The sequence below is a fragment of the Oxyura jamaicensis genome, chromosome 1 (genome assembly GCF_011077185.1).
Source record: "Oxyura jamaicensis isolate SHBP4307 breed ruddy duck chromosome 1, BPBGC_Ojam_1.0, whole genome shotgun sequence".
NCBI classification, from domain to species: Eukaryota; Metazoa; Chordata; class Aves; order Anseriformes; family Anatidae; genus Oxyura; species Oxyura jamaicensis.
The window spans coordinates 184,842,615-184,973,900 of record NC_048893.1 but is presented as its reverse complement, the minus strand read 5'-3'; the positions used below and the strand labels follow the sequence as shown (position 1 = coordinate 184,973,900).

Genomic DNA, 131,286 nt, shown 5'->3' with positions numbered 1-131,286 from the left:
GTGTTATCATAAGGCTTAGAGTTTATTTACAAGCAGTTTACCAGAGGAGGCCAACATCCTCACAGGTAGAGCCCTGTTTGTGAAAGGTGCTGAGCAGAAAATTGGTGTGAGCAAGAAAATTGGCCTTACAGTATTGCTTTTTGTCACTCAGAGACCATGGAAAACACATTTTTATGGTGATCACACCTCAGCTTTACCAAAGCTCACCACGGTCACACAAGAAATCCTCTCTGAGTTCAAGTAAACAAAAGCACATTGTAACCAGGCAGACGGGGCTGCTTGGCCACAAAAACATGCTGTGCCAGTCTCCAAAGCATTACCCCACTGGATAAGCTCCTGCAGCACAATGATCTTACCCAGCTGTCGCCTCGCTCCTAAGTTTAGCAGTTCAGAGCATCGTCTGTACCATGGCGGCATGCCGGGAATGCTGCCCTGCTCCCGAGCAGGGCACGTGTGTAGGCCTCAGCCACGCAGGTTGGCAGGGTGGCGTCAGCCCTGTTTGTCAGTGTCAGACCCTGCAAGCAGGAAAAATCCCTATTTATCCCACACCTGTGGGAATTGAGCCACAGGTGACAGAGGAGGCATCACAGTGATAGGAGGCAATGAGGGGACAAGTCATTGAAAGGAGAGCACTTAGAAAATGCTCTTTCATGATGTGCTCAAATCCCTTCTAAGCAGCAGGCATGAAGAAATTCACTTGCTTCGGTGCAAAAGTGGACTGGGAGCTGTTAGTCTCATCAGCAATCTCCTGACAGAAGATCTCCTGAGGCAGCCAGCCCTCTGCCTCCATACCACCGCTGGAGGAGCAGCTGGGCTTCCCAGCAGGAAGCAGGTGAAGGAGCGATTTCCCCTCCAGGGGTATTTAAAAACAGAGGCCAAAATAAACATTTGATTGATGAATTCACCATCTCAGCTGTGAAAATCACAGTCATGTTAGATGATTCATTGACGCTGCTGCATCTGGCACAACTTTGGTCACTGGTGGGGTACAGCCAGCTACTCACATGGATTGCCCATGGGGTGGATGGCTCCTGAAGTTCATCCCCCTGCTCTCTCATCCAGGACCGTTCTTCTCTGCCTCTTGCATTCCACCTCCCTCCTCCCCGAATGGCTTGGGGAGAGCTAGACTTCCAAACCACATGCTTATGCTTAGGCCCTGAGGCACTGTGACACTGCAAAGCCCTCCATGCTGAGCAAAGGGTTTCATCATCCTCGTGCAGCCCACAGTCCTCGCAAGCCACCTGAATGAGGAAAGCTGAATTCCTCCTCAAATTGTGACATATTTCAGTTACGTGATCAATCCAGCTCAGAAGTTACAAGGGAGTTTTAACTGCTATAACTCCATGGAAAATCTCAGAAGAGGTGACCCAGCTCCTATCACAAATATGAAGCAAAATTCAATATTTAACCACAGTTCGTTTTTTATAGAGCTGAAATTCACAAACTATTTGATTAAATTTTTCCAGGCACTGCAAGCTCTTGGAGGAAAACTGTCAGTTTCTTCTCAATCAGTCTTCTCAGCCCCATGCATTCCCAGCCTCAAATTAAAGGGGACAAAAATGAGGCTTGGCCATAAAACTTCCTGCCAAATCCATCTGCTCACGATGTGCCCAGTGCAGCAGTGAAGATTTAGGGGACTCATTGAAATGAATGAGTGTTCAACAGATAACTGATGAGTGAAATTTAAAGACAAACAGAATTGTAGACAATCTAAATTAATTTCTTAGAATATCAACAATAGTGAGAGCTTTGCTATCATACGAGGTTAAATATCTGGGACTGTCTAGGTTAGATGCTGTAGTAAGATCATACAGCAATGTTGTAATGCCTAGATCAATAAACACCAACACAGTGTGGCCTGGCTACTGCAAGGGTCTCACATGTGGTTTAAAGGGGCAGAAGAGAAGAGAAATTTTAAAAAGAGAATGATGGGAAAGAGGCAATCTGACTGAAGCGTATCTGGTACAGTGAGTGCAAATGCTCCAAAGCTTGATCCTTTCTTAAATTAAAATGGCAATTTCTGTATTTTGTAATTGATAATATCTGAGGTAGACCTCTTGGTAGCCTTGATAAAAAGACAGAAATGTTAAAAATTGACAGCTCTAGGTGGTGATCCAGATTATTAAAATACCGTCTTGTCTGGACTATTAGTGCAATAACAATTATAATGCCAAAGAGGCCAGGCTATTAACATTTGGGTGATTAAAATACCAGTGTGATCTTCTGGAGCCAGCATGATTGGTATGTGGCTAGCCCAGGCTATTATCTTTAGTACCATCAATGGTGTGGAATTGTACAGTCCTTTGAGACTTTGATTTAGGCTCAGATTAGCTTTACATGCTATGTTTTTCATTAATGATATTTTTCATCATTGAAATATATACATGTCTATTTCAAATATTCATGAAAGCATTAGAAAAACATGTTTTGGTGCATTTCTACCTCCATGGCAATGCAGAATGTAATGTATCATCTGGGTAGGAGGAGTCATAAAGAGACTGGATTATCAAGAAAGAATTCCAGGCAAGGAAATTAAAACAATGGTCATAACGTATTCACTCTCTAACTAAAATGCAAATGCCAGCTGTCAGCCGATGGCGTGCAGCCCGGCTGGAGCTGTGCAGCCTGACTGACCCCATTTACCCAGGGCACTCGGTGCGTTAACCACACAGACCTCCCTGCTTCATGGAGGCAGGTGGCAGCAGCTGATGTTGGAGAGATGGCTTTGACTCCACGTGTTGAAATTCAGGGGGCGAGCTTGTTCTGTAATTAATACTGGCGACACTGATGGGGGGACAGAACTCCACACTGAGAGCAAAAAAGCCAGTTGTGGAGAAGCAGCTATGGGATTTCCAACATGCTGCCACTCTCTGTTCAAGTGGGTATGAAAGGCGCTATTTGCATTTACAACATTCAAGGTGACTTTTGCCCAGTGTCATAATTATTTCTGTCCTCCAGTTTTATTCTTTACTGTAGATCTTTTGAAAGTGTCCTGTACAGATATTGTGTATACCAGTCTGTAGTTTCTCAGCTTCCTCTTGGGACTCTTTCTGAAAATTGGGGTCTCTTCGGTTACTTCCCAGCCCTTGGGGAACCAAAGGAATTTGAAACAAAAAATTACAAGCATAAACAGTCTTTCAGGCATTTCACTGCTGAGTTCTTAAATGAGTTTCTCTTTGATAATGTCTGGGTAAAACATCTGGCCCCAGTAAATTGTTACTCTTCATTTACTTCTCCTATAACCTTTTCTATGCATACTTCACTTTAAGTTAGCCATTCTGTATAGTTGTTTCTGTCCGGAAGGATTCCAGCATGGAGATTTCCCTTACCTCTTTTGTGGTGAACAGAAATGCAAATAACCAATTCAGCTTTTCCTGCTATGAGCTTATTTTCTTTGTTTTACCACGGCAGGACTTTATGGGAAGTGTTTGAAAAAGGACGTAGAATTAGTTTTATGCATTTTCAGGATGTTCTTCGCTAATCAGCTCACAGCTGTGTCACATCCAGTCATGGTTTATTTGTGAAGGGATATTCCCTAGGTGAGATGTTTCCTCTAAGTAGTGGGTAGCTACCTAGCTAGCTACAATCTAGCACAACACGTGGTGTTCAACAGTCAGCACAGAGTCATGTTTGACTCGTTATCTGCCATGATTTAAACACCAAGGAAATAGACTCAGGAGAGGAGGGTGAAATGATCCACATGTAACAATTTCCACACATCTCAGCAGATATAAGTAAACCTGTGGAAAACAGATAGCTCTCTCGTGTCTGCTCTCCAGAGATCACCGCAGAACAGAAGAATGTGAAATGAAGGGTGTTAAACTGGGTCTTGAAGACAGACTGGTAGCATGAGTCAGACTGCAGTGTCAATGAGCCCACGTTCTGCCTCCATCCTGCAGTCAGAAAATAATAATTATTATTATTATTAATATTATAAATAATAATAAAATAATGTGTATTATCTAAGGTGTAAATATGTAAAATATATTTTAGGTTTGTATTTATAAATACATATTCATATTTATTTCATTCAAAAAGATCAACATTATTTTGCTAATCATCATCATCGTCGTTGTTGGTAATTTTTATCTGCTGTTATGGTGAGGCCATGAAGAAGGAAAGCATGACCTACAAAAGACAGAAAATGCATAGTTTTTGGTGACTGAGAGCTATCTGTGATACACTGTGTGGTTCTGATCTCCTCTCTGGATGCAGAAAAGATGCAGAGAACAGATTCAGAGAAGCCCTAGCAACAGTTAGAAAAATAATGTTCATCTTCAAAGAAGTTAAACCCGCTTAACTTGTTCATCAAAAAGAAAGTGAAGAAAAATTGTGACTGATGATCAGAAACACCCATGAATAAACAACCAGGAAGCAAAAGAGGGTTTTAGGCTACTAGACAACACTAATTTCACATTCAGAAAAGAGCTACTCATTTTTCCTACTTAAATCAGTTTCCACAACCTTCTTGATAGCCAGCTTTACCTTTTACCTCCCATTTCATCTGTCGTGCACCAGTATATTGGTCTCACTATCAGACAACTCAGTCATGGGGAAAATATTGTTCACCTTCCCTTATTTGTTTTTTTGCCTTGCCCAAGAGCTACACCCTGTCTTTCTTTTTTCTTTTTCTTTTATTTATTTATTTTTTTTTTTCTGATGTTTGTGTGTGTGTGTTTAGGTTTGCGTACAAGTCAGTAGCCTTTTATTTCTGACCTCTGTGGTATTTTTTACTAGTCAAGTTTAAATTGAAATCTTTTTTTCCTCTCTTCGCCTTGTTCTCTGCTTCTCCTTTCCCCTCTCATCATGCTGAAATCAGTTAGAGGGTCTCAAAATAAATTACCTCTGATTCTGCCCCTACCTCTGATGCTGTCACAACCCTCAGCCTCAATGGCTCAATGGCACTATTCGCAGGTGCACTCAGCAGCTGCTTCATGCTTCCTGGCAGCCTGTGATTTGACCCAAAGCCAGCCTAGCAGACCCATCCCCACAAAACCAGCAGACCCAATAACTTCCTTGCTGTTAGCCACCTAAGATGGGTGTGCAAGCAAAACCTGAATCCACAGGGTGCCAGCTCTAGCAGCTACTCTGACAGCTTCTTTCTGTCAAGGGTACTTCTCACTCCTGAGATGCACGCAGTGATTGCCCAATGGATTTGTACCAGAACTGGTTCTAAGTTTCCTCTAGCAGCACTGCAGTGCATTTCCAGCTGCTCTATAGGAACATGAAACTTTAATGCTGGTGCTTGCTCTGTTTGTTTAGACTTCAGGCTGTCAGCAACACCGGCTACTGAGATAATGCCCACTCTTTTTTATAAACTTCAGTGGTTGCAAGATAAGGGTGAGTGGAAGTTATGCAGTTAATCTGGTTGTTCATATAAATACAGGTCATATAAAATATGTCCTCATTCTTGGTGATCAATAACTTCTCTTCAACACTGCTTCAAGTGACACCAGATTAATTAATATTCTCACTGTCAGTTTTCTTTCCAGCACTAGGTTTGGATCCACTTTATCAGAGTACTGCCTCTTTCCGACCTGCCAGCTCAGTAGCTCCACCAGCACCAGTTGAACATGCATTTTGGTGGACTTAGGCATTACACTCACATGGGACACTGGAGCAGACACTGCTCAATTTTCCCGTGCTCTGAACCAAAAGCTATTTAGCTGTGATTAGCACAATCCTGATCCCATGCTACTAAGCTCTGCTGAGAGGCAAAGTGTATTAGCTTAGGCCGGATGCCACGGAAACTCTTGGAGCAGGGAAACAGCGAGATCATGTTGGTCTGCACGGAATCATGTAGCCATATACACTGCCTACATGCATGGATCTATTTCTAATTAAATTTTGCAGATGACACCAGCCTCAGGGGGGACTAGTGACCAGTAATTTGGACCTTTCAGAGGTACCTAAAAAGGCTGGATGACTGGTCGAACCTTGTGAAATTCAAGAACAAATACGAAGTCTTGCTCCTGGAAAGAAAGAGCCCCTAGGACCAGCACAGGCTAGGTCCACCTGGCTCTGTGGAGAAGTCTGTGGGTTTTGGTGGGCAGCAGGCTGAGCAGGAGCCAGCAGTGACCCTGGCAGCAAACAGATCCGGGGCTGCGTGAGGAGACACAGGGCTGGGAGAAGAAGACAGGGTCTTCACAACAGTGCAGGACAGAAGGATGAGAGACAACAGGTATAAGTTGAAATAGGAGAGGTTAAAACTGGACAGAATTTTTTTGCCTCTGAGGACAATTCAGGCAGAGCCACAGGTTTCTCAGAGAGGTGGTGCAATCTCCATCCTCTGTGGTTTTCAAGCCCTGACTGGATGAGGCCCTGAGCAGCCTGGTCTGACCTCAGTCTGCTGTTAGCAGAAAGTTGGACCAGAGGCCTCCTCAGGTCCCCTCCTGTCTAAATTATCCTACAGTCCTGTGCTTCCATGATTCTCCATGTCCATCCTCTTGAAAACGTGTCCCTCCAGTCTGTTAAAATGCTGGGCCAACATCCCAGCAGTGGCTCCACTCCTCCCCTGCTGTGCAAGCAAAGCTCTTGCCATCCTGTGTACTTGCCTGTGGTCCAACCATGGCTGTGCTTCTGCAGGAGGGCTGCAGTGGGTTTCTTTGGAAGCAGAATAGGGAATGCTCCTTAATTCCTACTTAGGTGTAGCTCTTGCTGAAATCAAGAAAATCATTGCACCTTTATTTTAAATTCATATAAATAGGTCAAAAAATAATAGTGACTTTATCACCACTAGGGAGCCTAAATGGGAGCCTGGGCTATCTGCTTTGGAGACCCACAGGCTGTGGTAGTCTAGGAGTTTTCCATAAGATATTCTAGAAGTTTTTTATGTTAAAACTCTATGAAAAGTATGTTAAGTTACATTTTATGTAATATCATTTTCAGATTGCCTTAAGGATTATTTGGGTCATGGCTAAAGAGGTTTATTCAAAAATAAATAAATAAAATGCACTGTTCATAATTTAAAATAAAAAATAATAAAATATTAAGAAGAATTTCACTAGAATCAAGTGTTTCACATGCTGTTTATCAAACTCAGGGCTTAGGTATTTGGGGGGAAAAATCCAGAGTTTGATGAAAAAAACAAAGATACACATATGCATAAAACTACAAATATTTTTGACTCCTCAAAACTAGTTTTAAAAAAAAGAGACAATGAATTGCAGGATTACTGTCTGAGGAAGGCCAACGAGCAGGTCCCTCCAACTGCCATGGGTATAGAAAATCTCTCTTGGACTGTGTGTCAAGGAAAGGATGGAAAATGATATGTGCAAAATGAATATAGGGACCGATTACTTCAAAAAGCATGATTTTTTCATGCAATATGTTTTTAGAATACAGCCAGGGACCTAAGTTTATACCAGCACTGGCATCATATAACAGTCATTGATTGCACTACTAAATTTCTCTGGGCTCAGCTGTGCTTGTGTCTCTGCCCCACTGCCCCTTGGCTTCACCAGCAGGCAGGGCACTGCTGGGGGCAGCCAGGGCTGATAGCGCCAAGATCTTTTTTCTCAGCAAGAGCAGTCAGGCACTGGGACGGGTTGCCCAGGGAGGTGGTGGAGTCACCGTCCCTGGGGGTGTTCAAGGAGAGGTTGGACGTGGTGCTTAGGGACATGGTTTAGTGGGTGACATTGGTGGTAGGGGGGTGGTTGGACCAGATGATCCTGGAGGTCTTTTCCAACCTTACTGACTCTGTAATTCTGCGATTCCACCACGAGAGGTCCCCAAAGCCCCACGAACCGCGCCGGGGGCGCTGTCACCGGGCACGGCTCGGCGGTGCGGCCCGGCAGGCACCAGCCCCAGCAGCAGCCCCTGTGATCTCCAGCCAGCCACACACTCAAACCCGGGGGTCCAAAACTGAGCACTAAAATATGAGACTTGATTTATATTTATCCCCCCCTCCAATAAATTTATTCCCCCTGGAAATGAGAACAGGCTGAAGGGAAACACAGAGCAGGGAGCGGACTCTGCTCGTCACTCGTCCATCACCATGTGCAGTTGGGTTTGGGGTTCCTTTAGATGACAAAGTGTTTAAAGCCACATTATTTGCAACTGCCAGCCTTGTGATTGCAGTTGTACATCCCCATGTTCCAAAGACCAAAGCTATATATGAAGCTGTTCTTTTGGTTGAAAATTAAAAATGACCTCACAAAACCAGAAATAGGAAAAAATGCCCTGACCAAATATTCAGAATCATTCAGAAAAACATCCTGTCTCTGGTGAGACCTCAAATAAACTCAATTACTCTCACTTCCCTCCAAAGCTTCTTTCGAAGTTAACATGGAAGTGCAAATTTCTTGGTGCCAGTGGGGGCCTAGAGCAAACAGATGAGCACTTTTCAGGCAATGTTTGCCATATAACTTTACTGGAGCATAATCTGAGATGCTTTTTGGTAGGAATCCAGATGACTGCAGGCCTGGGTGTGCTCCAGCTGAATTGCTAACATGGCTAATGATTCATGGTAGCAAAAGTGGCAGATATCTGTGCAATATTCATCGGCATAAAAGGGCGATGCAGGTGGCAGCATATGCACATCCCTCTTAGTTTTGAGTCAATGCTGCATCCCCATGGCTGTCACAGATCTTTTTTTTATTTTAATTTTTTGAAGACTTTGAGAGCTCCTCACTGCACATTAAACACCATCGCAGAAGGGAATGGCGAGGAACAGGTTGGCCCAGTCGTACAGTTAGAAAGAACCAGGGGCTAAGTTTGGCAAGACTATACTGCAGCCTGAGTCCAGCAAAGCCTGTACTTAATTTTCAGTTCATAAGCAATTCACTGACAGCACTATGGCTGTTCTCATGTTTGAAATGAAGCACCTGTAAAAACGCCACGTGGGATCAGACCTCTCCCTTTGATACCCTCCATCTGTTCACATAACCCTGCCCTTGGTAGTGTCTGAAAATCTGGCTCCTCAGCTTCCTTTACCCATAGCGGTGCCACATAACGCAAGAAGCAGGTGGTTTCAGGCCCAGTCTTGCCACAAGCTCCACCTTGGCAGATGTCAATAGGACATCTATTTTCCTGCCAAAGTCTCCTATAGTCCTGGTGAAGTCTCCTAAAGCCTCTTTGCACCATCTGCAAAGATGGACTGGGGTTCCTGCTGTGTTTCCTCCATCCAGCTGAGTCCCAAACTGCAGCAACACAACTTCAGCCTGGTCATTCAGGATCATTGCTGTGTCAGGGGAACAGCGTTAGCTTGCATAAAACTTGCGTTGTGCCTTGTCTTAACAAAGTACCCTGTTTTCTTACTGCCTCCAGAAGCCTGTGACTTCTGATTAAAACACCGTATGAAATATATTCCAGTAGATTTAAATGTTTGTTTTCCTAAAAATCCTAAAAACCCTTCCTAATTCCTAAATAGGAAGTGCTCTGTATGTGGGCAGCACTGTTACCAAGTGGAACTGCTGAATTAGGTGAGCACGGAGGCACCTCAGCACGATGCTTCGGTGACATACCTGGGTGATGCTCTGCGATGCACACAGCAGGGTGCGTGTATTTGCATGCAGCTACTCATAAACGCTAAAGCTTTAGCACCAGATGACCTCAGGGGGAAATGAAGTAACCTTGTAAATGGCTGATTAGAAGGCAAAAACCTTATCCTGTCATTAAAGAGTGACTGAAGAGGAAAATAAATTTCCAGATCAAAGACATGCACAAAAAGCATTTGAATGGCTTTCTGATGCTGAGCGTAGCAGGCATTTGGACAGCAGCCATCAGGGCAGACCCACTGCATGGTGAGCCAGGAGCCGTGCCCGCCGTGGGGCTGTCCCTGTCCCCAGGACACCGTGGTGCAGGCTGTGGGGACTTGTGTTGCAGCACGGGCGTGCTGTAAGCTGTAGTACATGAGAATTGTCAGCTTGGTGCCTCACGCCCTTAGCCATGACACCAACTCTTTGTTTTGACATCAAAGAGGCCGGAAATACTTTTTTTTCTCTGCGTGTCTGCTCATACACACATTAAATTCCACTTAAAATGCTTTGCTTCTTAGAAAAGAGGGACTGCCCCTTCAATTGAACTATTGCAAAAATTAGATTTAAAAAAAAAAAAAAAATGGAAGCGGATGCCTTAAGTCTGCCTGCTAAAGCTGCACTAAACCACTTTATTTAAAGTTTTGAAAATTGTTAGTATTGAGTGGGTCCTACTGACATGAATGGAAAGTACAGCATAGTGCTTATATACAACCACAAACTGGGGTTTAGGAGACCAGGCTTTTCTGAAAATCTCAGCCATCACATAGAAGGTCTTGAACAAACCCATATGTTTACATCAGCTTCAGTTACATCAGCTTCAAAGACAGAAAAGCGTATGAAAATTTTATTCATAGGACACATATTTCTACAAGTTAATAAGCTATTTTTGATCACGCATATTTGGACAGATGGGCATTTTGAACTTTTTTTGGTATTTCAGTGTCTTAGCTTATGATGGTTGGTACCAGGATTAGTACAGAAATGGGAAAATTCAGTTGTTTAAAATTTTATATATTGACAAATTTCATGCATGGAAATGCATGAAACAATGGAAAAAAAATACAGATGGCATGGTGGGAGTTTTGGTAGCAGGATGTGTGTGGTACTCAAACAACACCACTGCTGCTGTATTTAGGCATTGATATGGGTTTTTTTCAGCCACCATGTCATATGCTTTTTTTCCTTTCTATTCTATAAGGTATAAACCATGGTTCTGCTCCAAACAGCCAGACCTTGCTATGGGATAAAGAAAGTGCTTTCTGTCCTCCCTCTTCTCCCTGACACTGCACACCTTTGACTTCTCATTCACAGCCTCTCCTGCTGCCCCGTTGCCTGAAGGGTAGGACTTCTTCCTCCAAAACAGACGTAGCCAGAAATCTACCATTGTTTGCAAAAAGCAAGAAGCCTCTGAATTCAGTCTTTCATTTCATTGATATTAATCCAAATCTCATCAATGCAGTGCAAATTACAGCAGAATTTGGCCTTTGCTGGCTTCGAAGCAATAAGGGAAAACATGTGTGTAATCACTAACATCTGTGAATTTACACGTTTCGAGGTGCATTTTTAAATGAAAGTAATGTGCTCACTGAAGATGTGATTAGTTGTGTAGGCATAAATCCTACAGCTGCACTGAAGTTTGTGGTGCAAGTAACAGCAAGGCTTTGGCTTCAGATGCTCACAAGACTTTTCGTAAAATAGTCTTTATTGGGCAATAGTTTTGTCATAAAAACTTTTAGGAAAAGCTACAGGCCATTATACCAAAAGTGGTACAGGTCAAAAATATATATATAAAGATGGCATTTGTGGCAAGAGTTAATAAAGACCATATTTGGGTAATACAGACCACATTACCTCTATTCCGAGGCTTATGGCCTTAAATGGTGACTGCTACTGCGGCACTGCTGGGGTGTAAGGGAAGGCACTGCTTGCAGGATGTACTCTGCTGGAAGCGTCCGTGCATTTTCTCCTTCAGTAAACTCACAGTTTTAAAACATCTAGCAGCTCATCAGTAACCCACCCATGATGCGGTATACAACTCTCTCTTGCTTTTAAAATAAATATCTCACATTCCAAAATGTCTAATAAATCTCCTTTGTGTCTCTGCACATTGAAAAGGGAGGCTGCACAGAAGTGCTGTTCCCAGGAACCAGCAAACGGCCCTGGACAATAGTGGAACTATTCCAGTGATTTCCCCATCACTCTATTTAAAATCTGTCCCTGTGCACTGAGAACCATCTGAACATTTTAATCCTGTTAAATGTTTGGGCACATAGAGGACAGATGTGCACCTAAGCGTGGCATTTGCTGTTGCAATGGTTGGATTTTTAAATTATTTTTATTTTCTTGTGGTTTTGTCTTAAACCCATTTAACTGCTAAAGTGCTCCATTGTCTGCACCCAGTTCCCTGTCTGGCCAGAGCAGGCATCTGGTGGGGATTGCTGTAGCTCCTGCCTGGCTCACATCCCACACGTCCTTTCCATGCAGACCAGAGACCTCAGGAGGGATGGCTGGCATGCGCATGGCTTCCATCCAGAATGTGATCAAGACATGGCCTCTGTGCACATCCCGACTCAGAAACTCAGATGTTTCCCTGTTATGTTGTCTAGACATAGGCTTAGTGCATCTGGGACAATCAATTACATTTTCCTGTGCTTAGTTTCTCAACATCACAGTAGAGGCATTAGTGCTGCCATTGTGCTGTCCACGTTGCTGTCAGATTGGAACAAGAACTGGCTCTTGACTTCCTTGTTGGGAGTCAAGACATGAAGATCCTGATTTCTATTTAGGCCTCTAGCCAGTATTATAATCAATACATGCATAGTAATTTGTTGCAAAGTGCTAGGGCATCTATTTGGACAATATCATACAATCATAAATCAAAAGAGTAGTTAAAATAGAATTTTGATCTCTCAGAAATATGTGACGCATACTTCTCTGCTGCACACCTGATTGTGGAGATGACTACAGTGCCACACACCACATAAATCCAAAATGCTTATAAAAAAAATGTGTGTTGCACCACCTGTTCTCATCCAGGTTCTTCTTTTTTACTTTTTTTTTCCCTTCCCTTTTTTTTCACTGAAAAAACAGAACGTGAAATGCAGGCTTTCAAGCCAAGGAAACATTCCAGCCAGAGTCCAATTTCAAAGAGTTCTTATTAAAATTGCATGAAGAGAAATCCAACAGGAATAACATAGGGTATTCAAAAGCATAAAAACTGGCAGTTTCAAATTCCATACTGGAAGATGACCTATTTTTAGGTACAAATGAAAAATTCTACTTCACTTTAAACCTGTTCTACTTCTGGACCTACAGCCAGCTGCCTTTCCAATAAAAATGAATAATACTAAAAATGAATAATAATAATAATAATAACTACAACATGTGAACATTGGCCTTCTTGAAAGGGCTTGCAACTTTTCAAAATGTTGCTAAGAGTTGCTTTCTGTTTCTGCAGCTATCACATCCACAGCAACGCTCACCTTAATTGAGGGGAAGTTAAACTTTTGGCAGAAAACGTCAAGTTATGAATTATTTTAGATAAATAAATGCAATGCGAGCTATGAGGGAAAGAATGTGTATCTAGACACCTGTTTTTCATTTATAATATTGGATTAAGTTCATCTCATCCTCAAGGCAGGAAAAGGATCATCTGAATCCATCTGTAAGAAGTTGGATAAATGATAACTTATGCAAGAATGCAGAAATTCTCTTTCAACTAGAAGTAAGCAAAATGGGTCACTGGTAATTAAATTATTGATTAACATGGCCTGCCACCCATTCCACAACGTGAACTGATGTTTATTCGTTTAGACAACACATCTCAGCGCCCTTCTTAATACAGCAAGCCTGACTGTTTGAACTGCTATTAGCCTCCCAGTTTTATATATGAGTATTGTTTCTGAAGCTTGATACTTACTGGGCCAGAAAGGAAAGGACAAAACAGCGGACTCTGTAGCCATCTAAATTATAAAGTCTTTTCTCCCTGTACATTCTCTCTTTTGGTGGCTCCTCTAAGCATATTCTCAGTATGTCATTTGTTTTCTCAGCAAGCAAATGAGAACTGAACAGGGCCAGCTGAGACCTCCCGGGTCCCTCACCGCACAGGGCATTAACTCCTTTCATGAAAATAAATGAAGATTTGGAATATATACAAAACACACACAAAAAAAAAAAAAAAAAAAAAAAAAAAAAAAAAAACAGTCTAAGACTTTGGGAAACACCTTACTTTCCATCTTAACAGAGCCTATTTAGCTCTGCAGAAGGGCTTTATTGCAACATGAGGCACACAGAAGAAAAGATGCAGAGGGAGGGTACTGTGGTACCACCCACATACATGTATGTGCAAAAGGCATGTGAAAGTTTTTCTTCTTTCACTGAATGAACAACTCATAATTACTTCCTTCAGCTAACAGACAGCATCTGTATTATGTTGATGATCTTAATATATGTCTGATTAATACACCTTCGACCAGTAAGTCTGGCAAAAATAAGTAAATACATATGTAATTGAAATGCTTATGAAACTTGTATAGGTTTTGCCCTAAAGTACAATAATTTCAATTCTTAAAACCACAGTGAGGAAATAGAATAGCATTATTGCTACAACACTGTGTAACAAGCTTTTCAAAAAAGGATTACAACTTTCAAGCAAAAAATCATTGTCAAACTTGATGTTAGACATGATTGTCTCTGAAAATAAAAATTAAGATAATAATTAAGGCAAATCTAGCTTTATGCTGTTAAATGTGTGTTTGTCTTTGGTGTTTGTGCAGAAAACATCAATTCAGTCAAGCACATAAATATCCTTGAATAAACAAAAAGGCATAGGATTCCATATGGCAAATAAAAAACTGTATGGATCAGTAAGTTGTCTCTGATTCACTGTGTTTGCAGCTCCATTAATCCTTTTTTTTTTTTTTTTTTTTTTCCTTACTGGTTTCTGTATTGTTAATTGCCAGCACAGCCACTCATTTTCATTACAGAAATCTAACCTATGAAACAGGAGGAATATAATAGTTAATCAAATACTATACAAATAGAAGCACTTGTATCATGGCCTTAAGGGCATTGGCTGATTTTAGAATGGAGGTTTATCTTGCATATCATATTGTATGTATTGTAAAATTTTAATATAGATAACGAGAGAGAAAATTAGGTAAGTAATATCAAAGCAGCTTCAGCAGTATTTCCAGTGTCATATTTTTTGCAAATAGAAGGTCACTATTCTTTTTATTATTTATACACCCTAATCTTAGCTATATAGCATACTGATTTACCCATTTCTAGTTATTTCTTCCAACTCTTTTTTTTTTTTTTTTTGGGGGGGGGGGGGGAGGAAGGGGACAGGGAAGGGGAATATATCCAAATCAGAAGCCAAATACAACTTCTGACAAGTAAAACTTGGTGAGACTGTTCAGAGAAACCTTTAGACGGGTTCGTTATTTCCTCCAAAGCAACATTTGCAGCTGCTGGGAGCTGACTGAAGGCCTTCCAAATTTTTCCTTTTTGTTGTGGATCCTCACATATCATTGTTTTTGTAGATATCTGCTCAACGTGTCTTGACAGCTACTTGATTTCATATTATCTGATAAGAAAATGTAGAATAATTTACTGTTATTAATAATAAACTCTCTTAAGTGCTACTTTGCAAACACAGGAGCAAAGTGTACTCACATGCAACGAGCAGCATGCAAGTATGTCCTGACAAGTTCACCATCTAATGCTGCGAGCCTCAGAAGAGAACAGCATGAACACTTCATATGCCCCAAACTGGAGAATACCAGCAAGAAACCAGGCAACAGCTGGGGGAAAGGAGAGTGAAGATTAAACTAATGGGAAGGGGTAAGGGCTGCTGTAACAAACGGGTTTTCAGAATAGTTGTAAGAGAAAAAGGAAGTTTATTGTTTCATTTGTATTATTTTTTTAAGTTTTGCTGTCATCCCCAGGATAAACTGGATTTCCTGTGCCTTCACTCCAGCTGCCAGGCTGCTCAAGGCTCTCTCTGCCCCTCAATACCACACCTGCCAGCACCCACAGCATTCTCCGGATGCTGGCAGCATCCTCTGCAGAGCACACTGGTCTAGGAATAGAGATATAATAGGAAAAGGGGTAAAAATAAAAACAGACATGAAAAATTCAAAAGGAAACTAAGTCCACCACCCCTCCTATGTCTGTAGAGATGCTTGTGGACATGTCTACATGCCTTGGTACAGGTTGTTGCACATCTGCCATACCCATCTCCCAGGCCTGGAAAACCATGAAGCTATATTAACAGAACACTGAGTTTAAGGAAATAATTTTTTCCAGGTTGTAGTATTATGCATCTCTTATTTCACCAGCATGCTTGCATGGATATCAGCCCTGAGCTGGCTCCTGTCTTGCAAGTTCCGGGATGCAAGGGCCCACACTTAACAGACAGACACAACATAAAGGTCTGTGTTTTTCCATTTTCCATATATATGCAGATAACATTCCTGTCTCTCAGAACTACTTTTTTCCAATGAATTTAACATAGCTTGCTTGGAGATAAAGCCTTAGCCTTTTTCTTTTTCATTAAAACAAATTCTCTGCTGATGAATATGGATATAAACCTGCAAACCATTATTTCTTCCTCCAGTCTTTATGGATGAAATTCAGTTCTGGCACAGATGGCTGTAAATATATCATCCTGTGCTAGATGAAAAGATTGCAGGAAAAGGGTCTGTGGGATCTTGTGTTCAGCAAAGCAGACAGACTGGCTGGGAAGGTCCCAGCACCAGCCCTGCTCAGCTCACCCCCAGTTATCAGGGGCTTTGAGGAAAAAAGGTTTCAGTCTCTGCATGGATTAAGTGGGCTAAATGGAAGTTAAAGGGGTGTCTGCTGCAATGCCACAAGGTTTCTGCAGTTCAGCATGAAGGGGGTTTATTAGATCCCTCTTAGACAATCCCACACACTAGTGTCAAGCAATTTTTCATTGTTAATACACTGCAGTGCTGGGTCCCAAGCTAAGACTGATAGAGAGAATGAAATAAGCTGTGACTGAGGAGCACTTTTCCAAATGAAGCCATAAGTGCCTAATTCTTTGCCTTAAGATTACATCTAAACATTTTTTTACAGATCTTAAGCCCTTTGAACTTTAAATCTTCACAATAGCATAATTGATTTTAATCTTTTCTAAGCATTTATCTGGTGTATGAAACTAGATACTGCATATTGTGAGTCAGCCCTAAGGCTTTAAAAATTGTAAAGACAGTTCCTTTAGAAAAATAAAATATAAAACCAATTATGATATCTTTAAAGACACTATGAGACTTCTCAGTTTACAGTTTTATTGCTGTGTTTAATAAACTGCCCCTCAGCTCAAGGTGAAAGAGCCCACAGTTGTGAGAACATATGTCCAACGTAACACGAAGTGATATTAATAATTAACTTAAATGAAAAATTGTATCAGCAAGGACATTAGCTCAGCTACCCTGGCTGTAACTGCTTCCATCATGACTGTGTAATTTCAATTCCCATCAATGTCAAACAGCTCAGAACAGCGCAGTGTTCGTAGCACCTCTATGAAGCAATGCCACACCTAATGCTTAGGTGCAGCAGCACACACCAAATTCATGGCCCCAGATGTCTACAGTGCTTGGTGAAGCCTTAAGCACCTACAGAAGTGATCTTTACATAGCAGCACACAAACTGCATAAACAATTAGACTAACCAGCAGGAAACAAGGAGAACAGGGCACATCCCGATTTCTTCCTTGGGGCCCTCAGAGCACAACATTTCACTGCAGGATCTGCTCAGGGCAGGCTAAGATGCGTCTTGCTCCATCTCTGACCTAGCCAGAAAAGCCTTAAACCACTCCTTGATGTGCCCTCTCAAAAACACTGAGAAGCCTCAAAATAAATAAATAAATAAGTCCCCCAAAGAAGTCTTCTACACAATGCTTGTGTTTATGCCTTATGTAAGTACTGGTGGTATGTCCATTTTTTTTTTTCTTTATCAAACAATAGAATTGCTGATGCTCTCCTTAGGAGGTGTGAGACCCAACTTCCAAATCTCCAACAGTCAGAGGGCGTCTGAACAATACTCATCTCACAGGAAAAGCCTGGTTTGTGAGGTGTTCCCATGAAGACTACAAAAAAGTATACAGATGTTCTTTCTTAAAACCATAGTCATTTGAATTTCATGAGAATGCTGGGTTAGATTATCCCATATTTTGAGCAAAACGATTCAAATCTGGACTTGGCATCCTGGGCTGGACTCTCATTCCCCATTGGTGAAGCACAATAGAAGATTTTGGGAAACTATTTACAGTGCTCAGATTCCCTGCTTAAATTTAGCCTCCTTAGGGGGACCTGGAGAAGAGCTCACCCTTGCCAAAGAACAACGTTCACTCAGGAGATCCCCTACTATTTGTGGACAAAAGCAGATCTCATTTTTTTTTCTGACTTACAACCCAAGACCATATTTGCCTCTATCTCACACCTGGTTCAGGTTGGCGTTCTGGGGAGATTCTGTGGCTCACTATTTCCATGGCTGTGTTCAAGACCCCTTCACCAGGACTTCCCTCAGCCCAGACATTTCCAATCTCTTTCTTCACTGGATGAAAAGGAGATGAGAGTCCAGTCCCGTCCTGTCCCCCCCCTCTTTTTCATGGGAACATGTACAAGCTAGGTTTTAAGAGCCATAAGACAGATAAACAATAACATGATGATCACCTACAATGAGCTGATTTTCAAATGTTACAAATTCTGGTTAATAATATTTAGTCGATCTAAACCCATTTTCCTCTTTGCTAGTAACAAAGAGTATGCCAAAAGTTGGTAGGGCTGGCTATGACAAAGGCATAAGTGGGGTGGCTGGAAAGCAAGAGGCTTAGCCCTTCCCTGCTCTTTATTTGATGGATGGATGTTGAGCAGCTTTCACCAAATACTGCTGCTCTGCTCATCCAGAGACCTGGGGCTGGGAAGGCAGCAGGAGCACTCAGGTGAATCCCTCCAGGGCTCACCTGGCCGTGCTGGCACAAGTAAGCTGCAATTTCTATCTCACGAGTCAGCAGAGGTGAAGTGGGAAAAGGATGTAAGAGATGTCCTGCTATTTGAGCAGGAAGAACCATAAATTACAAACTGAATGTAATGTCTGTAATAAGCTAGCTCAGATATCTTCACGTGATTTCCATATTGCAGAACTTCAAATTATGCCTTAAAATTACTGATTGAAAATGGAGAAAATGCTTGCCTCATAAGAATCAGCAGGAGCCAAACCTAAAAAATATGCTGAAACATCTTTTTGTTTGTTTGTTTTCTCCACGTTTTCCTTTTTCCCTTATTACTCATTTTATTGTTGCACCACCAGATGCCAGCAAAGAGTGGGGTGAAAGGATGCAAAACTCAAGTTGCAGCTTTTGCTTTTGAAGACTCAGGTACCACCACTCTAACACAAGACATTTTACTTCTGAGGTCAGAGCATCTCACTGGCTCTAGGACACAAAAAATAAACAGCACCAAGCACAAACACTAAGAAGATTAATTTTAGCTGTCAGCTCTTATTTTGCTGTTTTGAACTAGAACAGAAGCTGCAGCAAAACTTCCTGAGAGCTGAATACAATCTCCCATCTCAGATACATGGCGATTTCTCCATGCTACGTGACACCCTCAGATCTGTCATGTCTTGCTATTATTCACAGCCATTTATAACTTGTTAACGAGGTGGTGACAGGGAGCTGAATATTTGCCCAGAATGGTAGTTACATGTTTTAATACAGATGACTATCTTGATCATTTTAAAGACACTATTCATCTCACTGGGCAAAATCGCCTCCTTTGACATCTGGAAAGAAGACCATTTGCCAGAAGGTGGTGCAAAATTCATGCAAGCATAATGTTAAACAAAGTTAGGCTGACATTTGGCAACATTAAGAAATATGCCACAGATTTCTTCATAATTTCATAACTATGCTTATTATAATAGAGCGAATTGTAGGACAAACTCAATGAGTGTTGGAGACAATCTATGCCAGGGAAGAATAAGCTGCTGTGGTCTTACCCCAGATTTCTCCTGGGGTGTGCACATTGCCTGGTTTCTGAAGGGAAATCCAATTACAATTTTTATAGCCTTGACAGATTTCTTTTTGTAGAAAGTGGGTCACCAGCAGCACACCTTTGCATAAAAGCATTCAGTTTTCTCCTCTTCTTTACAAAGCCTGTTCTCCGGACTTCACAGACCATTTCCACATGCTCTCCTCTCCCCACTTGGTGCACAGGGGGCTTTCTGCAGGGAGAAGGAGAAACCAGCTCTGGTCACAGACCCAGCACATTCAGGTGGCACCTCCTTGCTCCAGAAGAGTCCTACACTTGGACCATGGTGGGACAGAAGCTTGAAGTTTGGACTTCTCAGATTCATTTACAGTTTTGGTTTCTATTTTCACAACAACATTGTTCCTTTCTGAGATCAAGCTCTCCTCCTATTTAATCTTCCTTTTGGGAAACTGATCCAAATCCTGCTATTCAGTAATGAAGTTTAAATAATGTAATTCGCTGAAGAATGTAGATTTGGTACATCTTAGTGAACTTCCTCAGTTGCAAGTGCTATCAGCAAGTAAAGAAAATCCTAACAAAAGGAAAGAGAGTTCATAAGGGGTCTGTGAAGTGTAATGAGAAAAATATAAGTTTTAATGAAAATATAAGGATGGCAGTTCAGGTATGAAAAAAAAAAAATAATCCTCCTTAAGAGCTTAGCAATGCATCTATGAAAGACTCAGTCTTGAAGCCCTGAAATTAGGACAAAACTTGGCATCCGTGTCAACATTTGCAGAATCAAAGTTCCCACTGAAATGAGGTTTCCCTCTGTCAGCTTTTCGGTTTTCCTTTTGTCTCTCAGCCCTCCCTTCCCCTGAACCCCCCATCCTACACAGTCTTGTTTTTCCCTGTTGATTGCCAGAATGCAGAAAAGGTCTTTAAGGATTTTTTTCCCAGCCCCACCTGATGGAAAATCACCAAACTCTTTCTGTATGAGTGAGATGCAAATAAAAATGTCATCTGGTTTCACGTTTCAAAGTGTCTGACTTTTTATGTTTATAATTTTTAAGAATTACTTAATTTTAAAACCTCAGACTTTAAAAGATATCTTCATTATGCCCTGAAAATTAGCACAAAGGCAAAGGATAAAGAAAACAGGTTTTTAAATGAAGATTTATTACACTATTTTCTGACAAGCCTTTACACAGTCAGCTGCAATGGTGAAATAGTTAGCAAGATGCATGATACTCACCTCTTCAGATGTCAACTTTAATCTACATTTTTAAAACCTTTTAAAACCTTTTGTATGTGTGCATTTGCCCTACCTGACCTGTGCTTTTGGGACCAGCATGTTATCCTACCCTCAGCTGGCCACCAGAGCACGTGCATTTTGCACGTGTTTTGCTGCTTGTCACTCTGCTGTCCCAAAAGGAGTTACGATCACTGAGCCATTGGCACTCCTGTGTCCAAAAACACAGTCTTTGGGGGAAAATAAATAAATAAATAAATAAATTTACAATATTACCATAGGCACAGGATCCGGTGGCTTGTGTCCACAACGTTCCCTGAAGTATAATCATGAAATGACAATTGTGTGTTTTTGTGTGTGTAAAACTAGACTGCAATGCTCATTTGGTACAGAGGAGACATGGGACTAAAAAAGCACATCAGCCACTTTTCAGTTGCCTTTATCCTAGGTTTCTTGGCAAAATTAACCCTTGGTATCAGATGTGAGCAAATCTAAGGCTGCCCCAGTACTTCGATGGCACAGCTGCCACTCCTGCTGTCCCATGTCCTCAGCAGTCCCATCCCATGGGCACACACTCCTTCATGCCACACACATCCCCAGGTAGCCCTTTCCTGAGCACCGTGTGCTACCTGCTAATGCACAAAGAGTAAAGACCAAAGGAATTAACTGTGATTTAAGCTTATCATTCATGTTCCCACCTGATGCCTTTATGAGGAAATAAACTGCAGGTGTCTGGAGGCAGTGCACAGCTGGGGTGTGCAGAGGGAAATGGCAGTGGCCACCAGCAACAGCCCTGTCCAGGTGCCACTTCCCCTGGAGCAAGTGACATGGCCTCAGACTGCTCCTAGAGCTCTTCTCCTTGCTGTACCATGGGAGTCTTCTTGACAAAAAAAAAAAAAAAAAAAAAAAAAAGCTTCCCATCCTGGGTAAAAAGCAGGCTGGTCGCCTACTGGGGCTACATTTCCTGCCGCAGCAGGGTGTGATCTGCTACTCTACCTGTCACACACAGACATAATTTGCTCTTCTTTGCAAAGCAGAAGCACCATTGATGCAGAGCCTGGATTAAAATCCAACTTTAAAGACTTGCTAAGTGGTGTTATAATTAAAGCTTTCCTTTAAATTCAGTTAAAGATTCAATGATTATCTTAAAAAGATAATTTCCAAGCTCCGTAGCCGTATTGCTAAAACCTCCTTTCACAGAAGCTTAGGCTGGAGGAGGACCCCTTTGCAAACTCCAAATATTTTATCTTTTCATCGGTATTTTACCTGGGGGTACCTCAGGTTCAGGATTGAACATGGTTTCCCCAAGTGACCCACACTGCAGGAAGTGTTGTCTGTGTCATGACAGTGTCCCAGTGTGTTGTCCCTTTGCAGGGGTGGACCTGCTAGAGAACAGCAGTGATTGAGAAGCTCTTTTAAAGCACAGTGCAATTAACCAATTGTATAGAAAACTTGGAGCTTTCTGCTACTTTGGGGTCTTTTTTGGGGGGGTAATTTTGCAATTTCTTTGGTTACAGATGCTAACAACAAATTGGACCATCCTTATCTCATCGCTGTGCCAGCACTATAAACCCTTTTTTTTGCTAACTGTGAAGTTAATGGCAATCACTGGGAAGCAACCTGCCAAATTAGAATGAGGTCATTAAAATTTACACCTAGTAAATGTGTAAGGATACAAGGAAATTTATTGAAATATATTCCAAGGAAAACATCTCATTAGAAATAAAAGGATGGCACACAAGATAATTCAAAGGTTTCACAGCTTTGCAATCTAACTAAATATATGTGCACTAAGAAGTCTTATATATACTGATCAGCTAAGGAAACATTCAGGAATTTCATCAGCTTTCTAAAACATTTAACTGCTACTTTTATGCCTCTATAAATACCATTTGGAGCAGTTCATGCACATCAGTGACTTGTGCTGAGCAGGTGATCACCACTGCTTAAATAGATATCACTTAGTCCCCATGTCATGGAAAGAAAGGAATTGCATGTTTTAATATCAGTGCAGCCAATATTCACTTTATTCAGACAGAAGGGACATGATTTTGGAGATTAGTATGCTGATATTTTCCCATTGCCACATATTATAAATAATCTCTGACTATGTTATCTTTAGGTGTGTGATATGCATAGTTCTCTTAATTCCAACGATTCACTATAGCTGTGTCAAAACCAATGTGCTTTTTTTTTCCCAGAAGCTAAGTGTTTTATTGTTTTTGTTTGTTTGTTTGTTTGTTTTTCATGCTATTAAATTAGCTATTTTATATCCCTGGTTCCTTTTACATCTTTAGCTATTTGTCCTGTTTGTCTTGCCCCTAGCCACCTGCTTCAGCCCCTTCTCCCTCTCTGAGGCTACCTTCTGTTGAAAATAGTTTATGATGTATTATTTGTTTCTGATGATAGCTAATTCTTCTCATTCTGTATGGGCAAAGGTGTTTGTGGAGTGTGGGTTTTGTTGTTTCTTTTTAGGTTAGCTTTTATTTTCTTTTCTTTTCAATTTTTTATTTTTATTTTTTAAGTTAGGTTAATATTTAACCAGGTCAGAAACTACTGAGATCATCTGACCTAACTCTCTGAATAATAATGGCCAAAGGAATGCCTTGAATTAACTCCCCTTTCAACTGGAGGAGACCTCCAGAAATACATATGAACTTGATTTAAATGATTCCAGTGATGGTAAATCTACCACAAGCCATGATAAATTGTCCCAGAGTTTAATTAACATCTCCATTAAAAATGTGCGCTTTATTTGTAGTTTACATTTATCTGCTTCATCTTGCACCAACTGGATGTTATTAAAGCCTAGTTTGTTTTAGAGTTCAAAAAGCCTGTTCATGGCGTGTTTCTGGTTTTGATATAGGTTCTCGCCCTAGGGCATGCTTTTGAGGACTCTTGTCATTCCTACAGCCCTCCTCTGGGTGCTCTTTACCTTCTTGAGGCGTAGACACAAGATGTTCAAGTCACGTCCAGAGCTTCTCCTTTTCAAGCTACTTGCCTGTAATTATGGCTTGAATACCCCTTTCAGCACAGAAAAGTTTCAGTGTGCCCAAACATCTCTTTAAAACAGGTTTCCCAAATTACTCAGAAAACCCTGCATTCACAATCTGTCCTTATCATAATTTACCTCTTCCCCATGCATCTCCATATCAGAACATATTTTCACAGAGAGCACTGAGAATCATTTTCATATTATCTTTCACAAAGACTGACTTGATTTAAAATATTCAAATATGCCTAAAACACTATAGGAAAAATACTATTGTTTCAGTATTTAAATATATTTTTTTATTTTAAATGTTCTTAGTTCCCCAAAAGAAGTTCAAATGAGCTTTACATATTTCTAAGTCTATTACAGGTGTATAATCTCTTTTTATCTTTATCCATTTAGGTGTAAAAAAAAAAATCACATTTATCTACAAAATCTTGGAGCTTCTGAAAACTTTGACATTTGATATATGTCAAAACTGTCTTGTGCATCAAAAAAGTGGATCAAAGGTTTTTGAACTGAACAATATCACTGGTTCATAACAACACACTCTGTAAAATATTCAGATTATATTTTTTAATATCTGTACAACAAAGCAATTTTAAATTTATGTACAAGAACATGTCTATCTCCAGCTGTAGCTTGCTGCTATTCCCATGTATTTTCAACAGTTGATAAGAGTAAGTTAAGACAAACTAATCAGATTCTAAAACAAAGTCTACTGAAATCAGCTAAAGGACTACCTCTGACTTCAATGTCTTTGGATCAGTGCCTTAAAACTAGGACTGAATTGCTTCATTCACAAATTCTTAGAGAATTTAACAAATTTATCTACCTAAAAAACAATATAGGTCAAGAAGAAAAGAATGAATGAAGAAAGAACATTAAAAACTCTAAGTCAACCGTGTTATAAAAATCAGGACTTTTAAAAAAAAAAAAAATAAAGCAAATAGAGTGAACCTAAGAGTTTATGGAAGGCATCATCATGTGTGAGAGAGGAGATGGACACTTCTTACAGAAGACAGATTTCCTATCCAATAGATCAGAATTGATACCACCACTAAATCCCTATTGCCCATCCAAATACACTAAGTGTTTTTAATAACTTCTCACATGTGCACATTTAAAATCAATTTACTTCACTGAAGGGGAACATAAATTATTAATATTATTAATATTTCTGGAGAATATGTGGTATCAATATAGCTTTCTGAGACTTTCTGTTGAATTGACCAGTGTTTCTCCTCATACCTAATCGATCCTGCTTGAGTATGTCGCCTTTATTAAAGTTATTCACATGTAAGTCCTTGTAAGGTATAAAGTTCTTATACAAAGCCATATCAATCTGGGTTTGAAAGGATGTATGGTTTTATCCAGCAAGAAAATTTTCTTCCTGAAGCCTTGAGGAGTGCAACTTAATGTGCTGCTTCTGTCGCAACCCTCGAGCTCTGCACAAAGCTGGGTGTCATTTTTGCAAGAGAACCCCAGATTTAACAACGCAGGAGTGTAGGTTGCCAGAAATGTACATCTTCACAGAGCCCTAAGACTCAAGTTGCTGTTTTAATCTGAATATAAAGTAAACATTCAGTAATGCTGTGTCTGTGCTACCTGATAGTGAATTTGTTTTGTTTCATCTTTTGGTCTAAATTTCACCTTTACTGTGCTGTGGACTTGCCTTGTTAAGTTTGAACAAGCCTGGTACCAGGCAGATCACATCTCCCACATTATTTCTGGCTCTCTCTGTGACCTCAGGAAGACAGATATATTTCCATACAACCATACAAATAAAACCACGTATTCTTCTCAAACATCAGGGCCAGAAATATTTTAAAACTATGGCTGGAAGCTTCTCTGGAGATTTACCAAATTGTTCTGGTGTAATTATTTCAATAAATTCCAGTAGCTTCACAAGCGTGGACACACCCTCTGAAGGGAGAAAACAATTCTGCAGCATGGGGTGAATTCCACAACAAATTCTATCAGCAAATTACCACCTCAGCAAGGATACAGCAATTCCTCTCCATTTACACATCTGGTCTTGTTTTTAGGGTCTCTGTTTAGTCCTCCCCTGTTGCTTTTATGATAATAACTCTGTTTTCTTCCTTTGTAAAGCTATTTGAGAATTCTCACCTAAAAAGGTTTACCAATTCAAACAATTTTTATCATCATTGCTGTAATATTTTATTGGGAAGTTCTATGTGCTGTGCACATGCCAGTAAGAAAAAATTGGCTCTCTTAGGTATTTTTATATCAGTAGGAATGTGTGCTCTTGTTCTGCAATAATTATTTGACTTTTCAACACTTCTATTACTTTGGAAATAGTTTAGCTGTCTTGTGTTAACTGGTTGCATCTCACACCCAGTGTGCAACCTACCATCACTTTAATTTCCGTTCTCATTCTTGATGTTTTTCTCAGCCCTTTCAGCACATTAACTGCCCCAAAAAACAGATGCTGCTTTTTCTTTCTGAAATTGGCGTCAATGTTTATACAACAGAATGATGTGACACATACATGCAGAGAAATAAATGACAGCAATATTCCAGCACATGGTATTTGTATCTGCGAGTGTGTACACGTCTGTATGTGCATGTGCATGTGTGCATTTGCCAGGGTATATGCTGGCAATTTTGACATTTTACAGTCCCAAAGTCACAAAGGCTAACTTCAAGGAAGTTGTGCAGGCATAGAATGTCTCAAGTCTATTTTCTTTTGAACAGACTTGATATTTCAGTCAGCCCCCAGACCAAATGAAAATCGTTTACACAGGGGATCCTTTACAGCAGTGAAACAATTGAAACGTGGTGTTATTAGGATGTGATCAAAATGGGAAAAGGCCGGTAATGCATTTAATTCCTTTATGTAAAAGTACTTTAAGGACTTGCTATGGGGTGGCTATGCTTTTGATGTGAGCGTTTAAAACCTCCCCGGGATTCAAGGCCACATAGCACATACTACATACCCTGAGATCTGTAGTGCAGGGGAAGCTCCAGGGGTAGTTCAGAGGATGAAGGCAATAACAGTGCAGTGGGAATTCATTTATCCTGCTGCATGTGATGCATTTGAGGGTTGGATTTGATGATCTTGAAGGTCATTTCCAACCTAAATAATCCTATGATTCTATGTTTTTGGGACAGCGCTGGGCACAGAGCTTGGTGTTAGGTCTCCTGCTGATGCTCCCACTGGCTCACCACCTCCTGCAGACAGAGACCCTGTTATCCAGGACAGAACTGCTGACAGGTAGGTGCATGAGAACTGTCTCTGAACTGCTTGCAAGTCACAGCTGAAGGGCTACAACTTCCTCACCCCAGGCCCTGAAATGCATGCAAGCGTCTAAACAAATCTGTGTTCAAAGGGCAGGTGTCATTTTTGATCCTGATCCTTTTGGCACTCATGCAACTCCAGAGAGATGAGTAGCCATAAAGTACAAGCTGTATGATGCATTAGATATATCTTATCTCATTTCACCACTTAAAGTCATAAAATTAAAAAGCAATCAAACAAAAAATAGCTCTTAATCCCTACTTGGTAGGGTGGGAAAGGGCAAGAGAAACGAAACCACTATGAATATCAAACTAGCCAAGATCTCATTAAATGAATATGATCTCCTACAATGCTGAAAACATTGGCCCACCTCAATGCCTTCAGGGAACTCCTCGCACACAGCCCTTTCCACTCCACACCCAAAGCATTCGCTGCCTACTCCGGAAAAGAAACATCTGAGGGCATTTGAGGGTTCTCAGGCACCCGGCAGAGGATGCTGCAGGTCCCAAAGGCAGGGCGGGAGGTTGACATAGCAGGACTAAGGCTTCCTCCACAGGCCAAGCAGCATCCCCCAAAATGAAAGTAGCAAAGCTGCGGGATGTTTTCCTTTGCCCAGACCCTGGATGTCCTTATGTCTCAGCAGGCAGCAGCATGACTGCACTGCGGGCTGCAGTGCAAAGCAAAGACTCACTTACAAATAACTCACATCTCGCTGGCAAATAGCTTCTTTGGCAGCATGGTGCTCAGTCCAAGCTAATGTGCCCTGCTCCCTGACTTGAGCACTGGGTTCAGACTTTTTCTACTGCCTGAGCTTACTGGCCTGTATCTATGCTTACAACTAGTCCTCAATATAAACACAAATGTTGGGGAGTGAAGTGATTCCCAATGGACCAGAGAGGGTATGTGGCATCTGCCCAGGTTGAGGGGGTCTTTCTGAGCTAGTATAAGAGCAAATTCATTATTCATCTTTACAGATATTTTTTTCAGGAGGTTTTCACACGTTTCCTAGCCAAGAATATCTCATATAGGTTTTACCACAGGAAGAAGAAACCCAAGGCATTTTGATAACCCAGAAAAACCTGCCCAAGACTTCTGATCTTAGGGCATCTGTGTGTGCATGTAGCATCTTAATAGGTAGGTGTATGCGTGGAACTGCTACATCAGATTATACACACTTCCACCTCCTACTACATTATATATGCACGCAAAAGAGGGAGGCTACATGTAAAATAGGAAGCTACAACTGTCTGCGTCAAGATAGACTTAAGTTACAGGAAATGATTTTGGCACGAGACTCAAAACAGTAAATTAAAATATAAAGATAAAACATGGAATCGTGACACGTCTCCAGCTTAGATAAGGCTGCATAGCATCAGATACTGTAGGAAACTGTATCTCCACCATGACAAGTGGCAACAATTTCCTGCCAGATAAATGACAGCTAGAAGACAGCAGCACCTAGGGAACATAAATCACACAAATCAATTATAATATTCAGAAATTCTAACTAGCAATAGCTCAAGTTACACTATAGGTGGGCAGGAGAAGATAGTCTTTGAAGTCCATCAGGAAGTACAAGACTTAAAATATGGGAACAGGACTAATTGAAGAGTCCTCTAATTCTGCTCACAGTATCTTACATCTTGCCCTCCTGCTGAGAGGAGCAGGTACTTACTGGGAGACAAGTGAAAACGTGCTCCAGTACATTGCACAGATCATAATTTGAAGTGAAAATTTACATTATGAAATCTACAATTTAAAGCATGAAAATAAAAAATTATTTCCAGTAAGATGAATAGTTTTATTTACTTCAACTAGTGTATATGGAAACAAAGAAAAAAAAAAAAAAATCCCTATAACTTCTACCTTTTTAACTTTAAGATGTTTTAATTCATTAAATTTAAATTACTTACAACATATACCTTATTTTTAACAGTTGTTATTTTTTCAGTGTTAATATATTGTCCTCCCGAGTAATAAAGATAAGTACTTTCATTTTGTTTTGTTTTCAGTCTATAATGGCCTTCACTGGCTCTTATTTATGGAAGAGAAGCATTTCATACAAGTAAGAATTTATACTTTTAATACTTTTTGTGAAGAAAAAAAAAAAAAAAAGAGGAAAAAGAAAAAAACAGGAGATTGAAATTAACTGAGAATTTTCAACATACTGTAGCTTATGTTTGAACAAGTGCATTTTTTACAAAAGAAGTCCAAAACCTCTCACAATCCCTGCATTTAATAAAAGTTACTGCAACTACTACATTAGACAGAATCTGCTGTTTTATCTATGAATTGCAAAACCATTAGGATGTCCAGCAGAAGTCAACAAGTAGCTTTCAGGAATTTTTGTGTGGACTCTTACAGCAGTTATTTTCCACAGTCAGATGTTTCAAGGTTCAATGCTCTCCTTTGAAGCATCTAACACTAGCAGATGTCAGCAGGAGTCAGTGGGCTGTGCCACCTCACCAGAACCTTGTACATGTGCTCCTGCAAGGGCCAGGGCACACAGAGACTGACTCGATGAGAAAGCAAGTCAGGCTCTAAAGAATTTGGAACTAGAGGTTAGAATCACAGAACATCCCAAGGTGGAAGGGACCCACAAGGATCATCAAGGCCAACTCCTGGCTCCACACCGGACCACCCAAAAACCACACCATGTATCTCAGAGCGTTGTCCAAATGATTCTTGAACCTCAGCAGGCTCGGGGCCATGGCCACTGCCCTGCAGAGCCTGCTCTGTTGTTCCAGTTATCACATTTCCACCCAGTGAATAGTTAGAGGTCAGAAAGAGGAACCCTATGAAGAAAATTCAGCAGTCCTATCCCTCTGAGTACTGTGGAAGAGTTCACACTACAACCTAATCAAGTCCTCCAGCAAATCAAACAAGCCCAGACTTTGTAGTACTGGTATTTATTTATGCAAATAGATGGATTTTTAAAAATATCAGAATCAGTAAAAAGGACAAAGAGTCAGCAAGGTAATAGTAAGTAACTCTAAGAAGTACCTTTGGAAATTATGAGTCCTTTAGGTAAGTCATTTTATCTCCATCTTCTGTGCTATTTGTAAAACTAAAAATATCATCATCATATGGGGAGACTCCTTTGTTCTCTTTCTCCCTTCTGTACAGAAAATCATTCCCAAATATTGAAATCAATATATTTCATATCATTATTAACATATAATGTGCATTTATCACTACACCTATTAACTAGTTTTGAGAGTTGCCCACTTCTTCCAGGTACAGAGTTTATTAAGTAGATTTGGGTGTTTTGCTGGTACAGAAAACGGACAGTCTTGTTCCCCTGACACAACACCAATCAAGCAGTGGGAAGTTTAATTGCAAATCCTGCAGCAGTTAGCCCTTAGCCCGGAAGCTTTTCACCACATCTTTGGCTGCAGTGTTGTATTGCAATGTTTGTTATTCTGTACTGGCTTTCTGCTACTTGCTACTTTTTTAGAGTTGTTTTGGTTTTTCTGTTGTACCCATCATCGAAACATATGCTCACTGAGTCATCCCCACTGTTTTTTGTACTATTTCTATACCATTCTTTCAGATGGCTGACCCAAACAATTTATTTCTTCCCTTATGGTTACATTAAAGGAAGTATCCTGTTGAATTTATGGTCTCAGAGACATGAGAAGTTGCTGTGTCTCTGCTGTGCTGTGGTAGCTGCTCATGCCTTTTGTAAATGCAAACTTCAACAAAACAAAATTCCACTGCAGCAAAGGGCAATTATAGCCTATAGAGACAAAGTCTGGATAGCTTTAATTTCTCCAATTTGAGGAGCAGCATCAATGTAAGGCTGGGCAGCACTGACTTCATCAAAACACAGAAAACCAGGTACTTATGAATTTTCAGGCAGGTTGTTGTAAAGCCAGTGCTGCTAAAGTCTCATGGCTACTGAGCTTGTTGTTAGCTAGATGAAAGTTATCTCAAGATGCCCACACATACTGCAATCACACCTCCCCAGTGGCAACATATGCATGACATCACTTGTTACATGACTAAAGCCACTTTTATTTTGGAAAGCAACAGTCCAGGGGCTGTGCACTTCTGTAGTGAGGATGGCAGAGCTATGGTGTACCTCACAGGAATCCCCAAAAGCATTCTAACTGATGCTGCTAGGGGGCAAATCCACATCAAAGGAGAGGCTCTAATCTCTTCAGTTAAGGCGTTTTTTGAGTTCCTTTGCCTTCTTCAATCCCTCAAGAGTCAATGTTCAATTCTACTTTTCTTACTCTTTGAAATCAGGCAACATAAAGAATGTAGGTAATTATAACCTCTTTTCTCCTACCCAAAAGCATTTTGTAAAGGACCAGCCACATCTCTGTCAAAAAATGTTTAAAAAGAAAGATAGAGAATATTACAAATATGGGTTTAAATGTGATCTCAGCTTTAAACTTTACTGCCTTCTAAAATAGCTAACATCTGCAGATAAAGCAATGCTGTAACAGATTTTTTACAGATTTGCAATGTCTCTTAAAGCAATATTTTCACATAATAAATAATCAAGTCTTTCAAACTCAACAAAAGAATTTGCTAGTCTTCAGTATATCCCACAACTTCAGCAAATGAAATACTTAACCCACAGAACCAGAACAGACTGATTTTCTTTCATTCCTTACAGCTGTGCAAAAAAAGTCTTGTCTCCCATTCTTGTGTTGTCTCTCACATGTAAAAACAACCCCATCACAATGGATTAACTCCTGCCTGAGATTATTACTAATGTGTACACATAAGAAGGAAGGAGATGAAATAGCAGCAAACTTCAAAATGCCAGTTAAGTTTTATCTTCTTCTGGCTAAGTAGAGAAGGAAAGCCATCCCTATGCATAGTGTTTTATAGGCTGGAATTTAAAACCTCCTGAGGGATATACAAGCTAGCTACATGGCTGAGCACTGAGGGTTTGAAACAACAGGAATGTTTGAGGTCAATTTTTAGAATCTATGGTCAGGGGATATATTGACTTTTCAATGCAGTAATAATTAGCTGTGATTGTGTAGTTGTGTGGTTGCCCTCATTCTCTTCGTTCCTTCCCCTTCTGCGAAGACATAATTAGCAAGTATACAGGGAAATTTTGTTAATTTCAGACAGAAGACAGTATTTTTAAAAATATTCAATCTTGACAAAATTCCAGTTTATTAACAATCCTGACACATACATTTGTCTGTAGTAGATAGTGATTTCACTCATGAGGATGCAAAGAAATCACTCAGCAGTGATCTTTTCCACTTCAGAGCACTAACAAAACACTTCTTGTGTGTATTACTGTGGTGACTTAACAAAATCAGGAGCTCCAACAGACTGCTCCACCTCTTTTAAAGAAGTGAATCCATCAAAACTCCTTCAAAGGGGACCTACAATGAAGGCTCAGCCACTTTCCTGCCAAGTCCAGCATCTTCACATAACCCATTTTTACACACAGTTTAACTTAAAAGGTGGATCTGGCCTGAACACCCTGATACCCCTTTTCTGCTGCCTCCACTGGGATGACACAAGCAGGTAGAGAGGGGTGGTGGCTTCTTCAAGGTGAGCCTCGAAATCTGCGTGCACTCATCTTTGTGCTTTTCAATGCTCCCTCTCTTCTCCTGCACGCAGTGGATCTAAAACTGCTACCAGCTCCCTGTGTTCAGATTACATACAGAATTTGATGGGGGATGGTGGTTGACTTTGTCTTCCATGCCAGCAGAGAGGCAAAAAGAAATTCTGCTGTCTTTGCCACCCTCCTTTCTTCATCTTCTTGGTTATGGAATATTTAAATTTCTTCCCACAAGGTATCAAACAGCATTATCATTATCTTTAATTACAAACTAACCTGATGCATTTCTATAATCAAAGGAAAGTAAATTAAATTCAGAGTTTAATTCTGAGCTTCCACAGAAAGCAGTGGTTACGTTGAATCACTTATTGGAAGTACAAAATACTAATCACAAAATATGAAGATGAAATAGACATAATGAATGGCAAATGTGAATCATATCCACAATACATGTTCTTTCAAAATAAGTATCTGCATAGTTTCAGCCAGAAAAGAAAGAGCCTAACTGAAAAGAATATTTGAGGTAATCATATCACACTATAAAAGGACAGCTTTGAACAGAATTGCATTTCAGTGAAATAGGGCTGAAAATTGCTGTTTGCAGATCCGTAATTAAAAGGTAGCTATCAAAGCCTTTTAAACTAGAGAGATTACTGGTTCCCAAAATGTTAAGCTTATCCTCTCCTTCTTCTATACAGTCTTATTCCACGATGCATTTCTATTTCCAAAGCCTGTATGTTAAGGAAGAGGCATGTCAAAGCTGTGAGTATCAAAAATAGCAAGACATATATAGTGCTACGTGACTTTCAAAGAATTAAAGTCCCAGTGTATAGCATAATTAGTTACACTGATTTACCCCAATACAAAGTGGTGTCCCCAAGCACTCTAACACTGCTCCTGGTGTGTCAGGCAGAAGGAACCAAAAAGCACATAATGTCCCATATATCACCCTTTTGCAGGGTGAAAGGCAGCCTTTTTTCCTTGAGTCAGTGGGGACTGTTGTTCTACCAGACATCCCATGCTGAAGACAGCCAGTGCCTACTGACCCAGCTATGCAGGGGCAGCACCAGTCCAGCAGGGCAGGACCTCAGGGAGCTTGCATAGGTTGTGGCTTGGGATGGAAGGAGGAAGATCTTCCTGCTGAGCATGACATGCAGGCAAGTCATCTGCTGGCAAAGGAGTCAGCATCCCCAAAACAACCTCCAGTGTGGTATTGGCCAGGCAGCAGTGAGCTTTGACTGGGGCTTAGGAAATAAGAAAGGAAAGAAGTTTGAGATGACATAAAAATGCATCAAATTGCTAGTACCTGGTCCATCTATCCTATCTCTCCTTCCATGACTAAATGGAAAGCATCTCCCACTCCCCCATGCAGTAGTGGTGTCTCAGTGTGCCTGAAGCCACTCCTGTCATCAGGACTAGCCTTAGCCACTTCTGATTGCAGCTCTTTCCCAACAGCATGAATAGCAATCATTGTTCTGGACACATCACCACTCGGACAAACTGGCAAGAAAAAGCCATCTTGTTTTCAATCAGCCATAGCTCTAACACCATCAACTAGCTACTGTATGTGTAACTAGATCTTCTGCCAGGTACAGAATGCTGCTTTGTGTGCTGAAAACAGGTTGGGCTCTCTGACTGAACAATGAACAGTTGTCCTGCATATTTATCTGGAGGTAGCAAGACCCCCTCCTCGTCCCTCAGAGTCTCAGAGGTATCAGATGTCCTATCACTGCATCCTTACTGGCGTTCATTCTCTCTTTTCTGTGGCTGATGAAGAGGCTTAAAATGAAAGAACAACTATTTTTTATTTTAGAAGTACTTACATCTGCCAAGTAGGGACTGGAAGGGAAACAAAAGGCACGTGCATTATCGATTGTTCCAGCTGTTGCATTGTCCCAGCAAGGTGCTAGTTCATTGGCAGTGCTCATGGCCAAAGAGCAGTATTGGACAGATCACAGGAATAATTGCCTCACAAATGCCCAGCAGCACAGACTTTCCTCCTCAGCCAGAATATCTGCAGGCAGTGCCTGGCAGCGCTGTCCTGTGTAGCTGAACTGAAGGTCGTCTGCAAGCGATATGACAACTCTGCGTCAGCAAACCTGCTTCCGATTGCTGGCTAACACAGCAGATAACAGCTATTAAACGCAGCACCTGGTGGCAATATAATGCCACGTACAGGCACAATCTGCATGTGTCACAGCTGCAGCGGCTGTAACTCACAGTGTGAAGGCAGGACATAGCCTTACGTGCTTTATTTGACTTAAGCTGTTGGCATGTTATGCTTTCTGGCACGTAAAAGGGAAAGACACACAAGCATCTTCCAGCAATTTGAATAGTGGTGTGGGTTTGTTTGGCACTTAGGACCTAAAGATACAGCTGTAGGAAGCTCAGGGCCTACCCAAGGCTGCAGAAGTCCTTGAAGCTGCAGTTAACCGGAACGTGACCATGGCATAGTTGTGCCGAGCAGGAGCTTGTATCTGGTTTTACTGAGTTTGTTACATTATATTGGGCTCAGACATATAAAAACTGATGAAATAACAGGCTTTCTTTACTTTAAGTAAATAAATGTAGCAAAGATCAGTTGGAAATAAGAGCAAACCATTTTCAGAGATCCCTTCATACACCACAGGTTTTTCTTGTAGGAGTGATGGGAGATCCTTTTTGAATGTTTCACTGACACTGGTACCAAGTAAATATAATGAAATCATAAAGTTTTCAGTATTATTAAATCTCAGGCACATATGGTCAGTGCAGCTCCAGAGCAGTCACTTGGACTCACAGAGGAACCGGGACCTCTCCTTCAAAACAAGATCTCCCATGGTGGATGCTGCAAAGCAGACGGATTCTCAGAGCACTGAGATCTCCTCCACATTCACCTCCTTTGGCTTTCCTACGCCACAGCAACCTCCTTCATCTCTCCTTCTAGGACACAAGTTCCCTGCTGAATACAACTCTGGCCTGCTCTGTGGAGAAGCCAGCATTTCAAAGGACAGAGAGAAGGCTTCTAGCCTCTGTCCCCTCTGCTGGAGAGGGGAGGCTGTGGAAGCAACATCTCTATGGGTTGCAGGAGAAAGGCAAAGACAGCACAGGGCCAGATGCTGCAGGGTCAAGAGGAGTCAAGCGCAAGATCTGTAGACCGCTGCATACCGTCACGCTGTCGCAGCAGCAGCACCTAGAATCCCTGGAAACTCTTGCTATTATGGTGATCTCCATATATAACCTGCTATTAACCTCTGGATCCAATCCCACTCTGCAGCTACTACTGCTCTCTCATAGATTGCATCTGCACACAGCTCCTGCTTAAAACATCTCCAGCCAACCCATTAATTGATTTTCCCCTTGCAGCAGGCTCCCAGCCTGCTATTTTTGACCTCGTGACACTTCCCACCCAGGCGCCTGATTCCTCTGAATCCAATCCCTTTGCTATAAGTTGATACCTCTGCTTTTTTTTCACCCCTACATATGAACGTTGCTTCCAGACAATTTTCTTTCAGTTCCCCATTGCTGCATGAACATAAGGCTTGGTTGAGACATTTACTGTGATCCTGTGGAACATGTCAGGGATCCAACATCACACAGATGATGGAGCCTTTCAACTGCTAGGTATTAATACTAGGTGCCTAATGCAACAGCAATTTCATAACAGTATTTTCTAGGGTGCAAAAACAGTTTATTCAAAACCTAAAATAAGATCGCACACGTTGGTATGGAGAAAGTACTCCCTGTTTATTTTATTACAAGAACTCATGGGTATCAAATGAAACAAAAAGCTACCAGGTCCAGAACAAACAAAAGGAAGAATTGCTTCATACAACATGGTGTTAAGTTGCCGAAAAATAAGGGCATTAAGTTTCTGATGATTTTGGCCTTTCCATAAAGTACAGTTCCTTTTTTGATAAAAGTATGTGTTCTACACTAAGGTACACTGAAAAGGGCAAAAACTGGAATATATCAGATAAATAATGGATCCACATTTCAAAAGCTCAACATCTTGAGAGACAGTAAGTACATCACATGAAAATAAATAAAGAAATGAAGCATTTTGCCATGCAAAATCATGTTGTACAGAATAAATAGGCTTTTAAGAACAGTTTTTTGTTTTTGTTTGTTTGTTTGTTTGTTTTTGTGGAATTTCAGTAAGGAATTCATGTGCATTAGCTCATAGTCAGCAATCTTGACTACAAATCTTTTTGTTGCCTTTCCTAAGATAAACTGTCATCATAGTATTTTCCTGATTAAAAAATAAAAAATCTGTTTTGCCCTCATACATTGCTCCTTTTCCAACCAAATTTTAAAGCTGTCCTCTCATCACTTGTATAATTTGAAGATATCATTAGAACCCATGATTGCTTTTTCTTAGTCATCTCCATATAGTCTTTATGATGTCTTGGTTTTAGGTTTTTTTAAACTTTTTTCATAGCTCTTTGCTTTTTGGAAGAACATAAAGAGCTTTAAGGTGAGGAAAAGTACAAATATATATCTAGGGAAAATATATGAAAGTTTTACAAATCATGAGCTAGGAAATGTGCGTCAAACTAGATACAGAACTCTAGACTAAAAGCAGATGAATGTCAAAAGAAGAACATCTGCTTTAAAAAAGCTGGCAGCAAGTATTGGCTGAGCCTGATCCTTTTTATAACTTACACTCTTTTGTTTATCTTTTTCCATATTATTTTGGCATTTTCATGGCTCTGGATAGTATGTAAGATTTCTTACAGACAGTAGGATGCAGCTGCTATCACACCATACAGGGAAACTATAGTTTATCATCTATAACCAGGAACAAAAAAGGAAAAATAATCAAATGTCAACTCTTTCATATGTGAAAAAAATTATGTAGTGCAATCAGGGCTGAAGAGAATTGCTTGGGGATTAGATCTAGTTACTATTTCTTCTAAGACATTGTTTCTGTTGAGATGTCTCCTTAATGATAGTGCTATTTATCAAAGCTGCCTATTTAAAAGTGGTGACAATCTGTACATCTTCTTTTCTTTAACTTCTTTGAATAAATCTAATTTTCTCTAGGAGGCAAAACTCATCCAAAAATTATACTAATGCTACTCTACAAGCCAGCTACTGTGTCATCATCTGAGGAAAGACTCTTTTTGTTATGCCTGAATCTCCAAAAATAACACATGGGCTGGGTCCCAAGTCAGAAATATGCATGCACTTAAATCCTGTTGACTGTCTTGTGCTTAAATGCACAGACATAGAAGCACTTTGTAATGGGGATAGAATTAAAGAAATCTCAACTCTCTAGCCTTTCTGCGCTTTTCAAGCCAATTATCAACTTTTCAGTCATTAAGTTCAGGCTCTTAGGATCTTAACTGCAGATGTAAGAATATACAAAGCTCCCAGTCATTGAATAAGGAACACAAATTGCTCAACACAGAAAGTTAGATTTGTACTTGCAGTATGTGTACTTGGGAGCATAGAATTTGATATAGGCAGAAAGGGAACTGAGCTCCCAGGTACCAAAGCAATGATAAATCAATAAATTTGTATCTTTAGCAGGTCTGTGCTGATATAACTGCCATGTAACTCATGCTATTAGCTGAGGTATTAGCCATAGGTATCTTGACATACATTTCTGAAAATTTATGTATCAACTAAATAGGCCACTGAATCAAAACTATGGCTAAATATAATGACTAAATATAAGCTATATACAAATATATGGCTAAGATAATATTTTAGAACATATTTTACAATGAAGCACTGATAAAAGAGTAAGTAAACTTGTTTTGAATTTGTTCTTCACTACATGCAATTAAAAAAAAAAAAGGCTAATTCTAGTTAAGATTGACAGGGAGGAAAAAAACGAAAGAGGAAGGGCAAAGTGATATAAGATCTTTGAGATAGACTGAGGGTGTTTTACTTAAGTGGGGGAAATTCTGAACTACAAAGTAAAAATAAAGGGCAACTTTACAGAAAACTGAACAAAGTTTTGAAGATAGATAGTTGAAGATAGAAATGTGGTCATGTGACTGAAGTTTCCCTATGATCAGACACAACTATTTATAAACATCACTTTGTCTAAAATAAGAACATTCTTTTTAGTTGAAACTAACTCCATGATCTTTTAGAAATGGTTTTGGTAGAGTTGCCTTGAGGGAATACTTCTAAACATGTGTTTTGATAACAACTAGGCAGCTGGCCAGCTATGATCTCTCCTCCTGATCAGTTAATTGCACATATCAGATTTGTTTCTCCATTCCCTTCCATCCCACCTAGCCTGCTTTCTTTGCCTTTTCTGTAGAAAAGTCTAGTATTTCTTTTTTATACTCTAAGCTTTCTGCAACATCTAGCAAAACATGGCATACAGAAAAGGTTAGATAATCAAATGTCCTATACCTGTCTTATTGTAGGGTTTTGTTTTGTTTGAAAGTAGACAGAAAATACAGTGCCTTCTGAAAGAGAAATTATGAAATCACAGATCTATCGAATCTGCCATTTTAGCTACATGAACAACATTGCTGATCAAGCTCCCACAGCCCTGGGGGAAGTCAGCTCTTTGACACAACTCTACTGGCACCTCTGAAAAGAATGTTACGTGATTAAAGTTTGCAGGCTGATGAAGAGCTTCAGCCACCATAACAGGTAGAAAATCACAGGGGATCATTTCAGTACAAGTGAAAAACCCTTTGTAACAGAGGGAAAGAACTTTCAATTTTCACTTAATGAAACCCTAAGGAGCAATTACAAAGACACAACTCTCATGCTCAGATGTATGTAAGGACAGCTAAAGGCTGTGAAACTTCTGTGCATGGTGAAGTGAGGGGTGCACAGGTGCCCTAGGGATGCCTATTATTCCACAAGAACACTTTAAATGCAGATACTTTTGAAGTTTATTTTGGTTTGGAAGTCATACAGAAATATTTTGCATTATCTGAAGTACAGTATTACAAATAATTATCTTTACATAATTTTTAAAGAAATGAGAAAATATATGAAGGGGACTGGGTGGGCATACAGCATAAACCGCCACTGCTCTTTTGACTTAATTTTAACTTACACAACTGAGGATCTAATCCAGTGAGAAAGAATAACTTGCCTCAAGTCATACCCATGTGATAGAACCAGAAATAAAACCACGACTTCTGGCTCCTAGTCACAGGTGAATTAACTAAAACTTCCTACAGGGTGCATCTACATTATCCTTGAGGACAACCTCAAAGCCAAATTCCCAACCTTCTGCATTACCTTGTTGCGGGAATGCCCTTGAGGCTTCCCTTACCGTGATTCACCCCGTAAGGCAAAAACCCAAAATCTCCATTTTGCTTAGATCTTAGGCTACCCATAGGGGAGCCAGTCAAAGCTGGGTCCTATGAAGAGCCATGGAGGAAGGAAAAAAAAAAAAAAAAAAAAAAGTAATTTAAATTCAGGACCAAAGAAATACAAGTCCAAGCTCCTCGTAAGTCATGTCATCAATGACCTGTCATTGCAGCATATATAAATAGCATACAGGGCTTTTTCCCTGAAAGTCAAAAACTTCTGGGGCTACATCTAAAGCTGGCAGTAACTAGAACATGTTGCTCTGCAATGACTGTGCAGAGTGTTGCAGGTTATGGTAAGTCTGACGACACACTCTGTAAAAAGTGAGACACTCAAGAAATGCCAAAAGGTCTTGATTTTTCTGCCTAAATGTGCTGTAGATTAAGTTCTTTTGAACCTTACGACTGTCAAGGAGACTGTAAGCACTGTAGCAGTGTGGGAGTAGGTATCAGCAATACCTGGACTAGCAACATCCATGTGATGTGGTAGGAACAGGGTGGTAGCTTTCATCAGGATGGCAATTTAGATCATGCAGGAGGATGAGTTTGTGCATTCTAAAGCATCTCTCCTGACCATGGGACTGACCAGTGTCATGGAACAATAACCCCCTAATGCTTTAGGAGGGTGATGATCAGCACTTCTGACTACAGGTGGGGCCCAGAATGACAGCTGCTGCTTCAGAGCTAGTGCTGACCTGGCACAAAAGGCTCTAAAAATAGTATTCCACTTCTATAAATAGAGAAACCATAGGTGATCATCAAGATACAACTGTCCCTGTAGAGGTACATGATTAAAGCTTGCAACCGCTTTCATGCTGCTGACCTGACATTTGTAATAGCACATCCAGTGCCTGTGCCACACTTAGGCTGTGGTTAGCACAAATGATGGTTGCACGGTTACTTACAGCAATGGCACTGAATGCCCTATGGGGATTCCTGATGTCTTATCTGAACTTCTATTGGAGCTCCTGTGGGCTGAAGTAGAGGAAAGGAGACAGAAAAGGAACAGTGAATTGGTGCACATAGCAAGTATATAAATAAAGCAACAAGGTAACCCATGTGATGCATGTTACACCAGTATGTTAGGCACAGCAGGAATACTGGAAGAGCCTTTATAAGCCTGGGACAGGGGGTTGCACAGACACTGGCAGTTCTCTGACAGGTTTGATTGCTTCTCCCACAAAGAAGTTTTCTTAAGATTTAGTTATATTTAAGAAACATCTCCCAAAAGGTCATTTCTGTCTGACTATCCTTTATGGCTTTGATCCAGTAAAGCACTTTGGACATGAATAGCTGCCTTAGGCTTGGCTTGTTTTTCCTAAAAACTCCTAAAATGGGATCTAACCTGCCTAATTTACATGCTTTGTCTAATTCTTGCCTGACCTTCAGGAGAAAAATGAAGCAACCTCCTTAAGAGCTTGAGGTCCTATTAGAGAAGAAAGAAAAATGTTAGAAAAAATAATAAAAGCCCACTAAATATTTCTCAAGAAAGAGTCTTTCTAAGTTCTGAAAGTTTAAGCAATGATTTAGGAAGACAGCATCTCCCTCTGCAGGACTCCAGAGACACCTCTCTAGTTTCACAGAGAAAACACAGGCACGTTTTCTAAAACAGCTTTTTAGATACCTAAAAAATTAACCACTAGTTGAATACCCAATTTCAGTAAGTTCAGGTCAGACTCTGGCCCAGTAACTTTAGTGATAAGAATCAAGCATTTACTGAGTAGTCTAATTGATTTTTATCAGACCACTTGTACCTGAATGTTTTGGTATATTTGTAACCTCAGGAGGAAGCAGGAGCTGATGATTAGATGGTCCAAGTGAGCCTTGTCTTATACAGGTTCTGCTTCTGGCTCAGGTGCTCATCTGCTGCATGCCTTATACAAATCACAGTACACATGTTATCCTCATTATACATAAGTTGAAAAGACGATTATCAACCTTTGGATAAATATTGAATTATGTAGACTACTGTTTTTTCTACTGCAGACTTCTGATCAAATTTTGGAGAAGTCATAGCATGGAAATAGCAGATTGTTCAGGCTGCCAGGCTCCACAGTGAAAAATACCATCATGAATGCAGAAAGCAATGCTCAAGCTTTAGAAGGTTATATTGGTAATAATTAACCTCACTCCTCTTTTTGATATGTACAAAAGAAAGATCAAAGACCTCTACTCGAGACCTTCAGAACTCGCTTTTACTGAAAACCCAGAGAACTAAAAGGTACTTTCTGTGAAGTGTTATTCTTAATGAAAAGCACCTTTGAAATGAACAGAAAAGGGTTATTTCGGTTCTGCACAGCTCACCTGCAAATTTTACTTCAACATAAGCACTTCCAGTTCTATCATGAAAGCAACAAATGGACTGTTATCAAGAAATCTTTCTGTGAGTAGGGGGAAGTTGTATGTCAGATGAGTGCAAATTAATGGCAAAATAGAAGTAAGCAGCTTGAATAATTCTCTTTTATTTGAAAAAGTTGGAAGTGGGAATTAGAGAAAGACCGAAATTTATGGTTTGTTTACATATTTTCCCAGCCGTGTATTCCTGAAAGTCGATTCATTACCTGCATGGCACTCCTTTGTACCTGCAACATCTTCTCCTCCATCTCAATTACCTGCGCATCCCCCAGAGGCCTACCTGGATAGCTGATCCAAAACAACACTTCAACCATGTCCAACTAGCAACAAGGCCACAACACACAGCACCGCACAGAAGGATCTCAACTTTTTGGAACTGATTGCTCTCACTGGGGCTTGCAGTGCGTCTGCCCACAGTACATCATGCAGCCAGCAGAAGGCTCCCTCATCTACCAAGTGCAGCAGCACAGCAGCACAGCAGCAGCAGCACAGCAGCCTTAAAGCGGAGAGAGGGCTGAGGGCAGCAGGATGCAGCCCCAAACTGTGCAGAGGGGGGCAGGCCTCTTTTTTCAGCCTGCAAACAGGGCGCAGGGTGAGGAATCTCCACCAGACACTTACTTCATCGCTCTTGCACTCGACTATCCAGCACCCATTATCTGCTGATGGTTTGCTTTTGCTTTTATCGCTCCAGGCAACCATGTTTCCTCTTTTCACTTTTGCCTTTTAAATGAATTCTCAGTTAGTCAGTGTGCAAATATTTGCAGGGATCTACCAATGGCTACCAGTCGACGGCCTCGTATCACTTTAATCTCCACATGTGGTATACCCAAAGTGTGGGGTATACATTTATGGGAACTGCAGTGATATCTTCAGGATGGCTGATTATCCTAAAAGCCGTCCTGCTTGATATTTGTATGCTTTATTAACAGCTGAAGCACAGAGAATTAATCTCTGTGCCAAATGCTAGCTTTGCCTCCGATTAGAGAAAATGAAATTCAGTTGCACATTTCTTCAGTGCTTGCTCCACCTTGAAAATTCTCCTGCTTTCTGCGGCTGCACAGGCTCCTCCAACAGTTCTTGAGACCACGAACTGCAGTAGCACAGCGAATGTCTGCCAGGAGCCTTTTCTTCCCCCCAAAGCCTCTTTCTGCTGACAGTGTAATGGTGACCACTTCGAATCTATCCCAGCTAAAAAAATGCCCTCACACTAAAGAGCTTCTGAGAGTTACTTACAGCAGCTTTATGGCTCGTTTACGTAGAGGAATCATGAGCCACAGATGAATCAGGCCCAAATAAAATGATTTGCAAAGGCCACACATTAAGCAGCAGGGAGGACACAAGCCAGGGAGTAAGAGCATGCTCTATTGTGCTTGCTTTTACCAATGAAAAGAAAAAAGAAAAAAAAAGAAAAAAAAAAAAAGAAAGAAAAAAAGAAAGAAAGAAAGAAAGAAAGAAAGAAAGAAAACACAACAATTGCAGTGCACAAAATGCACCGCTTCCTCCTCTCCAAACCTCAATAAAGAGACAAGCAAAAGTAGTTTTCTGTCATCTGTAACAGCTGCCTAACAAACTGACCTGCATGTCTGACTTCCAGAACTTTATGGAAAATTGTAACTTCCTGTAGCAGACAAAATTATAAAGTATCTTTTTAAGAAAACCTTATAGCTACACTATTCTCCCTTCTTGGGAGGAAACTTTAATATAATGAAAACTTTGAAGTGAGCCTTGGGTTTGTTACAATGGACTAACCTGATTAGAAATCATGCAAACTCTTGTTGCTCTTTAGCTGTATTCCCCCACAGGCTGTATTATAGCTCTCTAACCAGTCCCACAGCATTGAATGATGTCATGGGATCTGCAGCTCAGTGAGATGAAAGGGATAAAGCGGAACCCGCTGGCACTGGGGAAAGCTTCCAACACACAATCCACAACACAGCTTGGGAACTCAAAAAGCTACAGATCCAGCCACTCAACTCTAAGCATGTCAGAATCGTGTGCATTCTCCCAGCACAAGAAAGAAAAGGGGGGGAAAAAAAGCCAGTGATCGATTTTTAACAAAAGAACGAGACTACTGAAAGGCAGAATTTAAGAGTACAACTACCTGCTGGAGAAAAAAAAGAGCTCTTTTTCCTCTCCAAAGCACTGCCTTTGATGTATGGCAACTGATCACTGATCAGATTACAGGCATTTGGTCTCAGTGCTCGTCTGCCTTTGATCTGCATGGTTAATTTTATTTTCCCGGATTTGGAGTTTCGTCTGGGCTTGTGCTGACATACTTTTTTTTCTTTCTTTCTTTTTTTTTTTTTTCTTTTTTCTTTTTTTTTTTTTTTTTTAAGGAGGTAAAAGCATTTAACACAGAAGCTCTGGCAGTGTGAAATTAAGTTGCAGAAAGTCTGGGCATTGGAAAACTTCATCCTATAACAGGTACTGGATTTTGTGGTGGGTTTTTTTTTTTTGCAGTTTTGCTTTGCTTTAAGAAATTAGAGTTCGCATAAACAGCACTACTGCATGTCATTGTGTGTATATAGTTTGAAAGACTATATATAATGTATGCAGCATTTTTATTTGCAACTCATGCAGAATTATATGAAAATAGAGTACCTAGAATATAGAGACAATTGAAAACTGAAGCTAAATCTAATTTGTTTCAATATTGGGGGGGGGGGTGATGTATAATATTTTAGTGTGCACTGCTCCTTCCAACTGTCTGTAGTTCTGTAAAGTGATATTCAAATACAAGCACTACAGGACTTAGAGGAATGTTTATTTTCTGAGAAAAGACTAGCCATAATTCCTACATTTTGTATATTTATTTGCTTTCAGTGTATTTATTAAAGCCTGCCTTCTTCAAGCAACACTTTTAATCCCACTAGTTGCATACTTGAGATGAAAAGGCATGCTCTTGCACAATTTATTAGAACTACATTTATAAATATCACATCCTTATATACAGAAGAGATTTATTTTTTTTTAAACTTAAAGAGATGTTGGTTCAACTATCAAATATGAAAAGAAATCTTGATAATAATGTTAACATTTTAACCTGATGATAGAAATTTCCTGTAAGGAATTTTAATAAGGATATTAAAGAAATCTCTAGCTTATCTAGAACAAACACCTGGTTTTGCTGAATTCCATGGAAGCTTTGCTACTATTTCAGTGAAGCAATTTCAGTTCACAATATTTTATATTCTGTTCCTCAAATTCATATATTTGAATATGTAATGTTTAAGAAAATCAAAGCCATCTACTACAGAAATTCACTCTAAAGAATCATTAGAAGAGTTAGGATTATTCATTATACTTTAGCCCTTCTAAAGGGTCAGACTTCTTTACGAATTTGGGCCAAATCTGTGAGTGTTCTGTGCCTGTAGCTGGAGCCAGACTCTTAAAATAAGACTCAATCCTCTTATGTAGGTTTTTAAAGATAATTTAGATTTTCAGAAGAACTTAGAACACATAACTGGGGCAAGACCTGCCAAGAAGTTCAACATTCCAGGCACTGAGCTCTTTGAAAATTAAGTCTTAATGGTGGATAGTGAGTTCTTCTGAAATCCTGACTTTAAATGCCTATGTTTAAATCTAAATTTAGGTGTATGTAAATTTTAAGCACATCTACTTATTAATAAATTGCAGCTAAAAGACAGCAAAACTGATAGCTGCTAAGCATTGTTAGGACTCTGTTCCTTAGGATATTTACCAATCCAAGACCCTCAAGATGTTTATATTTCATGATACAATATAGTAACATGCAAAACCAAATTTTAGCAGTTTGCTTGCATCTGAATAATATCATTAGCACTTCCAGCTGAATGTAGTCAGCTTTCATTATTCAGTCTGCAAACTTTGTTTCATTCTAATTAAAAGTATATTTGTATATATAAATTTAAAATTTACTGAATATCAAGAGATAATATGCCAGACACAGATTAACTAGGCCTGACTTGGTATCATATACTTTTCTATACCACCAATTAATTCATATTCTGACTTAACAAGTCAATTATATTATAAGGAAAGTAATTAGCACTGCATGAATAATGTGTGTATAGCTGTCAAGGAAGAATACTGTTGAAGGCATAGCCAAAGCAAAATTTAGAATTTTTCTTTAGATAACAATGATGTACTAAAGGATGTTTCTGTGACTCTGAAAAGATGGGTTTATTTACTAACTGTATTAACTAAATCTATACTTCACTGATGAGCCAATCTTCCCTTGATTGTTGCTGGTTTTCTGACATGTACATTTATTTTCTGAGGAAAATTGTTTTTAAACCATACCTGTGTTTGCTGTAAAGTAGAAAGAGAAGAAAGAAAAACATAGTGTGAGGATTCTTTTAGTTTTCTTCAGAAGTCAAACTAGCTGAGCCAAATACATTTAAACTATCTCTGTAAGGATCCGACCCTACAGTCACAGAAATGAGTAAAGATGCTCACAGAAGTAACACTGCTAATCAGATAGGTTACACTGACAAGTAGGACTTAAATATATAAATATTTGGAATACTCAGGTCTTAAAACTGCAGTTAGGAATTAAAGATTTCTTCATTATGTAAAAAGTCCCTAGGATTTTAGGTAATCTTCCCATTTATTTAAACACAGATGGGCGTTAACCTGTTTAAACTGAAAAATATCTTTTTTTGTCTGTATGTGAGGCAAATAAAAGCACAGTTGGACATGGGGAGGCAGAGGATTTTCAGCATTTTTGTTGTTTCAAAAAGCAATTCTCTGACAGTTTAATTTTTCATTGATCTGACTTTTAACGATTAAGTAATAATAATTCTTGGCGCTTATGACTTTGGGTTTACAAAGTGCTGTATAAACACTAATTAATCCTCAGGCTTAAGTTTTCAGAAAGAAAAAGTTCAAAGCAAATCAGACTAGGAAACTCAAAAGTATATCATTTATTTATTAAAATAGCTTGAGCAATTTCTGATTATAAATAGAGCCATTTCCAAACAGCATGTCTTAGATAACATCATAAACATATTTTAAGATTTGTAATAGTTAAGACTATCAAAAGACATTGTACAGATATACTGACATCAGTTTCCAACAGCTGTCATAACAAGAGTAGATCTATCTCACAGTTGACTGGGGGAACTGTGTTAGCATTTGAGATAGGGAGATAACAACTTCCTATTGCTGTACAATTTCTGCTTCCACATCAGATATGTCACGCAACTTAGTCTTATCAAAGGGGTCAGCTGAAACTACTTTCCAAATAGTTCTTGTCTGCTTTCCCGGCTGTAGAGTCAATCTCTGTTCTTGCATCTACACTAGTTGCTGTAACAGTTCTCTGTCTTCCATTTCCTTTGAAGAAATATCATGACTCAAAACAAAAGAAAGCCTGCAATTTTCAACATCTCTCAATGATTAATGTAATTAACTCGTTCATTTTACATGTACATGCTCCAACAGGGACTGAAACACATTTCATTGTTACAGACTCATGTTGTTCTTAATTCACAGGAACAGTAAACCCCTGTGTGATGAGAAAGTCTTAATGTTTCTTCATATGGTAGTCCTCAGTGTTTAGTCAATACTTTAAGAACTCTGGGATGTTTTAATACACTTGTCTAAATATATTACTTTAAAATGAGTATCTGAAACACAGAGTGACTCCACTAAGACCTCATGCAATACATTTTACAGGTGTCTACACAAAACATGACATTCAAAACAGTTGTCTGTAAATAGCAAGAGGATGTAGAAAGCTCAGTACTGTGCAGCAGCTGCCATGCACAACAGATGTGCCGCCGTGGTGCTGTAGCGTGCCATTCCTCGCAGGAATTCCAGCCTCTTACAGAGCTCCTTCTGGCAACAGTCCTGAAACAAAACTCTTCTTTGGAGGGCCTTTTATAACATCATTAAATGAAAACCCCCGTAAATTTTCTGATTTTTTTTTCTTAATTGAAAGCAAGTCATTTTGTTGCAACCATTTATCTCTTCACAGATGAGTTGCTGAATGTCAATAAGCACTACTTGTTTCATAATTGTCCACATGGCTGGCAAACTCCAAAATTTTATCTCTGTGAGAAGCTCCCCAAAACTACTTATTTGAAAGTGCGTATGTGTCCATTCATTGTATTCATAACCCAACTCAATGCCCAATGCATCCATACAATTATTTACACTGCAGTTATACCATTAACCTTTTAATTCAAAGTAAAACTAGTAAGCTGAAATCCTCACAAGGGTATTTATTTTTTTTTTCACCAAGGACTCCAAGATTGGTTTCACCAGTGTTGGAGTATCACTAACGCAAACAAAGCTCCTCGTTCAGAGGAGGCTCAGGGGAGACCTTATTGCTTGCTACAGTTCCCTGAAAGAAAGTTGTAAGGAGTTGGGGGTTGGCCTCTTTTCACAGATAACTAGTGATAGGACTAGAGGGGATGGCTTCAAGTTGTGCAAGGGGAAGTTTAGGTTAGAAATGAGGAGACATTTCTTCTCAGAAGGAGCAGTCAGGCACTGGGACGGGTTGCCCAGGGAGGTGGTGGAGTCACTGTCCCTGGGGGTGTTCAAGGAAAGGCTGGACGTGGTGCTTAGGGACATGGGTTAGTGGGTGACATGGGTGGTAGGGGGGTGGTTGGAGCAGATGATCCTGGAGGTGTTTTCCAACCTTAATGATTCTGTGATAGAGTAAGTCACAGTAAGCTATACCTTTTCTAGCGGCTGTGAACGGCTTCTTTTCCACGGAGGACTGGATTTCTGAATTGGCATTTGGTATTGGCAGTATAATTTTATCTTGATAATTTGCTATCTGCAAAATGGGAAAATATTTCAGATTTTGAAATAGCAAGAAAAAAAAATAAATTAGCTAAGTATTTTGGGAAGAACTTCGCAGTGAATCACCATCGTGGTCTTTGTGTGGGACAGGCAGGAAGGACTTTGCACTCTGCAAGGTCTCCTCCTCCACCTGCCCACAGGGCAGCAAAGAGCTTCACCCAGACCACCTAACACGGACAGCCCTTATCTAAGGAGAAGTTTTTGTGTGGTGGGGTTTTTTGGGCGGGTTTTGTCCTTCCCTTGGTGCCTCCCTTCTAACTCCCCCCCGCCACCCTCACGAGGCGCTAACGGCCGCAACCGCCGCGCCGGCCGCCCCGCTCGGCGGCACGTGGGGCCGCCCATTGGCTGCCCGCGGTCACCTGAGCCGGCCGGCGGGGGGCGGGAGGGAGGGCGGTGGCGATGGCGGCGGCGCGGCGTTGCCAGGGGCGACGGGAGGACGTGAGGGGAGGAGGGCGGGGGCTGCTGGGAGCGGCTCGCCGCAGCCCCGCCGCCGCGGTCGGGACGTGGCAGGTGGGTGTCCGGGGGCCAGCTTCGGCTGTGAGGGGTCCCCTCCGTCACCTTCGTCCCCTTCTTCGTCCCCGTAGCCCTCGGGGGGCTGCTCCGCTCCCGGGGTGCGGGGAGCAGGGAGCCCCGAGGAGCGGGCGGCCGCCCCCACGAGGCGTCCGCTCCTCGACGGCTGAGGGCTGGTGTTTGCTGCCAGCTGGGGCAGCCGGAGCAGGAGCTTTGGGCCGGTAAGGGGACGATAAACAGCGATCGTGGTTCTGCCTTTGCTTGTTTGATTTCCCTGCGTGGTATCTGTCTCCGTTCGTCTGACCTTGGGATGAAAGCTTTGCCTGGTGCTCTTGAAAAATCGTGACACTCGATACCTGCTTACCGTTTCTGTGCTTGCAGCTGCTTTAGATGACTGCTTTTATCAAATTAACAGAGGGATCTGGTAGCGTTTAATACGAGCAGGAGTGGCAAATTGATTCAGGCTGTAGGGGGGTTTGTTAGCCGCTTCATAAGCCCTTTCGAGCGCACCGTCACATCTCAGTCAAGTTAGGTGTGCTGACAGGGCACTTCTCGCTGTATATGCAAATATATATGTCTGACAGATAGAAGTAAACTGGTTTTGTTCGAGTTATTAACCATAATTCAGAGAGTTGCTCTGATTTTACTTGAGTACTTCAGCAAAAAGATGTTTCAGATGTCATCGCGTTGCATTGCTTTTTCCTCAGTTTCCACAACCCGCAGTTGTAATCCTAATAAAAGAAAGTGCTGGCAATGAACGTAACTCATGTCCATGGTCTTTTAAAATGTTGTATGCCACTCAAAACTGCTAAAGGGTGGCTGGATGGGACACACTGGCGTGCTGGCTACTGTATTAACCAGGTCAATGCTTTATAACTTATGATTCTTCCAAATGACTTGGAAAAAAACTTATCAGTATACGTTGTTGTAAATAGAAATGTATTGTTGGAATTCCTGATCTATTGTATTACTTACTTGCACATTTAAGTACTAAGGTGTACAAATGAAGCTCTTCACTGAGGCTTCACATAGCAAACTGTTGTCTCCTAGCAGATGAGATGCATGAGATGTATTAAACAGAAGGAGCAACACTTTCTACTGCAGTTTTAATCTCAAAGCACAGAATTGTTCATTATTTGTCTGAGTAGTCACGTCAGCTTCAATGGGATTAGGGCTTCTTGTGTGAATCACAGGCTCTGACCCTGTATAAAGCTTTGAGAATAGGAAAGAATAGGAAAAATGTCACCACGTTACACCTATGTCAATGTATTTTACTCTAATTTCAAATTAATAATAGTCCAGATATGTTGAAGAACGTGGGTGATGAGCTGTCTTCTAAAATTTTATCGTCATAGATTGGGAGCATCGTTTGCAAGTAGTACCAACAGGGATGAGTTCTGCGGATCATCAGGTTTTGCGGACTATGCCCTTTCTGACACGCTAGGATGTAATGCTTTCTGTAAATACTGGATATGATAGCGAAGACACTGCAGAGATGTTTTTTGTGAGGCAGGGAGAAATTAAGTCATTATCATTATTACTCCTGTCAAGTACTTAAGTTAACGTGAATCAAAGCATATATTGCTCAAAGCACAAGGAGCACAAATATTTCCTGGCTATGTTAAAACCTCTTTTTCTTTTCCCCTGTACCCTAACATAGACATGAATGTTGCCCATAGCCAGTGATGTTCCAGCTTGCTTCTGCTATCCTACCTAAAAAAATAAAAATAAATCCATAGCTGCCTGATTTTGTACAATTTCATGTCTGGCAGTTTCTGAAAAACATGTATGTATTCAACACAGTGTTTAATGTGATGAATGTTTCCTAGCCTATAGTAATTTTTCTCCGCATGGTTCTTCTCATAGCAGCTGGAGCAAATGTGGTCCGACAAGACCTCATTTACTTCACAAAGGGGAAGAGTACAAGGGCTGTGGGCAGGGTGCAAGGGGAAGGTGTTCTAGACATAAGAGACAGAATAACAATGTGTAGCTTTGTAGTGGAAGCTCTTGTCCCTAACTTGTTCCCTTTGTCTCTATCGTTACAGCGCCATAAGTACTTTCCCTTCTCTTGTTTCTTGCCCGTGGGGCACTGACTCTGCTAAAGCCATCTGCCACTCCTCGTCATTTTATTGCATGCGGTTGACAGCTGCAGGTGGGAAACGGGGTGGTTAGAAAGGAGCAGAGGTCCCATTCGCGGGATGCCAGAGACCTCCGCTGGCAACATAAGATGATTATATTTTCAGTCCTCTTTCTTATCCAGAACTTGTCAGTTTTCTTTGTCAGTGTTATAGAGAGCATGGAAAGTGGTGGTCAAGTATGAAGGTGAAATTGGATACAGGACTTAAAAGATGTAGGAAAGTGAAGCAAATTCAAGCTGGGACACTTCACTCATTAGGAAGTTTCCCTTACACGGTACATGATGTTGACTGCAAAGTGTTGATGTTTATGCGTATAAGTAACCTGCAGGTAGGCCGTAATTTAATCTTGCTGCCTTGAGGTGATGCCTCTCGTGGTGAAATTTCTCTGTTTTGGAGTGGAGGAAGAAACATTTATTGGCAAGTTGACTTTGAGACAGAGTGGTGACTGCTGTGCTCAGACAAGTAAGTAGATGCAGGAGCACATTTTGGAGGACAGTAGATTAAGATTCGGGCAGACTGGAAGTTCTTACTTCCACGATACATTTGTCACTGTTACTAGCTTTTTGTTTAACGTTGACCTCTTTACGCATATGCATAGTAGGACCCACACAGCCTTTAAACCGTGCAACCACATTTCTTAATGGGGGTTCTATGTATTGATTTCAGCACATTATCACTGCTGATTTCGTTTCCCCTGTGTATTTTGGGCTAGCATACTTCTGTTAACCTAAGAAGATGCGCGTAAAATGATTTATTGACAGCATGCACTCAACGCATGTACAGAGTTTTCTTTTATAGAATAAAGTTATGGTAACCAAACTTAATGTTGTAAATATCAGTAATTGAGAAAGAACCAATAATCTTTAAATGTATTGAACTTCTCTTTGTGCATATTTTAGAGGCAAAATATTCTTATTGTTACTTCTTAGTTGAATACGTATAAGATGAATAGCTGGTGTCCAACTTATATCAGCGTAATGCCGCTTGATACCCAGAGAGAACTAATTTTCCCAATGGCAACCTGCTATTAAGGGCTGCAATGTCTGCTTCTTAATCAGGGCTTTTAATCAAACTGGAGGCAGAAACAGGAAACAAGCAGCTGGCACAGTTATGTCTCCTTTGGGACTTGCTTTCAATACAATGATTTATTAATGTGCCTTAACCATTTGTATTATTGCATGTTGTCATGAAAAGCATCTTTTTTGTGTTCTTAACAGAGGGTTTTTATTGTCTACCAGTTAATTTCTTTCTCATATGCTGTAGCCAGCATATTGTCCTGGATTTTTCTCTGTAGGAACTGGGACAATAAGAGCTACAATTCCATGATACAATGCCATAGGCATTCATACGTGTCTACTGAAATGATTTAAACATGCTTTGGAGCTACCAAACCTGCACTGAAGTGCACTGAAATTTAAGGCCCAGAGATTTGCAAGCTTATGTTGGAAGATCTGACTATTATAAAATACAAGTTTTCCTGAAGTTATCTCATATCAGAGACTTAAAGCTGCAAGATTGCACCATATATATGATCAGTCAACAAATTTAAAGCATACTAAAATGTGTAGATGAGTTGGAGAAGTCCATGATAGTTTGCTGCTGGTTCTAAAGCAGTTGATTTTGGAAATTTACTCTGGGTTTTGGAACTCCTGATGTTTGAAGGTGTTGGATTTGGCAAGGGTGTTATAAAGGCAGTAGATTTTTCTTTTCAATAGAAAATATTTTACAGTTGCAATAAAATTTCCACACCTAAGTCAACAAAATGTGTTTTAGTACAGCGTGCTTCTCCATATGCTTTCTGTGTCCTAAAAATCTGTGAGGTACATGTCATATCCGTTACAAAATGATCTTATTATAGCAATCTCAAAAAGCTGAGTTTCAGAAACATAATTTTCTGACAGCATAACAAGCAGTATAAAAAATGTTGCTGGTTATTCTGTATGGCCTTCTATCAAAGCCATCTATTAAAAAACATTTGTTTTTTTTTTAATATTTTTTGTCATTTTGTTTTTTAATATTTTTTTTAATAATAAAAACATTAGTTTTTTAATCCCATTGTGGCAACAGAATATTGCCAGTGTAAAATAGATCATTATTTTTTTCAATATTGATTTTAATAAATTGCCTATTAAACAAACTTTACAATATTACATTTTCAGGTTATTCCACATTGGAAAAATGTATGGGATGACTGGAGCTTCATTACATATAGCTAATATATTTTAATTGCAGTAATATGGCAAGTACTGCATCTTCTGGCCAGTAAGTCAGGCTGCTCTTAATTTTCTTTTTTTCCATACTTGAAATGACTTGCTCAGAAAAATACAGACTGTTTAGATTATACCACAGCTCCGTTTTTGGATCATTAGGCTTAGTACAGCTCAGCAATATTGTTGGTATTGATGATGCTGTATGAAACTTGACATAAACACATAGAATTTTATGAAATTTCTTTTTTTGATGTCTTACCTATTTTCACAAGCAAAAGTAAATATTCAAATTCAAAATAAAACCAGGGTCTTTAAAGGATTAAAAGTATCTGTATTAAAATTTTGGTGGTAATTATACAGATGGACGTAATTAAATTAAAACTGTTATGTTTTATTTAACAATAATATTAAGGAATATAATGAATATAAACTCATACAACTTAAAATAATAATCTGATATTCAGTTCTAAGCAACTCAGTTGTTTAGGACTTTATTTTCAATTGCACACTTACATGAAGTGTTGTCTTTCACAGCAGTTCAGAAAGCATATAAAGTATTCATTTTTTTTCCTACCGAATGCCATTATATAATACAAAGAAGTCAGTAAGAATTTATTCAGTTTCAGCATCATTCTTTGCAGTAATTAAGGTCTTCCTGATACTTTTTTTCAAGGTCACAGAGGTGCAAAGTCTCACAATTTGTCTTGATCTGATCTGGTTTTACTTAGCTGATGCTCAGTTACTAATCAGCCAGAAGATATATTGTGCGATGTGTGCTTTTATCCCTCTTGTTCCTTCCAAATATAAGAAACTTTTCTTGAAACGTCTGTTTCTTTAACAGAACTTGTACTGTCTCTGTGCGCTGTTCAGACTATAATATTACTAGAAATTATTTTACACTTTTGTTCCTATAGACCCAGTTTTCCTAGCTGCGTTACCGATGTCAGCTTCTCATGCCAGCTTTGTGCACCTAATAACTTTTAAAGTTTGTTGGCACTCTTTTTCAATTTTCCATTTTTTCTACAGTACATCTTAGGTTAAATTGTTGTATTTAAGTCATCTAGGACTCTTTGAGACTTCTCAGTTCATATTTCTCTGCTTGTTTTTTCCCTCAGTCTTGAAAAAGCAGCCTCTGTAGGATGCTGAATCTGAATGTATTTGTGTTACTTGGTGGTATATCTTCTTGTTACTCATGTTGACATGCATATAATCTGATAATTGTTACTGGCCCATAGACCGTTACCATTACTAAGTGAGAAATAACCATAAAAATGTAATCTTGGCTTTCCTGTAGAGTGCTGCCTGACACACCTCTCTGCCTCTTCCGTCCTTCCTGGGAAGATTTTTTTTTTTAATACTTCAAAATAAAATTTTGAGTCTTAAAACATATCAATAGTGCCACTGAAGTATGCTTTCTTGTTATCAAAATTCATCCTAACGAATGAAGGGTGTTCATGCAGGGAAATGTGAAGTTGTGTTCTAGTTCATGCTCATTATGATTGTTGTGTTTAGGTGTATTATACTTGTTACGGTTCCATATCATAAAACGCTTTGAAGCTGGCCTTCCAGTACCTACGGGAAAGCTGGGGAGGGACTCTGTCAGGGAGTATAGTAATAGTACATGGAGTAATGGCTTTAAACTAAAAGAGGGGAGATTTAGATTAGATATAAGGAAGAAATTCATCACTCAGAGGGTGGTAAGGCCCTGGCACAAGTTGCTCAGAGCAGCTGTGGATGCCCCATCCCTGGAGGTGTTCAAGGCCAGGCTGGATGGGGCTTTGGGCAACCTGGTCCGGTGGGAGTTGTCCCTGCCCATGGCAGGGGGTTGGAACTGGGTGGGCTTTAAGATCCCTTCCAACCCAAACCTTTCTGTAATTCTTCTATCCTTCTTTGCTTATGTTTTAGGTTCCATCCTTTCATCTGTCAGTCTCTTCTACTCTGAAGCAATAAAATCTTATTGCTAATCTTATCTTTTAAAGCAGTGTAATTAAACATTGTTCCTGAAGTTTTGAAGTAGGACAAAAATGTTTTAAACATTATTTTTCACATCATCTATGTGAAACGAATGACATAATATTACTGTCATATAACATAGTTATATGTATCAAATTAGTATCATAATCAGATAGCACTTTACATGGGCTGGATTTACTTATTCTTCTTGTTGCATTGTAGCAACAGATAATGTGACAGTTTCAAATTGTTCCCTTTTTTATCATTGTTTGTTACCACTTCTTAAAAAGTAATTGAGGCTTTATGGACTTCTTTGTGCTCTTTTTCTGATACGGTGACAAAAATTATCTGATCTAGCATATGATCTGATTCTGCTGCTTGAAATGTCCTCTGTAACAGTCTCTGACTACTTGATCGTAAAAGATACTTAAAACATTTTAAGAAGTTTACATCCATTAGGAAAGCAATAGAAACAAACCCTGTGTATGCCTCCAGTTAGTTGCAGAGCCCATTCTGCTCCACACTACAGGATGTGATCAGCTATGTGAAGGAACACAGACATGATCAGCTACGTCCTGATAAGTGACATATTTGAAGAAAAGATTTTGTCTTTTGATCCTGAATTTAGTTGGCATCTAACAGACAAAGAAAATATGTTAGCGGTTAACATCAGATGTTAGATCTCTAAAGGCTGAAGTTCTCTCATCTAGACTGGTAGCAGTCTTTTAATTTGGAGAACTAAGGCTATGTATATTAATGTGTATTGCTTTGTCTTCTAAAAAAAAAAAACATATCTATACATATCTATATATTTTGACAAGCTAGATGTTTGCTGTGTACATGTGGCTATTTAAATTTAAACAACACTGTAATATAATTACATTTTTTCTTTTCTGTTTTATAGATAAAGGTTTAATTGTAAGAAATGGAAGCTAAAGCATCACAAGAAGATAAAGTGAAGATGCTTATCATCTTACTAGCATATTTGGTAAGTAATTTTTTTTCCAAGATGAACGTTGAAAAAAATGACTATAGCAGACACAAGAATGATTTATTTTCTTTTACACAAAACTGCTAAGTCTGAAAGTCTTAAATCAATTTGCACAATTACATATGTATCTTTTCAATTTAAAAGTGAGCTTGGTCAGCTGCTTTGTGTCATTTCTTGCTGCTCCTCACACACAATTTAAAAAAAAAAAAGGACTGTGAGCCTCTTCATAGAAGAAGGACTGGACTAGGATATAAAATATATGTGAATATAGAGCTGTGGAGGTGACATTTCACTTCAGTGGACATTTGCAGCGCCAATCTCTTAGTACAATATGCTATATATATATGTATAGTTTAGGAGTTTGAAGTGTTCGGTTTATCCATATAACATAGCGTAGTGCACAGTTACATTGCCTTGTAAGTATACTTCAGCTCTGACCTGCAGAGACAAGCTCTAGATCGAAGGCTAGTTAACCCTTTGTTGCTATCGGAAATGCTTTGGTCTTTCTGAAAAGACAAATACAACAAGAATGAATTCAGAAGCAATTGTGGAGAGCACTCTCTGTGATGCAGGCCTGTGGACATTTAATTTAAAATTCTGTTGAGAGAGCTGTCAGAGTTCACTAATGTTTATAGGTAGGATACCACTGGTTATACTGAGACTTTGCATGGCTTGTATTATTGTTTATAGCATTCCCCATATCCTTAGTATCTGATTTGGTCAGATAAGGTACTTAAATGCCTTTGAAGGTAAAACTTGAATTTTCTCTCATTTGGCCCATTAAAATATAGTGATACTGAAATTTAGGATAAATAATATTCAGAAAGATTTGGAGTGGTTATTAATTGACCGAAAGGTTTGAGTGACCTTTGAAAAATCTCTAAATACTTATATTTAAATGAAAATATTTTAAATTATCTACTCAATTGTGTTGGCATCATTTAAAAAAGAAAAAACACGAATGAGACACATCAATGTAACGTGATGACAGTAGTTTACTGCTATGAGAATTGTAGCTTCAATAAATGGTCATATGCGTTTTTCTTAGTGTTGAGTAAAGCAAGGAACTTAAACTCATTTTCAAACAATTAAGTGGTTTAACTTTCCACAAGTACCAAATATCAAGTAGGTCTTCTAAAACTCATAAAATTGTTGGAAATCACAAAGAACCTGTAAAAATCAGGATATTTATCCACATGTGGAGTTAAATGATTAATTTTCATTGCCATGTTTTAAGTTCTTGATGATGCAGAGAATTATTTTTAAGAAACATAATTTATTTCTCAGAGTTGGTACAAATTATATGTTAATTGGAGATTAATTATGTATTGGTGAGTTTACTTTTTTTTTTCCTTTAGCTAAGTAAAGTAACTTGTGAGACTGGAGACTGCAGAGAGCAAGAGTTCAGGGACCACACCGGAAACTGTATACTATGCAAACAGTGTGGACCTGGAATGGAACTTTCGAAGGTAAGCAGATCATGTTTTCTTGACTTGACTTTGTTTCCAATAAATACATTTACATGTGTGTATGTTTTTGATGTTTTAACTTTTGAACCTTCTTTGTTTTTTCAAGTACAGTGTTTTCTGATCATTTTTATATGAAATCTTCAGTTAAGAAATGATGCCACTGATATAGTAGGCAGTACCATTGCAGTACCTAGATCTAGGCTCTGAAATTAAAATTATTTTTCTAAAGGTGATTGGCATTTTTTCCCCCGTTGTAGCACTACAGGAAACTAAGACTGGTTAATGTCACTGTGTAGACGAGTAAGAAACATGAATTTCAAAGTGGTGATTGGTGCAGAACTCTGAAAAGTAGAGGCTTTTGCAGTACCTACTTTCAGAATTGTTTATGAATTCTAGATGAAAACATCAGTATAAATGATGTTTAAGTGTCTTCCATACTGCAACTTGTCCTAGCAGAATCATATGTAATAAAAATAAGCATGTAAGCAAGTAAATTCCAAATAGGATTCAAGTGAGATCTGAGACCTGCTTTAAACAGGTGATCTATGTTTTCAGTCGGCCTGTGGTTGCAGCAGTTTGGTGTGTTGGGAAGCTCGTTTCAAGTGAGGCTTGGTTCCTTCATCTTACAACGTTTGAATACCATAAGTCTAGTCTGTATTGTATGTGTGAAGTTATTAAGAAGGGTGAGGCCACAAAAATACAAGGCAATACGTAAAAAACACTTAAGAAGTCTTTGTTAACATCGTGGAGGAAGCAAGCTTGTTACGATGAGTTTTAACTATTTTTTTTTTCTTTTAAAACAACCACATCTCTTCCAAAAGAAAATCCCGGTGGAAATTTTGGAATTAGCGGTTTTCTTAGAAGTATAGAAGTGGAGCAGTGGAGGTGAATGGTGACTGACATGGACTGGGATTCAGTAGGTCTAGAAAGTTAGCTTGGAAAAACTTCAGGCAAAATTAGAAGTCTGAATGCAAGTAATGAGGGAGATCTAAGGTGCTTGCAACATGCAAAAAGTGGATGCTGTGTATGAGCAAGGAAACAATGAAAACATAGTTGAAACAAGAAATGAGAGAGAGAACAGGAGAGAGATGAGAATGAGGACAGAATTAATTCTAGCTTGGGGAAAAGGAGACTTTATTGCTCTCTACAATTACCTTAAAGGAGGCTATAGCGAGGTGGAGATTGGTCTTTTCTCCCAGGTGCCAAGTGAGATAAAAGGAAATGGCCTTAAGTTGCACCAGGGGAGGTTTAGGTCCGTTGTTAGGAAAAAATTCTTCACAAAAAAGGTTGTGAAGTATTGAAGCAGGCTGCCCGGAGAAGTGATTTAGTCACCATCCCTGGAGGTCTTCAAGAAATGTGTAGATTTGAACTCAATAGCATGGTTTAGTGGTGGACTTCAGTACTAGGTTAAAGATTCGACCAGATGATCTTGGAGGTTTTCTCCAACGTGAATGATTCCATGATTCTATGAATTATGAGTCATGAGGGGGCTGGATGTTTGGAGTGACCAGGTGTATCATTCCAGAGGTGTGAAAAAGAGGACGCAAGCTGACTTCTCAACCTCACATGAGACTCTTGCTTAAGTGTCCAGCTACTATACCTACATCTTGCCAATATAACATGAAACTGGGGGCCAGACATAATTATACTGTCTAATCTGCGCCTGATAGTACAAGTCATAAAGCAGTACCTCTGCATTTCCATGCAGAAGGGCAAGCTCTGTTTTGTGCTCACAACAACAGTTTAAAAAGAATGATAAAGGTAGTATTTACGTTATTATGTAGAGGCAATGAAATTTAATTTTCAGGGTTGCCTTTGTAGGCAAGTCTGTTATGTAGATCTAAGGGGGATTTGGAATGTTATTTTTGATTTTTTTTTTTTTTTTAACATGAAACATCACTATGTCTGGAATGTACAAAAAATATTTCAGCTTTATTTCTTTACATTTCTTACTATATTCAACTCTGAAAAAAGCAGAAGTAATGTGTTGTGGTTTGAGGATAATTTGAAGAGATTTACTTGAAGAAATAAGGTGCTTATTAATCAACAGAGGGTGGCTGTCTTATTGAACAGTGACATGTTTTCCCCATCTCTCCACCCTTTGTTGCTTGTGTTCAATGAAATATTTAGTTCCATGCTTGAGTGAAGATTGCTTTCTGTGTTAGGCAGTATTGGTTAAGGTGCAGTCATACAAACAGTACTGCTGAAGTAGTGGTTTGAAGATGACTAGTGGTATGGCTGTGCTTTTGTTTGGATGCTTGCTGGATTGGGGTGTTTTTTTTGGATTGGTCTTGAATTTGAGGAATGAAAGTTTGGGGATGGAGGGGTCAATTTAGAGACCCATTTGTACATACGGCATTTTATAGCTGCAGTCCTAGTGAAGCAGTGCTATGTGCGTTGATTCAGCGTACTTACCTAAATGCAACATTGAAATGAAGCATAGACGCTAATACCTTCAGTAATTACTCGTGCTTTACTTTAAATTTAATTTAAAAGGTTAAACTATAATAGGAAGGTTATAGTTCATGGTAATATGCTATTCAAATGATGTTTTTATTGTGTTTTTGTTTACAGTCTGATAGTTCTGATTCTTAGGACTAGTTTCTCTGAAAACATGAATGCTTAATTGGATTTCAGTGTGTGAGCAATTACTTCTCCTGGACATGAACAAGCTTCCACATACTATTATTTTTTTGCCACTATATTGCAATAATAACTAAAATAACTCAATAACTAAACAGTATTTGCTCAAACCTACATGTGAATGGAAGCATCGTTTCCTGTAGAAATAGATGTATGGTTTCTAGTGAATCTTAGCAAGGGATGCGATGCTGTGGTTGTTACTCAAATGTAGCCTTGCTGAACTACAGCTTGAAGGAACAAAAGTATTTGAAGTCAAAGGTCAGAATGCAAAGGGAAAAGGGGTTTAATGATATACTGAAGTAATTAGCAGCACAGGGTAGGGGGAGTGTTTGCTTGGGTTTTGGTATATGAGAAAGTGATGGTATAATTATGCTATACTTTAATAACTACCAAGAAACTGTTATTAAAAATGTCTGCTGTTTTCCTTTCAAATATTGACTGCTTGCGTTTAAAAGTCTTACAGATAAAAGTAGATACACTTTGTTGTGTAAGCATAATATACATCTAATTATATAGTAAAACGTTATCAGTGTGTTTTTATCTGAGTTTTGTTTTCCCAAAGTGTTTTAAGTGATTGACAGGTTCCAGATGGATGCTATGCCTTAACAAATACATTACTGCTCAATTGATCAGCAACCAGTTTATTGCTTGGGTACACACATGCACATACTTCCTTGCTTTTGCCTTTGTAAAACCGAGAACGTGATGTTAGAGAACTCAGTATTAATGTCCTGATTTATCACCTAATTGTGCTGTCTGATTTATTTTTAAACTTCCATGGATTTTCTATTAAGGATTTATAAACCTTGGTAAAGTCAGCAGGTATTAATTGTCCGTCCACTTAAGTGGAAGTACAGTGACAACTAACACCAGACTTGTAAATCTTATGTAATGCCAGCTGTGCAGGTGACTTACGGTATGGTAAAAGCCTCATCAAGTCAGGTCCTGGGTGACTATCCAGTCTGTTCCCATGTCACCAGGTATGTTGAGGTATAACACAGATTTCCAATAACAGTATGGGTAAGTGTGCAGGGCAAAATTCCTCTTGTGCGGGATGTGTGAATATGTACATACATATATACATTTAGCTGTGTGTGCATACACGCACTTGTTATTACAACTATTAAATTCAGTTACTTTTCATTATAGTATATAAGCATTTCAAGATACCATTCCACACGAACAAAATCCTATTGTCTTTTTTAATTTTATACATAGGCCACTATTACAGAAATTAGCCTGCCTGTTGTACTGAAGGAAGGTTTTATTGAACAGCGCTTAATGTTAGCTGCGAACTAGTGCTCAGTCTGTTGGATTGACATTCCTGTCTGCATAGATAAACAACTTCAGACACACTTTTATATTGTGTTAGTTAAAAGTTTACAAAGTTAGAAGTTAAAGTTGAAAGCTAAGTTAAAAGTTTTTTTTTTTTTTTAAAGCATGAAACAAATTAAAAACAAAACAAACCACTTATGTAACTAATGTTGGATCTAAACTTTTATTCAGATAACCTATGCTACAGCTAGACTATTCGTCTTTTGTTATATCAGTTTAATGGAGCTCTCTTTCAGGAAAGTTTTAAAAGTAAATCTTCCTTAAAATAAGAAAAAATAGCACACTTTCAACTTTTCCTTTCTGACTTCCATTAGAACTTTAGACCATTAGAACTTTTCTAACAGGAGCACATCAGGAATTACATTAACTTAGAACTAAAATCCATTGATCAATTTTGTTGATTGTATTTTTATAAAGTACTTGAAACATAATACAATCATAGGAAAGACACCTTTGTTATTGTACCAGTTATTTACCATTGTTGGGGAAGGGAATGAAAACACCAGCTTTATCTTTTTCCTCCTTCTGTTTACCTCTATTTGTTGATTTAAAAAATCTCTGTATCCTTTTCTTTTCTTAAAAATGTGGAATGTTTATGAAGCCTTAGAACCACTGAAATACCTTGCTTTTGAGTGTTTTCTAAGGGTGCTTCTTTTGGAGAGGGAGGCTAAAATGATTGTCTTAATTCAGAAAGAAGTGTTTGTTTCATGTGGCTCTGCATTATTTCATTTTTCGTTAATTTAGTAGAAAATAAAGCTTCATGCAGTTACACAAGTGGTTGAACATCTTTTGTTCTTTAAGTGGCTTCAAACTGCCAGAGCCTTTTTCATCGTATCTTACCAGTAATGCGTCTCTGTAGAAATCAAATCTTATACCTGACAAATTTATGTAAGTCACATCTAGCACAGAAACATAAACTGGAATAGTTTTGGTTGCTCTAAGGCACAACCAGTTCCTGAAAACATTCCCATACAGAAGTGAGAGGTTTGAGTCCTTCCAGTCTTTTCACTAGAATTTGTTTATACAAAGGTTCTCAATCTCTTTGTGGCTCTTATGATTATTTTTTTTAATTTATTTTCATATGAAAAAGCAACCTATGTCTCAGCTTCATCAAGCTTACATTGCAACTCAGAACTTCAAGTGGAATTCCCAGTTGTTTTGTCAACAGATGACACCCGAGGCTGTAGTTCAGAAGCCCTGAACTGAGAGTTGTGGCAGCACTAAGTCCGTTCTGCAGCGCGTTGCCTGGCCATACAGTTGTGCCAACACTGGAGCTTTTTAAGATGTACTAGAAAACAGATCATTGAACCGATCACTTTTAACCCAGATCGGTCTCGTGATCGGATTATCATATGGCCCAGCCTCATAATCAGTTGTGTCAGTACAGATCAGGACTGTGCACAACGAGGAAGAGAAAGCATAGATGAAAGGGAGAGAATGCCTTAAGCCAGCGTTGTCACCACACGCATGATGATAAGTACCGTCACCAGGAGATCGTTGCCTATGGGGACGGAGGCACCTCGAGGTGATTCTTTGCATCATAAGTTGCTTCCTTGTGCCAGCTATGTGATGAAGGAAAAGGAGACCTGTTTCATAGTTCGGAAAATGAGTTATGAATTAAGCAGAAAGGTACTGTTTGAAGCTACTCACGAATGTCACAGTCCTCACAAAGAAAAATTGGCAGTGTGCTATATCTGATGTTGTCCCTGTGATGTTACTGAGAGCAGCTGCTGCTGTGTTTAGCAGTGACTGTAACTTGAAAGCAAGAGGGCTGCTTGTGAAGAAGTCTGCCTTATCTCGGCACAGCGGAGGCTAACACGTGTTTCAGGGTCAATCTGCTGGAAGCTGGAGCAGCTGCGTGCAGTAGGCATGTCAAATCATACTGAGCATGAAACTTTTCTGACACTTTGCCACAGGAACCAGCTCTTGCATTTGCAGCACGCTGTTGCAGCCTGTCCTGCTCTGTGTCTTCTGTTGACAGACAGAGCTGATTACTGGAGTCTAGATGAGGCAGATCGGCAGCCTTAAGGTACTTTTGGAACCAAAAGTGTGCTATTTACCAAGGCCATGAAAAGTGTCTTAACTGGAATGTTTTTTGGTGAGAATATCCAAGTGTTCATGTAATGATGGCCTAAGTGGAGCTCTTCAGTACCGTGCAGTCTAAGGACTTCTGTAGGCTGAGAACAATCAGTGGAACTAGAAACAAACTGTAAAAAGTACTGACAGATTGCAATCTTAATGATGCCTGAAAGAATTTTTAAATGAAATTAGAGGTTATTTTAGTTGAAAGAATGTTTCAAATCTAATTTACTGTTAATTTACTTTCTATGCTGCATTCAACTTTTAAGGAAAAACCATACCACTTAGTTCATTACCCTTTATAGTCTGCTGTACTTCTGGTCCTTCTGAGTCAGCGTCTGGGTAGTGTATACTGAAAGAAAAATGTTTAAAACTGCCAATGTAGTATTTTAAGAAGTGCCTGTATTGTATGCATTCAATCTTTTTTAGCCTGAAACTAAGTTTTGAGTTGAGTTACTTAGTTTTCTATCGATGCCTGTGTGGCCTTGACCAGTCATCTCACTTGTTATCTTAGTAAAACCTACATCTGAGCAAAGTTGTTCTGGGGATACACACGTTAAAGGTAACGAGATGTCAAGGTACTGTGATAGTGAAAGCTGTATTTTATAATCCATATAATAGAAATACATTTGAATTTTGAGAATTTTTTAAATTAATTTTAATGCAGTTTTCTAGATTAATTTTTTCTATTTTCTTGGTTTGTACTGCGTATCATTTGAAAGATAAATTGTTCTTTGCTATTACCTAGTAGCACTGATACTGGCATTGAAAAGGGGAAATGAAAAGGCAAGGATGGGGGCTAAGTGTTCTTCAGAGCATACTTCACAAAGAGATATAAATATAGTTTATATCTGCCTGCTCTTTTTTTTCTGCCATAAAAACAAAAATATTTTTTTTTTAATCTGGCTAATGGAGATTACAAGTTTATTTCTTTTCTGCGGTCCTAAGGTGAGCTACCACAGGAGTTGAGCACTTGTTTCAGAACATGGGTGTGAGGGTAGGAGGGATGAGGGGAGAACTGAACAGTTCCCAACTCATCCACCGTATAACTTGACAACTTTGGAAATAGATCATTTAGAAGACTGATGCACATCAGTTTTGCACTGATAAAAGAAGAACAGTCAATTGTTTGTATCTTTGCTGGACTGCTAAATTATAAAGCCCCCAGATTCAAAGGGTTTGAACCCATCATCTAAATAATATCCTTCAGTTTGGGAATGTGGTACAGATTATGGGTACAGATCCGTTTGAAGTTCTGCTGGGTTTACAAGTTTAAATATTTATTTGCACCTGCCAGGCAGTTAACTATCTCAAATATTATGTGAAGATAAAACTGACATACATAAAGTTGCTGTTGTGATGGATTACATCTACAGAATTCCCAGCAAAGACCTGGATGTCATCTTTGACAAGACTGGAGATGTAAATTCCTTGGGCAGAAGACTTCTTTATATTACGTCCCCCGTTTTGCTCCTTTAATAGTAAACCACTCTGCATTACAAAAGCCCACTAAGATGTGGCCATATATCCCACTATAGCAAAGCAGATCTGCTAGAGCTAGAAACAGCTTACTCAAGCTTGAGTAGTTTGGGTGAATGAGTTAAGTGTTTAACTTTATTTCCTGGTGTTTGCTTGGTTTTAATCAGAAACTTCAAAGGTAGTCTGGAAAGGAAAACTTATAATTAAGTTAATTTAAGCCTTATATTTGAAAATTTCTAGGACTTGGGAGGCACTGTTTCCAAGTGATTTATCAAAAGATCCAAATACACAAAGTTTGAGCTATATTGTATGGCATAAAACATTACTATTTGGATGAAAGTTTATAGAGCAGACACTTAGAAAAAAATGTGGTAAGGAATAATGAGATTCAATGAAAAGGTTTATTTAGACTTAGAATAATAATAAAAAAAAGGTGTAACAGAAGTTAGTCTGGTTCCAGTCCTCAGTGGTAATTGTCTACCTTCATGTAAGGCCTTGCAATTACATGGATGAAATTGTGTAAGACTGAACTGTGTAAGACATTTTTAGACAACATAAAATAGAAATGCTACAACCAGTGTTGTTTTGACATTGATTCCTTGCAGAAACTAGTAAGATTGGAAGACTACAGTAGGAAAATGCAGAGTGGCTGATGTCAATTAAAGATAATTTGAAGTATTTGTGTCCCCATTTGCATGCCAGCTTCATTAGGGGCAGTATCTTCCAGGAGGAGCATACTGCACAGTACATAAAACAGTTTAATATACTTTTCTTGTTCACTGACTGCAGTGACTTGTCCATTTGCTTCTTAATATGAATAATAGTCAATAGTAAGAAATTGTATTTCAGCTTAAAAAACCACAAAGTTAAAATTTATTTATAAATTTTCATCTAGTATATGTTATTCAGTTCGTGGGTCTAGAGATGGAGGAAGAGGAGTACTTTTAATGTCTTTTTGCAGTTTTTCTCTTAGAATTGCTCCACTATCTTTGTACTTGACTATTTATTCTCCTTCAGAGGACAGTAAATATATTAATGTAAAAAAATAGAAAATTCTTAGTATGTCCAGTAAAATGCATCTCAATAAGTTGCTTATTTCTGATACTTTATCATATCGTATCTAGGCACTAGAAACATATTGTCTGAATCCATCACAGATCATTTCATAGCTGGTTTCTCAAGGCAAAGCCTTAGAGAATCCAGAAAGCATTTGTCAAGTACAAACAAAACCTTTTACAGCAGCAGGTTTGCTTAGGCGGGTGACTTTGGGGAAAAATATATATATATATTTGCACGCATGGAACATCGAGGTGTTGTGAAGGAAAACGGTGGAAACTTTTGTAAGTTGCCCCAGTTGAAGAATTCATGCAGATTTTCCCTTGGGAAGGTGCCCTGTACTTCCACTAAGACAGCATGTGGTAGAAAGAGGTCCTCATGTCATATTTCCCACCTATTCACTTCTCAATAAGTCCTTCCCAGCAACTGATAGATTACTGTTGGCATTATGTGGTGTGTCCCTGATGTTTAAGTACTGCAAAAAAATTAACAGGATATTCAAATGAGAAAAGTAACAGCTCCTAGTAACTTGATATCTCTTTCTAAAAAAGAAAAGTGACAAAAATTAAACCGATTGATAGCTCTGGATATTCAGTTTGCAGAATCCAGTCCCTCAAACTCATAGGCACTGTTGGATACAGTGGTTTTCTTTGCAGCATGTTGGTTGTACTAGGTGTCCTTTTGCAAATGAATTGAAAGAATTTCTTAAAATAATTAAATCTGGGGATAAATAACCAACCATAACAACATTACTTCTATAGTAAAATATCATGCATCCCTCTGATTCCCAGAGCAATTACACTTTTCCAACAGGTTAAGAACTGTTAGAACTTAAGTGGGTTGATTTTTCTGAAATTCTTAGTGGCTCAGCAACATCTCATGCCCAGTGGATGGTCATTAACCATCTCTGTTTTATTTGGTAACAGAAATTCGAAGCCTTTGAAGATCAGTACACTCTATTTGGCAATTAACTTTTTTCACCTTAGCTATGAACCTTAATATCAAAGTGCTTCTTTGCTGTATTTGTAACTGAGTAAGTGCCTTTATACTTCAGTTGTCCCAGTTTCTGCGCTTTCACATGACTGACCTAATTAAAAAACAGACAGCTCAATAATTCTACCATAAGCTAGTAATAATGAAACTGTGGGAGTCCTTGAAGCCCTTTATCATTCAAATACACAGTGGTTTCTTGAATAAAGTGGATGACTAAGTATTACTTATAGAAGTAAGGGAGATTATTAGCAGTGGAAGACACATTTGAACTTGCTGAAAGGATGGCTTTTGTCTCTAGAAAGACCTACTCTCAGTAATAACTACACTAGGTCTTCATTTTATCCCGGCATTCTCTTCTTGTTCACGCTTTCAGTGACTGAATAGCTTGCTGTTGCTTGTTAATCCCTACAGGAATGCGGCTTTGGATATGGGGAGGATGCACAGTGCATGACATGCAGGCCAAACAGATTCAAGGAAGACTGGGGCTTTCAGAAGTGCAAGCCTTGTCTGGATTGTGCGCTAGTTAACCGGTTTCAGAAGGCCAACTGTTCTGCCACCAGCAATGCGCTATGCGGAGACTGTTTACCCGGGTAAGGCCATTTCTGAAGATGAGACTTGAACAAATTCAAATCTAACTTGCACTAACGTTTGGTTGGTGGTGTTTTCCAGATGAATGTTTGGATAGGTCCTTTATGTCTGAAAGAAGATCTCGTGTTCTAATCTTGGTTTTGTCAATAATTTATTGTATCATCTCAGCAACCAATTGCAGAATTACTATCTTAATTATCCCATCTATCCAAATAGTCAGATAATTACCTACCTATTAGAGAATTGCCTGTACAATGCCTGAGTAAAATACTTCAAAATATTGAGTGTTACTTGCGAGTTATTTCATTGTTTCAAAATGTTTAGTTCATTATAACATGCATAGTTACCTTCTTGAAGACCGATCTCATTACTTGTTTGCTTTTTTCTGTCTCCTTGCATCAGTGCATAGTAATTCTCATACACGTATATTTTTAGGTAAAGAGTAGTGACTGGTTCATGCTCCTGAATTTCTGTCACCATTCTGGTAAATTCATAGAGCGTGATCCTGGCTGAAAATCTTTAATGGATCTGAAGGATATGTTTTGGAACAAATTATAACAGCGTGGAGACTCACTGAAACTACTGTGTTATAAATCAAGAGCTGTGCTTAGTTTGTTTGATCCAGTCATCCCAGATTTCTGTTTCTAATCTTCTCTATTTGTAGTATTAAGTTGTAAGATCTCTAAAATACTATTCTTTGCATTGTGTCAAGTTCCACTATTATAAATATCTGCCATGGATTTGTTAAAAGATATTTCTGATGCCTTTTTTGAACTATGGATTGGTAGTATAATACTTAAGTGTAGGTTGTGAGAACTGATTTGCCATTGTAACAGCCTTTATAATTCCAACATATTCATTTCAGAAATACTTAAGAGTTCATGCGTTTATCTCCTACTGATATATAACAGCTATTTCTTTTTATAATTATTTTAATACCAGCTATCAATTACCTGAATGCTGTTGAAGCTCCTACAGTTACTTCTCTCAATCCAGAAGTGAGGTCTTTTCATTTAAAAACAATTAATAAAGCTTTGGTAATTTGTATTAGTTTAAGTCAGTTTAAGAAGATGCCGTCCCAGGAGTTAGATATTACTGACAATGGCATCTGATACTGCCTAAAGCCACATGATTAATTATGTTCTTTTTGCATGTGAATTTATATGTATTTTAGGGCTTAGTTGATAGCTAAACAGGATAAAATTTTCTTGTGTAAATATAAGCTATATTTTTGCAATGCAGGAAAGGAAGGAAAAAGGAAGCCAGAATAAAACATAAATTTGGGATAAATCTAAATGGTGGGACCAGGGTGTGCTTCTCCGTATTCTGGTCTGGGTACATGTTGAGCTGACAGCTGTTGACACAACCTGCTTTTATTGGCAGAAAAGTTGAAAACATGGGTAGGGTAGTCATGGGTCATCTATTCTGGACCTTATGGGGAACAGAACTGTAGAACATGGCTCCTCTCATACCTGGCCACCAGTTAAAATGCTGCCTAAGAGAATGGAATATGCACCTAGCCAAACAAAATAACTTAGCTACTGTTTTATCTCTCAGCAATCGTAGTTACATCTGTTTTGCTTTGTTTTCCAACGTGCTATTTCCTGTTTTTCATTTTCAAAATGATGCAGTGACTGTGTCAGCTACAAACAATTACTAACACATTTAATTCAGAGTAGATGATCACAGTGGCCCCTTCATTCTTACAGCCTGTGAAACTGTTTCTAGTCGTGTTGTTAGAATGAATTTCTTGAGCAATTGGAAAATTGCTTGCTGGGATGGTCTTCATATTTTAGTAGTCATATGCTGCCATATACTGCCATATGCTGCTATATACTGGCAGTTGCAGTATTAATAATTTACTGTAAGTAGAGTTAGTACCTTTTACTTAATGTGCCACTACAGAAAACATGTAATTCACATACTTGACTTGAACAGACCACAGCTGATCCTATCTTTGTACTAATGACTAGTTGAGCAAATGCCAGACCTACTTGATTAGGAAGGTATTTTTGATAAATTCTTTGATGTCATACTCTAATACAAACTTGAAATATAACGCTCTAAAGAATGTCAGAAAATTCTTTTTCATTTGATACTACTCTTAATACTTGGTTTATGTGTGCAGCCTTCTGCCTCTCACTGCAGTTGGTAAACTTCAAACAAAAACTCAACAGTAATGTTCTTGAAGGGTCTTTGGAATAAAATCTGTCCTTGGATATGAGGGATCTCTCCTTAGGGATTTTAACATCGTTTTTGCATTAATTTGTTTAGGAATGAGTAGCTGGTGGGTTTCTTTGCTTCAGAGTTTTATTCTACTGTTTACCTGTGGCCTTCCATTGCTATTATTTTTCTGAACCATCTGACTGATACTTCTGCTTCCAAAGGCTTTTTTTCACACCTTGAAAGACTTTAATGTGAACTTTATAAATTCTAGATAGCAAGTGAGAATATGAAAACAATGTGGAGTATTGGATAATGTAGATTGAGACTTATGTGGTGACTTCATTAATTTGCATGCATGCTGTGATTTTGCATGCACAGTGTGATTTTGGTTGGTGCTAAGGTCTTCGGTCTTCTTGGTGGAGAAGGAGGAGCCAGAGAGGGATAGTAGGTTTGTTAAAATATATTTAGTAAAAGGCATTTTACTGTTTTGCTCATCCACTGAATAGATCAAAATAATTTTTTTCTGAAGATTTTGTTACACAGCATGGTAAAACTTTTTTTTTTACCAGATACCCTCCTGTATGAGTACATTAACCAGTTTGTGTGATTTTTTTTTTTTTTTTTTTTTTTTCCTTCTCTGAAGTGGAGGATATTAGGGATTTTGACTACAAAGCACTGGCTGATTCATTGTATTCTGTTGGTGGTGATAACTACCTTGCCCTATCTTGTTCGGTTAGGGAGAGTTTTGTAGATTAATCAATTCATTTTTTATTTTTTTAACATGTAAATAGGCTTGTATAACATAAGTTTGCCATACCTCCTTGTATGTTGTGTTCTGTGTAGAAAATTGGATATCAATTTCTTTGTTGAAATCCCTGCAATTGTTTTTTTCTTATATAAGATTAGAGTGATTATGAATGTGGACTAACAGATTTAGAATTTTTCCTCAATTTACTTTAGCTTTATTTCTGTACGTAGTAATTAATATCCACTTCACATATTACTTGTATTTTCTGTTACTGAAGCAGGACACAGACTGTCAGAAGTTTGCAATTATAGAGTGCTTTGACATAATGTTCAAGCACATAGTTATTTTTTTGAGGAAAAGTACAGTTTTGTCTTTATATTATTCCTTTATCTTCTAGCTTTTATAGGAAGACCAAGCTTGGAGGCTTTCAAGATATGGAGTGTGTTCCTTGTGGTGATCCCCCTCCTCCCTATGAACCTCACTGTAAGTGTTCCTCACCTCTTGTTGGAGAGGATTTTTTTTTTTTGCTTTAGAATGTTTTCTCTTTTAATGTGAAAGCTTGGCAAAAATTAGTCATGTTAGTGAATGATTCTTTTAACAGCTTGCTTTCTTGTTAGTAAATCATTTTATGAATACATTTAAGCAAGTGTAGCACTGTTATTAGAAGGTTCCCTTATGACCTGTCACCTGATGATAAACCTGTCATACCACTTGATTGAGTCCAGTCCTGATGCCATCATGTTACTTTTATTTTCTGTTTTGTGCTAATGCAAAAAGAAAGGCAGGTTTCCTAGGCCCTCTGCCTACCACCAGGTAGGTCTTAGTGAATCTGAGTTCTTCTCTGACACTCAGAAAGAGCAAGTTGTCAATACCTTTAAAAATAACTTGTGTTGTAAGGCTTCAGCAAGAAAGAATGAAATAGATAAATTTTATTATACTGCTACATGCATTAAGAAGTAAATAGATAATCAGTTCTGTCTTAATTTGTGTCCAACGAGGATATGGAACCTCTTTATTCTGTAACAGTAGTTTTTTAATACTTTTTCCAGGACTGTTGGTGGCCTATCTCCTTATCTTTTAATTTGATAAAAGGAGTGAATTATTCTCATTGCGTCTACTGGTGTCTATTTTATCATAGGAAAAATAAAATTGATTCGGTATAGTCTTGTGGAAAACCTTGGGTTTATGTGTCTCTTTCTACAACTGTGAAGTTATGCTTAGGAGCTTTTCCCCTCTTTCAAGGGAAAACAATTGTTTATAGAAAGAATGAGTTGTCAAGTTTCTGAAATACTCACACCATACATGCTTACATGCTAACCAATCATTAAAATCTTAAAAAACTGAAATCCCATTATAAAGTACAGTTACAATATGTCACTGTGGTTTTTGGATGACTTTCATTCAGAATTTGTATATTTATTCCTCAAGGCTCTAGCATAAGCTGTCCCAGTTTCGGAAAGTGTATCTGCCTTCCTCAGAGCAGCCTCAGAAGTTATTCCTAGAGTGGTCAGTAAATGAACTAAAACCTCTTCATGAGAGTTTTACTTAACATGCCCCACCAACTGGGGGGATTATCTCTGTTTCAAGACTTAACAGAAAGCATGTTTCTACAAGGAAGTATAAATAACTGTGTGAAAGTAAGCTTTTCCCACCTAACACTGAAGGTGTTGTTTATTTTAGTAATGAATATATTTTGATAGTTAAAATATTTAAGATTACGTTAACTGAGGTTAAATAAAGACAAACCATTAGGTGTATGGGGCAAGCTCTCAATTATCAGCAGGCTAAGTTCTACCTTTCTTATCCTTCTTTCTTTCCACTGTGAAACAGAAATACGAGTTAGCTGCACTAATATTTGTCATTACACATTAAAAGGAAAAATTTAAATGTCCTGTTTCAATGAATTAATTGTCCTTTGAGGTGTGTGGCAAATTTTTATTTGCTTAAGAACATTACCAAAAGAGCACAAAGGCTCGCAGCCCCCTGCCTGGACTAAAGGTTTGTGTTAAGTCTGAGGCATGGATGAAGTCCTTTCAGCACTAGGAGCAGTTGATTATTACCCAGCTAGCTATAAATCTGAGTACTTGCTTTTATCTTCTTTCTTTCTGCAGACGTTTTAAAACAGATCTGGTTTAAATATTTACTCATGAAAAAATGAGTTTGTGAGTTGCTAAAGGAAAAGTTGAAAGGGTTCTATAATGAGCAAGTAAAGAATATTAGAGGCCAGGAGAACTGTTATCACCTTTGTGTAAACTTTAAAGGGGAGGCAATGACTTATGTGTATTTTGGGATGTCAGAAATTTAAATACACAATGATAGTTATATTTTAATTTGCTTAGTTCAGGTAAATAAACTGTAAATACCAATCCTATACATAGGGATAGCTTCTAAACATCAGATTAGAAATGAAAGCATGTTTTTTAAATGACTATTTATGTTCCCTTTCTAAACTGAAGATGTTTTGCTCAGCTGCAGACATTAAGTTTCAGTTGAACGACGGAAAAGGAGTAATTTGAAGTGGGAACTGGAGTGAATACCCAGCCAATCATAGGTGTAATTTCTGAAATCTAGGCAGTATAGTTTATCCAAAAGGGGTGTCTATGTAGTAGAGAAACAGTTATGTAGATGTGGTTTGATTCCTTTTTTTCTTAGCAGCAATTGAGGCCTGCAGAGTTCTCTCTCCTGTCTGTTCAGGCCAGTGTTGTGCTGTCCCAGTGATTATTCTGAAACTGTTCATGAAATTGCTCAGTAACCTAGACTGTAAATATTTAATAATATTGAAAAAAAAAAAAAAAAACCTACCTTCATTACCTTCTTAAAGTTATTTTTAAGTCTAATGAGTTTGTTAAACCTAAAACATAAGTGCTGACAAACTGAAGGAGGGATGTATGAAAGGCTTCAGTAAGGAGCAGGTTTTCCAAAGATATCATTGCTTTCTTTCAGCAAGCATTATATTTTCAGCTAATCTGTATTAATGAATATGGAAAAAAGTGTAATGAACCATACCCTCTGCATCTCCCCCTCCTCCCCCCTTTTGGTCATAAGAGGATGGCAGGTAATTGCATTGTTTTAATTTTAATCAGCTTAACTTGGCTCTGTCAACTATTCCTACAAGTGGTTCCTGTTGTTTTGTTCAATTTAAAACAAACCACTGGATCAGGTTGCCCAGGGCCTTGTCCAGCCTGGCCTTGAACACCTCCAGGGATGGGGCATCCACAGCTTCTCTGGGCAACCTGTTCCTCACCACCCTTTGAGTGAAGAATTTCCTCCTAACATCTAGTCATTTTAGTTTAAAACCATTCCCCCTTGTCCTATGAGTATCTGTCTGAGAAAAAGTTGTCTCCATCTTTTTATAATCCCTCTTTAAGTACTGAAAGGACACAATGAAGTCTCCTTCTCTTCTCCAGGCTGAACATCCCCAGCTCTCTCAGCCTTTCTTCCTAGGAGAGGTGCTCCAGCCCTCTGACCTCATGGCTCTCCTCTAGACCCACTATAACAGCCCCACGTCCTTTCTGTGCCCCAGACCTGGACCCAGCACTCCAGGTGGGGCCTCACGAGGGCAGAGCAGAGGGGCACAATCCCCTCCCTCTGTTGGTGCAGCCAAGGATGCAGTTGGCCTTCTGGGCTGCAGGCACACACTGCTGGCTTGTGCCGAGCCTTTTGTCTACCAGAACCCAGAAGCCCTTCTCTGCACGGCTGCTCTCACCCAGTCAGTGCTTATGTCTGGAATTGTCCTGACCCAGGTGCAGCACCTTGCACTTGGACCTCATTAGGTTTGCGTGGGCCTGCTTCTCAAACCAGGTCCCTCTAAATGGCATCCCTTGCTTCTGGTGTATCCACTGCACCTCTCAGCTTGGTGTCATCTGCAAACTTGTTGAGAGTGCACTCAATCCCACTGTCTGTCACTAATAAAGATACTAAACAGCACTGGTCCCAAGACAGACCCCTGAAGGACACCACTCATTACCAGCCTCCACCTGAACATAGAGCCATTTGGTGCAACTCTCTGGGTGTGACCTTCAAGCCAATTCCTTCCCCACTGAATGGTCCACCCTTCAAATCCATCTCTCTACAATCTGGAGACCAGGATGTCATGTGAGACAGTGTCAAAGGCCTTGCAGAAGTCCAGGTAGGTGATACTGGTTGGTCTTCCCTTGTTGATGGATGCAGTCACTCCATCACAGAAGGCCTCCAGATTGGCCAGGCATGATTTGCCCTTGGTGAAGCCATGCTGGCTATGTCAGATCACCTCCTTGTCCTGCATATGCCCTGACATTGCTTCCAGAAAGATCTGTTCTGTGACCCTTTGAGGCACAGACATGAGGCTCACCAATCTGTAGTTCCCTGGGTTCTCATTTCTATCCTTAAAACTAGGAGTGCTGTCTCCCTTTTTCCAGTCACCAGGGACTTCACCTGACTGCCAGGGCTTTTCAGCTATGATGGAGAGAGGCTTGGCAACTCTATCAGACAGTTCCCTCAGGACCCTGGGATGAATGTCATTGGGCCCCGTAGACTTGTACCTGTTCAGTTCCATCAGGTGGTATCCAACCTGATCTTTGCTTACAGCAGGAGGGACTTTGCTCCCCCAGCCACCACCTAGAGGTTCAGGAACTTGAGAGACATGGGAAGCCTGACTGGAAGTGAAGACTGAGGCAAAGAACCTGTTCAGAACCTCAGCCTTCTCCATGTCTGTTATTACCAGTTCTCCCTTCTTGTCTGTCAGAGGGGGTGAACCTTGCCTTGGCCTTTCTTGTCTGAACAATGTACTTGTAGAATACATTTTTGTTGTTGTTTGCATCCCATGCCAAGTTCAGTTCAATCTGTTCATGGGCTTTCCTGACCACATCCCTGCACACCCGGACAGCATCCCTGTGCTCTTCCCAGGCCACATGTCCCTACTTCCACTGCCTGTGCATTTCCTTCTTGTGCCTATAATACTACCAAAAAAAAACCCACAGTATGTCCAACCTAAGTCAGTTCTTAGTCAGTTCTTCAGGACTTCTGCTGCTGTTCTTCATGACATAAAACAAGGAGCACCGGGAAGCTTGGAGCGGGGGCGGGATATCATTCCACGTGGAGCTTGGGAAACTCGCCTCTACATGTTCCAGGAAATAAATGCATTCTTTGCTTCAATGGAGCAGAAATGTTTTGTTGAATAAATCACAGCAGTGGAAATATCTGCAGTTTGATGGTAACATCACGTGCATTTGAAATAATCCTGCACTCAGATATAAATGTGCTACTATGTGAGCCATGTTTTGTGATATTGATTTTAGTGATAGTAGATGGAAATATAGAGAATATCTCCAATAGCAATTTCAAACTTGAAAACAAAGTTTTATTAAGATGGAGAATAAAAGTAAGGATCATGGCTTGTTGAGGCAATACATGTAGCAGATGGTAGTGAAAACATTACGTTCTTATATTAGGCACTCGTATTTCATCTACTTTAAATTTTGAGCACTTCCACTAAGGTTGCAAAGCTCCCTTCGCAGTTTTATCCTACGGTTTATTTTAGTTTGTTTCTGTATGATTTCAAAATAATCTCTTCTGAAAATTAATCGTAGGTTTCCAAACTGCAGCTGAATCCTACTTTTTTAATATACAGGATACATTGTTTCAGTAATGAAAGGTACTATTTAAGGGATAAAATCTGACAGTATTTCCTTCTTCCTGGTGTTAACAATAGGTAATATAATAAAAGTAAGACTTGGTATAAATCTTCATATTTGAATTTACAAGATTAGGATCTGTGATTTTGTAAACGTTCACGTTAATGTAATGGATATTTGGGATGTACTAGGACTACTTCAGAGCAAAGTAGCTCAGCACAGAAGACAAAAAGCTGGAAATTACATTCTGCAGGAGAATATTGTAGGGTGGCAAAATACATGATAAAAAAAGTAATGGGAGTGACTGGAAGCTTGCTGGCAATGTACGTATTCTGTAAAATGCTTTTGCTAGTGGTAAAAAAAAAAAGTCCAGGAAAGTCGAGACAGTGGGAATTTTTGTATGTTATTTCTTTAACATAAATATAGCATTTTATCTTGAGTAATTTTTGGATGACATTCAATTCCACGCTAGCTCTTCTATTTACGTAGTGGAATTTTCATTTTGTCATATCACTCTTTTTTATGTTTACAGAATATTGTGATTTGAAAGGTGTGAGACTCCAGATAACATTTTGCCAACTATTAAGTTTTTCTTTACCTCTTATTTGGTTGCTTTATACAGTGAACTTTATTTTACTATTGCAAAGCAGCTTTTGGAGATGCACATTATCATGTGCATGGTAGGTAATCAGCAGCTGAAAGTATATAACAAGTGAAACCAGTCTTAATTATTTGGTTCTATTCCAACATGTATGTCCACCTTATTTCAGTGGTTTTGGGGTGACTTATAGTGTCTCTTCATAATCCTCTTGTCCATGTTGGACACTGTGATAGACAGAAAGCAGCTGGAATGTTTTATAAGCCTTTCACAAAGTTATAAGGGCTGACAGCTTATTTAAATAAAGCTAATAGCATCACTAGCTTATAAATATCAGTACTCTTTTATTACAGAGACGTTAGCTTTCCATTATCTCATAACTGAATTGTATACTTTTGTAAAAATGTAGTAAGTCCGTCTGATATTTTCCATATGTGACCTGATGGTAGGGTGACTTATCTTCAGGAAGTCTGAAACAAATTTGACTAGGTGTTTCAGAAAGATGAGAATTGCTATTCATGTCTTATAAAGTTTTATTACAGCGTTATTTCTTTCACTCATCATTGATCAAAGGGAGTTAACCTAGAAAGCCTAAATGCTTTCATTTTCTTGGCATTAATATTTGCAGCGGTTCTGACCCACTGGGGAAAGATTCACATACAACTTAGTCAAACAGCTCCTTTTCCTATCTTGAGTTTGCTTTGCACACTGGGCGTTCCTCCTGAAACAAAAAGCTGTAAACCAAGAGGAGGCAGATTTTGTCTTCTAGTAACAGAGGCATTACCACCAAAATCAGTTACAGTAGATCTGAAACATTACTTAATGGAGAGGAAAATGTAGGTTCATATGATTTTATTACTTTCGAAAACTTTCTCCTTGGCTAGATCAGATAATAGCTTTTTTTTGCATATGCATTCCAAGCCTATTTTCACAAACCTATGTAGTTGGTACCTTTCATTTCTGTGCCTCCATCTATAGAAGTACTTCATTATGTAGATACTTATCACTAAGTAGGTACCACAGGTAACAGACAGATATCTGGGCAGAAATAGAACTTTCCCTCACTTCTGTCCACCATCTACTCCTTGGGGGGGTAAGAAAGGTGAGGAGAATTTCCTTGGGGAAAAAAAAAGAATTTCCCATAGAACAAAATTTGATTTAAAAACACTGAAATGACATTGCATTTTTAAAATACTTGAGAAAGCATCCCATGTTGCTTTGCAAAGTGATACCAGCCTGGATTTCTGGATTCCTGTGATAAGCTGGATTTAGGAAACCTTGTAAATGAGCTACAACTCCCAAATGCAACAGAATTTCTGGGTAGCCAGGCAGAGAGTTTATGAAGGAGTCAGAACTTGAAAGCTCACATTTCCAGACAGTCTGAGCTGTTTGACTTTTGTGCACTTTCTTGCACTACCCTTGAACGTTTTATTCCATGCAGTTTGGTTTTTACAAAGGAAAACCTGTTTTATCAGAAGGACTTCCAATCAGCTGTAATGCAGCTCAGTGCTGCAAAACTGTAGGTGTGAAAGCTGTTCTGATGACTTACTTCCCACACTAGTTAGTAACTTCAGTAGAACAGATGTACTTAATACCTCATTTCTGCTGTTACAAGAGTATGGTACAAGGACAGTGACCTGAACAACTTCAGCAACTCTGTTAAGTGTTTGAAATTTCCTGATTTTCATTGAAACTCTTGCTATCTGGCTTGACAATAGTCAGTCAGTCATTTATTTTTTTTAGTGCTTGCTACCTCAAGTCTGACATAGATTTCTTTGCACATTTAATATTTTATTTCTCCAAGTGAATTTAAAATAACCCAATTAAAATTACAAGCTGAAAGAATTAGGCTAAGAGTAAATGCTTTAGAAATACACTGCATAGAGACAGTGTTAGCATTGTCAGGCTTTTAAAAGCACTTAAGCTTTGTTAGTCAAATAGGCCTAGGATCCTAACTCCAAAATTGTGTCACTGACTGTCCTGCTCAACAGCTACATAACTGTGCAAACGCTTAAAAGCCCCAAGGACCTACAACCATTCACGGACTATGGTCTGCAGAAGTATTCCATTGTTTCTGGGTCCAGGTGGCCTGGACATACTGCAACTTTACATTAAACAAAAGCATTGTTCACCTGTTTTCCCCCTGACTGCTGTGGAAAGGAAATACATACCCATGGACTGGGCAGGATGCTCTTAATAGGTGCCTAATTGGAAGAGACAGATCTCGATCCTTATCATAGTCTGTCAAAGAGATAATGGAATCAGAGTTTGAGGTACCCATGTTGTTCTCTATACTCCTCAGTAGTCATCCCAAACTTTTGCAGCATTGAGCAGTTACATACCCTGCTGGCACTGAAGCTATCAGGATCTGCAAACAGAAAAGTCTCTCACCCATCTCAGGACCATCTGATCTACTGTGTATTCTGATGCCAAACTTGGCAAATCAGGTTGGAATATTTTATATGCTGGGAATCCTTTTCTTTGAGTTCAGAATGTAACATGCAACCCTCAAAAAGTCCAGGATTCTTACTTACTGCGTTGACTAAATGTGTAATCACTTCTTACATCGTAAGTAGGTTCCCAGCATTGTGTATGCAGCATATATAGTGCAATGCACTGCAGGATCTGTCTCTTCTGTGATCCTAGTTACAGGCTTTTATCAAATGAATGGTCCAAATATAGCCCAGTTGTTCTAAGAACATATCACTTATCTTTGCTGTTTGGATATGCCAATGAAAGTTTACCAATAAGACTGTTCTTTTCTTGAATGGAAATCTGTTCAAATAAAGTTAAGAGATTGAATTGGATTTTTCAAGTAAAGCTTAAGCTGCAAGTTAGTGAATGATTAATTTCCATTTAAATGATTTTCTGACTAATCAGCCTAGCTTTCTTCCCTGCTTCCTGCTTGTGTGAAATACAGGTGACTGGGTCAGACTTTCTATTTCAATTATTCTGCTCTTTAATCTCAAATAATGGGCAGTCCCCTGTTCTGCTTCTCACTACCTTTGTCCTACCAGATGCATTAAGACTGATCATAGTAAGCAGGTCTGCTGGTAATATCCATCAGAAGTTGGGGGGAAAAAAAAAAAAAAAAAAAAAAAGATGAGTAAGGCTGCGTAAAGGCTATGCAAATTATTTTAGCAAAAATGAATGCATATCAAAAAAAAAAAAAAATACATAAGGAGCTTACCCCCATCTGATTGTTTTTTTTCCTTAAACAAAAAAAAGAGTGTGGTCAACAGGAAGGTAAGTATGACACAATTCACAGTTTTCTGGAAACTTGTTTATGAGTGTTAGGATGAAAGTCTAAGTGGAATATTAAGAATACATTCTAAAGCAGGAGTTAATTGAAATGAAAAATGAGAAATACATTCTAAAATAAGAGTTACTAAACTGAAAAAGTTCAATGCATTAGAATGAGTAATCCTGATTTGTTCCCTAATGTACAGTATAAGGAATCATGAAATGACAGTTCTCTCATATTAGCTGGTGTGGTTTTATATCTTTTCTTTCAGAAAATGATCTTTCTTGCTTTCATTTATTGTAATTGTTTTTGCAGTAATGAAAATATTTTCTGAGGATTTTTAAAAACACAAAATGCCTTTGAGATAAAAACAAATATTCCTGTGGCCTATACAAGATCAAGTATGGTTTGCTAACATAGACTTTCCAATAGCAAGGTGAAGGCAAACAAAATTTGGATTTAATGCATACAGCTTGGTAATACTTATTTCTGGAGGTGCTACAAAAGATGTGCTTTGACTCCCCCTCTTATTTGTTTCATTTTTGAAGGAAATTGTTAAGCTTTTCCATTTATTGCATATAATAATTTTGTGATTTTTTCTTTTAGGAGAACATTATTTGTGAGATTGTTTTCACACACAATCCACCTAACGTCCTTAATTGTGGCATTGTGAAAATTCATGTTGGTCAAAATGTAGATGGAAACTTTCACAGTAAAGGGAGGGTTTTGTATGGGAAATCTGTCTGATCATAAAGAGATCTATTTAATAGAAGAAGGAAGCCCAAACTGATACACAGATGGTGATGCCATCCATCTTTAAGTAAATAAGCAATATCATAAGCTCACTTTGTCCTGGAAAAAGTAAAAGTTATGCTTTTTATGTCTGGTAATAACACTCCTTCATTTTACCCAGGGGCAGTCGTGCATATACACTTTATGCAAAATGCTGTTGATGCTAGTAAGTGATTAAAAAAGAGGTAGAATACTCTTTATCTTAATATGCCAATTAAGATATTTGTATTTCTTCAGGATTCAGAGTTTACTGTCTATCTGATGGCACAGACCTGTGAAGATCACTACTATAGGTAGCTGAAGAATGCCTTAGGTCTTCCAACAAAACAACAACAAAAAACACTTACTAGCTCTAGGTCTTTCCTGTTTTTGTTTTTTTTTTTTTACTTTGTGTAAGGTTGTGATGCACCACAGGTAGGCTGCTGGAAGTTTTCCTCTTCCAGAGTTGGTGGGCTTACGTCCCACCCATTTGTTCTGATTGACCCTTACAGTCCATGTGACTGTAAGAGGCTATAGATAGGAAAGGAATTGCTTTCTTTCTGACAGCCAAACTTTCTCTGTCATTCTACATCTGTATCAGTTAAGCTCTGAATTTATTTGGATTGGCTGAATTGGGTTTGCTGGCTGAACACCTGTGAGAGTGTTTGGTGGTTATCATCAAGTATATGGATCATTTATTTAATGCACGCATCATCTTGTGAAAGAATTTTCCTTCCTGACAGTTTAGCATTCTTTGGGGGAAACATTTTCCTACTCCTTCTAGAATATTTTACAAGAAGTGTTATTAATTCACGCTTAGTTCATGATTGTCAATGATATTAAACTAAAAAATGAAGATTGTCAGAGTTTCGAAGCCTTATCTTCCCTTAATTTATCTTCCCTTAATTCTGCCAGTCAGCTTCAATCAGTGAGTTACCTTCATCCCAATTGAATATATTGTGCTGAAATAGATTATTTCTGCTAATTAATCCAATACAGTTCAGAATTATAATAGGAATGAATCTGAGCTCTTTCTGCCAGAACTGGGTACAGTTCTATGCAATTAAGGCCTGTTTCTGAGAACAGAGAATTTGTCTTTAAATGTTTTTAGTACTTAAATATTTGAAACATACTAAAGGTGTTGCCAGTGACCTGTAAGAGCAAGAGTTGTTTTTTCTGTCTGCTCAAAATGATTTCAGAGTAGGAGTAGTACGTTCAAGTATTATTGCACACCTCATATTTTAAAGATCTAACTTAAGGAACATAAGAAGAGAATTATATCTTCTTCAGTTTGGTTTCCTAAGTGAACACAGTATACACACCAATTCTGTCATGAATTATTCCTTTTAAAAACTCTTGGCCCTGATGACAAATATCTGTCCATCCTGACAGAGTAACAGAGACCTTGGATGAGGAATTTTCTGTTTTTACAAAAACAAGTGATCTAATAGCGCACAGGGAGCTACATTAGTGCCTATACTGAGAAGGTTGTAGCATAAGCTCCTACCACATTTTTCAACAGCAGAAAATCTACTGAAAGGAAACCAGTGTTTAAAAAAAATGGCAGCTTCTGGACCTCTTGAAAATACCTATTTGTTATGGTCACGGAGGGAAAAGGGAAAATTTGAAGACTACAAGTTTGAAACCTTAATTTTTATATTAGAGTAGATTTTTTATCATCTAATCTAGGTTACTGTTAGTAGAAAGCAGTTAGCCATTTAATCATTAAATGATTTTTGGAGTGAACAGAGGGAATATAAATTATTTACATTGTACAAATGGAAATCATACAATAAACTAAGAGTAGAATGTTGTTTTGCAACACTATTTGTTCATAATCTGTGAAAATGTAATACATACAATATGAGCATCATCCAGTAAATTTTTAAGCAGATTGTTTAAAGATGAGTTTATATTGGACCAAGCTGAATTGCACTGAAAGGCATTGGCTTTGTAGTCTCGGCATGAGAAATTCACTAATTAATGCATAATCCCGTTTTATCTGCTGAAGTATGTATTAATATACTTAAGAGCACAGAATTCCAATGTAAATCTCTTTGAGCATACATACCTCATTGCTTTCTGTAGGATGATGAAAAATACATAGCTTGAGATTAAAATGGAAATGTCAGCTTGTGATTTTAAAATAAATTGAATCACATTCTGTTTAGTTAATTAATTCACATCACAAGCTCATTCATCTGTTAATAGAAGTTTACATAAGTGGTGCTCATCTGGCATTCAGAAGGTTCTATTGAATCAATACATGGTAACGTATAGGGCAGAATCCCAGAATTTTTATCTTTGTTCTAACTCACAGCTGGCAACCCTGCCTGCTAATCCCAGTGGAAGCTTCAGTTTGAAATACAAAACTGCTTTTGAACTTGTGTATCCCTCCCCACAGATGTCTGGGGCCTTGATGATGTGTTTCTTTCATGACTCCTTTTAAATCGGGGACTGAAGTGTTGCATGAAGAGTGAAGTTAGGGTTTCATTGCCTGATAATGCAATGAACCCTTGAAATATGCATTTTATATTTTATATAACAGAAACAAATAGTGAGTGACCAAAATACTTGGTTTTGCATGTTTTTCTATAGTAAAAAAAAAACATTGTAGAGAGTTGTTTTCTTTATTAGGTTAAAAAAATTCCTTAGGCTGTAGATGATGAGCTTTGTAGTTGCAATTTTCACTTCTAGTTCATTCACATAAAATAAGAACAAGCAGTTTGCAAGCATATTTAGTTTTGTTCCTAGACACTGTTAAGTACAGTTACAAAACAAAATTCTCATCTTAACTGCAGAGTATGAGAATTTCAATATGTTTTTTCAAACCAGTTTACCATACTTTTGTTTCTAGTAGTAACTTGTGCAACCTTTCATCTTATGAGTCAATCCTATAATTAGTATCCTTCTTTGCCAGAGGCATACGGAATGTTTGTTTTAGGTACAGAATGTCTGCAAGAAATTTAACTTAATCATTACTTTTTAATGTAAGAGCTGGTTAGCTCAATTACACTAGATTAAAGTGAACTTGAAATTCCTGAGTTACAGAGAAGGGGCTAATCGTTGACCTGTACTGAATAAATACTATTTCATTTTTTTTTCTTGTGTGCTTACTAATGTGGCTAGCCTTTTAGTTCAATCTTGCAATGGCTAAAAGTAATTCTCTGTTCATTGTATAGAGGGGGTTTGCAAGGTTCTTATTTAACGTGGACACTTAGGTTGATCAAAATTATAGCAGTGTTACATGCATTGTGGTAGAGCTGATTTATTTTTTTCAGTTAATTTTTACTTCATTGTGTTTGAAGATAATCTGAATAAACAAGTAGCAGTTACAGCTTTCTGGTAACTTTTTTGTTGGACTTTTTGTCATTTTTCTAATTACAGAAACATTTAAATATATTAATTGAATATCATGCTTTTAAGCTACATTCATACTGAAAATATTAGTTTCATTTTATCTTATGTAATGACCCTAGCTAATTCTGGAAATGGTTGCATTAACACTGCTTCAACAGCACTGAGCTTTGGCACCTTCCATATAAACACTGCTGGTTGCTGTGGCTTTGGGGTACACAGCTTTGAAATTGTGACTGATGTGAACATAAAATACTGTTAAACAAATGCATGTTTGTTGTTTCTTTTATCCTGGTTTGTGCTGGTAGATACTATTGGCTATGTTGCTTGGCTCCAAAATATGTAGGCTGTGTTTCTCCTACAGTGTTTGTTTGTTTGTTTTTAAGTGGAAAATAACGAACCCATCTAGGCTGAAACTTTCAATATTGCTAACCGTCCATTAAGAAAATGATTGAAAAGCATAACAGCACTGAAGTATCACTCCAGAGGAAATGAGTGGCCTGGAGGACTGGAATGTATTGGAAACAGTGTAAGATGCAATAGCCTTAAAACAAGAGTCATGCACTAAGAGCCTTAACAGTAATGATTCATTATAAGCTAACACCTCATGAGCTGAAAGTGAACTAATAGAAGAAGGCCCTAGTGTGTGCCCACTGATCACTTGCCGGTTCCAGTGTTTCTCTGCTTTGCTCCCCTTTAATTTTTTCTGGTGATAGGCCTCACACGTTCTTACTGTTTCTGGTTCACTTACGCTAAAGCAGTGCCCTGCCAACCACTTCTTTTACAAAGACTGTAGAGCAATCCTATGTGTTATTTTGGGCAGCGATGTATGCCTTTGAGGTATGGGCTGTGACTATTTCTTAAAAAGACTGTCTGTTTTTGTAAGTAAAATGTTGCATCTACCAGTTTTAATAATGTTTATTTAAGTCCAGTAGTATAAATGTATGTGCATCCTACTGAATGTACATATATTTATAGTTACCATATCTGTATGTAGAAATTTAGGACGGATTCATGCACCCTAATTTAGGCATATAAAAGCTCATGCTTAACACTGAACTTGTCAGCCCCATCTCCCACCGATAATCAGTAGAGAGAGTTAAGTACCTCAAGAGTTTGGGCAAGCCAGTTAAGGTAAGCTGCCGTAACTAACACTAAGTAGTCCTTCAAGCCTGTGGTTCCATGAAGTCATTTCAGGCACATCACTTCACTGGAGATTTCTATTTCTAGCTGTGTTTTATAAAGAGAGACTGTAGCTCTGACTTTGTCTACAGATGTTTAGACTTCTGAAGTTAGAGTTTTTTTCAGTGAGTTGCCATTACCAAGTTAGATGAAAACTGCAAATTCAACATTGAGTGATTGTATCCATCTTACTCATGCCTGATCTTCCACTTACTTTTTTTTTTGTTAAGGAGGAAAATGAGGTTTTTAAAGCATACATTTTTTTTTCACTCCTGATAAATAAACTTACTAAAAACCATAATAAAAATACTTTTCTGATTCTTTGATGAAATATTTCTTACAAACCAAAGCCCCCGTTGTAAGAAAAGTAACCGTGACAAATTTGGTTTATGCTAGAATTAAAGGCCTCCAACCTTAATTTGGTTCCTTCGCATATAGTCACTGATACTGGTTTTATTTACATTATTGTATATGTTATTTCCCACTGTGCCTTTGTGCATTTAAAGCACAGGCTAGGCAAAACCCTTAATTCTATATATGGCCTTATATTTACCATACCTTTTTTTATATTCCATACAGAATTTGAGTTACTAATTACTGCTGGGCCCTTCCCTATTTTTTTCTACTGTAAAGCACTCATTAGAAACTTTCCGGTTGTTATTGAATTTATCTTCACAATAGAACAGTGATGTAAAACGATACAGTGTCTGTTACACAGTTAGTGAAGTGAAGGAGAGAGATTAAAGTCAAAATAGTGAAACGTGTCCAAAACCCTGCACCCTTATTTGACAAACCCAGAGCAGGATGCCTCCTTCTTGAATGTGGTTATCTCTAATGGCTACCTCTGTAAGCTGGGGGCCTTAGGCTCACACTATATTCAGTGGTGAGAAAAGATCAAGGGAAGTGTGTGTGGTGGTTTTACTTAGCTGGGCTCGCAAACTCCTCCACAGCTGCTTTCTCACTCCCTCTCCTCAGAGGAAAGAGGGGACAAAACATGATGGAAAAGGGCTCATGGGTTGAGATAAGGACAGGGAGATTGCTTAACAATTATCATCATGGGCAAAACAGACTCAGCATAGGGAGATCAATATCATTTATTGCCTATCACTGGCAGACTAAAACAGGGAGAAACTAAAAGCAAACTAAAACCACCTTCCCCCATCCACCCGCTGCTAACTCTTCCCCCCAAGTGGTGCAGGGGAATGGGGGCTTTGGTCAGTCCCTGATGCTTCATCTCTGCTGCTCCTTCACTGTCCCTCTCTGCCCCTGCTCCCCGTGGGGTCCCTCCCACGGGATGCCGTCCTTCCCCAGCTGAGCCTTACCACGGGGTCCATTCCCCAGGAGCAAACTGCTCCAGCACGGGTCCCCCACGGGCGGCAGCTCCCCCCAGACCCCTGCTCCTGCGTGGGCTCGTCTCCACGGGCTGCAGCTCCGGCCCTGGGCCTGCTCCTGCGGGGGCTCTCCATGGGCCGCAGCCTCCTCCAGGCCACATCCACCTGCTCCACCGGGGGCTCCTCCATGGGCTGCAGCGTGGAGATCTGCTCCATGGGGGACCCACGGGCTGCAGGGGGACAGCCTGCTCCACCAGGGGCCTCTCCACGGGCCACAGGGGAACTGCTGCTGCATGCCTGGAGCACCTCCAGGGGCTGCTTTTCTCTCATTTCTCACTCCTTTCTCCCAGCTGCTGTTGTGCAGAGGTTTTGTTTTGGGTGGGGGTCGCTTTTCGTAATCTGTTCTCCCAGGGACACAACCATCTCTTATTTGCTCAGCTCTGGCCACCAGCCAGAGCTCTCTGCTGGAGCTGGCTGGAGCTGGCTCTGATCTGAAATGGGACAGTTTCTGGATTCTACTCACAGGCCAATTCTCAAACCCTACTGCTACCAAACCCTTGCCACATAGACCCAATACATTGTTTAAAACAAATTGGATTACCTGAACATCAAAAGAGTCTTCCCTGCTGCCTCTCACTGCGGAGAATGTTCAGGTGACCCACTCACATACACATGTTTGCTTTGATCACATGAATCTCACCAACAGAGCTTCATTTTTCAAAGATAACCTTTCAGAGTGTCTTCTATGTTCTATGACTAATTTCTATTGACTTCTATAAAAGAAGGGAGATGTTACATCTCAGATTAGGTAAAACAGCAAAGTAAGGAGCTTGTATGCAGCAGCCTTTTGTTCTGTATGACTTTACTTTATCCCCAAAGCTTTAAGTGGTAAGTTAAAACTGCTTTATATAAGCTATTATTATTCCTGACTTCAAAGCCACAGCTTTTTCATCTGTACTGTAGTCTTCACGTGCATGCTTTCTGTTGCACAATAGTTAAGTTTCTTTGCAATAAATAATGAAATTTACTTTGATATTTGCAGTATTAAAATAACCTGGTGATGAGTGTCCAGCTTCTACAGATGTTAAGAGTGTGTGTTATAAAATTTTGAAAATTTATATTTAATCCCATGTATTTCAGATTGCACACCAAAAATAATGTTTTTATAAAATCTGGAGGTTACAGAATTGAACAAAGTTAGAAAATATCAGTAGAGTTGATTATGCAACCTTTAGCTGCAATCATAATTCAGAATCATTATTCAGCCCACTTGTAAGTATTATGAAAGTCTTAATTATATCAACACACTGTTTTGCACAGTAAAAAACATATTTTTCCCCTAATACATGAAAATGTCTAGTGGTTGTATTTCTTAAAAAAAAAAAAAAAAAAAAAAAAAAAAGAAAATCAGAAGTAGTTGCCTTGCCTGGAGAGCTTAACCTAAACTAGGGATGTTCTGACATAATTATAAACAGGAGAAACATAAGTGGTGTGCAGACTTGAGTATGGTTTACTTAATTTTTTTTTACATTCCACAAAAACATTTCACGTGAATGTTGGCTGGTCTAAGAGGGGTGCTTACTACTACTGTTGAAGTCTTATGACTGGGCAAATTCAACTGGAGAGTTGAAGTAAGCATTTACCCAGAATAGTTAATAACTTAGTGGCTAAAACTATTCTATGCAGCTGAACTTCAATCTTCTATTTCCTAGTAAAAGCTTAAGAGCTCTTTTTCAAAGGGAGAAATCCAATCGTTACATCTTATTTCAAACGTTATATCTGAAGGGAGTTACAAGCCTTGTTCGTGACTTTTCCTGCATCCCTTTAATTTACTTTTAAAGTAAGGTCATAGATTTTTTGTTTTCAGCAATTTTAACAGATAACAGAAACCCTTTTCTGCCACTCAAAGTAATTTATGGAAGAAAAAAGTTTATAATCCTCCATGTTACCTTATAAGTAGGCTGAGCATGGTGACATTAAACATAATGTTACTCAGTGTGATGGCTACTGCAGTCTGTTCTGTGTTTTTTTTCTTCAGACTATATGTGAAGTGTGTGGCCTAATCCAGGACTGCAGTTTCTTGGATGGAGACCTTGAATTTAAAAATTAAAAATGTCAAGGCTTAACTTTTGTACGCTTAAGACCTGTTGCAAAGGATTGAGTCCTTTGTCACTCTTCAAACTGGATGCCAGAACACACATTTCTGTGTCTCTTTCAGTGCTCAATTAATCACGTCTTAGAAGTAGGCTCTTTCTACATGGGATTTCTAGCAGCTAGAAGAAGTTCTTTAGCATTTATGTTGGTAGGCTCTTTCTACGTGGGATTTCTAGTAGCTAGAAGTATTTCTTTAGCATTTATGTTGGTTTTGTTCCTTGTTTTCATTTGCAGTAACAAAAAATACATTACAGAAATTTTGAAGACTGGGCTCTAACCATCAGGTTTATGATTTCATTTTCGTATCTGGTTATTTCAGATTTTAATTTTAACCCAGAATGCAACAAGGGGAGGGTTACCAGAATTTTACTGAATTTTCACATCACTGCTGGAACTCCAAGCATTCTGGACTAGATGATTTAGCCAATCCAGTAACCTAGTAACAGTAACTAAGCAAAATTAGCAAATGGTCCTGCGAATAATTTGATATTCATCTACAGCAGGACCTATAATGTATTGCTTACATTTATATACATTTTTGACTATACAGTTTGTATTGACTTAAGCTATAAAAATCTTGTGGCTGAAGATGACCACAGTATATCCTGTGATTCTGATGCCACACCAGCTATCAAGTCAGCAGACAGAAGTAAGGTAGCTGAATACTTCTGTCTTCAATATTTAAAAAAGTTTTTAAAGAAAGAAAAAAAAAAAAAAAAAAAAAACATAGCTCTTGAAAATACCTGCATAGCCCATTAACAATGATTGTCAAAGTCTGTACTAATAAAGTTTGAATACAAGCCTGCAGTTGTCATGCAAGTTTTTCCCATGGCTGAACCATCACAAGGAAATAATTGTGTTAGAAAAGAAATGTTAGATATCTCATTGAAGAGGGAGACAAAAACTCTATTATGACTCATTTACCACTCAATTCTTGCTTTACTGAGATTTATATAAATATACATAGCATTCATTTCAGTGATTGGGGGTGTACATGCCAAGTGTATACCCACTTGCATGTTGAAATACATATATACTTCCAGCAACGTGTGCCTGGAAGAGCACCCAGGTGCTAGCAAGATGGGTCATAGCTACTCAGCCAGCTTTTGATCCTGCCTGTCTGGTCATGACTACAGGAAGGAACTTTCCACTCTGTCATGTTTCAGTCCATACTGAAAACCAGTCTATGCATCACTCTACAAGGTCAGCAACTGAGATCTAGGTTGAACCTTTTAATACAGATCTGTAGCCCGTATATGTGCGGTTCGCAATGTTGTTACATTTCTGATTATTAAAGTAGGTTAATCTCTATTAGCTAAAGAAATAACCTTCAGCCATGCTTATTCTCCATATATACGTGCATGCCATGGTCATTTAACTAGTGCATATATGATTAAATTCCAGCAGAGGTTTGGTCTTCATCTCCTCTTCCAGAAAACATGTAATGGCAGTAGTTACCCACTTGAAAATACTATATCTCTAGGCAGTGCAAACTCATGGTCTGCTTTTGTGGATTACTCTTATAAGAATTTTGGAACTGAGAGCCACAGAGTGTGTATACAAGCCTTTTCTCTCATCTTTTTATATGAGTAAAAGGGGAATGGTGTGTTTCCAGAAGTCCATCCCCTTCTGTCACTCTGGGACATGTACATCCACAGTGTTACCATCATCTGCTCATGTTTTCTTAGGAGTAAGTGTTTTAGCAGATTACCACAGCAGAATTTGCTGAAAGATCACAAATAGTCTGAAAACTAAGAACATCGGAACATTCTTTGTTGTTGGTCTTTCTAAACCAAATGTATTTGTATCAAGGAAAATAACAAGATTTCCATTCCAGCAGCAGTCACAACCCATATTCTATGCCCACTGTAGCTGTTGCACTACAACTCAGGGTTTTATTGTACATTTTTTCCAAATCGAGTTGCTTTTTAGAGTTACCAGAAATTTAATGGGAAGTTTAGAAAGGACAATGCCAAGATAAATTTAATAGTGCCCACTTAGTCATGACAATAGGAGTTACTCTATTCTTCAAAACTCACTATTTCACATTTTTGACAGCGCTGCCCTTTATCCAAAATGTGTTGCAGAATTGCCTCTGGAGTCTGTATTTCAGTTGCAAAAGCATGCTGCATGGCTTGGCTGTTGAGTGGCCAACTTAGTCACAGAGACTCTATTCTTCAAGTCTGTGCAATGTCCTCACTGGTGGTTTAAAAGAAATTGTGGCAGCAGTTTATTTGGCCAACTGGGAGATTTTTTTTTCCCTGTACATTTCATCATTTAACTTTTTTACTTTTTCCATGCAGAAGTCAAATTTAAACATATTCCAGAATAATTAGTTGGAGCCAAAAGAAACCAGCCTTTCAATTATCTCAACTAAAACACATTAAGCAGGTACTCGATAAGCTTGCTTCCTATGCAAGCAAAATCAATATTCTAACTCTAGCAGTCAAGAACAACTTGTATTTCCCAAAAGAGTTGTGGATCCATCCTTTGTGTCATTCACTACTGGTTCTCTTTCTCATGTCTTCTGTAACTATTCTCAGTCATGGTAACATCGGCTAGTTGAGCTGTAAGCTTTAGTGATGTAACTGTCCTGAACAGACTTAACTGACTCAAAAATTGCACCAGGTTATTTTTGTTCTTCAATTTGGTAGTTCTGAAGATGAAATGGGACTGTACGTGCAGGGTATGAAACAGATATTTTCACCTCCACTCAAAAGACAAAGGAATTTTCATAGTTTTGGTGGGATCGATGCAACAACAAGCTATTACAGCCCTGAGATTTTTAAGAAAATTTCCTATGCATCAAGATTTGTCCGAAAAATTGTGACACCTCCAGGGAAAAGCCAGAAAAGTAATTGCTGCCACCAACATATATTAACAGCAATACAGTCTTTGTTCCACCAGATGAAGGTGACTATTTTTGGTTATAGAGGAAAGACATATCATCTTCTCCCATTAGTAACCAGCGGTATTATGTAGGACGACGCAGGGAGATAGATAGTTCAGTGGTGACACAGATTTTATCTCCACTTCCTCTGATACTGTTCTTACTGTCTGATTTTTTTCAGCTTATTTGAGGGTATCAGTGATTTGAGAATATATTGTCACATTATATTTTTAAATGGCTAGACAGTTCTCAAAGTTGAAAATTTTAACTATAAACCAGTGTTGCTTTTGTGCCTTCATATCATTTCAATTTAGATGCCCATGATAGGACCAAGAAATAACATTTCTTAATTACTAAAATAAAACCCTGTTGTAGAGTTTGAGTGTGCCTTACCGACACAGCGGTGTATATTCAGTACTGTATTTCAAATGCACGTACTCAACATAGTTTTCTACCATTTTAAACATAAAAGGCTGTCAACAATTGGAGTTCTGTAAAATAACACAGAGCAAGAGAATGGGTTTGGAAATTAATAAATAAAATTTCAAAGATTTCAATTTATAAGCACATTTTTCAGGATTTCCAAACAAAGGATAAATACTTGAATAGTCATTTTCTTCCCTAAGGCATCTTGGTGCATTTATTAAAAAATAACAAGAACAGCAAAACAAAACAACAACAACAACAATTGTAGGGCACTAACTTGGAATCTAAAGGCTTTAATGTCAGCAGTTTGAGTACATTTGAAAGATGTGGTTTGACACGATGAACTTTTGGGTGTAGGCCATGCGTGCAAATGGCTGTCCTTTTGCAGATGTTGGGAGATTCTCTCTAGTGCTTACCACAGTCTGCAACAGTAACGTGTAATAAAGTTCCTTACCTCCTACATGAAAGATCTGGAGAACGGACACAATCTTCTCATTTGTGAAGGCTCAGGAATATACTCAGGACAACTTACTTTCCATTGATTTTAATACTCAGCAGTATACCTTAGGCATGCATTTTATGTATATATACCTATAATACATGTAGTACCTGATTTATCTAATTGTACCTCATGTTTATACGTAATATATTCTTTTGCTTGTTGGGCAGCAGAGTGGGGGACTAGGTAGAGGTATTGTGTTTTTACTTTTAAGTGAACACAAACACGTTTTAAACTTTTTTTTCAAAATAAAGGAGTTTCAGGATAAGTCACATTACCTCGTATTTTCCATGGATCAAGAGCATGCATACTGATAGCCACCGCATTTCAGCTGACAGGCAGTAGCTTATTAAATTATTGTAACTTGAGGGTATATCTGAGCCCTTAATTCTTGTAAAATTAAGATGGATAACACAAACTTGAACCAATCAGAAAGCATAAAGGTAGCAGGCAAATACTTTTTCTAATAGGTAAATCCTCTTTTTTCCCTTTCTTGGGCAGAAATTCCATATTCCCATATTCAAAGAATCAAACCATATTTTAGTTTACTTTTGTAAATTATTTTCAGGCCTGATTGTAAAATATGGCACTTTGTCATGTCATTTCTATGTGGAGTTTTGATTATCTATGTTTTACTGAGAACCTTCTTTAGGTTAACATCGACATGATGTAATTGTAGTTTCTAAAGAAAAAAATAAATAAAATTCCACATTTTATCCTCCATAACTTCAGTAGTCATTTATTACATCCATGGAAGGAATGTAAAGTGCTGCATGTTCTATTCTCACATGGTTAATCTACCATAGAAAACTCTCTTTTAGGCATGCTGATTCCAGTAGTGACTGTAGCTAATCATGATTCTAAGGAAGAAAAAATCTGAGAAAATAAACATGAACTAAATGATAAAGGAAGTCTTTTTATGTTTTGTCCAACCTCTGGTTGCTTGGTATCGTTGACTAAAAAATTAACTATTCTGTTTATTGGCAGACCTTACAGGGATACAGCTGGGATTCATATGTTCAGTATCAGCAGAGCTATTGCTATTTAACCATCTTGGATTAACAAAAACTTTAGTTGCTTTTAAGAGCCACACCTTTGCATATACTGACATTACAATGAACTGCTCCTTAATTAGGGGAATAATGCGTATTTCAGTTTACTCCTCAAATGATGGAGGAGGCAGCTTGGTCTTTGGGGTAATTCACAGTTAGCACTAGCACATTTCCAGAATATGTTGTAACTAAAACTTAGAAAATGAAATGTTTTCCCTAAAGTTTTTTGTTATTCTATTTTTGTGATGTATAATATGCACATGGTTTCAAGAATTGTAAAACAGCATGTACCTCCTCCCTCTTTTCTTAATGTATCATGTCCAATTCAGTGTTTAATTACATATTTAAAGTTAGTCATGTAATCATGTAATAGATGCAAGTACAAGTTTAAAATACACCTCCTTGCTTTACTAAAATGGGACCATTAAGTCTGTGAGCCTGAAAAGAGAGTTTATGAAAATGCATACATATCTGAGTAACACTGAAAGCAGAGTTCAGCAATGCCCAACGGGCCACTTTTACAATAGCAATCCACTTCTGAAATGTTGGTCTCTGCAGGGAAGATCACTATCATTATAATTAGAGCTAAAGTACAATGGACTGCTCACAGCAGCTATTCTAAAAAGTTCTTTGAAGGTGAAGATGAGTGGTAGACATTCTCAAGAGCAGAAAATTGCTTTCTCAAGTTAAAAAAAAAAAAAAAGGCCAAATAAAATAAATCTTTATGTTGCTAGGTAGCTAAAATATATATATATATATATTGCCATCCCATTTAAAATAAAATCATTCTATTTCCCATTTGGATGCTGCTGATGAAAACTAAAGAAATGTATGTCATTTCTAATTACCCAGAAGAAAATCTGATACATAATTATACTTACAAATAGATTTTGTGAGCAAATGAAGAAACAAATATATAGCAGCTCCACCTCCAGTGGTCTTGTTCAGTTTTTCCTTTCAAAATCAACAATTCTCTTTTTCTGCTAACTATGAAGGTTGATTTTCTAAGAATTGATCAGTACTTTCAGGTAGGTACATTGAAACTGGTAGATACACTGACATGAAAAATATTTGAAGACATTCCGATTCTTTTTATTGTAATAATTTTAAATACAAATCCTGACCATCTTTAACCTTCTAAATACTCGAACAGGCAATTGTCTTAAATTAAAAACCTGGTATCAATGTACAGTCCTCGATTTTCACACCAAAGCCAACGAATTTGGCTGTATTTCACTGCTTCTCACAGAATTATATACTGGAATGTTACATACCATGCAGAAATTGCTGCAATCCCTTAAAACTGTAAGCTTAAGGCTATTGGTGCAAGGATCCTTGAAACTGAGTGAAAAGTTTTCTCTGTGGAAGATTGTAATGCTCCTGTCAGGGGCACTGAAGTTGTGACAAAAAGATTACAACACTGGTTGCTCTTTCTTTTAAACAACAATGAAGATCTGGAAAAGAGGTCATAGGACTTAGCTCTGTGAATAATGGGAATTATAGAAGAGCATAAAGAGAAGGACAGGTAATCATTTTTAAGGAAGAAAAGTACATGTAACCATGAATTGGAATTTTGCTCTGTTAGCTGAAATACAAATAATACACCATCTGCTGTAATAAAGAAAATTACAAAACTGCAGTACAAAGACAGAGTTTCAAAATCTATTTCTTCTTAATATAGAAGACACCGCCTCTTTATTGATGAGTTTTGAGATCTACTGTTTTTTAATAATTCAGAAGCACAGAAGGGCTGAGGTTGGCAGGGACCCCGGAAGGCCCCTGGTGCCAGCCCTGCCCAAGCAGGGACACCCAGAGCAGACTGCCCAGGACCACGTCCAGGCGGCTTTTGGAGATCCCCAAGGAGGAGACCCCACAGCCTCTCTGGGGGTCACTGAGCAGAGCCTGGCTCTGTCCTCTCTGCACCCTCCTTCAGGGATTTAGGGACATGGATGAGATCCCCTTGATTCTCCTCTTCTCCAGGCTGAGCAGCCCCAGCTCTCTCAGCCTTTCCTCACAGGAAAGATGCTCCAGTCCCTCAGTCTTTGTGGCCTTTCACTGGGCTCTCCAGTAGACCTGCTCAGTCCAATCTGGCAAACAAAAAGGATGCAAAAAAGATCTGGCATCAGTTTAGTTCTGATCTAAGGGGTAGGACACAGTGGTACAAATCAAAGGTAAACAGAAATGTTAGAGCAGATATAAATGCAATAACACTTGGGTTTCTTCACATTCAAATCAAGAAATTAACAACTAAATAGTCATACTTGTGAATACTAACCATGATCTGACTGACGTAAAGTGTTTTTGTTTGTTTGTTTGTTTGTTTGTTTTTCTAATGCACATGTATTGGGTTTTGTTTTGTTTTGATTTGGATTTTTTATTTCCTAGGAGTTGATTTTTTTTTATAAAAAGACTTGGAGTTGGATGTAATGATGTTGATTTTCAAAATACCTAGCTTTTTGGCAAGCAATCTGACCATTATAACAAAGTGATATGGCATTTTAAATGCTTTAATGCCCGTGTTTGATGTGTGTTAAGGAAATAGCATAATTATTTCAGAAAAGTATTCCCGAGTAATACAATTCCATTGATTGCATGAAGTTAGCAAGTAAGCAAGTTCTCTCTTGCTGTTATTCTATTGCAGTTAGGATAACAAACTGTTGTAGTTAAGTACAGCTTGATTAGTGATTTTAACATACTTTGGCAGACGTTTATCTCCCAGTTTAAACTTATGACTGTATAGACTATTTTTTAGGAAATTATGGTCTTTAGGTTTTAACCAAGAATTTTTGGGGGGAAATATGCACGTTTGATTTACTTCTATAAGTTAATAAAATGTGGTTTGTGGCTTTTTAAAAATTTGCTGTCAGAGAAATACTCAAATTTTTGTTCCTTTCCTCATAAAATACTGCTGAATTGATGTGGCCATCAAAGTCAATTGAAACGGATGAACTATCAGGATTAATAAGCTGTTAAAAATTATTTAATTTAAAAAGACCACTAGTATTTAATATAGCTTCAATAGTTAAGCCTGTGATACTTTTAGTATTTTTTGACTTCCCATGTAAAAGCAAATGTTTGTCAAAGCTAGAAACGCTACCTAAGTCTCTAGTAATACAAAGTAAATATGTTGAATTTTAACTAAGGGTATTATCTGTATTTTAAAAAAATATCACTGAATAAAAAAGGTAGCACTGGTGAAATCCTCGATTTGATCCTAGAAGTGCATGGTGCCATGACATGCAACCAAGCAAAATGGTACCTTTGATAGCATTCAAACTCCTATGGGTGCTTCAGCTCTCAGAAAGTATCCTTTTGAAGGGAAGTTCACGTAATTGTGACTCCATCTAGTGGGCAGCTTTCTCAACTAGACACTGGGAAATGTGCTCACATCTTTGGCATTAAAAATTGAGGAGTTTTTATTTTCATGGTGAAGGTCTGATTTCATTCTCAAGGACAGTCAGAATGCCTTTGTATGTATCTCCAATCATTATCACTCAGTTTGCAATATATTTTCCTAGTGTTTTTTTTTTTTGTGATGTTGTTGATTACCTCTGTGAATGATTATACATTAACAGATGGAACATCCTTTTTCTTCTGTGCTAAGAGCCTCTTCTGTTTTCCATACTTTCATTTGCATAGCCTTATATTTCTGAAATTCTACCGTTTTCTTAAATTACTATTTAATTACATTTCAGGTACCACCAAAGTAAACCTTGTGAAGATCCCATCGACTGCTTCCAGTCCACGAGACACCGCTCTAGCAGCAGTTATATGCAGTGCACTTGCGACAGTGCTCTTGGCCCTTCTTATCCTTTGTGTTATCTATTGTAAGAGGCAATTCATGGAGAAGAAACCCAGCTGTAAGTTTCCAGTTATATTTCTTTGTAATATTCATATATTGGTATTAGGTTCACAAATCTCTCCATATATGAATTAAAAAAATAATTAAAAAAAAAAGAATTATGTCTACATGTCTACAACATTCAGACATGTTTAGTGTTGAGATGAGATAAACTAGCTAGCAGAAGCCCAAGACTATATATTCAAACATGTATGCCAGCTCAAGTGAGGATGTTCTAGCTTCTACTGAAAAAATGCTGTACAGATGTCCAGAAATAGTTTTGCATTAATTATGTACCATACTCTGTTAAATGCTGCAGAGAGATATTTGGACCGCTGGGGATCCAACCTGGGATGTCATTATAGAATTGCAATACCAATGTGGAAATGCCATGATGAAGGATCTGTGTGTCACATGCCATTGTGAAATACTGATTAGCTTGTTGAGATAATGAATGTGGCCAATGGATGGAATACAAACTTCAGTTAGTGAAATTTAATAACGCATTTGTCCTGGCCTACAGTTATACAGATTAAATGAAGTCTGCTGTTAATATAAAGCTCTTCAAGGTAACATAAACAAAATCCCAGTGGCTGAACATAGAAAATTTCAGATTGGAATCACTGAGAATCATTAACCACAAAGAAAATAGAACCGTGAATATGATATCCTCTCAAATCATCATCAAAATAAGAGCAGATGTCTTCTTACGAGAGGCTGTAGTTGAACCAGCTGTTGTAGGGGTTTGTTGCAAAATCTGTGGTTTGTGTTATGTCAAACCCCGTCATCATTGTGGATCCCTCGGGTGGAAAATGTATGGAAATGCGGTATATTATGACATTTAAATGCTCTTTGAAGATAGGAGACTCTGAACAGGAAAAAAGGTATCATTTGCTAATATATATTTTTATTCATTTTATCCAAAGGGTCTCTGAGATCACAAGACATTCACTACAATGGGTCTGAATTGTCATGTTTTGATAGACCACGGCTAAATGAGTATGACCACAGAACATGTTGCCAGTGCCAGAGAAGCACATCACAGACATGTGGTATGTTATGTCTATTTAAAAGTCACTTTATGGAACAGGAGTAATACAAGCAGCAGAAACTCATGATGAACATTTATCTAACAATGGAGTTGTGACATTTAGCTTTCACTACAAAGCAAGCATTGTCAAACTACCACGTGTCCTAGGCTAATTTCTCAATAAGAACATAGAATTGCTAAGTAGCTATTTGGTTATGATTTTTTTGTTTTCATTCCAATGACCATTCACTTAAATGAAAACTTTAAATATCTATCTCATTTCATCCTGATAAAAATAGCACTGCATCTGCCTTGGAGACTTAAATTGGTATGAAGGATTTCACAGACAGTAAGAACATGATACTAGCTCTAAAGGACATTGAAAGCCTGAACAATTAAAATCACTAAGATTTTGAGAAGCACTATCAGAACAGATGCATTTATGATATTAATACAAACATAATTTAACACAAGAGCACAAGTTTAAATAGCCTAGTAGGTTAATTGTCAGAATGTGGTACTTCCTCTTGCATTTACCTAATTGAAAAGTAAATTAATTTTAAGAGGTGGATATTCAGATTATCTTGACTGCCATCTGTATTAATCCTGTAGAAAGGGCTTGCCTTTTATAAATAACTATTTTAAAGTATAAATTAACCTATTTTTTCCAGTAAGAAATGTCTTTCCTCAATCTATATATTATAGTGTAATTAGGAAAATAATACTCAAGTTTGAAAGAGTATGGAGACTACGTTTATACACAGCTTTAACATATTTAACATTATTAACTCAAGTTTCATTCCCTCAGGACCAGTTCACTTGATTCCATCACTATGCTGTGATGAGACCTGTAGCATGGAGCACAGCAGTCACAGTTGTGCTTTCCACTCACAGACTACGCTTAATGAAAGGTAAATTAATTTTATAAAAGTCTATTAAACATTAGCTATTTTGTGTGTGCAATCAAATTAATATTTATGCAGGATACAATAGCTGTTTGGAGTGGAATAAAGACTTTGATGAGCTGCAGCCATATCCACCTGTTCTTTGCAAAAATGGGTTTATGGTAAAAACATCTATCAATAATTGAAGAAAAAATATGTAATGTTTAAGTATTATTAAATGAGTGCTGACATGTTACATAGGTTTCTCTGAAGAAGTGAGTGTTTCTCTCACAATTAGAGAGAAGTATTCTTCCTCTTACTCTATGGTACCTTAGAGGCTTTGGTGACCCGTGTTCCTCCTGTGGGTTATCAAGGTGCCGTATAAACCGATGAAACTGGGGGGATTAAGATACAGTTTAGAATTGTCATGAGGATTTTCTTTTTTTAGAAACTCTAAATGACTGTGAAGCTTAAAATATCTACTCTTTCTTAGTTGCTACCAGATTGTAACTATTATTTTCTCCTAAACAGCTGAAAATAAATACAGTAGTACTTATTTCTTCAAAATGAGCTAAATATATAAAATGTATGGTGTCATTCAGAGTTTCCTGGTTACAGATATTAACACAAGATGTATTTATTTCTTTTAACTGGAATTGTTTTCCATACCGGGTTTAAATTGCTTTCCAGCTGTTTTGTTCCTCTGGCCAAATGTAACTAAAAACATAGGAGCAGCTTCTTCATAAGTGTTGCTTATGCAATAGTTAGGTTAGTGACTTAAGTAGATGTAAAATACTTAAATTTTCTATTACAACTTGTTTAAATACCAGCAAGTTTGAGTCATCGTTTTATACCACCAAGGCCGACAAATTGAGAGTTGTGTACTTTCTGAAAGGTCTTTTGGTTAAGGCTTTAAAAATAAATGTCATATCCATGCTATGTGGACATCAAAGATCTGTGGTTCCTTCCAGCAGAAATGGAGTTTGCTCCAATTTCCTTTGCCAAAATAATGTATTTCCTTCAATTGTGGTGCAATGTCCTGACTTATACCCTCATCTATAAAAATGCTTTGTGTATATATCTAAGCTGTTAAAGCATCATCTTTTGGAAATGAATAACACTACTTAAAATACGCTATAGGCAATGTTAATGTGGGATGAGTTTTGGACTCACAAATTGTTATTGTATACCAGATTTAATATAACCTTTACATTTTTATAAATCCTGTAGATGGATTTGGAAATAAAGTATGTTACTATATAATTTCTTGTTAATATTTATTTTGGTGTACTATATTGGGAAGAATTACTGGGCTTTCAGTAGAGATGGGCATGTATAGTGCTTTGAGACATGTCAGTATGATGGTATTTGAGATCATTGAGTTCCTACTTCCACTTTCTTCCATTTTTTGTAAAATAATTCTTCTAAGAATTTTAAATCCTTGCCCTTCTTTAATATTAGGCCCTTTCTACATGAAAGAGAATTGGAGGAAAACTTTTCACATTTTAAAGACTAGACAGGACAAACAGAAAAAATCTGAAGTGAATGGATGTTCAATATGAAATCATGCAAATAGAAAAAATAATTAACCAGTCATGTAGTCTGTTCACTTCCCTCAATCTGGTGCCACTTTCTTCTTTTACTTCCATTAGATAATTTGTCAATATATTGTTAATATTTGTTAATATATTAGACGGTAATAAAAGAAAAAAAAAATAGTGTTGAACATTCCATACTCTTCCTCAACATCTTTTTTGCTGCAATTTAAGCTTGTTATGTCTTATCTTAACCCTCCTCCATACACACAAAATAGAGAACAAATAAATTCCTTCCTCTTTGCAACAGTTTTTTTTGTATGTGAACATTACTACAGTATTTTTCATCAGATTCCTGTTCTTTAGACTAAACATTCCGTGTTTCCTAGTTTCTATTTTAGGCATCCTTCTTTACCTCTAGTGGCAATCTCCAGAGCTCTCTTCATTTCCAGGGGAAGGACAAATTGGCTTCCCTTTCAAAAGAATTTTTTTGGACAGGGTGCCTCTGGAGTACTGACTTAGTATGACCCTTTTTAATCTTTTTGAAATACCTGTAACTGCTATTGACAATAATTACCAATAATATTTTCTGGAATGTTTTTGAAATCGTGTGTCTTTTTCCTTTGCAGGGCTTCTGATTCTGTTGGAGAAATGATTCCTACCTTCCTTGGTTCTCTTTCACACTCTGCCTGTGGAGACATTTCAGATGCTTGGCCCCTTATGCAAAACTCAGCTTGTTGTGACAGCATTTCTTTCTGTGAATCATATTCAGAACTGGCTGGAGTTGCTGCAAAATCCTGCAGTCCGGAGACTGAAAATGCAAGTACTGTTGAGTCAGATAATAACCAGGAACTAAGTGATGTACTTATTTCAGCTAAGTCTCTTGATGGAAACATTGCAAAGTCCTTTGAAATCTCCGAACACAGAACATATATAGAAGTTTCATCACTTCAGAATGCAGCAGCTGCTGAAACCCAGCCAAAGACAAAGTGTAATGGAACAGCAGATGACTCTACAGAGTGATAAAGAGGTAAGGAACATAACTACAAAGAAGGAGTGAGAATGAGTCCTCCAGACAGATAGATAAAAATAGAATTGTAAGAAGTTGTAGGGTTGTGTTTCTCCGTAGGTTACACCTAGCCGTCAGTGAAATAAGCTAGAACTCTTCAAGAGATCCAGCAGTTTCACATTTTAAAATGATTGACTGAACTTGAAAGGTGTAATTACTCCAGGTGTAATGTTGAAGTAATGTGAACCAGAATAAAGGGGTAAGCCTGTACACCAATCAGTTTTTATCAACTTTACATTACATTTCAGGAAAAAAAAAAAAAAAAAAAAAAAAAAAAAACAGGTAATGGTCTTATGAACAAACTATTATGTGAGGCTAGTCCTTGTTTATGAGGGAAGAACTGAGGACTTGTCTTTGCTTATCTTAAACAAAGCATAAAAGACAGGCAAGTGTTAATCTAAAAATAAAGAAGCACAAAGCCTTCTCTGTGAAGTTCTTATGGAAGTAAGAGAAACGGACAAGAATCTCGAATGCTTTTAAATGTCATTTGTATTCCCATGTCATCAGATAAAACATTCCATGAGTTTGTTCATATAATATAAATATAATTTAATCTATAAAAGCTAAGTTTTCTAACTCAGAGAAAAAAGTCTCAGGTCAAGATGAGAAGAGGGAATAAACAATTGTCTCCACCATGTAACAGTGTAAGCATCACAGAAATTCAGTCTGCTACTGTTGTGATCATTATTAGCTGTGCTCTGCTTTTGTTGTTTTATTATTATTATTATTACTAAAAGTTATTTTCTGCTATTGGAAGTAAAGCTTTGAGCAACAAATAGCTAATCCCCAGGTATGGCATGTATATGGGTGGTGTTATTCAAGGCTTATGTAGGCTGTGGCTGGAAAGCTGAGATAGCCTTCTGAGCACGTACACAGAGACAGGAACAGAAGCATTTGCCACTAATATTAATAATCCACCACATTTAATTAAGAAAATTATGCTATCTGTAATTATGAAAATTTCAGGTCATCTGCAGAAATAAAACTGCCTTCCTTTGATCCTCTTCCATTCAGTTTGCATGCCACTTTCATGTTGTTCTTAAATAAGAAGTAGAAAGTAATTAGTATTTAACAAAAATATACATATTCTGGAAATATGTAAGTGCAAAAGTTAATTCTTTGCAGATCAAACTTTAATTCTTTAGATGACATTTTCAAGAGGAGGTAAGGGAGATAAACACTGCTAAGTCAGGATTTTTTTTTGCCATTGACCTCAATGGAACTCATATATGACTCTGAAAATCTATTGCTATCACTAAAAATATCAACCTGATCTAGGTTGCACAACAGTTTTTCAATATATTATTTACAATTTACAGTTTGGAAATAAATAGTTTTCTCTGTAACGTTGGAATACAAATAGTTATTGTCTATCACAAACATCCCATGTGTCATTAAGCAATTGTCATAATTTCATTTTGGAATATGCCAAATATCGTATCAGGTGGTAGTCATATTCTCTAAGTATTTATAGGAAAGGACAATGGCATGGCTGTAACTGCAGATCTCAGTGCTACTATTTCACAGTTTTTCAGAGGCTATCAATGGAGCTTGAATGCTCTAGTGAGTTTTAATGGACTAGAATTCCATATTAACAAGATAAAAAGAATCAAAAGATCATTTATTTGTTTTTCCTGCTAAACTGAGTATTAACTTAAGCACTATGTGATTAAGATTATTTAGAGTTCTTCTAGAAGGAACCATAGAATTTAATTAAACCGTTACAAAAATTAACTTACATTTCATAGAATCATAGAATCATTAAGTTTGGAGAAGACCTCCAAGATCATCTGGCCCTACCACCACTGTCACCCACTAAACCGTGTCCCCAAGAACCACGTCCCACTTTGCCTTGAACACCCCCAGGGACGGTGACTCCACCACCTCCTTGGGCAACCCATCCCAGTGCCTGACTGCTCTTTCTGAGAAGAAATGTCTCCTCATTTCCAACCTGAACCTCCCTTTGCACAACTTGAGGCCATTCCCATCACTAGTTATCTGTGAGAAGAGGCCGACCCCCAGCTCCCCACACTTTCCTTTCAGGTAGCTGTAGCAAGCAATGAGGTCTCCCCTGGGCCTCCTCTTCTTACTAAATAACCCCAGTGCCCTCAGCTGCTCCCCACAGGACTTGTGTTCCAGGCCCTTCACCAGCTCCATAGCCCTTCTCTGGACATGCTCCAGGGCCTCGATGTCTTTGTACTGAGGGGCCCAAAGCTGAACACAGCACTCGAGGTGCGGCCTCACCAGAGCAGAGTAAGAGGGGACGAGCACCTCCCTGGTCCTGCTGGCTGCACCATTCCTGACACAAGCCAGGATGCCACAGGCCTTCTTGGCCACCTGGGCACACTGCCGGCTCGTGTTCAAGCAAGCATTGATTAGCACCCCCAGATCCTTTTCTTCTGCACAGCTTTCCAGCCACTCTGCTCCAGGCCTGTAGTACTGCATGGGGTTATTGTGACCAAAGTGCAGGACCTGGCACTTAGCTGTGTTGAACCTTATCCCGTTGGCCTCTGCCCATTGACCCATCCTGTCCAGGTCCCATTTTCATCTTCTTACAATGTGTAAATTGTAAATTTTCTTACTGATTGATATATGTATGTATAAATCCTTACTGCTGTTTCAAGACCATGTATTCTTTGATTTATTTTTTTTTTGTTATCATGTATTAATACTTAGATTTCAGTGTAATTCCAAACAAGTAACATGATTTGGGTAGGTTAGGTTTTTTGTTTGTTTGTTTATTTTTGTCTTTAATAGACTTTACTGAGTCCCTTGTACAGTTTCTCCACATATCTTCCATATTTCTGATTTCTTCATTGCATCTTTGTATATGTTTGTTTGATGGAGAAATTTCAACAGCATTTAGTGCACTGGACCAGGACTAGGCTTGCTTGATACATATTCTTAGGCGTGCCTCTGACTTACCGTACAACTCCAAGAAAGTCATCTCAGTTTCCTTCATTATTTTCCATTTACCCTTCATCTTTCTTGTATTTTTGAAATACTTGGAGAGAAGGAAGGTCTTTTTAGTACATGTGTATGGATTACAGTCTTGCATAGGGCCATACTGTGTTATTATATTGAAAAATAAATAATAATGTGATAAAATCAGAAAATACTTGTTCAGTCCTCAGGTTTAGGTTTATTTTCACAGTCAGCAGTAAGTATAGCAGTATTTTTTTTAGCATTTATTCAGGTACAGAAGTACATACCGTTTTTTTATTAGCTTATGTAACCACTGTTCTATCAATTTCTTTTAGGAACCAAGCTCTTTCTCACAACACTACAACGGAATGCTTCCCTAATTCTCCTCTGCTGATTGTCATCAAATACAGTCTGGTCTTCAATGACACACGGTTTCAAAATCAGCTGGAAAAAAATGGTGTAATTTCACACATTGTAAGCAAGCAGTTGCAACTGAACCAGAAAAGCTGTAATGTGAAACTTGAAGGAGCATCCTAGGAGAGCCCTGAAAGTGGATTCATGCATGACCTTTTCCATCCTTTTTTTTTTTTTTTTAAAGAATCTTTTATTCCATAAGATTCTCAAAAAGTCTAAGGAGTGAGCTTAAAAGTGTATGTAAATACTGCAAAAAAAAATACAAATAAGTTAGTGTGTTTAGATGGGTATCTTAAAAATGGCTACAGATGTCAGAAGGCCTGGGACAAGACTTTTGCCAGTTATTCTGCTTGCAGATTTGTGCATGCATTTGGATTTTTTTTTGTCTGGTTCTAGTTTTTAACTCAGTTTCCTGCTGTTGAAGGACTTAAACATTTCTATTTATCCAAGGATCATCTATTGATAAACTGAAACTTTTATTATATATTACATCATAGTCAATAAGCTAGTTTGGGAAGTTAAAGACTTTGCATGTTACAATATGTATGACTGAAGTCCCTTCCATCCAATTATTTTGTTTGTGGGAGGGAGCATTGTTTTGTTAAATGTAGCAGATTAGCTTTAAATTAGATTAGGTTAATGAAAGTCAGCCATATAGATAGGGATGTTGTGTTTAATTGGTAGTCCCAGTGCTGGAAGACAGCACTTGTTGTTATAACATGTATCTTTTGGATGTTGAAATATATGTAATCAACTCACATCAAAATGTCAAACTACAGCAGGTGTGTCATCAAAGTATTCGTAAGTGAGACCTATGACTGATTTTTTTTAGTAATGAATTCTTTTCTGCGGCCAAGCTTCATTGTGACATAATTGACTCATTTAGTAGGATTTAGTAGGCCTTCTTTTCTTTTTATTCATGTCACTCTCTCCTTCTCATTGTAGCATTTTGTGTAAATTCAATTTGTCCATACAAAATATAAAAATGAATTTGTAACATTTTTTAAGATACTTCTGAACCAAATCCTCAAAGTTATGTGCATGCCTAGTCAATTATCACCAACTTTCTGCCCTCCTTGTTCCTTAAGATGTTTTTAACTGCAGTTTGTTGTACCACTTCCTATAATACCGTTTGTTCTGCAGCCATTTTTCCCTAAAATAATGTTCACTTCTGTGAGTAATCCCAGTAACCTCCGATGATTCATTACATTCAACAGGCTCAAACCTGTCAGTTGTGACCTCTAGCAATTATTCTTTAAAAATACCCAATGTGCCTTGACAAAAGCAAAGCAATCAGCAAAACAAATGTAATTTTGCAATAAATATTACTCATCTTTCTGCACATTGTTCATATGGCACTGGAAATGATGAAGCAGTAGTCATGTTCCATAATGGAAAAAGGCTTTTGCTTTGAAGCACCCAGTAGAAGATTGAACCTGTACAAGAAATAGCTTGGCCCAGTGTAGGCAGCCAAAATCAGTGAGCTTATTCATGCACGCAGAAATGTTGAATAACAGTTCTCAAATTCAAACCAAAGTGAAGACACTACATAAGGGATTTTTTTAAAGCAGTAGGTACTACCATTTGATCACTGACATAGTAGAATAATATGCAGTTATACAAGGAGAATAATTATACAACTAAAAACTGAAAAGTATATATTCAAATAAGAATAGTTTTGAATAATTTCTTTGGATACTTTTGTACATTTAAGAAGTGTTGAAATATTATTTTTCACTACATTTGCATGAAGAGATGTGTGCTTCTTTGTATATACTTTGTAAATAGAAAAAAAATCCAATGTGCATTTCATTATATGGCAAGATATTTTTAGAACATGTGGAGATTTAACTTTTCATTAATAACAGTTCTTCAAAAAGCTTTGTTCAAAAATGTTGCCAGCATCTGCCACAGTATGTTTCCCATTGGAATTTACACTTTGTACAATTGTTTTTGTCCGGCAACTCTAGATGAAACTACTCATTTCTTCAAATGAGTGACAGATAGCTTGAGAGCAAATTGGGAGGAAAAATGAAGACAGTGCTTTTTAAATATATATGTATATTGTGTATATACTTTTTTCCTTAATTTAACCAAATTGGTCTTTTTTATATTGCCTGTGGCAAGCAGTGTTGTACATGCCAATAGAAAACATACACTACCACCACATTTAGACTGCCCACATATCACATCTAGGGGCTTACAGTGCTGTTTTAATTACTCCTTTAAAGAATGTAAATTAAAACCTTGTATAAATCGTTTTGTAATACTTTTTTTTTTTACTTGTGAATAAACTGTTACATGAATCGGTCATCATTTGTCGATTTCATATTAATAATAGCACTCTATACAAAGTTAGTGGTCAAATCTTTTATTATTTTGAGCAGAACTCCGTATTGTTTTATATAGTTTTTATATAGGTTATGTAGTTTTATATAGTTTTATATAGTTTTTTAGTCTTAGAGTTCCTTACAAAGCCTAACTGAGCTTTCAAAAGACGCTTTTTATGTCTTAACCATTTATAAATGCCTTCATGGAGAAAATATCCTTGGAGATCTCTTGGAGGCATGAGCCAGTCTCTGGCAGGTGAAAATAAGCTGTTCTGAACTGGACATAAGGCACGTACTTTAACAAGTGTAATTAACATACAGAGCAGTTAGTGATGGGTAGGATGAATTCTGTACCGTGTTTCTTAAGATTCATGTTAGCTTCAGCAAAAGTTACAGGTTTGATGTGGAAAGCTGAGGGTGAATGTCTACAAAAGGGTAAGCCATGCTGAGACCTATAGCTAAGCCGAGCAAGACAGGCGCTTCGGCTGTATATAAACACAAAGATGTCATACAAATACTGACTGTAACATGTCTGAAAAAACATAGATTTTCACTCATCCTTTTCCTATACAAGGCTGATCAGTGACTTCAACAAATCGGTCTGACCATGTAACGTGCAACAGCAGAGACAAGGAAATTGTCTTTGCAGAGCACGATAAATTGATAAAATCTGTAAGCAGTACGTCAGTGGAAATGGCTTAAGCTAATGTGCGCTGAATAAAGGATCCACACAGTTCTGGGATTGCCTGAGCTACTTCCATTATTTATTCACTTGGCTATTTTAGGATGATAAAAGTTTTTAGCATGATAAAAGTTCTCCAGGTAGCAGAATGAAGATCACAGACGTAGCTGGCAAGCGTTGATAAGATAATATTAAAAACAACATCAACAATGGGTAACTGGAAAGTTAAGTCACAGCAAGAGGGTCTGCCAGATCCCAAGCAGCCAAGCACCCTGCACCAATAGACACACAAGCAGTGAAATCAGGTCTTGTACACACTGGAAGAAAGCACATCAAAAAGCAGATCAGTATTTCAGCCGGGGAGGTTGACTTAATGGAGGGGATAAGATAACTGAAAAGTCCCATGAAGCTTGCAGGTCTGCACGAAGCAGCATGAGGTGTGTTGTGTTAGTGCTCCTGTACCCCTCTGTACTGATGAAGGCAGCTCCGTGACTCCCAGCACGGCCAGGATCACAGTGGCATCTCCCTGCCAAATATAAAAATGAAATAAAGAAGAAAATCAAGAGAAACAGGGATTGAAGCAGGTGTTTATGTTATTTGGAAGCAAACTACAAAACAAACTGTGTGTGTTCTTAAGACTATCACACACATTTGATTATATCAGATATAACACAAATGTCATCAGCAAGGCTACACTATTTTAATCCACCCTACCAAAATAAAAAATAAATAAAAATTTTCCTGCTTGCATTGCTTTCTAGTGCAGCGACGTTTCCTGCCCTTTCTGCAAGGTAGACCAAGCCCTTAATCCAATACTCGCATGAGTTTAGATCGCATGGCTTTCCCCTTTGTTGTGGGCTCTTTGAGGGCCTTCGGTTTGCATTCCTGTGAAGTCCCTCCAAGCAACAACCTTCATGCGTTTAATTAATCCTCTCGCTGACTGTGGCGGTGGAGGTTTAGCTCGCTACCTGCAGCACATTCCACTTCAGACACTGCTGCTTTGTTTCGGCCGTACAAAAACGAAAAGCACTGAAGCGAGCGTGCACTGTTCCCGGAGCCACAGAGCGGGCTGAGGTTGCGTACTGCACAGCCACACAATGCCCACTCTGTGCTGGCAGGGTGCAACTTCATCCATATTTAGTTTTGGCGTGAGCGCTGGTAAAACCCACTTGCTCCCCACATGGCAAATGAGCCCTTTCGATTAAGTCCGATAAGGCAGTGCTTTCAGTAGGGTGAAGTAATGGTGGGTGGATGTGGCGCGAGCCTGCTGCCTTCCACAAGAGCAGCGAATGACGGGATTAGTGGAAATGGTTCCTAATAATATGCTGATGGGGGTGGCTGGTGGGGGCACACTGTGGCTCCTAGCTGGTGACACCACTTGAATGCAGGTGAAATTGAGGAAGATTTAGGTTTTCCCGTCATCTGATTTTATAAATCCTTCCTTATCTCAGTTGTCTATTGTTGGTTGGTATGACAAAGGGGAGTTTGGCTTGTTCAAGAGGTTATAAATGAGATTGTTCTAAAGCACGGGTGGAGAAACACAAAATAATTCAGCTTGCAGGAAGTTTTTTCTCCAAGCCTCAGTCTTTGTGAAGATTTCTGTTGCTCCTGCCCAGTTCCCAGTTTCGGTGTGTGGATGGACAACTCAGCTGCTAGTCAGCATGCAAAAATTGTCATTGTAGGCTCAACATATCAACGTCTGTTCTGTAATCAACAGTTTAAGGGACAGCACTGAGTGAACGCCTGGAAAAAATGAAACCGCTATAATTCAAGAAATCACGTTGATTTGCCCAAGATATGTACCAGACAGTTCACTGGAACATAATGGTAAATGTATAAATACAGAATATCCATGTGTTCATAAGCATATATTCTACAGTAGAATAAAATAATAACCGAATTAAAAAGAAAAAAAAAGTATTGCATATGGTCTGAGGTAGGGCATTGTCCCTGCCTGTTTGTAATTTCATTCCTAAACCCTTAAACATGCGGAAATTTCAGAACACTGAAACTATGGTTCAAATGAGACTTTTATGTTATAAAGCATTTATTCTGGATATGGCAGGGGTTACAAAATGTACTGAAAACTTATTGAAAAATAGTAAAGGCTTTATTTCATTTTTGTTAAATGTCTTGTAGTCCAGAAATCCAAGTGCCCTTGACACCTCAGGGAACAATACAGGAGTCTTAGTTAAAAAAGAAATGACTGCAAACAACACCCCAGAATATCCAGGACGTGCAGCCAGTACTCCATGGCTCCTTTCCAGATCTGCAATTTTGTGCTCTTCTATAGGAACATACCATAATATTCACTGAGTAAATGCACATTTCTCCACCAGGGTCAGTGGCATCTGGAGGCCCTGGCTGGTCCCCTCTGTAGGAACTGTCCGTGATGGGGCACACAGCCCAGGCAAGGCTGATGAGCACCAGACCACCTCCAGTGAAGGTGGAAATGTGTAGGTCTGCATTTACCAAGTGACCTAACAGCCGTGTCTACACACACACAAAGGCTCCTGGCCATCGTTTTCACTACGTCTCCATTGACAATTGGAATTTAAAAGCCAAAGTAAAGGCTGAGTCCACAGCTACCTTTTCTCTAACTTCACGTTTACTTAAACTTGCACGAACTGTGCACCTGCCCAGTGCAAGTTTGTATTTGCAGGAGGGCATTGAATTAGCAGAATAACCACATTTACTGAATCATTTCAGCGCTTACATTGCAGATGTCCTTTTTTGTATACTTACGCTGACTCTTGCTACACATGGTAGCAGAGTTTAACCTGAGGAAATCCATTTATCTCTTGGGCAATTTGGTTCACTCTGTTCCAAAGGGAAAAGAACATTTTTTGCCAATGTGATGCCATTTAATATTGGTAGACCCAACAGCAGTGGGCCCTTTGTCCTTGATACCTCACAGATTCAGCTTCACTAAACTCATTCCTAAGGATGTCCAACAATAAAAGTTAAGGGGACCCCACAACTGTGCAAGGGGGAGAAGAGCTTTCTGACTGAGATGTCAAAATAGACCTATAATGCTCTACCAAATAACACCTGCAATATGTTTTGTCAAAATTCATCACCTTTTTTTAAACTTTGAGACTACAAATTAAAATTAATAATAATAATCCTTGCTTGAAAAAAAAATGTTTGTGTGATGACAAAATGCTGTGGAATCACATAAGAGCATCTCCTCCATGAGGATTTGTGCAGCTACCCTCTGTGTTAAAGCCTCAATAAATTGAAACCCTCTATATTAATTTAAGATCCATCTTTAGCTATATTTTAAACTTCATTTTACTATTATTATTATTATTACTTGAAGAGGACTAACCCATTCATGTGGATGAGAACTCCCCATAATTATTTTCATGCACTGATCTTTAGCTAGCAGGACAGACAGACTCAGGCAGACCAAACTTTATGCCTTTCAGATGATAAAATACCTATTGTCTTCATAGGATAAAAAGAAGCAAGCCTGTGGGTTCAGCTCATCCTTGTTATTTCAAACAGCCTATGGGACCTGCAGGGAAGAGCTTAAGAATGCCATAAATTACATATCCTGTGGCTTTCAACAACAAATAGATAGCGTTTGAGTTTACTCAAGGCGTTGGCAAGAGCTGTATGAGAGATTCCTGAAAATATCTGTCCGCCAGATGATGCTTCCTAATGCACACAATGCCATCGAGGAGGTCTTGCTGCAGTTAAAACAGATTTCTTTTCCTAGAGAAGAAGCCTTTTCATTTCCTTTCTGTTACACCCTGCTACATCCGTCCCTCACTGCCAGGCTCCCAGCTGTGCAGAGATCAGCTGTAAAGGAGCGTGGAAGCCTAAATACCCCTCAGGATGCAACATTGCACCTTCTGCAGGTGTATCAGTGTTGTAATTGAAAGCTAGAAGCCAAAAGAAATAAATATCATCTGTTAGTTGGAAAAAATAAATAAGATTTAGGGCTCTGCTTGCTGTTTGCTTACTCACTTTGCCTGTAGTTTAGGGCCTTCAGCTGCTGCGGCTCTGAGGATGCACCTGCAATTCCTACCTGGTCTTAGGGAGCAGAAGTTACCTTTCCATCTCGCCTTGTTGTAACTTATCTGCAAGAGCTGAAGGAGGTGTAAATGCCAGGCAATCTCTGTTCTTTCCCCAGTTACCTCATTTTGGAGGGGGAGGGGGACAACAAAAAAGGATTATCTATCTCTATTCAAATTTTGTTTGTTACATTACTCACAAGCTGCCCATAGTGAGACTCCAATTTTATTTTCTCCTGGAAGAGAACTGGGGTCAGCCTAACGCTGCCCAGAAGACAGCCGGGACTCAGATGCCGACTGGTACTGCTACCAGCATCTCTCTCCAATGCCAAGGAATCAGGCCAGAAATACCAAAACATCCCCAGCCTAAACCAGCAACCCATTCTGAAAATAAATAAATAAATAAATAAATAAAATCTGTCCTTGTGTCACGGTTTATGGGTAGTTCAAAAACAAACAAACAAACAAAACAAAAAAAAAAAAGGCAGCTGGAGACAGGAGAAAATAACTGCAACGATTCACACTGCAGAGACACTCAGCAAAGCTCGCACTTGGGCGTTAAGGTTTTGCCAGATAACTTCAGGCTGCTCGGGGGGATGTGCAGGAAGGAAAACCCTCCGATTGCTGCAGTTCTGCCCCTGGTGTATACCTGCTGTTGTAAGCATGGAAATTCAATTTTGTGAAGCAGGCACACGCAGCACTGACCCCTTCCTTGTTCCTGACACACCTGGGTTTGTCCTTACACCCCCCTCCTCTTCCTTTATGGCTCTTCCCCTCCTCCTTTATGGCTCTTCCCCATCATTCTGCTTTATTCATTTCCCTGTCACTGCTTTGTTTTTCTGGCAGTGCTTTGTCTTCTTTTTCCCAGGTGGGTTTCCCATTCTCCTGCCTCCCCCAGCTGGTCCCCTCGCCTGTCACCACCTGAAAGCAGAATGATGGGTTTAAATCATGGGGGTTTCATCAGTCTGGGAGATGGAACACGGAGCGCACAACTCTCTCTAAGGCTTGGTTCCCATGTAGAACCAAAGGAAATAAAAGAAGGAAACCGAAGGAGATAAAGGTGCCCAGCTGCGGTGCTGGCTCCCTGTGGGGTGCTCTGGGAAAAGCAGTCAGCGTGAATGCAAAACCGACCTGCCACGAGTCCGGCCTGGTGGGTTCCTGCTGCCCACAGCAAAAATGAATCTACCAGTTGAGTGCTTAACATGGCGATTTTTAAGCACTGGCCATGACTGGGCTTTTTGGTGCAAGAGCCCTCTGTAAGAACTAGAGGTGGGGAATTTGTCACAGCAGATGATAAGAAAACGCCAACCACATGAGTACAAAACAATTGCTTGTATTTTGCTTACCTAAAGTGCTCCAGAAACTTCTGTCAATTGCAGCAAGGAAGGACATTAGGGAGTTACGATGGAAACAAAAACCTGCCTTCCTTTTTTTGTCCAGAGCTGTCACTTTCTCTTCCCTGAGATAATCACACCACAAAATATTACAGCAAAATGAATGATTGTTGGCATCAGATCTATTTTGTACTCTCCTGACACAACATTCAGCTTCACACACGGAGTGGGTGAGCCAAGTGGCTGCATCCACCCATGGCTGGGACAGGGCCATGATCCTCCCTGTGTGCTTCGATCCTGTGTGGCGAGCACAGCCGCGCTACCGTGGTGCCCCGCTGCCTTTTTTCTCTTTGCAAACTGTTCCTCTGTGTTTGCTCAAAGCCTTACAAGGGGTGAATGGGGCTCATGCAGGAAGCATTCTGTGGTGCAGTGTGCTGCTGTGTGATGACATTTGGCTGTAAACAAGCGTTTGCGCTTTGGCGCGTTTGGCTCTGGCTCTTTATTAGGTGATGGAGTGGGAAACTGCAAAGCAGTTTCAGTGAGCGAGCCCTTTTGTTAGCACTGCTCCTCCACTTCCAGCAGCTGAAGGATGTACTCCTGGGTGCAATTAATTTGCAGCCTGTGAAAACCCAGATTCAGATAGGGCTAGAAACATTGCTGTCACCATCTCCAAGCTCTTGCAATGCCATCCTGTGTTAGCAGAGTCGCTTCCTCAGGCTTGGGGTCACTGCTCACGACAACCCAGCTGGCAGCTCTGAGGGCAGTGAGGTCTCTGTCATGCCCAAGGAAGCAGCCAGGGCTGGAAGAGTAATGCCAGAGCTGCAGGAGTTGGCTGGTGGCAAAGCTGCAGCGAGAGCAAGTGTGGGTATCAGAGTTGGTGTAGTTGTGTAAGCCCAGAAGAACATACAAATTACACAGGCTTAGCCTCACCCGTGAATTTGGCCCCACACCTGGAAGCCAATTTGCCACCTGTGTGCTTGAAGTAGTGCTGCAAAACCAAAGAGTTAGAGATTCCTTGCTCTAGCAAGCAGCCTGTGTTAGGCAGCACGACTGCAATAGGGTGGCTACGAGAGCAGGTCAGGAGCTGGGCCTGGTTTGGCTAGAGCCACCTGCAGGACTTCCCTGGGGACCTGACATTCCCTTTTTCAAGTTTATATAAATATATATATATATATGCACCTATATATATGTATATTTGTGGGCATTGGGATTGCTAATTGGCTGGACAGCAGACACTTTTCTAACTAACAAAGGTGTCATCACAAGTTGAGGAAGAGCACATTCTCCAGTTAAAATATGCTGAGCCGTGAAATGATACTGCTCTGCTAGCACCTTGACCTTCCCTTCACAGAGAGGGACAGCCTGTGGCCTCACTGACCACAGCACAGCTCCGGGGTGTTCTAACAGCACAGCAATCCCCTGCACCCAGTGCATTTTATCTTCCTTTTTAATGCCACCTGTGGCTTTTCTACAGGTGGACCTGAAATTTCAGCTCTGGGCTAATGAAAGTGCATGGGGGAGGACTGAGTCAAGCACAGCAGCCCTCTCCCACGTGAAATGAAACTCCACTGATTGTCTGATATCACTGGCACTAACAGGGTCATGGCAGGGCTGTGGCTGGTAGGGCCCCTGGAGGCCCCTGGTGCCACCCCTGCCCAAGCAGGGACACCCAGAGCAGGCTGCCCAGGACCACGTCCAGGCGGCTTTTGGAGATCCCCAAGGAGGAGACCCCACAGCCTCTCTGGGCAGCCTGTGCCAGGGCTCCGTCACCCGCCCAGCACACTGAACACCGGTGCTTTTTGCCTGGGAAGACAACAGCTGTACACCAGCCCAAACACTCCCCAGGAGCTGCTGCTCCGCGCTGGGAGGCTAGCAGGATATCCGTAACGATAATGTAGAGAACTGCACAAAGATAGCTAAAGAAGGGAAGAGTGAAACCTACATTGTGTCAGATAGGCATGTATGGGGACAGTGAGAGCAGGCACCCATTTTACAGGTCTGCCTGAAAGCAATTCTTAAGTGTTTAACAGCAATCCCTTGAACAAGTGGCACAGCTCCAAAGCTGTGGACTCTTGGGGGGTCCAGGAAAGAGAAACTTGGGCAACGTGCTCCAGGTGGTTCTGCTCGAGCTGGGGGTTGGAGCAGGTGGCCTGCAGAGGTCCCTGCCCACCTCAGCCACCCTGTGATGCTGTGAAACTTGCATCAGCCACCTCTCTTCCTTGCCTACATTGCCACTATAGAAACGCTCATACTAGACATGTTCCTCCTGAGCTGCTCTGTGCCTTGTCCGATAGTTTGGATGTGTCCCATTACCAGCCTGTTCTGGGGTGGTCAATGCCTGGACACGGGGCCACCGCACACGCCTGTGCTGCAGCCAGCTGAGCTGCTCACGCAGGGCGCACCTGCAAACTCTGTCTGTGGCTGCTTATTCTTTGTGCCCTTTTCTATATTTAGGAGATCATCGTGTACACAACAAGCAACCAAAGCAAGGGAAGAGCAAGCCAACAGCAACACGAGTCTTGAGTTCAGGAATCCCTCGGGACTGCTGACAAGTCACAGAGAGGAGCTGTGGGAGCAGTTAAATGATGAGGGTGCGATGGCAGCTGTATCAGCAATGATTTTGTCCCTTGGAGTAAATGCTTATACCTTGACTTCTAAAGGCCTATTCAATTTGGAGTCAGACTCAGTGATCCTTGTGGGTCCCTTCCAGCTCTTTTCAAGTCCCACTCGAAGCAGAAGGACTCAGCCATTAGCAGCTCTTTATGCTCCCTAGTCACTCGAGATCTCCTAAATTTAACAGGAGTTAGGAGGGATCTCCTCTTGAGGTACATACCAAAATAAAGAATTACCCCTGAAAAATAAACCTGGAGTCAGGTAAGACCCCACCCTCCTGCCCCCCCAGCTCAGTTATGCCCCTTCTCTGGCAGCCTGTTGGGTATTGTGGCTCCATCACAGTGTGGACACCTGAACGTGGCATCTCCTCCAGCTTGGAGCACACAGGATTCCTGCTGCCAAACCCAACAGCTCCTCGCCCAAAGCCTGTCAGGGACAAACCTCACCAGTCCCAGGGACCTCTGGGTGCCACAGGGAGGGTGAAACAGGAGACCTGGGGAGTCCTGCCATGGGGATCAGGGAGCTCCCGGCCTGGAACAGGCACAATAGAAACATTAAAAGAGCCTCGAAGCAAGAGATGAAGCTCACAGCTGCAGTGCTGGGTCCTGGGGAGCTCTGTGAAGGGCTGCCATGTATGGGCACATGAGGTTTGCAGGTGAATGGGATTTCTGTCCCTGCCTCGGTGAGGGCATCTGACCCTGCTCCAGGTAGACATGGAGCAACTCAGTCACTGCAGTGCCACTGAGCTACCCTTTTTGTAACTTCTTGTGGGCTTTGGCTGCAGTAGGATAGCTGCAGAAGATGTTAGATGCCAATGAAGAACAGATTGCTCATTTTTACCAAGTGGTTATTCAAGTCTAATTGTTATAAAGTCTCATATTTTAATGAAGTACAAAGACTTACACTAGCGTACCTTTTGCATTACCCAGATGGAAACAATTCCACTGAGGTCCACCCATCCTCACAGGATTTGGCTGCAAATGCTTCTACGCACTTACAAACATTATGCAACAATTCAGCCACTGAAATGAAATTCTAACACACATCATCCCACACACAGTCTCCAAAGGCAGACTGCATCTTGCTCTTCCAAGCAGAGACATTAACACAAATCAAATATTTGCCATATAACAGCACTATCTTCACTAACACTTCACTAACAGCAGTATCTTCACAATCAAATATCAATACCAGATCCTTGCTGTTAAAATCCAAAGTTTTTCTACAATGGGCAAACAGGACTCCCTGAAGTCCCATGATGACACCCGAGACGCCAGCCTTCTGTGCTCTGGGGTACTTTTGACCTGAATTTTGACTGGCGTTTCTGAAAGTCAGATTGCAAACAAAAACTTCTTTGATATTCTGCAGATTGTTTGTTTAACATTTTTAATAGCACTCACAGCATCAGAGCAGCACTAACGAAGAGAGAGGTTACAGACTCGCCTCTCCTTGTGTCGATATTTGCACAAATAGCAATGCATAGCAGGGTGCAGTATTTATGGCAGAGGTAGGCAAAAAGCAAATACAAGGTGGGGGGATGAGCTGCCCTGGGAGCTGGGTTTCACCTCACCCAGCCTCAGCCTTGTCAGTGGGGCTGGGGAGCGGGACCATGCAATGCTGAACCCAACCCAAAGCTCCTGTCGGGTGCTGCCATCGGTCACCCAGCCACCAGCCTGCAAAAATCCACACTCTTCCCCTAACCATGTATTGAAAGGGGTGACAGAAATGTGCTGGCCAAGCAGAAACTATGTGCATGGGGAATGGTGGTGCTGGTGGCTTATACGTGGGATTCCTCTTCAGGGCAACTCAGCCTAAATAGGCTGAGCTTACCTGGAGGATTTCCTGCAAGCTGGGTATTCCTGGGCAGGGAGGACTCAGATCATTTTCTGAGTGGATTCTGAAAAGAAAACAAATAAAATATATTCAGAGGTAATTTAGAAGATTAACAAAATCCAGGTTTCGGGTCAGTGGAAGTAGCAACAGCTTAAAAGCATGATTTGGCACGAGGAGGCCTTTTCTGTGACACACAGGCAGAAAGGCAAAGCTTCTCACCTGCCTCATCATTCACCCCGACATTTAGAGGGAGATGAAACAAAATCCTGGGATGTCAGCCATACCGCCAGCTCTGCCCTCACACGCCTCCTGCTCTCACGTGCGCGCTGCCACCGCTGCCCATGATGGAGGAAAGCCGGCCCAGCTGGTCGCGCCTCCAGCGAAGCCTCCTGAGAAGTCACAGCAGGGCCACACTGACTGCGGTCACTCAACACCTCACCATAGTACAAGGGTCACAGAATCACAGAACTGTAGGGGTTGGAAGGGACCTCAGCGATCATTGGGTCCAACGCCCCTGCCAAAGCAGGTTCCCTAAGAGCTGAAGAAATGTAGACGTGTGGTGTGTCAGTAGGCCAAGAGCACTGATGGACCATCCTCCATGAAGGGCTGGGGCACCAGAGGGTCCTCGCCTGCCCCCAGGCACTCAGAGCACAGCCTTCCCCAGCCCTGACTTTGTGAGGATGTCTCCATCTCCATATCACCTGTCTCCAGAGGCCCATCAGCTCCTTTGTGACTTTCAGCTCTTTGATAGAATGGATTCAAAAATTAGTGGTGAAACAGGGACAGCGTAGGTTCGAGCATGGCTGTATGTCCCATTGCCGCTGCAAACCAGCCTAAAAACCAAGGTGAACAATGAAAAAGTAAGAGCAAAGCTCAAAGGTCCTGTTTATTTAAGCAAGTCCTACACATTTCTGGGCTGGTTACACAGAAACAACCTGTTATCTAGGATGTGGTGACTGGAATTTGAAATGCTTTCAGTCGGCATAAAGGGTCCCGATAAAGAGAGAAAAAACTATGATAAGAGCTGAGCTTTTACAGCCTCACAGCATCACAGGGTGGCCGAGGCTGGCAGGGACCCCTGGAGGCTCCTGGTGCCACCCCTGCCCAAGCAGGGACACCCAGAGCAGGCTGCCCAGGGCCACCGCTTCAGTTGGGATAGGCAGAAAGAAACCGAAATGTATCTTTTTTTTTATCTTTTTTTTTCTTTTTTTTTTTTTTTTTTTTGAGGCTTGAGGTGCAAGACAGGATGAGAAATAAATATGAAGCAGAGCAAGAAGAAAAAAAAAAAAAAAAACTGAATAAACCAAGCAAGACATGGGCTTTGGAGCAGCTGGACAGGTGCTTCTGACAGACACAGGGAGAGACTTGGGAAATGTAACAGCTTACTGATGAAATAAGGAATTGTTCAAGAGGTTCAATGTCAAACTAGCCATTTCCCTGAAGACAGCCAACACTTTTTTTTTTCACATATATCCGAGATAGTCAGAAACCAAAGGAAAAAAACAAAAAGCGGATTTTGTTGGAAAACAGAGATTATAAACCAAACAAAGTACTTAAACCACCTTGTCTTGGGAATTTGGCTTAAAAAGCTGATTGAATCAGAGATAACTAATTTGATTAAGTAGAACAAGTTATCTAAATCCCTGTTTAGGGATAACCCTGCCAGCAAGCCAGCACTTTGTTCAGCGGATGGCCTGCAGTGTTAAAGGGTTTCAGCAAGAGCCGTGCCTGCAGACACACAGCACCTCGCACTGCACTTAGGATGGGCTCAGAGGGCTGGCGGCAGACCAAGACAAGACAAAATAGGGGAAAATAAGAAGAGAAATTTCCAGGATGGTGAGGGAACAGGTCTGATAGAATATCTCCACCGTTAAAGATACCTTTTTCATATTGTTCTATTTTTCTCCCTGTTCCTGACAGCCAAATTACCAATCCTAACAGTACTGCCTCTTTCTTGAACTGTTCAATTACGTCTCCAGTTCTTACAAACTTTAAAAGGTGACAAGCTCTTCCTTTTTTAACCCCACAGCGACCATGCACACTATTTGTGCAGCTGTTAAGAGGCAGTGAACTGTGATTTAAACCCATTTGTAATGAACGGGATTTACCAGGCTAGTATGAATCACTTTGATAAGACACATAACTGGTTTGTAGAAGTTTTAGTTTCTTAAAAAAAGTTGCTGTATCACTTGTGTTCTCTAGAGCCTTCTTATAAAATGACATTGTTACAACTGTATTCTTCTGGAAAGAAAATGTAGACAACTGAGGCACATCTGTATGTAAAGAAAGGCACTTTAAGACATTCAAGTCAGCTTTACTGCCTTTCTCATTTCCAAAATCCATGAGAAGAATGAGATCATTTCTGGATCCTACAGCTCAGCTCCTGGGAGCAAGGACAGATTTCAAATAACCTTGGGAGAAAATGCTCGACAGGCATGAACACTGCAAGTCTTTTATAACTTCATTGGAGCTTTGGGAATTTATCCTGGAAGAAGACTTGGCTTGTACTGAAAAGGGGAATGTGAGGCTGGGGGGTTTCACCTTCAGGTTTGGGCAACCTGGTCTGGTGGGAGGTGTCCCTGCCCATGGCAGGGGGTTGGAACTGCGTGAGCTTTAAGGTCCCTTCCAACCCAACCCATTCTGTGATTCTATGAATCAGAAGGAAGAAACCTGGGGCTGCACTATGTGACACCAATAACTCGTTCTGAGTTTACGAACATTTGTTCTTTTGTACAAATTTTGAACACTGGCAGTAGACTGCAATTGAGCTTTCGGTAAGTACTTCAGAAGGGCGCTGTTAACAAACAGACTTTATTTCTAAACACTGCCCCGATAACCTTCCTAAAACCCAGGATGTGCTGAAGATTAATGAAAACCACCTTCTGCAACTATTTTAATAGTGTTACATGAAAAAGTGTATTAATGTACAAACTCACTCATATGACAGGCAGGAAAAGCAAATGATGGTGATATTTGACTACTGAAAAAAATGGTACCTTCAAGAAAACAACCCAAAACCACAACAGCAAGTTTGGTGCTTCTAGGTGTTTTGAATTTAAAATAGGATTCCTGACACTCGCATTTTAGCGGACTATGCTCTGGACCCTTTCCATGCCACCAGTCTGGAAGGAAGCGGGATGGCCAGCTCCAGCCATCTGCAAACTGCCCCGCAGCCCACTGCGTGGCTGGGGGGGGACACCCCACCAACTTTCCCCTGTGTTTACAAAATCGTGCACCAGCAGAGCACCAACCAGTTACTCTGTCAGATCCTTATCGCCGCTTTGCTTCTGGTTTAAGTATTTTGTCTTTTAACAGATTTTTTCGGATGCTTCCTCCGAGCAACAAGCCGTGAGGATTTCCTACCAGCTCCTTTTCCAGAGCCATCTGGGGAAGAGCAGCCGCAGCAGGCTTGAAAGATAAACAAATCTCAGCTGGGGAAGATCAGAGGGGCCGCCCAGCCGTTCTGCCGGGGCTGATTTATACGGCCTTATCTTTTATCTTCTTCCCCCCCTCCCCGAGCAGGCTAGCTGTTCTCCCACGGTGCTTCTCCCCGGGAAACCCGCGCGCTTGCTTTCTGTAATCGTTTGCTTTCAGCTCTCGAGTTGTCTTCTGATTTTAATGTAATCGTCCTCTTTCGGCAGGCAGCAAATTTGCCAGGGTAAGGTACTCACTTGAACTTGTTCCCAACACCATGTAAATAAATCCCTGGCTCTGAGAAAAGAAAATCTCCAGTACTTTGCCCAGAAGCTCTCCGAAACGCCAGATGCTCAGAGCCTCCCACCTACGGAGCAGTGAAGGAAGCGCTTCGGCTCACACCACTTTTCCATCCCTCATCGACCCTTTCCTAGCCACGAATCCATGAGCAGGACAGGGACATGGCAACTGGGGACCTGCCACCCTCGTGGCACAGCTTCCCTCCACAAACACTCCATCCAGAGCCCTGAAGGCTGGGAAGACGACTGCCCACTTCAGTAACTAAGGCTTTGGGGCTTCTGTGAATGCATCTAAACTGGGGCATATTTTTGAGCAAAATTGTCCATTTTTGATGGACGTTTCTCATGGTGATCAGCCAACCCCAGCACAGTCCTTCAGGTGTGCAGCAGTGCTCAGGTATCCCTGCTGTCAAAAAGTAAACTAAAAATTGGGGGTAAATGCTTCCAAATTCAACTTTCAGCTATTGGATCAATAGACACTTGTTTGCCAGACTGATGTTCAGATTCAGATTTCTGCTTCTGTAACATGATCTAGGTATTTTAATCTTCTGATAATCTGATATGCATCCTTTCTGAGCCACCAACATTGCTGTTACAAGGACCCACGCTCATCATTTCCACCTTAGTATCATGTACAATACTAAGATCCATTATTTTGATAATATATTCATTTTTATTTTTTGTACGCTGATTTATGCTTGTATAAGTTGCTATTCAACATCTTTAGAATTAGGAAGCATTTTATCAACAGACAGTAGGAATTCTTCCATCTGGCTTTTCAATGAAGACAAAGCAGAAATATTTTGAACACCTCTGCCTTTATTGTTAGTGACAGCGCTGTCATTCCCATTATAGACTTACTGCTTTGTAAATACATGCAGGGAGAAAAACCTCTTTTAGTCTCCCTAAATCTGTATCACAGAGGTTATTTTGCTTCTGTATCAACTGCTTTTCATGCCTGGTTTCTAATCTATAGGGCAATTCTTCCTTGCCCTATCTCCAGTCTCTTCCCTGCCTTCTCTACTTGGCTGCTCTCCTCTGCTCCTCTCATTTTGCTGGTAAGGCATCGAGAGAATTCCACGCTGCACCGTGTTTACTCCACCAGAAAGCAATTATTAAGCAAGATTTCAGTCTACTTTAGGTGAATCGGAAAAACAATCACATCAAACATGGAGGGGAAAAAAAATAAAAGCATAACTGACACCTCAGACTATCAAATGTAATCCATGTGTGTTTTTCCGGTATGTCTTAATTGCATGTTATTATCTCAGAATTGCATAAGGGTATAATTTCCTCCAAAGATGTTCACTACTTATTTTCTATAACAGCTAAAATCCAAAACATAGCACAATTTCAGATTAAAAGCATGACACTGAGCTGCAGGATTCTAAAAGCCACTTTTGGACAGCCAGATCAGCAGCCCCAGTGGGAAAGTGAGGAATGCTGGAAAAGGATTACAGTGGTTTTTACATTTAAGAGGAGTTACACTGCTGGTCACAAGAGAGATCTCACATTACTGAAAGTACACATATTTGCTGAAAAATAGAAGTCTCTCAGAAAGAAAAAAAAAAAAAAAGGAAAAAGCATCAGACATTTGAACAGCTGGAAGTGTTTTTAGAAACTACAAAAAAAGGAGAAAAAAAATCATTTAGAAAAACATTTCCCTTTCTGTAGTAAGCATCATAGTGGTGATATAATGTGTTCTCAAGAGGCTTAATCACATCTACTGTTCAATCCTCAAAGGTTATTTCATAAAACAAAAATTAGTGGAGTCAACAGAGTTTCTTCACACACATGCACACAAAATGAAGCTGTCATTCTGAGTTATATTTATTTTCCTACCAGATCCCACCTTCGTCAAATGTCCCAAGAGCTATGAATCTGTGACAACACGATAAAATCCACTTCGCTCTGGCAAAAGACAAAGTTTTCTTCATTTCTTTGTCTCTATCTGATTTTAGTATTAGGAAGATGTTGTCTGATGCACTCTGACAAAAACTTGAAAGGAATGTTGTTTACAGAAGGATCAAATGAGACAGTGAATTAAGGAAGTAACAGAGGCCACAGGCATAAACCAATGACTACCATATATATTTTGATACGGTATGTAAACTCTAGAACCAACATCGCTTCAATTTCTTTCGAATTAAAACCCACAGGCAATCTCTTAATTTTAAATGCTCTACTTATTCCGCCAATTATGATGCATTATTTTCTTTACAGTAATGCTCCAAGGCTCACGCCGGCATTAGGATTTCCTTTTCCCAAGTTCTTTTTGTCACAATGAATCTTTTATCGTCCGCCAACTCCAGATAAACATTATTGGCAGTTTGCTCGGTACAGAAAACACGAAACCAACAACACAGGACTCCCTTGGCGACACCCTTTAATTCCCACACGTCCACTGAATACTCGATGAAGGGCTGCTAAACTTACATTTAGGAGTTATCGGTTCCTCCTGAGAACCTACCATCTTCAAAATATGTTTTTACACAGTTAAATTTAAATTTGTTTAGTTTCTTTATTTTTTTTTTAATCACTTGCCTTACAAGGAAATACCCACCTAGTTTGTTAAACCAAACTGTTCCCTCTTGAGGACCCATGGCAGAGGCTTGGCTGTGGCACATCTGAAAACAGGTCAGCTACTCTTTAGTCAAAACATATCTAAAAACATCTAAAATCAGTTCTAATAGAATGGCAGTACTATTCGTGCAAGACAAATTCCCACCGTATACAAACAAAGTGAAAAGATGGGGTAAAATATCAAACAATGCCTAATAGCACAAATTCTGTTAAAAAGCAGGGCCCTAACACCTAATCAACTCTCACCCTTATTTATCTCTTCCCAAACATCCACTTTTTTTTTTTTTTCCTCATTAAAGGTCTGTATATTTATTTTTCCCTTGTTTCTCCTCCAGCTAATTGCCCTCATCTCTCAGCCTCCGTTTTCTTGCTCCTTTCACTGCACTTACTCTGAGCAGGACACATGAAACTTTTTGCATCAACCTGCAGAGGACCTCTGAAAGACAAGGCTATTACTCTAGAGAAAAACTTACCACATTTTTTAAACAGGCATTCAAATACCATTTCAGAATTTCCTTCAGATGAAACCCTCACTGATAATGTCTCCTTTATCACCCACTATATAACGTGTAACCTTCAGCTGCTCCAGCTACCTGGAATAACGTCTTTGTTTCAAGTGAGTTTTGTGCCCCCAGACCTGCCTTTTGACAGCTTCCCAGCACTTGTCCCCTCATTATGAAATGGGAACTCCATGTGGACAAACATGCAGGGAACAGATTCAGGCCCCACCTAAGCAGCACACTTTGCCAACTTATTTCCAGTATGTTTCCTGCAGTGGAATCACCAAAATGCCTGCAAATCCATATTCGCCATATACTTCATCCAGTAAAGCCCTTATAACGTGCATAAACCGAAACCACCACTATGCAATAAAACAAACGGGTAAAAGGACAAAAGCACCCAGTTAATGGGAGAAAACTTCCCAGAAAACAACTGCGCTACTCCTGATGCATGAGTACTGAAACTCCGTGGCAGAACTGCACAAGGTAAGCCTAGAAACAAGGAATTATAACTTGGCTGGACATTGTAAACACTACGAATTCAATAGCAATACCAGTTGTGTAGCACCTTGCAAACTCCATTCTTCCTCCCAACAACTTTGTGCACCTGCTGCAAACCTACAGAAGACCTGTTTGATGGCTTCATATAACAAAATGATACTATTTTTACTTGCAAACGTGGCCACTCACATACCTATTGGACCATCACAACACGACTACTTTCCATGCCATCTTCCACTGGGAAACATTTATGGGCTTCCTCTTTTCCTCCTCTCTCGTTTTCATGTTGCAAGGTGTTGCTTTCCTTCCCATCCTAACATTTTCCTTCACATGCCCGTGTATGACTACAGCTTTTTTTTTCCCCATCTTTTTGTTCCCTATCTCAAATATTTTCTAGTTTTCCACTAACTTTCTTTCCAATTTCTCTTCTCCATTGCAAACAGAGCTTGCTATTCCCCAGTGCAGAACTCCCACAGAGAACAACAGTTAAGTAAGGATAAAGAATACCTGGGAGCGTGTGAGAAGGACCCATGCACACAGTTCTGGGTCATGACACTTGACAATTATGTGCTAACACTGAACCAGGGTGTCTACTGAAAGACCTTTTGCACTGCTCCACCCACCCTGAGGATGAATTCAATTCCCATTTAACCATCTGTTCCTACAAGATCAAATTTTCTAACAGTACATATTATTTTCTCAAATTCTGTGCTTAAGCTCCTGTGGAGTGGAAAGCCATCATCCCATCATCTTCATAAATGAAACCAGGTGATCCAATGAGATAATTTATTTCTCTTCCACCAACACGGATATTCAAACATGTACAAGTGTTCACCAAGAAGCAAAACCTGTCACAACAACATTGCAACCACAATTAAGACGTATGCAATCCTCCATAAAATAATTCAGTTCTATTCAATCCTTTTATGAGTCCGTGATAAAAGTTTCGAAGTCCTGGTCTAAGTCTGAAACAAGGGCATCCACAAAATCTTCAACTGAAGGCGATTTCTGAAGCATACCTATAAAACCAAGACAACAAGCTGTTAGCAAGAACACTATCACCTCAAAAGATTTGCCAACGATAAACTAACGAGCTTTTAATGTCACCATGTGACAGAAAGAGTTACTGTGTTTGTCAAGAAATAAATGCAATTACACCGTACAGGCAGTAATTAATTTATTCAAGCTACCTATTACATGTTATCACAGAATTGACAGGTTTCAAGATTGTGAACTTTTTTTTTATCACTATGATCTTGCTTAGGTTGAGAATTATATCTGTTGTAAAGGAATGTTACCAAGACACGGGCTAGATGCAGTCATTTCCAAATGGCTGGAAGGAAACGTTGATTGAGAAGGATCTAAAGCCTTATCTACTGAGTCTCTAGTCTGGTACAGCCAGAAAAAACAACGTGCTTTCTCAAAGTACTACACACCTTTAAAACATTGCATTTAGTGTTTGAAGTACAAACATCTCCAAAATACATCGCAAAGCATGAAATATACACAAACATCACATTTTCAGTGTGCTGCAGTTTTAGTTCGCTTTTTTTACAGTACAAGGATTTACCATTTATTACGAATATTAATTGGTGTGTTAGCTGTATCATATGGCTATGGAATAACAGAGAGGGAAATGAGCACAATAAAGAATCATGTTCAAGCATCCCGTCAGCTAATTCTATAAGCAGACCAACCAAAAATCTCACACCTTCGCCCCAGAATCCCAGTTTTCAGAGAGCATGAGAACATCTCATGTAAATTACTTTCAGATGTTTCTTTGTAAGAAATATTAGATTAGTGTTGGGTCTTTTCACTGTTATTAACATTTTCAAGGTTATATATGGAAATTTACTGCATTACTTGTAGCAGGGAAAAAAAACAGTATGGCTGCCAAATAATGTAGAATTTAATCTTCGTACTTCTTTGATGTGTTCTGTTCTTTCTGTTCTTTCTGACAACTGCCAACGTAAATATAACCTTGTTCTACCCTTTCTGATCAGCGTACCTACAGTACATGATTTTATATTCTTTCACATCCTCAACAATATTTGCTTTCAGTGGAAATTATAATTGCCTGCTGCTAAAAGACCGGAATCTTTTACTAAAGCACAATGGTTCAAAACCCACCAGGAAACAGGCCAGCTCGAGGTAATTTTGTGCGAGCAACTGAAGGAATTTTCTTGCTGACACCTCAGAGAATCCCATTTCGATCTGTTTTAAACACGCTGTGAATGTCAACACCACCTGCCACGACCCAGTAGGTTAATACTGAGCGTTCAGAGGAAGACAAATCTCATCCTGTACACAGGTTGACTGAAATGCTGCTAACTGAAGTTTGCATCAAGCTATTTTCAAAATGAAAGAGAACAGAATTAGTATCTCTAAGCACTTGGCAAACTTGTCATCTGCTCTAGTGGCAGTAAAATTGCTGGAATTTCTTCCAGTTCACAATGAAGATTCACAAGCAACACGCAGGGCTGAGAAACAGATGTGTCCCACACCAGCTGCTAACCCACACTCCCCAGAGCACTGCAGGCTCACTCTCCTGGGTTCCTGACTGGGGTGGCTGGGGGACATGTATCTTAGCTCCCCAGCAGCTTTAACACAGACAAACAGTTTAAACCCATAGTATTTTCCTGCAGTTTGCTCAAAAGTGGAGAGAATGCCTTAAGGAAGTGATGCAGATGGCAGCTCACTGGGACACAGATGGACATGCATGACTACTGGAGTTTCGTCCCTCATGGAGATGAAGTGGTCTAGTCCCAACAGTGCAAATCATTTTGCCTTTTTTTTTTTTTTGGCATCATTTTACTTCAGACATTTACATCTCAACTAATTGGCTCTATTTCTAGAGACTGGACAGTAAAAAGAAGTTCATGGCTGCCAAGCATCTGATCTCTTTCAGAGGTCTACTTTATAATGAGATGAATTGTGCCTACGAAGCATTTATTTTTTTCCCACAGCCCAAAAAAGAAACCTAGAAGACTAGGTTAGGTATAAAAATGTGAAGTTAGGTGAATTTTTTTTCTTCCCTTGAGGTATTTAAGGGATGTGTGGACATGACTCTAAGGGCTATACACAGTCTTGAAGCTCTTTTCCAACCTAAATGATTGTATGAACCCTCCAGTGTTTAAGATTTTCTATAAAAGAACCATTTTCTATAGCCAATATGCCCTCTTCTAGCAGATATCAATATGGAAGGATGACTGTAGTGCTGTCTAGGCAGTATTTTCATTGAAGCATAAAAAAAAAAAAAAACAACCAAACAAAAAAAAACTTCAAATATTAAGTTTGTAAAAACCAGTTTGGCTGGATGACATTTAGCTAATTCTCTTGACACTCCGAAATTTATTTTGCTGTGAAGAATTCTTAAAGCACTGATTATCAATATGTCACAAAAGAAGAAAGGTCAACAGTATATAATGCTCAGTTTTGAGGTATGGGAAGAGACGAAACTGATGCTGGGATTATCTTTAAGTAGATTTTAATGTCCCTGTTGTATAAAGTTAGCAAAACACAATAAAACCATTCCAACCCTGGATATTACAAACTGAGTAAAAGAAACATAATTAACTACAATACACTCAGACGTGCAGCCAAACACAGTCTTACCAAATCTCACTAAAACTTGCTACAAACTATATTTAGTTAGTCTCCACATGGTTTGTTTTAATTATGTAGGAGAATTCAAAGTCTTTCTGGCAATAGTGATGTCAAATGACCTCGTACCCAGTAGTTCCAGCTGTTGATAATACAAACAGATTTCAGATTTCTTGCATTAGTGGTCCACTGCACTGCTGTTTTCCCATCACTGACATCAAAAGCAGACACCAGCAGAATTTGCTTTTGAAAGGGAAGGATGAAGAGTAACTGAGGTCATCAGTGAAGAACTTCTGCAGTAAAATAAGCATGCCCTTATGAAATAAATAACTACAGATTTCAGAGCAGACAACTCCATAAGAAACAGACACTGATGGCATTTCCGTGTTTTAACCTCTTACTCTACCCAGCTGTGTTGAGAATGGTCTTGTCTCCCTTTAACTCCATTAAAATATATCAAAGTAGGATCAGTATGTGCTCAGCACTTCGGTCTACATGATTTAGTAAGATGTCCACAACATCTGATGGTTGCAGTTTTAAAATCTAGGAGTGTGTTTTATACATTCAGCCCTCCTATTTCAGCTCAGTCTCTCCCAAGCCTAAGGCAACTGCATAGCTTATCTTCCCTGCTTTGAAGTTTTCTTTCACATTACAGCGCTGTGGTTAACCACACCCTTTTGAGAGATGGTTAGCTGTAACCTACAATCACTGGAAATTGGGAGAAGAATAAAGCCTGTGGCAGAATTTGGCCTCTGCCCCTTTGGAACACTAATTATTTTGGGTCCGTGTATTTTGAGTTAACATATGTTGCCACTCACACCACCTTTCAGGATTTATGCATGGCTTTTGTACTTTCAAAGAGACAAAATCATTATCTGAAGATCTTTACAGCCTCTTCAAGTCGTAAGTATTCTATCAAGTGCAATTTGAGGCATGGAAAAACAAATTTTCAAACTACACTGGAGCAAATGCATGTTTATTTACAGATTTAGTCGGCTTGATTACCACATATGCACACAACTGAGTATGACTATCTGCAAAACAATGCAGCATTAATCAATCAAGAACACAACCGCACGTGGATTTTCCACATGGGCTTCTTCAGAGACCCAAAGGGCAATCTGCCTGCACAAAAGCAGCAGGACAAGCACGCTCCGGAGTCTGTTCCATGCTCTCAGTACCCAAATCATCCAGCCCTGTACTTTTTCCACTCTGCAATTCACTTTCTGCCTATGCACCTGGGTTTCTTTCCAGTCAGGGAGTGCCAAGGGAGAGGGGGAGGGATGGTGCACACCTAAGTCTTGTTCAGACCTGCAACTGGACCTGGAAGCAACCTGGGTTACCTATCTTTGAAGGATTTTGGAAGCCCTAATGTCATGTAATCCAGTGAAGGAGAGCCGTGTGGCCATTCCACGAGGACAGAGACATCGTGTTCATCGCAAACTGTATTTTCTCCTTAAAGAAAA

At 39.3% G+C, this 131,286-nt stretch overlaps 2 protein-coding genes across 3 annotated transcripts in view; one reads left to right on the top strand and one right to left on the bottom strand.

Annotated features, from left to right (window-relative positions):
• Window positions 1–44,029: 44,029 nt before the first annotated feature.
• Window positions 44,030–108,419, top strand: TNFRSF19 (TNF receptor superfamily member 19). Of its 2 annotated transcripts, XM_035326276.1 has the most exons (11): window positions 44,030–44,128; window positions 44,482–44,569; window positions 56,650–56,733; window positions 58,095–58,205; window positions 68,202–68,380; window positions 71,690–71,775; window positions 98,104–98,268; window positions 99,176–99,301; window positions 100,088–100,190; window positions 102,328–102,728; window positions 106,028–108,419. In XM_035326276.1, exons 3-10 carry the CDS (start codon window positions 56,671–56,673, stop codon window positions 102,719–102,721), a joined length of 1,227 nt encoding a protein of 408 aa, XP_035182167.1. In that variant the 5' UTR covers window positions 44,030–44,128; window positions 44,482–44,569; window positions 56,650–56,670; the 3' UTR covers window positions 102,722–102,728; window positions 106,028–108,419. The 2 variants fall into 2 exon arrangements, with proteins under 2 accessions (XP_035182167.1, XP_035182175.1); XM_035326284.1 differs by lacking the exons at window positions 44,030–44,128; window positions 44,482–44,569 and adding an exon at window positions 49,377–49,665.
• An 18,562-nt stretch (window positions 108,420–126,981) lies between these two features.
• The window catches only part of MIPEP (mitochondrial intermediate peptidase), a 73,110-nt gene continuing 68,805 nt past the window's right edge, over window positions 126,982–131,286 (bottom strand). The window contains exon 19 of the mRNA XM_035326263.1: window positions 126,982–127,236. Coding sequence (XP_035182154.1) covers window positions 127,142–127,236 — 95 coding nt within the window. The 3' untranslated portion in view covers window positions 126,982–127,141. The remainder of the gene's footprint in view (window positions 127,237–131,286) is intronic.

Coding starts and splice junctions, on each gene's coding strand:
- TNFRSF19 (XM_035326276.1), top strand. CDS start 56,671: ATGGAAGCTAAAGCATCACAAGAAGATAAAGTGAAGATGCTTATCATC. Junction 58,206..68,201: donor CTGGAATGGAACTTTCGAAG/GTAAGCAGATCA, acceptor TAATCCCTACAG/GAATGCGGCTTTGGATATGG. Junction 68,381..71,689: donor TGCGGAGACTGTTTACCCGG/GTAAGGCCATTT, acceptor TTTATCTTCTAG/CTTTTATAGGAAGACCAAGC.